Source organism: Sciurus vulgaris (assembly GCF_902686455.1).
Source record: "Sciurus vulgaris genome assembly, chromosome: 18".
Classification (NCBI taxonomy): domain Eukaryota; kingdom Metazoa; phylum Chordata; class Mammalia; order Rodentia; family Sciuridae; genus Sciurus; species Sciurus vulgaris.
In genome coordinates this window covers 34,300,033-34,417,260 of record NC_136479.1, presented here as the reverse complement: position 1 = coordinate 34,417,260, position 117,228 = coordinate 34,300,033, and the positions used below count along the sequence as shown (strand labels likewise).

At 53.3% G+C, this 117,228-nt stretch overlaps 5 protein-coding genes across 19 annotated transcripts; 4 read left to right on the top strand and 1 right to left on the bottom strand.

Annotated features, from left to right (window-relative positions):
- Positions 1-18,385: 18,385 nt before the first annotated feature.
- On the bottom strand, positions 18,386-29,608 carry SSC4D (scavenger receptor cysteine rich family member with 4 domains). Of its 10 annotated transcripts, none has more exons than XM_079120697.1 (11): positions 29,343-29,608; positions 28,731-28,832; positions 26,604-26,802; positions 25,013-25,576; positions 24,276-24,353; positions 23,187-23,501; positions 22,501-22,590; positions 21,990-22,067; positions 20,723-21,223; positions 19,896-19,973; positions 18,386-19,015 (listed from the first exon to the last, which is right to left on the bottom strand). In XM_079120697.1, the coding sequence occupies exons 3-11, from the start codon at positions 26,767-26,769 to the stop codon at positions 18,699-18,701; spliced, it is 2,187 nt and encodes a 728-aa protein (XP_078976823.1). In that variant the 5' UTR covers positions 26,770-26,802; positions 28,731-28,832; positions 29,343-29,608; the 3' UTR covers positions 18,386-18,698. The 10 variants fall into 10 exon arrangements, 9 of the variants coding, with proteins under 9 accessions (XP_078976823.1, XP_078976827.1, XP_078976824.1 ...); XM_079120701.1 differs by lacking the exon at positions 28,731-28,832 and having other exon boundaries at positions 20,723-21,034; positions 21,149-21,223; positions 26,604-26,776; positions 29,466-29,543; XM_079120698.1 differs by lacking the exon at positions 28,731-28,832 and having other exon boundaries at positions 25,013-25,462; positions 25,541-25,576; positions 26,604-26,776; positions 29,466-29,543.
- A 5,399-nt stretch (positions 29,609-35,007) lies between these two features.
- Positions 35,008-43,385, top strand: ZP3 (zona pellucida glycoprotein 3; the record flags this gene model as incomplete). Its single annotated transcript, XM_079120078.1, has 7 exons — positions 35,008-35,319; positions 37,738-37,860; positions 38,344-38,443; positions 38,520-38,697; positions 38,793-38,910; positions 42,950-43,041; positions 43,155-43,385. The coding sequence occupies 7 exons, from the start codon at positions 35,008-35,010 to the stop codon at positions 43,297-43,299; spliced, it is 1,068 nt and encodes a 355-aa protein (XP_078976204.1). The 3' UTR covers positions 43,300-43,385.
- A 13,797-nt stretch (positions 43,386-57,182) lies between these two features.
- Positions 57,183-90,400, top strand: DTX2 (deltex E3 ubiquitin ligase 2). Of its 3 annotated transcripts, XM_079120705.1 has the most exons (11): positions 61,448-61,640; positions 65,397-65,488; positions 68,140-68,496; positions 70,543-71,179; positions 77,420-77,520; positions 82,345-82,485; positions 85,023-85,096; positions 86,380-86,538; positions 87,438-87,599; positions 88,897-88,986; positions 89,768-90,400. In XM_079120705.1, the coding sequence occupies exons 3-11, from the start codon at positions 68,229-68,231 to the stop codon at positions 89,993-89,995; spliced, it is 1,860 nt and encodes a 619-aa protein (XP_078976831.1). In that variant the 5' UTR covers positions 61,448-61,640; positions 65,397-65,488; positions 68,140-68,228; the 3' UTR covers positions 89,996-90,400. The 3 variants fall into 3 exon arrangements, with proteins under 3 accessions (XP_078976833.1, XP_078976831.1, XP_078976832.1); XM_079120707.1 differs by lacking the exons at positions 61,448-61,640; positions 65,397-65,488 and adding an exon at positions 57,183-57,341; XM_079120706.1 differs by lacking the exon at positions 82,345-82,485 and having other exon boundaries at positions 61,449-61,640.
- Positions 90,401-93,396: 2,996 nt separating this feature from the next.
- Positions 93,397-98,472, top strand: UPK3B (uroplakin 3B). Of its 4 annotated transcripts, XM_079121325.1 has the most exons (6): positions 93,727-94,110; positions 94,288-94,437; positions 94,726-94,951; positions 95,791-95,870; positions 96,572-96,701; positions 97,152-97,431. In XM_079121325.1, the coding sequence occupies exons 1-6, from the start codon at positions 94,029-94,031 to the stop codon at positions 97,309-97,311; spliced, it is 828 nt and encodes a 275-aa protein (XP_078977451.1). In that variant the 5' UTR covers positions 93,727-94,028; the 3' UTR covers positions 97,312-97,431. The 4 variants fall into 4 exon arrangements, with proteins under 4 accessions (XP_078977450.1, XP_078977449.1, XP_078977448.1 ...); XM_079121323.1 differs by having other exon boundaries at positions 93,516-94,437; XM_079121322.1 differs by lacking the exon at positions 95,791-95,870 and having other exon boundaries at positions 93,519-94,110; positions 97,152-98,472.
- A 7,432-nt stretch (positions 98,473-105,904) lies between these two features.
- Positions 105,905-116,741, top strand: LOC306650169 (uroplakin-3b-like protein 1; the record flags this gene model as incomplete). Its single annotated transcript, XM_079121997.1, has 8 exons — positions 105,905-105,934; positions 107,801-108,077; positions 112,369-112,653; positions 114,064-114,216; positions 114,375-114,594; positions 115,161-115,237; positions 115,477-115,597; positions 116,474-116,741. 8 exons carry the CDS (start codon positions 105,905-105,907, stop codon positions 116,580-116,582), a joined length of 1,272 nt encoding a protein of 423 aa, XP_078978123.1. The 3' UTR covers positions 116,583-116,741.
- Between the last annotated feature and the right edge of the window lie 487 nt (positions 116,742-117,228).

The window sequence follows — 117,228 nt, the reverse complement described above, 5'->3', positions numbered from 1 at the left end:
GCTGCAGTAGGGACAGAGAACACCATGGAAATCTGAGTGGACTGCCTCTCCTGCTGTGAATCCCGGGCCAGTGGAGGAATCCTGTACTGGAAGGCAGGGTACAAAGGTTGAGGCCCTAATTTTTGCCATTGAGCTTGCCACGTGACCTTGGGAAAGTCACTTTACCTCTCTGGTTCCCAAATTAAGTATCTATAAAATAAAGGAATTGAATGCATGCTTCTTAAATCTTTCCAGGCAAGGTGCAGTGGTACATGCCTATAATCCCAGCTACTACTTGGGGGGCTAATCCAGGAGGATCTCAAGTTCAAGCCCAGCCTCAGCACCTTGGCAAAACCCTATCTCAAAATAAAATAAAAGGAGGGGTAGAGACAGGTGCAGTGGTACACATTTGTAATCCCAGCAATTTGGGAGGCTGAGACAGGAGGATCACAAATTCAAGGCCAGCCTTAGCAATTCTGGGAGGCCCTGAGCAACTTCATGAGCCCCTGTTTCACAAATATAAATCACAACAAAAATGATTGGGATGCAGCTCAGTCCTAAAGGGCCTCTGGGTTTGATCCCCAGTACAAATATGTATTTTTTTTTTTTTTTGAGAGAGACCACATTCACATAACTTCTATTTCAGAATATTGTTGCAGTTGTTCTATTTTATTATTGTTGCTGTTAATCTTTTATTACTGTGCCTCATTTGTCAATTAAACCTTATCATAAGAATGTTTGTATAGGAAAAAATAGAATACAGTCTAAATAGTCTATCCCTGCCTTCAGCAGGGGTCTTCAGATGTATCCCCTATGAATGTGGTGGGGGACTATACATCTCTAAATATTAAGTTCTGCATTTCAAGGAGCCACCTTCAAACTTTATCCTACCAAAGGAACGTGTGTCACAACAAAAAAAATGTGACACTGTCTCAGACAGTGACAAATCACCCATTCTCGAGAGGCAAAGGAGCCTGGGAAAGAGTCTTCTCCCCAAACCCCGAGGCCTGAACTTGGACCAAGTACGGGTTTTACTAGCTGGACCTGGGGTTCCCCACCAGTTGGTAAGGAGAAGTCCGCACCCTGCCTCTGAACTGAACTGGGATTAGGATGGCAGGATTCCTTGACTTGGTAGAAGGATCTAAAGAGTGAATGTTTTGATACTTGAAATTCCAAGCACAGTTCAGTTGAGGGTGGAGGACTCAGGGGACAGTCACAGTGCTGGGGATGGTGGCAGCCTGTGGATCCCATGGAGCAAGCCCAGTGTTTTATGTATTTAGAGGACTCCAAGCTGCAGAGAGCCCACCAATTTCAACCTGATTCCTGGAGGCCAAGTGTTTCCATCAGTTGGTGCTGTCCAGGGATGGAACACAAATCCAAAGACAGGGACCCATGAATAAGCAGGGCCAGAAGACCAGCTATTCATGGGTGATGCTGAGCAGAGACCTTCAACCCGGGTGGGCATCACTGCCCGATCAATATTTGTGGGGAGTGGGGCTGGGGAGATAGCTCAGTCGGTAGAGTGCTTGCCTTGCGCATGAGGCCCTGGGTTCGATCCCCAGTATCGCAAAAAAAAAAAAAAAAAAATTGTGGGGAGACTGTCCAGAATAAAGTCCCAGACCCCATCTACATATACCAGGTCAAAATCTCCAATCATGCTGGAGTGGTGGTGCAAGCCTGTATTCCCAGCTATTGAGGAGGCCAAGGCTGGAGGATCGCAAGTTCAAGGCTAGCCTCAAAAATTTACAGAGTCTCAGCAAGTTAGCAAGACTCTGTCCCAAAAATGAAAATAAAAAGGACTGGGGATGTAGTTCATTGGTAAAGTGCCCCGGGTTAAATCCTCAGTACCAAACAAAATCTCCAATTCTGGGATCTAAGTATTGGTATGTCTTCAAAGCTCTCAGGGGGATTTTTTCTCTACCCTCAATGGTCTGCCTGAGTCTGCCTCCAAAGGCAACTGTGAAGGAGGTCAGGCTGGGTTGCCTGAAAAGGAAGTGAAAGGGCCGTGGGGCCTGCGGGAAGCTGCTGGGAGGGTGTGAGAGCTGCCAAGTCAGCCCGGCACTAATGCTTCGAGAGTACAAATCCCACTTGGTCATGTAATATGAACGCTGGTGCTGACACAGCAGGCAGACAGGAACCCAGGCTGCACCAGGGTCAGGAGGGATGCACAGACACCTAGTGCCAACTCCCTGCTCTGAGCCCGAGGACAGGCAGGGACAAAAGCAATCTTCCCACCCCAAGACTTCAGAGAGTCGACATGACTCAGGGGTGTGGAGCCTGCCTGGTCTTCTAGGTTTCTGAGCGAGCCGATTTCTTCCCTGAGTTTCAGGATGGTAGACTAGAAGGGAGAGCAGAGAGACTCTTGTCCATCCAGGATGGGAATCCCTGATGCAGCATCCCATCCCACCAAGGTCACCCCTGGCTGCCATGGCCCCAGCTACAGGCAGTTGACAATTTCCTGAAGGTCCCTTTTTACTGTCAGAGAGCCCTCATATTTCCAGACCCTTCTGCTCATAACTCTTCATTCTGTCTTCTAGTGTTGTAAGAAAAGAATTTGTTGCACACCTGTAATCCCAGCTACTTAGGAGGCTGAGGCAGGAGGATCTCAAGTTTGGTCAGCTTGGGCAATTTAGCAAGACCCTGTCTTGAAATAAAAACGGCCAGGTGTGGTGGCACACGCCTGTAATTCCAGTGGCTCAGCAAGCTGAGGCAGGAGGATCTCGAGTTCAAAGCCAGCCTCAGCAACTAGTGAAGCCCTAAGCAACTCAGTGAGACCCTGGCACTAAATTAAATACAAAAAGTGCTGGATGTGGCTCAGTGGTTCAGCACTCCTGCGTTCAATCCAAAAAATAAATAAATAAATAAAGGGTGGAACCCAAGGCCTTCTGCATGCTAGACATGTGCTCTATCACTGAGCCACAGGCCAGCCCTGTGCGGCGCTCTTTCTTTTCCACAGTGGACAGTTCCTGGGAGCAAAGAGTGGGTTTTTACCATGTGCTTTTTCCCTCCATCATGACTTCATGATGGGAATGGATAGATATTTTAAAAAGGATGGGCCAGGGCTGGGGATATAGCTCAGTTGGTAGAGTGCTTACCTGGTAAGCACAAGGCCCTGGGTTCAATCCCCAGCACCGCAAAAAAAAAAAGGATGGGCCAATATAGTGGCGCACACTTATGATCCCCAGCCACTCAGGAGGTGAAGGCAGGGTGACTGCAAACTGAGGCCAGCACAGCAAGTTAATGAGACCCTGTCTCAAAATAAATAAATAAGCCGGGTACCATGGCACACACCTGAATCCCAGTGGCTCAGGAGGCTGAGGCAGGAGGATCCCAAGTTCAAAGCCAGCCTCAGCGACTTAGCAAAGCCCTAAGTAACTCAGTGAGACCCTGTCTCTAAATAAAATAGAGAAAAAGGGCTGGGGATGTGGCTTAATGGTTAAGCACCCCTGGGTTCAATCCCTGGTAACAAAAATAAATAAGTAAATACGTAGGCAAAAGGACTGGGGATGTAGCACAATGGTAAAGCAACTCTGGATTCTACCTCTAGTGCCAAAAGAGAGGCAGAGACAGAGAGACAGACATACATACACACACACACACACACAGAGGACATGAGCTACTGAGCTCTTGAGCGTGTCCCCACCCTTGTGTCCAGAGCATCCTGCAAGACCTAGGAGCCCTTTAAGTCAAGTGACAGTTTGGCCTCTGGCCCCAGGGCACCCACTCCCAGCCTAGGCTGGGTTGGGTGTTCACATGAAGGCTAACTTGAGGCTTGTAATCAATGCTCTGTCCTTGCCCCTCTAAATCTTCAGTCTAGGTCCCACCACACAGAAGTGAGGAAAGGCCAGTGAGTGAGAAGACACAGGAGTGCAGATATATTTGCTTCTTGGCCCCAGTACTCAGTAGGAAAATATCTTAGTCTGTTTACTGTTGCTTTAACTAAATACCAGAGACCAAGTCATTTATAAAAAATAGCAGTCCATTTGGTGGATGTTCTGAAAGCTGAGAAGTCCAAGAATATGACACATGACACCAGCATCTGCTTGGCATCTGGTGAGGGCCTTCTTGCTGCATCACAACATGGCCGAGGGCATCACATAGCGGAACAGTGCACGTGTGTATCATCTCAGTTCTCTCCTCCTCTAATTACAGAGCCCCTAAGGCCATCCTGGGGTCCTCAACCTCATGACCTCATCGAATCCTAATTACTTCCTAAGGTCTCCCATCCCATCAAATACCATCAATATAGGAATTTGGTGAATGTGAGTTTCTAAGACATGAACGTTGGGGGGCACATTCAAACACAGGAAAGCACTCTACAGATGAGGAGTCCAAAGCACAGTGAGGTTAAGTAATCTATTGGGGTCCCACAGCTGGAGATTTGGGTCATAAACCAGATTCTCATATCTCCTGCTCCTCTTCCTACCATCCAGAAGTCTAAGTGGACACTTTCCTCCTGGTTCACCTCTTTCAGAAGCAACGGAGGCACGCCTGGCTCCCTGCACACAGCTGGAGTTGGTTTCAGCCTCTCCCTAGGAGAGGATGCAGAGCAAGGTAGGGCTGGGAGGAGTCGGAGGGAGAAGTCGAGTGACCTCATTCATAGCAGGATGGTGAGTCACAGCCAAGGGCCTACTAAGGAGGTTGGAAGGAAAGTGGTTTCCAGGTGTACTGCCCAAGGCCACAGCCTCCATATTGGATTTAGGATCCTGGACAGCAGATGGAACACTGGAGAATCAGCTGCACTGACGACTTACTGAATCATCTTAACCAAATGACTTCTCCTCTGGATCCTAAAGGAGTCAATGATCCAGAAGCTCAAAACAAGCCACTTGGGTTAATACTAAAATCTCTGTATGTTCTTACCCTGGCCTAAATCCTCTGAACTTGAGATCAGAAGTGCTCAGTGGGGCCCAGGGGATTTCCTAGCTACCAGTGACATCATGGGGATCTCCTGGGTTCTGGGGTGGGGCAGAGTAGGATAAAGAAAGAGGTCCTCAGAGAGCAACGTTGGGAGCCTGAGGATGGACGAGACGCTGATGGGCCTTCAGACTCTTCAGCTGATAGCTCCTCCTTGGGGGCTGGTTGGGGGTGGGTTCAGGAAGGCACAGCAGCTGGGAGCAGGGAGGTGCCCAGGATGACGCCTCTGGAAACAAGCATACGGGGAGGGTCCTGCCTGCTTGGACAGGACAGGCTGGAGGGAAAGACAAGTGGACACTGCTGTGTGTAAGCAGGTATCGGAATGGGACGCCTAGGCTGGGGCTGGGAAAGGAACTGGAGTTCTCAGTGGCAGGTGAAGCTTTGGGAGAAAGGGTGAGTAATGGGGACAGGCCAGTGGTGGCGGCCTCATAAGGAGACCTGGAGGATGCACTGGGAGAACCAGGGGTCCATGTGTCCCAGGGACCACATAAATGGCCCCAGAAAAGTCTGTAAGGACACAAGGGCTTTTCACAAGGGCATCTCTGTTGACCTTGGCAAGTGCCATTTTTTGGGGGGAGGGTCCAGGGCACTTTATCACTAAACTACATTCCCAGCCTTTTTTTTTTTTTAAGTTGCTGAGGCTGGCCTTGAACTTTTGATCCTCCTGCCTCAGCCTCCCAAGTTGCTGGGATTACAGGTGTGTGCCACCATACCCAGCTGACAGGTACCATTTTGATGGGGCCCAATTGTAGCAGATCAGGATGGCAGGGATAGAGAGGTGAAGAATTAAGATTGGAGATGATTGCTTCCCAGGGTGCTTCAAGGGTCAAATGAAGAAGGGAGATGTTTTCAAAAAATTGACAAAACAAAAAGTTGGTTCTTTGAAAAAGTAAACAGAATAGATAAACCCTTAGCCACACTAACAGAGGAGAGAGAAAACTCGAACTACTACAATTCGTGATGAACAAGGAAATATCACGACACCACTGAAATACATAACATAATTAGAAGCTACTTTGAAAATCTATACTCCAACAAAATAGAAAATCTTGAAGATATCAACAAATTTCTTGAGACATATGATCCTCCTAAACTGAACCAGGAGGACATACACAATTTAAACAGGTCAATTTCAAGAAAGGAGATGTTACTGCTGGTGGTTTCATTACCTCAGAAGAAGCCTGGATGGTTTAAATGCAGGAGCCTAGAGATACGGAGGCTGGAGGGCTGGGGGCTGGGGGTGGAGGGCATGGGAGGATCTTTTGCGGGGGGCAGAAGCATGGTAGGATGGCCCCCTGAGATGGAAGGTGAGTGGGAGGGTCTTCGGAGTGCATAGGGAGGTTCCTGGGAACCTGTTTCTCAGAAGTAGAAGCTGAAGTCATCTGCTGAGTCACAGCAAGAGGAGCGGGGAGGCTGGAGAACAGGCTGCCGGTTTGCAGGAGCCTCCAGAGAGGGTGGGGGAGCAAGCTGTGGAAAGACTGGCCATCAGGAGACCAGCTGGGCTTGCAGGCCAGGAGCTAAGCGGCCCCCCTGGCCCAGCCCTGTTTTTCTCCAGTAGCCCCAGGCAGTATGGGCTGGGAGCTGAGAGGGCTGAGTCAGACCACCTGCAGCAGGTAGAGGTCAGCTGGGACAGGGGACAAGGAGCCCAACAGATCAAAGGTGTGACTGTAGGTATCTACCAAGCACCAGTCCAGGTTGGGAAGGAAAGGAGGAGGCAGTTGGGGAATGGCGGCCTTGGGGTTCGCTGAAGGACAATGGAGTAGGGGGTGCCAGAGTCAGGAGAGTAGAGGGTTGGTTCTGGGAGGTCCTCCAAGATGAACAGAAACCTTTGGGAATTTGGGGGCTCGTGACACAGGGGCTGAGGCCCAAGTTTAAGGAGGTTCACCCTGAGAAGCTCTGGAGGAAGGTGCTGTGCTCTGTGGTTTAGAGGTGGAGTCCCCCAGGAGAGGAGGAAATCTGCAATCGGGGGCCACCTAGGATTGGGCTCTTTGGGCAAAGGGACAGATCACAGAGCTGCAGACCTGAGCCCAAGGAAGCGGGTTCGCAAGGAGCAGCGTGGCAGGTAGGAAGCATGTGGCCTGGACCTTTCCACCTCTCAGTTCTGCCTCTGATAGAGGCCCTGCCACCCCTGTCTGTCCTGCCCTGTAATTCTGACCTCTGGGCAACACCTTCCACCTCTGTAAGATGGGGACAATCTGGGCCTCAGGAGGGGTTGCCTCGGGAGGGAAGAAGCAGCCCAGCGCTTGACCAGATTGGAGTTTGACTATGGTCTTTCCTTCCTTTGTAATCTGTCCACTGGCTCATGCTGGCAGTTGGGAAGAGGCACCAGCTGGGCGCGCGGTGGCACATGCCTGTAATTGCAGCAGCTGGGGAGGCTGAGGCAGGAGTATCGCAGGTTCAAAGCCAGCATCACCAACTCAGCGAGGCCTTAAGCAACTCGGCGAGACCCTGTCTCGAAATAAAACAAAAAAGAGCTGGGGATGTGGCTCTGTGGTTAAGCCCCACTGGGTTCAATCCCTAGTACCAAAAGTTTAAAAAAAAAAAAAGAAGAAGAGGTACCAGTCAGAGCAGGGGCAACTGGGATTCCTGAAGGACTGGAGGCCAAAAGGTTACTCTTGGGACAGAAGAAAGATTAGAGAGGAGAAACTGACACACAGCAGTGGAGACAGAGACAGAGAGAGAGAGAGAGAGATCTGACAGAGGGACAGACAGGAAGACAGATTGCTTGAGACAGACAGGGAGAGAAGGTGCTGAGCAGGCTGGCCGGATGCCCAAGAGTCGTTCCGGAAGCTGCTGGGCTGGACCCAACCAGGCAGAATGGATGGCTGCTTTGGGAAGGCAGAGGCCACCAGGCCAGCAATGGGGTTGTCTCTTCCCTCTCAACCACCTGGTATGGAAAATGCAGCCCAGTGACCCTGTTTCCCCAGACAGGCTAAGGTTGCCCTTGAGGGCTTCCTCAAGGACAGTATGAGGCCATGGAAGGGGCTGCTACAGGGGCAGGGACCCCAGTTCTGCATCTCGTTCAGGTGAGGTTTGACATTCACTGACCTGTTTTTTCTTTCTCTCTTTTTTTTTTTTTTTTTTTTTTTTGGTACGGGGGATTGAACCCAAAAGAGCTTACCACAAAACTACATCCTCAGCCTTTTTTATTTTTATTTTGAGAAAGAGTCTCACTAAGTTGCTTAGACCCTTGCTAAATTGCTGAAGCTAGCCTCCAACTTGGAATCCTCCCACATCAGCCTCCCTAGCTGCTGGGATTACAGGTGTGTGCTACCACACCCGATTTTCACTGAGCTCCTTGTAGGTCTTGGCTCTCATCCACAAAATAGAAACCACCATAGCTATCCTCAGGAATCCTGCCCTGGCTTCACCTGCCCACAGAGACACGGACCTGAATGAGACCAAAGCACAGAGGTATCCTTCAAGCCTAAAAACAACTTGAAGGTACCAAATGCCTCCTGTACCCAGCACCCTTTGGGAATATTTCAAATCTAGTCAAGGGCCCAGGGATGCAGCTCAGTGGCCGAGTGCCTTGCTTGGCATGACTGAAGCCCTGGATTTAATCAGCAGCACCGCAAAAAAAAAAAAAAAAAAAAAAAATCTAGCCAAGCAGTTTGGGCAGAGGATTGTGATTCCACCTCAAGGACTACAAAATTTCTAAAGATCCCACCAACTGGCTAGGCACGGTGGTAATACCAACAACACAGGAGGCTGAGACAGAAGGACTGCAAGTTTGAGATCAGCCTCAAATTAGCAATTTGGTGAGGTCTGAAACAACTTAGTGACACCCTGTTTCAAAGTAAAAAAAATTTGAAAAGGGCTGGGGATATAGCTCAGTGGTAAACTGCCCCTGGGTTCAAGCTTTAAAACTTTAGTACCAAAAAAAAAAAAAAAAAAGATCTCACCTATTAAGGACTCCTATGCAGAACGCTAACCCACTACAACGAGGGAAAAATATGTCTCATGGCTACATCCTAATCATACAAGGCATCTATCCAGATTGTGGCCCTCCATAACTGAGCCGGAAGAGACATCTTCATCACCAAGTCACTCATAACCTGCCCCATCCTGCCTCTGAGACACTCATTTGTCCACTTATTTATTCAAATATTGAGTATTGGGTTGGTGATGTAGTTTAGTGGAAGAGCACTTGCCTAGCATGTGTGAGACCCTGAACTCGGTTCCTAGCACTGAATAAAAAATGCTGAAATGTCTACTAGCTGCCTAAAGTCTAATAGGTGGGATATGATAAAAGGGCAAGCCCAGAATGCTGGGAAAGGAAAATGGTGGGGGTACCGGGCATCTATCCATCCCCACCTGCTCAAACCCATGGCCTTCAACCTCAATTTAAAGTAAGTTCCCTCCTCCAGAAGCCTCCCCAGAACTTCTCAAAAGGGCCTCTACTTCTGCCTCTGAGGTCCACAACATTTCTCCACACTACAGTCTTATATAAAGGACTGAGAATATATATGCATTATATTCCTAAGAACCTAAAACCTATTTATCTTTGCATCTCACAGAACCCAGCACAGTAGTGGATCCAGTAGATACATGTTAGCTGTGTGTCTTTGAATCTCACTGTAACTCAATGAATGTGTTATAGTTTTGAGGCTTTCTCACCTGGAAATGGGGGGATAATAATTTTCACTTCCCACCGTGGCCAGCTGAATCAAATGAGATATTACATACAAAGTCCCCTGGCAAGCTACAGACTGCAAAGCTCTGCACAGCTGTGGGTGTGACAGCAATCTTGAGAGGAGCTGGACTCAAGATTGTCAGGCAGTAAGGACCCCTGTCTGCAGCACCCCTTCCTTCCTGGTAGCGATGGAGATATCTGTGCCTGAAGAAATAAAATATGGGAAGCCAGATCATGATGGGAAGAGATGCTAGTGAGTATCTGCATGCCTAGTTTCCCGGTCTGCCTCTAGCTCAGGTGGGTGACCTTGGGCAGGTTCCTTCTCTGAGCATCAGTTTCTCCTTCTGCCAAGTAATCTGTCTTGACTAGCAGGCCCCCTCCTCAATGTGATCTCACATCTTAGGCCTTTGCTGGGTTTTTACTGTAGCTGGTTATGTTATAACTGGCTAGTGCGCATGCCTGTGAGGGAGGAAATCCCCTTTTTAATGCAGATTGTATTGCGAATTAGCTTTAGAATTTCTTTTTTATTTATTTTTAAGTTGTCGGTGGGCCTATTATTTATTTACAGGCGGTGCTGAGACTCGAACCCAGGGCCTCACACATGCTAGGCAAGTGCTCTACCACTGAGCCACAACCCCAGCCCCTAGCTTAGAATATTAACAGGCTTCTCTGCCTTAATCCTGCTCTCTGAAAACCAGAGTAAATACCCCAACCCAGTCCTTGGGGGAGGGGCAGAGGTGTTGTGTCAAACCTTTTTTGTAAGCTGCAAATGGCTGCACACACTAGAAAAAGCTGCACACGCTCCAGGCTCTCGGGAATCCTTCTCGACTCTTCCTTACCTCCAGGAGGTCGCACCAAGAACAGACCCAGGGTCCGGCCAGCCCCGCCCTTCCGATTGCCAAGCCCAAGTCGCTCCCAAAAGCCGGGAGGGGCGCGGCGGGGTGGGCGGATTCCAAGGGAGTTAAGGGCGGTACCTTTCCCCTTTGCCCCACCCCACCCGCGATCTGCAGTTTACTGTGATTGGCTGTGCTGGTTCTCAGGCCCTCCAATCAGGAGGCTGCAGCGGAGCTGGGGGTGGGGCTTCAGTTCCCACGCGGGGCGGGGCCCCACCCGGCGCCGCATTCTGGTCGTGACTCAGCAGGAAGGTGCGACCCGATGAGGCGGAAGGCCAACGCCGGGCGCGCCGTGCTTGCCCCACCCGGGGCCTAGCGGCCGGGGAGATGGGGAGTGGGGAACTAAGGCAGGAGTTCCGACATCTGGACCCTGATCGTTTTGTGTGACCAGGAAAACCCTTGACCCTTTTCTGGCTCTTAGTTTTCCTTCCGTACAGAAGAGATGGGAATGTGCACTTCGCGGGTGGTCCTGGGACAAGATAGGGCCAGTTAGGAAGAGCCTGGAACTTTGAGGTTTGACTTTTCAGGGTGTGGCCAGTACCGCAGTCCTCATCTGCTGTAGGATCAGAGAGCAAGTTGAGCTTGATCATGTTGTTGGGCAGGTGAAATGAGATGCTGTATACAAGTGGAGATGGGAGGCAGTTCTGCAAGACAGTTTGGTTGCAGAATCCCAATTAGAGAAACAGCTCTGGCTGGCAAAATAGAAATGACAGTTTTGAAAGACTTGTCCTGGATCCTAGGTCATAGGCAAGATAGCTATATAGTTCTACATAAGGAAAAAAAGAGAGAAAGAAAAGGGCAAATATCTTATCGAAACCAGGCAAAGGAATTAAATAGACATTTCTCCGAAGAAACACATGGCCAATAGGCACATGAAAAGACTCTGAACATAACGTATTTCATCCCATGTTCCTAGATGTGGAACAATTATCAAAACATATTAAGGAATATAATTATAAATAACATTTTTATATTCTAATAGTAATATGAACTTATGATTATGATTTCCAAGCTATTTTAATGCACCTGTGTCAGTTTTGTTGAAATAGTCTCAGAATTGAAAACTTGGGACTCAATAGGTTTTAGTCATTAGAGATAAGCAAACTAAACCCAGGATATACCACTTCATACCCACTAGGATGGTAGAATTAAAAAATAATAGGTGTTGGTGAGGTTGCAGAGAAATTGGAACCTCAGTGCATTGCTGGTAGGAATGTAAAATGGTCAAACTGGTATGGAGAACTGGTGGCTCCCTCAGGTGTTAAACAGAATTGTTACCTGAGCCAGCAGCTCCTCTCTTTGATCTGTACCTGAGAGAACTGAAAACAGTTCTCAGACAGAGTGCAGTATGTGAATGTTTATAGCAGCATTATTCATAAGCAATAGATGGGGACTGGGGATGTAGCTTAGGGGCAGAGCTCTTGTCTTGCATGCCTGAGACTCTGGGTCTGGCAGTGCGAGGTGGTGCAAGCCTGTTACTCCAGCAGCTCCAGAGGCTGAGGCAGGAGGATCACAAGTTCAGAGCCAGGCTCAGCAATTGAGCAAGGCCCTAAACAACTTGGTGAGACCCTGTCTCAAAATAAATAAAAATGAGCTAGAAGTGTGACTCAGAAGTTAAGTACTCCTGGGTTCAGTCCTGATACGAAAAAAAAAAAAAGAAGAAGAAAAGAAAAAATAAGTCAGATGCAGTTTTGCATGTCTGTAATCCCAGTAGCTCTAGAGACTGAGGAGAATCACAAGATCAAGGCCAGCCCCAGCAACTTAGTGAGACCTTATCTCAAAATAAATCAAAAAGACCTGGGAATGTGGTTCAGTGGTTAAACACCCCTGGGTTCAATCCCTGATACAAAAACAAAACAAAAAACCAAACATCTTCAACAGAACATGGTTCACAAGGGCTCTTTAAAGGTGGGGTGTCTATTTATTTGGTACTGGGTGTTGAACCCAGGGGCACTTAATCCCTAAGCAATATCCCCAACCCTTTTTTATTTTGAGACAGGCTCTCACTAAGTTGCTTACATTGACTTTGAACTGGAGATCTTCCTGCCTCATCCTCCTGGGCTGTGAGTGCAGGCATGCACCACTGCACCTGGAGAAAGCAGGTATTTAATTTTCAGTTTTCAGGTGTGGGTTGAGCCCGCTCTAAATCACCTGCCAAGTATGCTATATGCACTGTCTGCAGTTGGTTGTACTTTGGGAATAAAACTTTTAATGGCTCAAAAGTTCACGGGCAGGTCTCTCAATTGCTTAGTCGGTTAAGCAAAACGGCGTTTTGGAGGAGGCAAAAGCAGGAATCGGAATCAGCAGAAATCAGGGGTGATGAGCAGAATCCAGGCTCCCTAAGAATTCCTGAGACTTGTGTGGTTGGGATGCTGGGAATCCTGCTTTAGTGATGATAGATACCTAGCTGGATTCCTTATTTATTTATTATTTGGAATTGCTGGAGATTGACTCCAGGGCTTTGTACACACTAGGCAGTGCCATGCTACAGAGCCACACACTCACACTCCGATCTTTTCTTTTGGTTCTAGGGATTGAACCCAGGGTGCTCAACCACTGAGCCATACACATCTCCAGCCCTTTTTATTTTTATTTATTTTATTATTATTATTTTTTTTTTGGTGGTGCTGGGGATTGAACCCAGGGCCTTGTGCTTGCGAGGCAAGTACTCTACCAACTGAGCTATATCCCCAGCCCCCTTTTTATTTTTTGAGACAGGGTCTCACTAAGTTACCTAAGGCCTCTCTTAAGTTGCTGAGGCCGGTTTTGAACTTGCCTCCCAAGTTGCTGGGATTATGGGTGTGCACCACACCCTGGTTCTTTTAAATTAAACCTTTGGGGGCAAGGTATTCTTGACAAGTTGAAAGATGGGCAGTGTTCAATTGGCACGGGGGGCCTGTATCATTTTTCCGTGGATTCCCAGCATCCTTAGAATGAGCTCCTCTGTGGCCCAAAGCCCTGAGTGCTCCAGCCTTTACCAGGGTCCCTGACTCATGTGTTCCTTTTTGCTCCAATCATGACATCCTTCACCCTGGTCCTTCTGCAAGCTAGGCTAAGACCCCACTGAGGGACCTGGAATTGTCCCCCTCAAACTTTTAGTGGCTCAAAAGTTCACCGGCAGGTCTCTCAATCGCTTGGGCTCAGTTCGCACTTCACTTCCTTACAGGCCCCTCCATCCCAAGCACCACACACTGCTTTCTTTTCTTTGTAGCACAAATCACTAGCTCAGATGATTTTGCCTATTTGTTTGATGACTTGACATATACCTCCTTTCTTTCTCTCTCTTTTTTTTTTTTTTTTTTTTTTTTTTTGTACAAGGAGCACTAAACACTTTACCCTGAGCCACATCCCCAGCCTTTTTTACTTTTTGTTTTTGAGACAGGGTCTTGTGGGGCTGGGGAGATAGCTCAGTTGGTAGAGTGCCTGCCTGTCAAGCATGAGGCCCTGGGTTCGATCCTCTGCACCACAAAAAAAAAAAAAAAAAAAAAAAAAAAAAAAAAAAGAGACAGGGTCTTGCTAAATTGCTTAGCACCTCACTAAGTTGTTGAGACTGCCTCAGCCTCCCGAGTCGCTGGGATTATAGGTGTCCACCATAGCACCCAGCTATATATCTCCTTCTGAAAGTTGGCCTGGGTGCCTCTTGCTCTGTAGCCCCAGAACCCAGCACAATGCCTGGTCTAGCAGATGGTGTTCCAGAACTATTTGTGCATGTCCTCCATTCATTCAAAAAATATTATTTGAGCATCTACTGTATGTTAGGTCCTGTGCATGACACTGGGCACAGCAGAGCAACCCCAGTCCTCAACCCCGGGCGAGTGAAGGACAGGCTAAGCAGCAGTGTGTGATACGCAAGGTGAGTGTGGTCAGTGGGGAAATACAGAATGTAGTAGGGGTTCCTGGTCCACACCAGGTGGACCTGTCTGTGAAGGCCTTCTGGGGACTATGAAATCTGAGGCCGAGGCTAAATAAGAATTGGTTAAGGGGAAGGAGGAGGAGAGGGTGATGTGTATTCCAGGCAGAGAGAACAGGATGTGCAGAGGCCCCCTCTGTGGGAAGAGCGCCCAGACATTAGAGGAATTGAAAGTAGTTCAGCCTGGCTCGGTACTGGCAGCAAATGGCAAGGGATGATGCTGAAAGCACAAACAGAGCTAGACTGTGCAGGACCTTTGAAAATCAGCTAAGGAGTTGAGGAAGAGCACTGGGGAGCCATGGCAGGGGTTTGAGCAGGGGAGTGGCACCAGTGAACTTGTACACATGAGGAAGCTCACTGTCCCTGTGGTGAGGGGAATGGGTTAGAGACAGGGAAAGAATGAAGAGGTAAGACGTGGGGACAGAAAGAAATGGGCAGCTTCTGAGAAAGTTTGAGAAAATCAGTATGACTGTCATGTTTAATTTGTTGTTGGGGGTAGGAATTGAAAAGGATCATATCCCAGATTCTGGCTGAAGCCAGTGATCTGGTAGTGCTACTACCAAACAGGGAAACTTGGGTTTAGATGGAGATGACAAAGTTATGAGTGGGATAGATTGTTTTTATTTGTTTTTTATTTATTTATTTTGGATAGGTTGTTTTAAGAGAGAACAGGTCATTTGAAGTCAGTGGGGGAATTATTCTATGAATTTCTCAAGAGCAAAAGCCCTATTCATGTGCACTCAACCTCAGTAGGCCCTGGCACAGAGGACACCAAATCATTCAGAATAAAACAGTGAACAGAAACCTGGTGTGGTGGCACACACCTGTAATCCCAGTGACTCAGGAGGCTAAGGCAGAAGGATCAGAAGTTGGAGGCTAGACTCAGCAACTTAACAAGACCTTGTCTCAAAACAATTAAAAGGGCTGGATCTGTGGCTCAGTCATAGAGCACTTGCCTGGCATATTAGATACCCTGGGTTCCACCCCAGCACCAGCAAAAAACAAAAAAACAAAAGACAGTGAACAGACTCAGCCTTTCCATCTGGCTGGAAGACCCACAGGACAGAGAAGAACTTAGGAGCCTGGTGTCTGAGTCAGGAAAGCCAGGTTATGCCACTCTAACGAACAACCTGGATCTCAGTAGCTTAAGCAAGGAATTTTTTCTCACTCCCACTTCATGTGTCTGAGCCAATGAAGGTTTCACTCGCCTTGCTCAGACACACATACTGGATGTCACTTGGTCATCTTGAAGGAAGGGAATCGTGCCCCATTTCATTGGTGGAAGCATGTTATAGGGCCACACCTCACTGCGAGAGGTTGTGGTGGTAACTGGGTGGGGTGGTGCACACCTATAATCTCAGCGACTTGGGAGGTTGAGGCAGGAGAATCACAAGTTTGAGGCTAGCCTTGACAACTTAGTGAGACCCTATCTCAAAATTTAAAAAAGGGCCAGGGCTGGGGATATAGCTCAGCAGTAGAGCACTTACCTAGCAAGTGCAGGGTCTTGTTCTCAGCACTACAGAAAAAGGGGGTGGGGGCGTGGAAATGCAAATCCAGCTCCCACATGGAGCTTGCAAGGTGACAAACTGGTAATGCTGGTGACCACTGTTAACAAGACCCAGGAAGCCCAGTTCCAGTTCTAGCTCCCTCTGCAAACCCAGACATTTTTTTTCCTCCTCCCTGAGCCTCGGTTTGTAAAATGGGACGGATACCACTTCCTTCCCAGGGCTGCAGTGAGGATCCGTTCAAGGTTGGTGAGAGTATTTTATTGAGATAAGGAGAGTCCAGGGGTGGGGCTGTGAGGTTACAAGGAATGTGTGACTGGAGTGGCCACGACCCCAGGTAAAGCAGAATCCCTGAGTGTGCTGGGGACAGCCAGGCCGCTAGAACATCCCTGTCCCAGGAGTCCTGGTCCTTTACCATGGAGCTACATCCCCAGGGCTTTTGCCTTTTTGATTTTCATTTTGAGACAGTCTTGTTAAATTGATGAGGCCGGCCTCAAACTTGGGACTCCCGCCCCAGCCTCCTGAGTAGCTGGAATGACAGGCACGCACCAACGCACCCAGTCTGACACCGCCATTTTCCTATCCTTCATTCCTTTATCCCTCTTCCCTCCAGTGACACAGGGGGTCTCCGAGAGCTCCTTAACAAATGAGACAAAGCCACTCCTGTCAGGAGTTGATGGAATTTAGAGCCAAAGGGTTCACCTCACTCTTTAGATGTGAGCCAGCATTCAGGTTTAGAGCATGTGGGAGACAGAATCATGTCCCCCAAAGACATCCACATGCCTAATGCCTGGAACCTGTGACTATGTTACTTTACCTGGCTAAAGGGATTTTGTAGGTCTGATTAAATTAAGGATCTTGAGATAGGGAGATGATCCTGGATTATCCAGGCAGACCTAACACAGTCACAGGAGACCTTAAAGGATGGAAGAGGAAGACAGAGTCAAAGATGAGCTGTCAGAAGAAGAGGCCAGGTCCAGTGGGGTGGCACATGCCTGCAATCCCAGGGACTTGGGAGGCTGAGGCAGGAAGATTGCAAATTCCAGGCCAGCCTCCACAATTTTGCACGGTCCTGTCTCTGATTTTTTTTTTTTTTTTTTTTTTTTTAGTCAAAAAGGGCTAGGGAATTAACTGGAGGTCAAGCGCCCTGAGTTCAATTCCCAGCACCAAAAAACAAACAGGAAGCAGCAGGAGAGGTGGGACGATGCTATTCCTGGCTACGAGGGCGAGAGCAAGCAGGGAGTCAAGGCAGCTTCGGAAGCTAGCAGAGGTAAGGAAGCAGAAGCAGATTCTCCCCTAGAGCCTCTGGAAAGACCATCACCCTGCCGACATCTTGAATTTTGTCCAGGAGACCCATTCCAGACTTGTGACCTCAAGAATGGTTAAGATAGTAAATCTGTATTGTTTTAAGCAGGACATTGGTGGGCATTTGTTACAGCAGTAAGAAGCAGCTAATGCAAAGCCTTGCAGGCTAGCCAGGACCCATCTCTGGCACATGCCTGCAATCCCAGCGACTTGGGAGGCTGAGGAAGGAAGATTGCAAGTTCAAGGCCGAGCCCTAAGCAACTTAGCAATACCCTGTCTCAAAGTGAAAGATAAAAAGGACTGGGGATGCGACTTGGAGGTAAAGCACCTCTGGGTTCAAACCCCAGTACCAAAAAAATAAATAAGAGCCTGCAGGCTAGACCCTAAGGGTGGGGGCTTGACACTGGACACTTGACACCTGCGACCAAGAGAGAGGCTCTGGCAGGATCTTGAGGAAGCCCCAACACTGGTTTGTTCCCTATCTCTCTTCCCACTCTCTTTAAGCATTTTTTTCTTCTCGAGTGACTCCTTCACCTTGCTCTGTGACCTTGAGCAAACCCCTTCCTTTAGCTGCATCTTGATTTCTGTATATGTAAAAGGAAAGAGGAGACAGGCCAAGGGCCAGGGTATTCTCTAGGGACCTTGGAGGCCCGCCGCAGTGAATCAGCATTTCCAGTATGTGATGGGACTGCAGCTCAGAGTCGATGCTCTTGGGCCTCCGCCCTCCATCCTCAGGCCAGATTCCTCCAGAGAGTCAGACCTGCCTGGAATCTTTCCTGCTGCCACAAATAATGCACTGCTGCTCCAACAATGACCTCAGTTCAAAGTCTAAAAGTCGGGGACAATGCTTTATTGAGTTGGCACCTATGAACGGGTGGCTACAGGCCCCCAGGCTTCTTTGCTATTGCAAAGTGGAGGCTGTGGCGGGGGCAGCATAAATCAGAGCTGCGGGTTCCAGCTGCAGGGAGGAGCCACTGTCCCTGCTTTGGCCCCTCCAGCCCCCTTGTCCAGCCGAGCACCATCTAAGTCCAGGCCTTCATGGAGAAGGTCAGAACAATGACCCAGGGTTTTTTGCAGCCCCTGGGAGTCTAAGGAAAGAGCTGCATGTGTCTCCTGGCTCCCCTTGCTTAGGGATCCCCAGATAGGTCAGGGGAAGGGAAGGCATCCTATTTACAGAGAAACCTTGCGCCTTCCGGATCCAGGTAGAAGAAGGCAGGGTCACGAGTACCCACAGGAGTTCCCACAAATAGAAGAATCCAGAGTCACCAACTCAACTCCACCCCAGTCATTTTCTGTTTTGGCTAAACAAAATATGCGTGTGTTCATTGCACTGGACCACAATAGCTGATGACAGACGAGGTCACCCAAGAAGTTGATGGGTTAGATCCAGGTTCCCCCAGGCAGGACTTCCCCTCTGGTTAGACTTTCTCCCAAGCAAGGGGAGAGAGGGGCTGGGTGAACTGCAGAAGTCACAGGAGGAGGGCTTCCTGGAGGAAGAGGGGCAGGTCACAGTAGGCTCCCGGAAGAAGAGGTGGTCTGCAGAGCCAGCTGGGTCACAAGGGCCGGCACAGAACACTGGCGTCCTCGCTGTGGTCACAGTTGTGGGCATCCCAGCGGATGTGAGAGCAGAGCAGTAGGGTGCTCTCATCTCCACGGCACTTGACGTTGTCCAGAAGGATGGGGCCTCCGCCTTGGCCAAAGTGGGCCTCACCAGGGGCTGCCAGAGCCTGGCCACAGCCCAGCTGACGGCACAGGACACCAGCTGCCCGCAGGTCCCAGGCATCATCACAAACCGTGCCCCAACGTTGCCCTAGGAAGAGCTCTACACGCCCCTCACATCGGTGGGCTCCGCTGACCAGACGTAGGTGCCCTGTGGGGGAACAAGGCCTGGGGCTAAGGGGGCTGACCCATGCCAGGCCACCTCCATGCTAGGCCAGGTAGGGGGAGAAGAGGCCAACGACAGTGGCTGGAGAAGCCCAGGAAGCCCCCATGAAGACAGACAAGTGAGATTGAATTAGGGTTAGCAGCGTGCCAGACCCTGAGATCCAGGTCTGGAAGAAAGTGATCCAGCATGTGCTGAGTGCTCAGTCGGCTGTCTTTGAAGGCCTCTGCTCATAATCCCAGTACCTTAACCCCAGGCCAGCCATCTGGGGACTGTGATCATGTCCTACTGTGTTCCTTGAAGGTCACTGCAGTCTCCATCCCACTCCCTGAACTAAATTTGGAATTCCTTCATTACTCCCATCAGGACAGGATCCCCATTCTTTCATTTTAATCCTAAATCTAGAAACTTCCAGATTGCTGTAGTTGGAAGTTCACCTCCTCCTTTTTGGACACTATACCCCTATTAATGACGATTGAGACCAGTACAAAGAACAAGGGTTCCATAACCTGGTGCAAATCTATTGAGCAGCTGTAACTCAGGCTGTGACCTCCTCCAATCCAAGTCCATCCTATCCTGATGCTTCCATCTCTCTTTCTTTCTTTTTTTTTTTTTTTTTTTTTATTTTTAGTTGTCAATGGACATTTATTTATTTATATGTGCTGAGAATCGAACCCAGTGCCTCACACATACTAGGCACACGCTCTACCACTGAGCCCCAGCCCCCACTTCACCTTTTTTTTTTTTTTTTTTTTTTGCGGTGCTGGGGATCGAACCCAGGGCCTTGTGCTTGCAAGGCAAGCCCTCTACCGACTGAGCTATCTCCCCAGCCCTCCCACTTCACTTTCAAGTGGCTGTGGACACCTACCATCCCTGGGTCGAGGTGTGGGCACCCGAGTGGTCTCAGAGCCATCCTGCTGAACTTGCAGTCCCATCTCCTCTGGGCCTGGCTCAGCAAGAACAGAGGACAAGAGATGGCTGTCACATTGGGGAACATGCTTCTTAGGGCCAGGTCACTTCCTCCTCTCCCCTCTTTCCCAGGGAAGCATGGTCTAGAGACAGAAAGGACTTAACAGGATCCTGAAAAACTGCTCCCTGTCCCTTGTACTAATATGACCTCGGGCCCAAGGCAAAACTCTGCAGCCAAGACTTTGAGGAGGGAGAGGATGCCCTACCAGGCCTGGGCACTACACGGGAGTGAAGATATGGATTTCCACAGCAATCAATGAACAGAAGCATCTTACTACGTCCCGCCCGACTCCTTCCACTGGCGACTTCTGGGAAGGCTGATCAACTCCCTCTTGCATCCCACCTCTATTACTAGAGTTTGCGAGACTGACTCAGACCCCAGAGGGGAGCAGCCTTAGGTCTGCCCGCAGGCCGGCCCCTCCTGCCGCATGGAGCAGCCCTCCCCAGGCCCCGCCCTGCTCTCGCATTGCAGAGGCCGCTCCCTTCCGGCCCCGCCCCTGCCGCGCAGCCGCAGAGCGCGCCGACAGTCTGGCCGCTATTCCCTGCGGAGTGCTCCCGCCGCAGTGCCGCAGAGAGCCCTCACGCGGGCCCCGCCCATCCCTCAGGCCCCGCCCCATGCGCGCCGCAGTGCGTTTCGCAGGGCTCCGCCCACCCCGTAACGCGCGCGTACGTAGGCCCCGCTCGCGCCCCCGAGTGCTCCTCCGCGCGGTCCAGCCGCCGCCTCACCTGCGCAGAGCGCGCCCGCGTCTTCGTGGTGGCCGCAGTTGTGTTGGCCCCAGCCCAGGTGGAAGCAGTCGCTCAGGTGGGCTTCAGTACCCACGCAGCCCACGTTGTCCAGCAGCACCGGGCCGCGGCCGTAACCGAAGTGACCGAGACCCGTGGCGCCCAGCGCAGGCCCGCAGCCCGCCTCGCGGCAAGCCACGCGCGCGTCCGCGAAGTCCCAGTCATCGTCGCATACGGTGCCCCAACCCCCGGCGTACAGCACCTCCACGCGGCCGCGGCACGGGCCCGGGCCGCCCACCAGCCGCAGCCGCCCGCCTGCGGGGCGCACAGGCCCGCGGCCAGAGGGGCTGGGCTGGGGCGGCCGGCTCCCTGGCAGAGCCCCGGCCCCACCCGCTCCCACCCCCCCAAAAGACCTGCTCGGCCACTTACTTTTCTTCCCCGCCGCCCAGGTGGCTGTGGTTAACAGAGCCGACTCCGCAGAAGGCTGGGCACCAACTCCAGTACCTGTGGAGACAGGGCGGGCATCTCGAACGTTTAAAGAGCACTAGGAGGCCTGTCCCGCAGCAGGCAGGGGGACCCCTTCTGGGATGCCCCCAACTGTGCCACACCGCACCCCACCCTCAGCCCCTGAGTCACCATGTCTGGCTTCTGATGTGGAATCTCCAGGAAACCTGAGTGGAATGACCGAATCTTAATTCTGGGCATTAACCTAATCGTAATCCCAGTGACAGCTCCAGCCCCAGTTCCAACCTCTTTTTTTGGTACCAGGGATTAAACCCAGGGGCGCTTAACCGCTGAGCCACATCCCCAGTCCTTTTTTTTTTTGTATTTTATTTAGAGACAGGGTCTCACTGTACTACTGAGCGCCTCGCTATATTCCTGAGGCTGGCCTTGAACTCCTGATCCTCCTGCCTCAGCCTCCCAAACCCTGGGATTACAGGGCACACCCCCACGCCCGGCTCCATCCAACCTTTAACCTTGATTCATCCTCCCTCACATGTCTCTCAATTCCCAAACAGCAGCAGCCCCACATTTTACTTAAGTGCTTTGAAGAACTCTTACCACCGCCTCCCACCCCGCCGAACTTTTCAGGGCTCCAGGTTTTATCCTTGTTCCATCTGCTCTTGGTTCTCTCACCCACCCTTACCATCTGGCCAGAAGCCCTGGTCCTGTTAGTCATGGACCCTTCCTGTGGCTCTAGAACAGCATTCCCAGTTCCCAGCCCCACCCACCTTGCTCCTACCATTTCAGTCTGGAGGTGGCTTTTTACCTGACGGCTCCGTGTGCCAGGCCCAGTCTGCTCTTGTGGCCGAGGATGGTGGTGCCGTGAGAGTTGTGGGACCCAGGACTAGAGCAGGAGAGAAGAGCAGGATCAGAGGCTGAGGTTCAGGTCAGCCACGGGCTCTCGGGAGGAGAGGAGCGTCTCTTAGGGAAGACGATAGATTTTACTTCCCAGGAGAGGAGCTCATCCCTAGCTGGGATCCAGGAGGCCCCACTTTTGACTGGTAATTGACTTGGGCTACCCTTGACGATTTGTACAGGGTTTGCAGGAATATGCTTTCATTTCTTTCCAGTGTCCAATGTTCTCAAAAGCCCAAGTGTCCAAGACTGGAGAGGGCCTTGCCCCCCGGGGAGGGCCATGTACAATCCTGAGGGGCTTGCAGAACAAGACTCATCTTGCAGATAAGATAGGTCTAGAAAAGGGGGGTCATGCTCAAGGCTACGCAGCAAGGTCAGCCATGGCTCTGTCAGACTTCTTGTATAAGGGGATAAGGCTCTACCTCTCAGGGCCTTGACTTTCCCATCTATAAGTGGGAATGATAGCCTTTGGTGTGCTTCCAGTACTTTCCATCTTGTACAAGGGAGTCCATCTGTGAAATGATGTTACTGGCATTATTATTCCTAAAGGCTGAGAACACTTCTCAAATTGGAAAGCGTCCAGGTGGGAAAAAAATACTATTGGGGTTTAGGATTGCAGAGGGCTGTTAAGTGATTCTGAAATATCTCTGGGATAATTCTAGCATATTGTTATTTTATTTTTTTATTTTTTTGGTACCAGGGATTGAACCCAGGGGCGCCTAACCACTGAGCCGCATCCCCAGCCTTTTTTATATTTTATTTTGAGACAGGGTCTCCCTGAGTTGCTGAGGGCCTCACTAAATTGCTGAGGCGGGCTTTGCAATCCACCTGTTTCAGCCTCAGTATTCCACTAAGTACTTGGAAATTGCTAGAAAATTCTGGAGGCATTCTTATTAGTATCGCAGTAGCTGCATAGCTGTGGAGCGTGCCATAAATAGTACTGGGATATTCGGAGGTGCCTTCTGGAGCAGGACTGAGAGAAGTAACTCCCCAGCCTTCCAGGAGAGCTCTTGGAACCGCGGAGGTAGCCAAAGCTCCCTCCTCCCCCGCCCGGGCCTGGTCCACCTCCTGCGTGCCCCTCCCCTCGGGGCCCGCCCAGAGCCTGCACCTGCGCAGAGCGCGCCCGCGTCTTCGTGGTGGCCACAGTTGTGCACGCCCCAGCCCAGGCTCAGGCAAGCCGCCAGGCGGGGCTCGCCGCCTTCGCAGTGCACGTTGTCCAGCAGGATGTGCCCCGTGCCGTAGCCGAAGAAGGCGTTGGTGGTGGCGGCCAAGGCCGCCCCGCAGCCTAGCTGGCGGCAGACCACAGCGGCGTCCGGCAGCCCCCAGTCATCGTCACACACCGTGCCCCACAGGCCGCCGTGCAGGATCTCCACTCGGCCCTGACAGGGGCCCGCGCCCCCCACCAGGCGCACGCTGCCCTCACCTGGTGAGGGAGCGGGGTGGGGGCAGGGAACATCTCCCGCGGCTCTGCCTCCCGGTTCACGCCGTGCACCACCTCTGTAGACCCGGTGCCCTGTGCCCCAGGACCCACAACCCTGGCGGAGCTGCCCACCCAGCTCCAGGGCACTGCCTCCTCACAGTCCAGATGGGGCGCTTTGTGGGATCACAGGCAGCCAGCTTTGGTTGTGTGATTCCTGCCTAAACTGGTCCCTCTCTGCCCTCCTGGAGGACCAGGACGTGCAGCTTCTCCTTTACTACTGCCCGAAGAAAACCTGCTCTCCTTTCAAGGTGCAGCCCCACAACTCTTCCTCCGCGAAGCCCTCCAGATCTGATGGAGGGACCCCTCTTCCTCCTCTCGGCTTCCTTAACTGTCCCTCGTTAGGGGCCCTTTTCCTTTATTTTTTGCAGTACTGGGGAGGGCACGTGCTCGGCAAGCACTTTACCCCTGAGCCACATCCCCACTCTTTTTAAAATCCGAGATAGGGTGTTGCTAGATCGCCCAGGCTGGCCTTGAATTTTCGACCCTCCTGCCTCAGCCTCCCCATCCTGGGATATCACAGGGGCCTGCCCTTTTCCTTTTCTTGTTCCTCATTCTGTGCCCCGCCCCCCACTCTCCTGTTAGTCTGATCTCCACCCTTGCGCTCTCTTCGCTCACCTTCTCCAGACTTCAGTTTGCTATCCCTCTCTTCTCCCTGCCTAGGGTAGAGTGTGGGAGACTCCTAAGACCTAGAGGGTCCCCCACATCACCCTTACTTACCTTTTCCATTCTGAGGAGTTGTAGGGGACGCTCTACTGGTTAGCACCTTCCTTGTCGAGGGCTGTGTGGGCAAGAATTCTGGGGAGGAAGCAGGGTGGATGGGAGGAGGCAGGAATTTTTCTGTGCTACATCTTCCCATCCACAGAATGAGTGAAAGGCAAGGACATGGATTCCTAAGGTGTGGCCTCCCGGCCTCTGGCTACACAAAAGGTGGAGGAGAAGAACCCTGGGATATGAGAAGAGGCTTCCAGAATTCTAAACCCCTCTATGGCATAGTTCTTCATTTTTTTCTTTTTTTTATTTTTTGCTGTGCTGAGGATTGAACCCAGGGCTGCTCTACCACTGAGCTACACGCCCCCCGCCCTTTTTATTTGAGATAGGGTCTTAGTGAGATAGGATCTAGGATCTCACTAAGTTGTTCAGTCTGAACTCAAACTGGCAATCCTCCTGCCTCAGCTTCCTGAGTCATTAGGATCACAGGCATGTGGTGGCCTACACCTGGGAAAGCATAGTTCTTTTGTGTGTGTGGCTGGGAATTGAACCCAGGGCCTTGTGTATGCAAGACACGCACTCTACCAACTGAGCTATATCCCCAGCCTAAGCACAGCTCTTAAAGCAGTTCACATTCCTGGGGAACTTATTTAAAATGCAAATGTTGCGGTTGCACCCCAGAGCTGCATACAGCCCCTCTGCCTGCCCTGGTCTGCCCACCCTCCCTATTACAGGCCTTAGCTCACCATCGCACAGAACAGCCACGTCCTCGTAGTGAAAGCAATTGTGGACGCCCCAGCCTCGGCTGCCACACTCGCTCAGCGCGGTTTCCTGTCCACGGCACTCCACGTTGTCCAGCAGGATGGGCCCTCGACCCTGGCCAAAAGCAAGGGGCCGCGGCACAGGCAGTGCCAGGCCGCAGCCCAGCTGCCGACACACCACGTTGGCATCCACCACATCCCAGTCATCATCACAGACGCTGCCCCAGGAGCCACTGTGCAGGACCTCCAGGCGCCCCCGGCAGCGGCTCGGGCCCCCCACCAGCCTCAGCTCTGTGAAGAGGGTTGAGCTGGCACCCGGGGGCTCACTGGGCCTGACCTGCAGGATGCCGGCTTTGCGGTAAGCCATGGGAGTCTTGGGATCCGTCCCTTCTGTGAAATGGGAAGTCTGAGGCAGTGCCTTGGACGCGGGGGCATCTAGAGTCGCGGAGGGCTGGTTAGTCTTCGCTCCCTGAGGTCCTCTGAGGGCAGGCGAGGGAGAGGCAGGGCACCTACCTGCAGAAGCCAGTGGAGTGGGCTGGAGGGCACTGGCTGAAACAGAGCAAGGGAGAGCGTGGGACCTCCGGCCGCTGGAGGAACACAGCTTGCCCTCCCCAGGTCCTCAGCACCACCCAGCTCCTCCTGGGCTCCTGCTTTCCAAAGCCCTGTCACCTCTCTCTCTGGGACTGTGCAGATCAGCCTCCCTGCTTTACCTTTTCCCAGGGGTCCATGGGCCACCCCAGAAAGATCTGCAGAAGCTGACTGTCTCACTCTACTAATCCCTCCAGGAGTCCCAACCCTGAGTCTGCAGGGACTTCTAGGGCCTTCTGACCAACCTCAGCCTTTTTTTTTTTTACCCTTTGTATTGGTGGTGCTTGGAATTGAACCCAGGGGCACTCTACCACCAAGCTACAAACCCAGCGCTTTTTATTTTCTATTTTGAAACAGGGTCTCACTAAGTTGCTGAGGCTGACCTCAAATGTGTAATCCTCCTGCCTCAGCCTCCTGAGTAGCTGAGATTCAGGTGTGGGTCTCCAGGCCCAGCTCCCACCTTACTTCTTAATCTTCCATCAATCTCGACCCAGGGTCTTGAACCCATTCTGGCTAACCCTGCTCATTACAGCCCTGGAGGTCCTTCAGGACCCAGCCTGGAGCCATTCCCCTGGAGCCCTGGGCTAGAAGTGTCACTTCCCCTGAATCCCCGGCTACTGTGTGCATGCCTGGTAATGTCCCCAGAGCTCCCTGCTCCGGATGAATGAGCAGCAGATGCTCAGCACCCCTTCCTTAATTGTGTAAATTGCAGTGGAGATTCCTTATGATTTTTCACTAAAGTTTTACCTGTGACTCCTGTTTCAGCTGCCACACATGTGCTTACTGTCTCACGGGACTAACTTGCTCTCTCATTAGTACAGTGTAGGGCTCATGTAGGGTTTTATAGACCGGTTGACTTCAGTGGGGTTAGGCGACTTGTTCAAGACCCCTCAGCAAACAGGGCTGAGATGGCTACCAGACAGCCATGCAGGACCACTGAGAAAACAGAGCCAGGAAGAAGCATCAGGGACTGGGCAGGATCACTCACCCAGTGGCAGGAGGAGGAGGAAGGACAGGGCTGGGGGGAGGGGGGGAGGGGCCACGCCCCCATCTCCAGGCCTCCACCCCCTGCTCTTCCCAACGGGCTGGGAACCAGCTGGCATCTCTGCTTCCTTGTGCATCCAGCCGGTGGATGGCCTTTCAGATGGTCCCATCAAGGGGCTGGAGAGAAGTCACAACTGGAACATCTGGAATTCAAGATGTCCAGCGTTTGCTTCCGGCTGGAGGGGGCAGCTTCAGAAGGACACGGCCTTCCACTTGGGTCTGACATTCCTAGTGCAGGCAGGGGCAGCAGCTGGGAGATGACAGTTGGGAATGGGGACAGAAACTAACGAGGAGTTAGGTTTGGCTGGAGCCCAGGATGTACCCGGAAGGCAGGGGCGGGAGTCGAGGGCGGAAGGGTTGGCTGGGCCGCCACAGCAGGCCAATGGCTCAGAGCTTCTCCTCCAGGGCTGGGCATCCCCAAGGGTGGTGCCTCACCTGGCACATCATCAACCGCCCTGCCTTAGGGGAATATAGATGATGCTTATTGTTTGATTTTTATTGGTTGCTCTTTTTTTTTTTTTTTTTTTTTTTTTTAATTACAGTGCCTTCTATTTATGGCAGAGGACTCTATTTTTCCACTTACTGGAACAATATACAGTTTCCCTTTAGAATGGATTTAAATCAGAAGAAATGAGTCAACTCAAAGAACAAAAATTAGGGCTGGGGAGATAGCTCAGTCGGTAGAGTGCTTGCCTTGTAAGCACAAGGCCCTGGGTTCGATCCCCAGCACCAAAAAAAAAAAAAACAAAGAACAAAAATTAAGGAAATCAGTTCCCATGGCACATGCAAAAAGAGTGAAGGAGCCAGGCACGGTGGCACCAGCTTGTAACCCCAGTGACTTGGGAGGCTGAGGGCAGAGGATGGCAAGTTCAAGGCCAGCCTGAACAACTTAGCAAGACCCTTTCTCAAAATAAAATTTGAAAAGGGTTGGGGATGTGGCTCAGTGAAGTGCCTCTGGGTTCAGAGCCAGGTACAAAAAAAAAAAAAAAAAAATTTTTTTGAAGGAAGGTTCCAGGAAGTCATTGCCATCTGAAATGACCAGCCTTTTGTCAGGGGAGCCCTTGAAGATTGTTTTTTCAGTGCTAAGGTGCTAAGACTGGAACCCCAGGAGGTTCTACCACTGAGCTACACTTGGAACCCCAAGACCTTTTTAAATTTTGGATTGAAGTATCAAAACAAAACAAACGAGCATAAATCCTGAGTGTGGGATTCATTGAGCAGCCACCATGTGGCCAGTGTCCTCAAAGCCCCTCTCCTGCACGTCCCCTTTTCTTGCAGACTTTAGCTGGGGTGGGACACCAGGTGTGCCAGGGTTGGTTGGGGACAGGTGGAGCCTCACTCAGAGCTGATGAAGGTTCTCAGGGCTCCAGATAATGAGGGGCGGAGAGAAAGCGAGATGCAGGAGAGCGGGGAGACCGAGATGGCTGAGATGGCAGGGCCGGGCTCCACGGGTTGGCTGGGTTGGGGCCAGGAACACCCAACTGCCTCCCAGCCACCCTGAGGGGCACTGCAGGAGGAAGTGGCCTGGCGGAGGGTTCTCTTTGGGATCTGTTGAGAAGGAGGTACTTGGGACTCGGCACCCCTCCGAGAAGGAGCTCCCCCTTGCCCACAACCCTTGTCTCCGCCTGGCTTTGCCTTCAGCCTGGCGTGCGGACAGTCTCGCTGGGGAGAGCCGGGGAGAGGGTGAAAGGCTATCTGGATGCAGACACGGGGTTTTCAACACCCTATTCATGGGGCCCAGTGCAGCCCCCAGTGGAATAATCAGCTTTTGTCCTCCCTGTGCCTGGCCTGGGGACAGCTGGGAGATGGGTGCTGATACCTGGAGGAGGGGAGAACCACAGGCTGCTCTCTGCTGGGGGGCAGAGTTTTCTGGGCCTTCCCTGGCCTCCCAAGGCCAACCACCTCTCAGGCTGCTGGGACACTGCCCACCCCCAGGTCAGATCAGTCCCCAGCCTGGGAGCATGGGGACAGACAGCTTCCAGAGAACCTGCCAGGAATCCTCAGGTGCCCCCCTACTCCGTCCCCTGCTTCTCCCACCCAGAAGCAAAGGAGAAAGACCCCTGCTCCTGACCTCCATGGACTTCAGATCCCAGCTGACCCCAGCGCTGTCCAAGGGCTTGGTGAAGCCTGCCTCACCCCCCAGCTTCCAGTCACCTCCTCTGTCCCGCTCATCCTGCAAATGTCAGTCAGGATAAGGACTCACCCACCCTTTCCTCTCCACCTGAAAATAGGTACACCTGAAGCCTTGGTTGTCTCTTTACAGGGCAGGCAAGCAGCATAACGCAGTGTTTAGAAACTGCTAAGCCTCACTGTTCTCATCTGTAAAATGGGGTTAGTAATACACTTAACAGTTTTCGCTAGATTAAGGGCACTAACATTTGTAAAAGGTTTAGCCCACAGTAAGTGTCGTAGCTATTATTATTTTTATTGCAATCCCATCCGGACTGGGAATCCTCAGTGGCAGAAGCCAGATCTTATTTAACAGGATAGCAGCTGGTACAGGGTACTCAGGAAATGTTTGTTGAATGACTGAATGAAGTTGCGGGTGCAGAACCGTAGAATGAAACAGTCAGAAGGGGTCCAGGAGATTATCAGGGACAATTCCCTAACTGACCAGTGGGTAACTGTTGTCACACACAGAGACACACACAGACACACACCGGCAAAAGTGAAAGATTCATACCTGGGGGAATGTCCTGGGCTCTTTCTGTCCCTTCTTCTACAGTCAATCCAAGCTGGAATCACTGTCCGTGCCCCCGGAGGTTTAGGAGGGGGAAGGACCCCCCCAGGACAAATCAACACAGACCTTTCTTCTTTTCTTTCCAAAGATAGCAGATGAACAGAGGCGAAGTCCCTGTCCATGGAGCTGGCTGGTGGCCCCAGCCTGTCCCCACCTGACCTTAAGGGCAGACAAGGCAAAGGGAGAGTGGAGGTGGCTTGCACTAGCTGGAGCAGCCCTGGAGGAAGGGCACCCAGAGAGAGGAGGAGCTACTGGCCTTGGGTGGGGGCGCATGGACTCTGAGGGCCAGGCAACCCCTCCCCACCCTCCCCCCACCCGGGGCTCAGGTTTCAGAATGGCCTGGGCAGGTCTCCACCCGTTTGTAGAGCAGCCAAGCATCCCTGATTCTCTGAGAGCCCTGACCCAACCTGGGAGTCCCCTAGACCATGTCCTGACCAGCACCTCCCTGGGGGTCTGGAAACATGACCACAGGAGCCTCAGAGCTCAGGGTGGGCGTCTGGGAGACGCAGCCCTCGCTCTCTCAGCTGCTGCCAGTTTTACCTTCCTGTCCATACCTTGGGTTCTCGTACCTTGTGGGTGTTTGTAGGTACAGGAGACAGGAAGGGACATGTAGTTGCAATGCAGCGCTGGGCTGGGACCTGCCCAAACCCACTGCAACCACAGGCTCCTGGAGTTAGAGAGGCCCTGAGCAGTTTCCAAACCTAGCTGTATGCCATCATCTCTCTCAGATGGGCTCCAAGACACCCAGGGCTACATCTGCAGATGACCCAAGTCCCTTATATAAAATGGTACAGGATCTGCATATAACCTATGCACAGCCTCTCATGCATTTGCTTTTATTATTATCTTTACAGTGCTGGGATGAGATCCTAGCACCTCGTGCCAATAAGGCAAGTGCTCTACCACTGAGCCACACCCCAGCCCTGCCTGAGGATTTCTGATCCCCAGCTGAATTCCAGGACAGACCCCAAGGATACAGAGGGCGACTAAATGCAGACTCACACCCCCTACTGCTTATGCCTGGAGATTCTAATCCATCAGTTCAAGGGCAGGAACCCCCCAAAAGTACACACACACACAGTTTTGGGTTTGGGAAATGGAACCCAGGGCAGGGCCTTGCACGTGCTAGGCAAGCACTCTATCACTGAACTGCACCCCCAACCCCAAAAGTGTATCTCTGAAAAACTTCTAAGGATCAAACAAGTTTGGGAAACTGTGGTCCGGTCCAAGCTTCTTCTGGAGAGCAGGTGGCGGGGTTCATGGGCCAAGGGACTCTCAGGCAGGATGGAGCTTGCTCCCTGCTCTTGGCGAAGGTAAACTGCAACAGGAGTTGCCATCGCTCTCATTCCACCTGTCGCCACCCGGCCTCCCTCCCGCGCATCCCCAGGCCTGAGGAAGCCCTCCCCATCGGGGGCTTCCTTCTCTCCCTGCAGTGCCCCCTGTCATCTTCAGCGAATCTTTCCCAACTGGATTCTTCACATCCAGCTTCTGGCATGTTCTGGTATGTCTCAAAAAGCAAATAATGAGCTGGGGGTGAGGCTCAGGGATAGAGCGCTTGCCCAGCATGTGTGAGGCCCAGGGTTCCATCCCCAGCACTGACTAAATAAATAAATAAAGGCTATGGCAACCCCCAGGCCCTCTCAACCTGTGCTAATTGGGTGTCAGGGTAGAGATAGCTAGGCCTTTGCTGGACACGGTGGCGCACGCCTATAATCCCAGCAGTTGGAAGGCTGAGGCAGGAGGATCATGAGTTCAAAGCCAGCCTCAGCAACTTAGCAAGGCCCTAAGCAACTCAGCGAGACCCTGTCTCAAAATAAAAAATAAAATGGGCTGGGGGGGGGGGGGGCTCAGTGGTTAAGCACCCCTGGGCTCAATCCCTGGTACCAAACAACAACAGTGTATGTGCCATGATTCTGGAAAGCTGGGAAGTCCAAGGTCATCTTTTTTCCAGATGGGTAATAACTGTGCCCACTTCTTCTATTGAACAGTCTACCTGTTCTCTGACACACATCACACTTCCACATATGCAAGTGGTCGTTTCTGGGCTCTCTCATCTATCCCACTTCTTTTTATTTTCTTTCTGTCCTACTCGCACCCTGCTTTAATTACCATGACTCCATAATATGTCTTACATATGTTAAGTCATGTTTCTTTTTTTTTGGTACTGGGGATTGAACCCCAGGACATTTAACCGCTGTGCCACATCCCCCAGTCCTTTCCATTATTTATTTTTAAAAATTCAGACAGGGTCTTGCTAACTTACTGAGGCTGGCCTTCAATTTGTTATCCTCCTGCCTCGACCTCCCCAGGCCTGCACCACCGCCCCCCCGCCGAGCTCTAAGAAAACTGAAGGAAATGCTCTGGGCAGATAATCCCACGCAGTTGGTGCCTTTGGTCCACCAAGGGGCAGCATTCCTCAGAAGAGCAAAATGACCTAGACTGTGGGCTGGGCTGGGCTGGGGTGCTGAAGGGGCTGGACTGGCCATTTTCCTTGTTAGGGGTTTCACATCCTCCTTTCCAAAAAGGGGACACAGGCCCACCCACCACCCTACCACTGCCCTCCAAGGGAGGTTAGCTCCAGGGCAGGGAGGGATGGGGACGGGCCTGAGGCTTCCAGGGGCCCTGGTCCCCCAACCCCAACCCTCCCTAGTCCCTCACAATCAGGATTCCCTGCACTATCATAACGACCGTGAGTGGCTGCCACTGGCTCCCTCCTTCAGGGTCAGGGAGACAGGAAACCCAGAAGGGAATGGCTCTGGATGGGCCACCCACAGGAGCTTGGCGCCCCAGTTCCAAGCTCTGGCTGGGTTCTCTCTGCTGCTTGTCTCCCCTGCCCCGTGTTGACCCGGCCAAATGAAATTGCGGGAGTAACCTCGCCCCTCCATTTATGCACTTTCCCCAGAGTAAACCAGAGTATTGAAAGCAGGAATGCTGGAATGGGGGCGCTGCTCGTTGGCGGGGTCCTGCTGGGCACGCAGCCAGCCCTGCCTCTCATTCTCAGCACCAAAACCAGACCAAACCCAGGGCTGGCCAAGCCGTGTCAACATGTGGTCCCCGTGGTCCGTGTGGTCCGATGACGTTAGAAGCAAACGCTGGCAGGTGAACGTACCTTTCCGCCCTTGAGGATTAAGTGCCACACAAGGTGCAGTGGTGCAATGTCGCTGTTCTCCCATGCTCGGGAGGCTGAGGCAGGAGGGGCCTGAGTTCAAGGCCAGCCTTAGCCATTTAGCAAAACCCTGTCTCAAACTAAAATCAAAAAGGGCTGAGGCTGTAGCGCAGTGGTAGAGCACCTCTGGGTTCAATTCCCAGTGCTGCAAAAACAAAAGCAAGATTTAAAAAACAGCAGCAACGACAATAAGCCCACCTCCATCCCGAGAGCATGAGCAAGGCCACAGATTTGATCACCAGCATCAGAAAGACAGAAAAAAAAAAAAATTAAATGCCATTAATTTTTGTATTCTTCCTCTCTTCCTGAGAGTTTGACCCAGGCCCAGCAATAGGTCACCTTTAAATGCTGCACCTGTCAATCCTTCACCATCTCCTGCTCGGATTGTTGCAGTAGACTCTTATGTTGGTTACTAGGCAGCACAAGATCCCATTCAGGAGCCAGGTGTGGTGGCCCACGCCTGTAATCCCAGCAAATTGGGAGGCTGAGGTAAGAGGATTACAAGTTTGAGGCCAGCCTTAGCAACTTAGTGAGGTCCTCAGCAACTTAATAATGACTGTCTCAGAGGTGCATCCTTCGTCCTTTTTATTTTTGACACAGGGGTCTCGCTAAGTTGCCAAGGCTGGCCTCAAACTTGAGATCCTCCTGCCTCAGCCTCTAGAATTGCTGAGATTACAGGTGTATGCCACTGAACCTGACTAGGTAAATAGGTCCTATTCAAAGCCAGCCTTGAAGGAAGATGAAAGAAACTTCACTATTTCAAAAGTTCCATCTCCAGAAAGCTCTGGGAGGAGGGCAGCTTTATTTACTTATTGAGGTCCTGGGGATTGAACCCAGAGGTACTTTACCACTGAGTTACATCGCAGCCCTCTTTATTTATTTGCTGAGGCAGGTATCACAGCAGTAAAGTTTCTTTAGAACTCAGAACACAAAAAGAGAGAGCCCAGTGCAGTTGTCCACATCTGTAAGCCCAGCGGCTCGGGAGGCTGAGGCAGGAAGATCATGAGTTCAAAACCAGCCTCAGCAACTCATCGAGGCCCTGTCTCTAAATTAAAAAATAAAAAAGGGCTGGGGTTGTGGCTCGGTGGTTAAGCACCCCTGGGTTCAATCCCAGTACCGAGAACAAAACAAAACAAAACAATTCACAAAAGAAAGGATGTTAGAGCTGGAGGAATAGCTTGGAGAAAGGCTGAGAGGGAAGGCCGTTGCCGTTCTCCACCCGCGGCCTGGGCAAGCCATTCCCATGGGGGCTGGACACACATGCAGTCTGTTTCCTCTGCGGTCCTGTCTTCCCAGTAGGAGCCTCCAGATCATTTGCCTGCCTCAGTTCCCACCTGTGGCCTCCTCCCCCACAGGGCTGTCTACCCTCTCATCTTGGGCTTTCAGGGATCTGCCTGGCCCTCCCTGCAGGGACCGGAGGCATCAGCAACTCCGGACTCCCGGCCACTTCCCCAGGCCTATCCAGTGTCCTCCGTCTCTGCTCACACAGCCCCCGCCTAAGCAGCCCTCCCTGCCTCCCGCCCACAGTGGATCAGTGGAACCAGTGAGTTGTCTCTCAGATGTTTTCCATCGAAGAGCTTGCCCCTGGAACACACTGAAACCAAAGCTCAGCACAAGGCCCTGAGTCTGAGCCCCAGCACTACAAAAATAAATAATAAAATAAAAAGGTGAAAAATGGACTGGACACAGCAGCACACACCTGTCATCCCAGAAACCGAGGAGGCCAAGGCAGGAGGAGCGAAAGTTTGAGGCCAGCCTCAGCAATTTAGTGAGACCCTGTTTCAAGATTTAAAAAAATGAAAAGGACTGGGGATGTAGCTCAGTGGTAAAGCCACCCTGGGTTCTAAACCCAGTACCGTAAAATAAATTTAATTTGAATTTGTCTCTTGGAGGTTGGTAACAATGGAGGAACTTGCTCTGCAGGAACATGAGGTCAGTTGATCCTATAATGGTTCCACAGAGGCCCACAAGCCTCCTCTTGTCTCCTAATTGAATCCTGTTCACACCCTTGCCACCCTTGCCAGCCGCGAGCTCCCCGCTGTCTCTGATCTAACCCCCGCTTCAATCTGGGCACTGCTTCTGTCGTCCCACAGACCCTCAGCTCCTTCCTGAGATCAGAGACAGCAGAGGCCCAGCGCCGGGAGGGGCAGGGAAGGGGTGAGGATTAGGACTTTAACGTAAATAGGAACCACTTGGGGTCCCAGCTACAAACCAGATCCCGAGGGTCGGTCCCTCTAGGCCAGGGCTGAAGGCCCTGAGGCCCAGCAAGCCCCCAGCTGTTGCCGATGCTTCTGCTCTGGGGGTCACTTGCCCGCAGGGGCCTGCCTGGCAGGGGGGCGGGGGGGAGGCAGATGGGGCACAGGTGGAAGTGCCTCCATCCAGGGGTATAAGATGGCCAGGTGGCCGCTGCCCGCTATGCTGCAGGAGGGATCAGTCAGCACCATGGGGCTGAGCTACGGGCTCTTCATCTGCTTTCTGCTCTGCGGGGGCACCGGGGTGTGCTCCCCGCCACTGCTCTGGCCCCTGCTGGGCGGGACCCGCCCTTCGATGCTGCCCGCATCCCCCGTGGAAGTGGAGTGTCTGGAAGCGCAGCTGGTGGTCGCCGTCCACAGAGACCTTTTTGGCACCGGGAAGCTAATTCAACCTGCTGATCTCACCCTGGGCCCGGAGGGCTGCCCGCCGCTGTTCTCCAGGGGCACCGAGGATGTGGTCAGGTTTGAGGCTGGCCTGCATGAGTGTGGTAACAGTGTGCAGGTGAGGCTGGGCCCCCTGGCCCTGGGGGGGACACGGGAAGTGGCTGGTGGAGAGCCTGGTTGCAGTATGGCGTGACCTCTCCCTTGTGGGTGGCGAGGTGAAGCAGCTGAGCTGAGCCCAGGCATTGTGGGTGTGGAGCAGTGGGGGGCTCCTGGCTCTGGCGCCTGAAATTGGGGAGGTGGAGTAGAGTCCACATTGCAGTGACCTCTGGACCAGGCCAGGCACCCTGCTCTGAATCCTTCTGAGGATCTATGACCAGATCTACCCATGAAAGGGACGCAGGGGTGATGGACCCAACACAGAACAGGGAAAGGGGAGGATAACCCTGTGGGTAGTCCAGGCCAGAGGCGTTAAAAACGTATTGGGAAGAGAGACACTGACTTCAGAAAGCCTGGAAGTAGGGGGGTCTGGGGACACAGGCCTGTAACCCCAGCAACTGGGAAGGCTGAGGCAGGAGGATCTCAAGTTTAAGACCAAGCTCAGCAACTTAGCAAGGCCCTGTCTCAAAATAAAAAAACAAAGGGCTGGGGATGTGGCTCACTGGCTAAACAGCCCTGGGTCCGATCCCTGGTACTCCCCCACACACTCAAAAAAAATGAAGTAATCACTGGGATGCAGGGTTAAGAGGGGCAAATTTTGGCTGGCTTCACTCCTGTTTGATGGCTTGAAGCTTTGAATTAAGTGTCTTGGGACCAGGCGCAGCAGCACATGCCTATAATCACAGTGGTTTGAGAGGCTGAGGCAGGAGGATCAGGAGTTCAAAGCCAACCTCGCCAACTTAGTGAGGCCCTAAGCAGCTCAGAGAGACCCTGTCTCTAAATAAAATACGAAATAGGGCTAGGGATGTGGCTCCATGGTCGAGTGCCTGCGTCCAAACCCTGGTATCAAAAAAGTCACAACACAGGTACATCATAATTCTGTCTGAAGACTTCACAGGCTTTCACTGGTTCCTGTGGGCAAGTCCAAGCAGCAAGGCTTAACATGGGACGCAGGTATAGAAAGAGACCTCAGGTAGCCCAGGCCATCCCCCACCCCTATGGCAGGGGGGAAGTGAACACTCAGCAAGGCAGGTACACAACTCCCCAGCTAATCCTAACCCCCCTGGACCTACTGCTGTTAGTCCATGGGAGGCTGGTCCTCTCCGCCCCCTGTTCCTACTCACATGACCCTGGACTCAGCTTGGCTGGGGAGCTCCAGCTCCTGGACCCCTATAGGCTGAGCTCTAGTCTAAAGTGTGATCCTTAAGGAATCTCAAGGACTTGCTGTCCTTGTCTTCCTGGGGGTCAGAGCTGCAGCAGTTGGTGGCCTTATATACTAAGGAATGAGCTCGGGGGCACTTTACCACTGAGCTCCATCCTTTAGCCTTTTATAAAAATTGAGACAAAGCCTCAATTGCTTAGGGCCTCACTAAGTCAATGAGGCTGGCCTCAAACTTGTGATCCTCCTGCCTCACCCTCCCGAGTTGCTGGGATTACAGGTGTGTGCCAGCACTGCAGGAGTTTTTGGAAGAATTAGTCTGGCTTAGTCCCAAATTCTAGAATAACCTGGAGAGCTTCTAAAAACTCTATCCAGGTTGCACCCCAGACTAAATCAGAACCGGCATGGGAGGCAGCCATGAGCATCCAAGTCCCAGATGACTCCAGCAAAGCCTGGCAGCTACTTCCTTTGCCAGTGTTTCCCCTCCTGCCTGATCGGGTTCACCTGGCACTGGGGACTGGACTCGCAGGTGCACATCCTCTAAGTCCTGCAGGCTTTGGCTCAGTGTAATGCTCCACCCTGAGATGAACTCTTGAACGAGGGCCTTCATAAACCATGCTGCTGGCCCCTTCTGGGGCACTTGCAGATGGAGATTCAGAACTGCCCTCTGAAGACCTGGGGTGGGGGCAGCTGAAGAACCAGGGATCTCCTCTCTAGGCAGGCTCCTCCTCTGGCAGTGTAGTGGGAGGAGCAAAGGGCCCAGTAGGGCCTGCTTGGTCTCCTCCCAGCTCCGGAGACCACTGCACCTTCTTCCACTTCTGTCCAGTCCCCAGATAAGAGGGGCAGGTGATCGAAGTGCTGAAGATTGGCCCAGCACTGTGGCGCTTGCTTGCAATCCCAGCAATTCGGAGAGGCTGAGGCAGGAGGATCACGAGTGCAAACCAGTGCTATAATAGCCCTGGGTTCAACCCCCAGGACCGACTGCCAAAAAGCGGCACTCCCAGTCCTGAGGGGAGAAGCAGTGTGTGTACCCCAAGGTCGCTGGGCAGCTGATACAGACGCCTGCAGGGGTGTGGGGGAAAGCCTAGGAAGCAGGACCACAGCTGCGCAGTCCCTCCTGGTTGATTCCACCCCCGTGGGCTGCCCTCCCTGTCCCCTCATGAGGGCCAGACCTGCCTGGGCCAGGTGATGCTGGTTGATGAACACCCCACCTTGCTCCAGGTGACGGACGATGCCCTGGTGTACAGCACCTTCCTGCTCCATGACCCCCGTCCCGTGGGAAACCTGTCCATCGTGAGGACAAACCGCGTGGAGGTTCCCATTGAGTGCCGCTACCCCAGGTCAGTGTGGGACACACCGATTGGGCCCCCTGGGTTTGGAGTGCTGCTGGCAAATGGCTTGGCTTGTTGGCAGCAGATTGCAGGTGGCTTCAAGAGGGGAAAAGTACCTGCAGCTGTGGTTACTGTCCTCGACCTGGTGGGTGCAGGGTGCCTTAAGTTGAGTCGGAGCCCCTAACTGGCATTAGAGGCCTGACTGTTGCCTGGCTGCCAGTAGCATGAAGCATGTGCCTGTGAATTTTGCCACCAAAGCGGGAGGTGAGGGTGGCCAGGTCTGTACAGACAAGGCTGGGGCCTGATCTTGGGTGTAGATAGATGTTCAGGAGGATTTAGGGACAGGCTTAGGCTTTGGGAACCTTGGTCTAGCTGCTTGCATGAGCCACCACTGAGGATATTGCCATGGAGAAATCGGACATTCCCATTGCTGTGTGCCCCGAAGGGGGCGTGCCCTAGGACACATGTGGGCAGCTGAGATCGTTCTCCCAGGCAGGGCAATGTGAGCAGCCAGGCCATCTTGCCCACCTGGGTACCCTTCAGGACCACGGTGTCCTCAGAGAAGAAGCTGATTTTCTCTCTGCACCTGATGGAGGGTAAGCCGGGGTAGGGAGCTAGTGGAGCTGGGAGGGGAGCTCTGGGCAGCCTCTAGCTCCTGGCTATGTCCTCCAGAGAACTGGATCGCTGAGAAGTCATCCCCCACCTTCTACCTGGGAGACACGGCCTATCTCTGGGCCGAAGTCCACACCGGCAGCCACCCACCGCTGCAGCTGTTCGTGGACCACTGTGTGGCCACACCTACGCCGGACCAGAATGCCTCCCCTCGTCACAGCATCGTGGACTTCCACGGGTGAGGCCTGGGCTGCCTTCCCAGGGGGTCTTGGTCACAAGAAGGCCGGCAGCCAGCTTCCCCAGCCTGACGCCATTCCCTTGTTCCCTTCCAAGTTGTCTCGTGGACGGTCTCTCCGGTGGCTCTTCTGCATTCCAAGCCCCCAGGTCTGAGCCAGATGTTCTCCGGTTCACCGTGGATGTGTTCCACTTCGTCAACGACTCCAGAAACACGGTAATAGCATCTTAAAATTGACTAGAACAAGATCGAACTCTGGGTCATGCTTAATAGCCTCCTGGTGGCCAGGCATGGTGGTGCAGGCCTGTAATCCCAACAGCTGTGGAGGCTGAGGCAGGAGGATCCTCCGTTCAGGGCAGCCTCTGCAACTCAGCAAGGCCCTGTCTCTAAAATTCAAAAGGGCTGAGGATGTGGCTCAGTGGTGGAGCACCCCTGGGTTCAATCCCAGGTATCAAAATACAACCTCCTGATGTCCCTCATTGGCATCTCCTTAAGCAAATGACTTACAGCTGCCTCTGTACCAGTATCTAAACCTCGAGGGCCTCGCTAATGCCCACAGCCTCATCTACTTGGCCTGAGCAACACAAACCCATAAATAGAAAATCCATGCAAGATTGAAGAGTCGGGATCCTAGAAATAGAAAAAACTAGAACAGGGACCCAGGTGGTCTACCTGACAGCCCAAATAAAACCAATAACTGCTGAGCCTGGTAACCAGACTGTGGTGCCAGTACCCAGAGGGCGATCAGTTGAGTGAAGGTGTTGCTCCTTCGGGAGTAAAGCTTTGTGAGCTCTGCCGGGTAGCCCCTGGGACTTGGCGAATCAAGCCTGGAGCTTAATTTTTATTTCTAGTAATTTTTGCAGGAATGTCGACCCTGCTGGTCCAAGCGCCCTACCTTGCCAACTACCAAGTTAGAAAAGAGAACAAAGGGATGGAGAGGAAGGGGAGGTGAGACCTGACCCTGTAGCCATGACAGGGACAATGTGCAGGAAGCCCAGGTGAAGCTACAGGGCACTGTGGACTCCAACAATTAAATCAAGTTGCTTTGAAACCAGTTCCTAGATACGGGAGTGGGGGATGGGAAGCCTGGAATAGCTGGTCAGGGAAAAGTGGTTAAAGTAGGGTTTTCTAAAGGTGCCAGGGCTTGAACTGACCTTACTAGGGGTTAGTGCTCTACCACTGAGTTACATTCCCAGCCCCGGAAAGTAGTTTCTGGGTTTTTTTGTTTTTATGCTGCTTCTCCACTGATCTCTTGGAGATACCATAAAAATACCCATGCCTGGGCTGGGGCTATAGCTCCATGGTAAAGATGTTAACATGTACAAAGCCCTGGGTTCAATATCCACAAAAAGATATCCTGCATTTTCACATAACTAGGTGGGGTTTTTACCAACTTCTAATGAAAGCCTTAAAACACAGGAAGCTTTTCTACAAATGCATGCTTGCCATCTAGGTTTTTACCATTAGCATTTTTTGGTACCAGGGATTGAACCCAGAGGACTTAGACACTGAGTCACATCCCCAGCCCTATTTTCTACCTCATTTAGACAGGGTCTCACTGAGTTGTTCAGCACCTTGCTTTTGCTGAAGCTGGCTTTGAACTCATGATCCTTCTGAGCTGCTGGGATTATAGGCATGCACCAGGGCACCCAGCTCAAACAACACTTAATTTTTTTTTTTTTTTTTTAAAGCACCTTTATGGGGCTTGGGAGATAGCTCAGTTGGTAGAGTGCGTGCCTTGCAAGCACAAGGCCCTGAATTCGATCCCCAGCACCAAAAAATAAAAATAAAAATAAATCACCTTTATTGGTGCTGAGCATCTAACCCAGTGCCTCACGTGCTAGGCGAGCATTCTACCACTGAGCCACAACCCCAGCTTTTGGGTGATCCTAATAAGCAGCCAAGTTTACAAACCCCTGAGATGGGCCCCTCTGGTTGGACAGTGTCAAGGGACAAAATGCAAGTTGAACACATGGTTGCTAGCAACCTTGCTGTGAGAAGGGAAATTGTCTGGTACAGATGGGTAGATGACAGGTGAGGCTGGAATCTGAGGTGCCGAGATGGCCTGAAGCTCTGTGGCAGGTCCTGGGTTGAAATGGGACTGGAGAAAAAACAGGTGGCAAAAGGGTAATGGCTGAGATCAGTGACCTTGTGGGTCCCAGGGTAGAAGAGCCTGGTTGGAGTAGAGAGTTGAAGTGGACAGCAGACATGGCCCAGGGGATGGAGGGTGAAGATGAGCCTTGGTCCAGGTGCTAGGCAGCTGCAGGGGTGCAAACTGAGCCAGTAGGTGTTGCTTTGAGATCAGAAGACCACGTAGATCCGTAGAAGGAGCCTGAGACTTGGGCAGGCTCAACCTCAAAGGTGGAAGGCATGGCTCAGGCAGTGGCCCAAGGCACAAGGGAGAAGGAACAACTTTAAGAGCTGTAAGGGGCTGGGCACTGTGGTATGCATCTGTAATCCCAGCGGCTTAGGAGGCTGAGGCAGGAGGATCGAGTTCAAAGCCAGCCTCAGGAACTTAGGGAGGCCATGAACAACTCGGTGAGGCCCTGCCTCCTAAACAGAGGGCTGGCCATGTGGCTAAGTGACCTTGGGTTCAGTCCCTGGTACAAGAGCTGTAAAAGAGGCTAGCTAGACACAGCAGGGCATACCTGTATTCCCAGCCACTGGGGATGTGGAGGTGGGAGATCTAACCATTTAGCAAGAACCTGGCTCAGAAGAACTATAGGGGAACCAGCTGAGGATCTCGGGCTCTAGTTTTCACTAGAAGAAATTGTCAGGAGGACACTAAGGACAAAAGCAGTTCTTCTTCCTAGACAGATGGATAGGCTGGCAGCCAGAAATACATCCTGGTTCCTGAAAAGGTCTGACTTTGTTTGAGGTGGTTTCCCTGGAGGTGCACTTGGCCACTAGGTGGTGGCCGAGGCTTGTGGCTCTGCATATGCCTTAAGCTAGGAGATGGCACAATCCCCATGTTGCTCTAGAATTGCACAGGATGGTGTCGGAACCCTGCCTAGAATGTGCAGGGGGAACCCTAACCTGGGGTGACCCAGGGTTGCACTGAGCCCTGGCTTGGCCAAAACACCCCCGACCAGGCTGGACCACAAAGGCCCCCCAGCCCAGGTGCTAGGCAGGGGTATCAGCCTCTGAGCAGCTCACAGGGAGCTAGTTCTCTCAGCTCCCAGCAGCAGGAACTTATTTTACTAGAGGGATTAAGTGGCAGGTCAGCCTGGGGCTAGGCTAGATCTAGGCAGGGCACTAGCCTAGTCCTATCACCACAGAGATGCTTGGGGATACTGACATAGGACAGATAGACGTGCTAACTGGGCTGGGGATGTAGCTTGGTGGTAGAGCAGTTGCCTAGCACGTGTGAGGCCCTGGGTTCAGTCCCCAGTATTGTGCAGGGAAAAATATATGCCCAAGGATATAACTAGAAAACTTGTGTCTGTTCAGACTCTAGAGAAGCTAGTCCAAGAGACCTCTGTCCAAACACCTGGGGTCAGAGAAACCACTTTCCTCTGCTGAAAAGTTGGGCAGCTGAATGCAGTAGTGCATGCCTGTAATCCCAGCAGCTCAGGAGGCTGAGGCAGGAGGATCTCGAGTCCAAAGCCAGCCTCAGCAAAAGCAAGGCACTAAGCAACTGAGACCCTGTCTCTAAATAAAATATAAAAGACTGGGGATGTGGCTCAGTGACTGAGTGTCCCTGAGTGCAATCCCTGGTACCCCCTCCCCCAAAAGGGGCAACACTCAGTGACTACATTCATTCCTAAGAGTAGTTTGTCAACCAGTCAAGTGACAGGTGGCAGTCTTAAAAACCAGCTAAGCTGCCTGCTAGAAAGGTATCTACTGCCTGCCTTGGTCACCTGGAACTGGGTGGGGGGCTGCTTTTGTTAAATGTTTTTAGTTGTAGATGGACTTGATGCCTTAGTAGTGCTGAGGACTGAACCTAGTGCCTTGCACGTGCTAGGCATGCACTCTACCACTGAGCCACAACCCAGCCCTGGTTTGGGGGCTTTAGCAATGCTAGATCCCTTGTCTCATTCCTGAAGCTGACCTCGTGAGCCCAGGGCTTGGCATGCCGAGTGGTGGAAAGGATCCGTGGTAAATGATGGGTTCCCGCCTAGAACGAGATGTGCTACTCAGTCTGCAACTTTGGGGTAAACTGAAGGATGGAAGCCATCTCTCCCATCCCTAAAAGGGCTAAGGGTTTTATAAGAACCAGTTTGTCAAAGTCAAAGACACTGGTGCTGTCTTTCAGATATACATCACCTGCCATCTGAAGGTCACTCCTGCTCACCAAGCCCCAGACCAACTCAACAAAGCCTGTTCTTTCAACAAGTCCTCCAACAGGTGAGGAGACCAGACCATGCCACTGGGCAGGAACCTAAGCGGAGACCCCTGGTGTCTGTTACCCCGAGTATACTCTCGGCAAGGACTCTGAGCTGGTTGTCTTCTCCCCTCAGCTGGCTGCCAGTGGAAGGCCCCGCCCACATCTGCGACTGCTGCAGGACGGGGGACTGTGGGTTTCCAGGCTACAGGAGGCAGCCCCCTGTCATGAGCCAGGGGCCCAAGTCCGCTTCACGAAACCGTAGACATGGTATGTCATGAACCAGCCACTGGGGTTGGGTTGTCTACCCCACGTCCTAGGACACCTGTGACTTTGGGGTAATGTTCTTCCTTGTCCCCCATTAAGGCTGTTGATTCAGGGGATGTGGCTTCAGGCGTCATACAGAAGGCTGAAGGGGCTCGGAGTGCCTTCCAGAGCTCTGGAACAGCTCTGCTGTTGTCCCAGGAGAACCCCTAGGACATGTTGGTAGAATAACCAGCTGTTAGCGGCAAATATAGTTCAGCTTATGGAGGCAGCAAAATCCACAGCTTGATTCCTGGTTAGGGACCAAAGTGACCTCCAGGTGTCCCGTTCCTCTTGCAGTGACAGAAGAAGCGGACGTCACCGTGGGCCCACTGATCTTCCTGGGGAAGGCGGACCGTGGGGTCGAGGGCTGGAGTGTTCCTGCTCAGGCCTCCGTGGCGCTGGGCCTGGGCCTGGGCCTGGCCGTGGTGGCATTTCTGACCCTGGCTGCTGTTATCCTGGGCCTTGCCAGGAGGTGCCGCGCTGCTTCCCACCCTGTGTTCACTTCTTAATAAAAGAAAGCCAGCTCTGGATGTGGTGCCCTGACTACAGATGGGCATCAGGGTTGGCAGTGGCTGCCAGGGACAGGGCGGGCTGTCCCACAGCACAAGTCCTCAGGCAGGACCATCACATTGAGTGGATGCCTGTCTAGATGGCCAGGCAGCCAGGCTGCCTTGGGAAGACCTGTATCTTCCTGGATTGGGGTCATGTGGCCTTCCAGGGTACAGGTCCCACTCTTCCAGTGGCAACTATATATAATTGGACTCTAAGAATTCCAAAATAGAAGCTGTGGGGGACCAAGAATAGGGTCAACCCAGCTATCCTGTCTTCTAGGAAAGAATCTCGGATACACAGTGCCAGAACTGCAACTCCAAGGGTGAGGACATAGAGGGAAGGAGACTTTTTTTTAAAATATTTCTTAGATATATTGCTAGAACCTTTTGTGGTGCTGAGGATTGAACCCAGTGCCTCACATGCTAGGCAAGCGCTCTAACCACTGAACCACAGCCCCATCCTGGAAGGAGACTTATTCCCCTTAGCTAAAGGGTAGCAGGCAAAAAGCTGTGTCCAAATGTCAGATGCCAGAAGGCCAGGGACGACTAGGTCCCCAGGGTGGTCAGTGCTCAGCTTCCTGCCTGGCCCTGGGTGATGACCATTGTCCATATTGAGTGTTCAGGGTGCTCACTTGCCATGGCCAGGTGGGCATTCCCAAGCCTTTCACCTTCTCGGTGGGTAGAGGTCACTCCCTAGAGCATCCCAGCTTCGCTGGCTACTGCTGTGCACCGGGAGCCCTTATGGGCAAAAACAGGCCTGGTACCTGCTGGACAGGCCTGTTGGACACCATTGGGAGCCAGAGGACACTGAAAGGCCCTCCAGTCTCTTCATCTTTGGCCTGGGGCCTCGAAGGCAGGAGTTCAAATGTGACTTGGAACCAAGTACAGTGCCCCAGATAATCCTAGTTACTCAAGAGGCTGAGGCAGGAGAATAGGAAATTGGAGGCCAGCCTTAATTTAGGGTCTCCCAAAGTTTCTTAGGGTCTGGTTGTCTCCATAAGGGCTGGGGATGTGGCTCAGTGTTAAAACATCTCTGGGCTCAGCCTGCAGGAGGAAATAAAGGCTGGCATGTGCCAGGCCCTGGGTTCCATTTCCCCAGCACTACAAAGAATTTCCCCTCAAGTGCAGTGGCCAGGGATCTGCAACTGGGAAGTAGGCCGCAGCCTCTGGTCTGAACAGGGCTAGGAGGCTGCGGGGGTGCTTCCTAGAAGTGGTGTTCTTAGAGCAAATCCCCAAAGCACCACAGGGGAGGCAGGTGCGGGATAACCTGGAGGACCACCGCCTCCAGCAGAGTGCAGGGGAGGGGTCTGCAGAATGAGCGGGCTGCTGCAGGCCTGGAGCTGGCATGGCCAGCGGCGTGCATGGACCTTCCCGGCCAGGAAGAGACGTGGAGCAGAGCATGGCCTGGAGATGGGGGAAAAGGCTCCCAGGCCCCAGTCCTGGCTTCCTGTTAATTCTAGCAGGGCAGGCAACCTCCTGTAGAAAGGGCTGTGTGAGGGTGGACTGAGCAGAACAGGCGCCCAGGTTAGAGTCAGATTGTCCCTGAGGAGTTCCCAGAGTGGGGGAACCTCGGCTCTGGGCAAGTGGCATCCTTGGTGTGCCAAAAGGATTTCAGCATGTGCTAGTCAGACACAGGTCTACTCGGGAAGGTAGATAAACCTTCAAGAGAAGGGCAGGGGGCTGGGGCTGGGGCTCAGTGGTAGAGCGTTTGCCTGGCATGTGGGAGGCTCTTGGTTCGATCCTCAGCACCACATAAAAATAAATAAAATGAAGGTCCAACAACTACAAAAATTTAAAAAGAAATGCAGGCCATTGAGTGATGTCTTGGAGCAGGGCGGGGTGGTGCACGCCTGTAATCCCAGCAACTTGAGAGGCTGAGGCAGGAGGTTCTAAAACAACCTCAGCAATTTAGCAGTACCTTAGGGTCTCACTAAGTCCCTATCTAAAAATAAAACACTAGGCGGGGTGGGGAGATAGCTCAGTTGGGAGAGTGCTTGCCTCACATGTACAAGGCCCTGTGTTCAATCCCCAGCACCGCAAAATTAAAACACTAAAAGGGGCTGGGGATGTATGTGGTTTAGGGGTTAAGTGACCCTGGTTTCAATCCCTGGTACCAAAAATGTCTTTGGGGGGTAAAGAAATACACATTCAAGGGAGAATGAGGGTCAGCCTCCAATGGAAAGAAAGCAAACCCTTGGCTGGGGGGGTGGCGGTTAGAGGGACCTTAGCATTAGCGCTGGACTCCAGCAGGGTTGCACACAATTCCACACCAGCTTTTCCAGTGCTGGCTCAATGCCCTTGTGCTAATTCTTGTAGACAAGGAAAAAGATCAAGTGCATGAACCCAAGTGGGCCAGGCTGCTCAGAAGTGGCTTGTTTTATATCCCAGTGGTTTGTGGGCACTTCTCTTTTGAGACTCAACTTTATATCTCCAAATTCCTATCTCATGTCTGATTATACAATCCACTCCATCCTGCCCCTGCCAGCGTCCCCTTCTCTGCCTAGCATGGCCCTGTTTTGGTGTGTTGTGTACAGGTTCTTTCCTTCAGGGTTACAGTGGGGATTGGCTTTCATGTGTCCCTAGGAGTCCAGCATGTATTCCTTGAGAACTGGTCTGTAAGTGACTACTGTTCCCAGGACACACTAGGGACTTTTTTTTTTGGTACTGGGGATTGAACTCAGGGGTACTTTACCACTGAGCCACATCCCCAGCCCTATTCTGTATTTGACTTAGAGACAGGGTCTCGCTGAGTTGCTTAGGGTCTTGTTAAATTGCTGAGGCTGGCTTTGAACTTGTGATCCTCCTGCCTCAGCCTCCTGAGCCTTTAGGATTACAGGCATGTGCCAGGATGCCTGGAGAACCCTGGTTTCTTGACCTCAAGTTTCTAGTGTTGTAACTTCCTGAGAACTTGTCCTTCATTCCACTTCTCTCCTTGGCAGACAAATGAAGTGGCTCTGCTGGGGATGGGGAGGAAGTATAACTAGGATGTGACCCTGAATGTCAGGCCCCACCAGTTCCAGATGGATCTTGACTGGGCAAGGGAGCTGCCCCGGGAGCTGCCCCCATCTCCAGGGGAGATGGCCTCCAGCCCTGATGTCCAGGCCCCAGCCTTCCTGCCTCCTGGCAGAGCAGGTATAGGAAGGGAATTGAATGGCAGCTAGAGGTTGTCTTAACCTTGTTACTCAAACCTCTTTACCTAAGGTCTAGGGTAGCTTCCTTCACCTGATCTCAGCCAAAATTCAGAAGCACAGTGGGGCAGCTTCCTATTACATCATCCTACAGAAACTTGGGCCATCAGCAGTTCATATGTAGATTTAAAACTTTGCCTTTGTGCTTCCTAGTGGTGGTAGGGGGGGAGGAATGAGAAATGTTAAAGTACCAATGAAAAACCTTACAAATACATTATGAAAATATCAAAGGATTGAACCCAGGGCTTTGTGTTTGCAAGGCAAGCACTCTACCTACCGATTGAGCTATCTCCCCAGCCCTTTTTAACCCATTAAGATGTTAGAAGCTGCGGGGCAGGGCTGGGGAGATAGCTCAGTCCGTAGAGCGCTTGCCTTCAAAGCGCAAGACCCTGGGTTTGATCCCCAGCACTGCAAAAAAAAAAAAAAACTGCTGGACACTGTGGCACATACCTGTAATCCCAGCTCTGGAGGCTGAGGCAAGAGGATCTTGAGTTCAAAGCCAGTCTCAGCAACTCAGTGAGACCCTGTCTCAAAATAAAATACAATAAAGGACTGGGGATGTGGCTCAATGGTTAAGCACACTTGGGTTCAATCCCCAATACAAAAAAAAAAAAAGGGTACCCTGTATGCAGTTTCTCCAAATAACCAGTTCAAAATATGCTAGGGACATACATTTCAGTCCTGCAGGTGGGCCTGGTGGCTCATACCAGTAATCTCAGCTACGCGGGAGGCTGGGGCAGGAGAATCGCAAGGAAGTTTGAGGCCAGCCTCAGCAACTCAGGTCCCAAGTAATTTAGCAAGGCCTGTCTCAAAATAAAAGGGTTGGAAATGTTGAGAATAGGGATTTAGGATAAAAAGAAATACTGAATCTTAAAGGAAATGCTGACAAGCTACTGAGATACAGAAAGCAGTTGTAAATCTTGAGCAACAAGCCCTTGGCTCATGCCCTTGTAAAATGAGGGAAATACCCAAGCACAGGGAACACTGGTGTGAAATTGTGCAGCTCCACCCTACGTCTGTTCAGAGGCAGCCCTTGTATAAATGTCACACCCCCAGGCCAAAGCAGGGCCGCTGCTTACTCCAGAGGCTGTCCCTGTTCTCCCTTGAATGTATCTGCTTCCTAAATCAACCTCTGTCTGAGCCTTTGTCTGGCTTGTGCTGAAGATCATTTCTCTCAGGTGTGCCATCGAACCCTGCTGTTCCGGAGTTCCATTCCCCCTCTCTTTGGGGAATTCCTCAGAACCTTCTCCAGAGACCCATGACCATGTGCTTCAGTGGTTAAGCACCCCTGGGCTCAATCCCCAGTACTAAAAAAAAGGATTATTTTAGAGTGTCATATCTACTTCTATCAGTCCTATTTCAGGTGGATGTGTTTGGAGCCCCAAAGAGAATTATTTGCATTTCCACAACAGGGATTTGGAGGGTACTTTTGCTAAACTCACTGGCTGTTCACTTGCAGAAGTGAAACTGACTTTTAGTGGGAACTCAAGCAGGGTGAAGCCTGGCATTTCTGCTCCTAGGGTGCATCTATGTCCTTTATTACCTTAAACTTTGGGTCAGATTCCTGCTCAGCTCCTGCCTGTAGACATGTTAAAACCTTGAGGGTCTGTCTAAAAACTTGTAATACAAGGCTGGTTGGCCCCAAATGAGGTAAATCATTTTTGTCCCCCACCAAGGCTGAAGGCACCAGGGTCAGAGTAGCTAAAGCACTTTGAAGATTTGCAGGGACCTGAAAATAAACAGATTGTCAACTGCCAGCTTTTACAATGTCCTATTCCAGACTCCTGGAAGACACCTAAGAGTCCCTAGTCATTGCCCTAAACCTTCCAGGAATAGCAGCCTTGTAGGCACCTCACCCCGTGGCAAGAATGCCCCTAAGCATAAGCAAACACCACAAGACAGAAACTGAGGCTGTGCACCGTGGAAGCAAGCAATCATGGCTTCTAGAACCTCACAGGACCAGACCTGAGAATATGGTCATCCAGACCATATATTTTTTTTTTCTTTTCTTTTTGTTTTTCTTTTGGTACTGGGGATGGAACCCAGGGGTGCTTAACCACTGAGACTCATTTTTTATTTTGAGACAGGGTCTCATTAGGTTGCTGAGGGCCTCGCTAAATTGCTGAGGCTGGCTTTGAATATTTGATACTCTGCCTCAGTCACAGGAGTCATTGGGATTACAGATGTGGGCCACCACATCTGGTTCAACCAGACCACATTTTGACCAAGACTACTTAATGACACACACCTCTCACACTCTCCTCTAATCCTTCCCCTTTTTAAATCTGAAGCTCAGGGTGGCACATGCCTGTAATCCCAGAGACTTGGGAGGCTGAGACAGAAGGATCACAAAGTGGAGACCAGGCTTAGCAATTAGGAAGGTCCTAAGGACTTAGTGAGACCCTGTCTCAAAACATAAAAAAAAGGTCTGGGGATGTGGTTTGGTGGTTAAGTGACCTTGGTTCAATCCCTGGTCCAAAATAAACAACAGAGAAACCTGAAGTTCACATCAGCAGCCCTGAAGACAGGGCTGATACCACTTGATCCCTCCTGTCTTCCTGGTATACCTAATTGATTAAGTTCCTTTCCTGACTTTCTCCATTACTTTTTCTGTTTGGTTTCTGGGGTGAGTAGCTGGACCTGATTCACTGGGACCCCCAGGCTTCTGGTCTAGGAACCCTGGTAACATTGCTATCAATTTTCTGCCATTTACAGAGTTGTTAAATTCTTTAGTCAAAGACAGGCGAAGACTCTCATGGAGGGTTGCTTCAGTACACAGGAAGCATTTTGACTGTTGCAAAGCTTTTCACTGTCCCATCTCCATGTAGATATGCCAGGTATTTTTAGCACTATACCCTAAGCTGCTCCTGCAAGCTAGTGGAAGTTCTCAGCGGAAGGTTAGATACCACCAGACAGGTAATGCTGGGCTGGGGATGTAGTTCAGTGGTACAGTGAATGCACAAGGCCCTGGGTTCGATCCCCAGCACCCTCTCCCCTCCCCCACATGCACAGAGGCAACATTAACAACATATTTAGCTTAAAGATCAAATTGGCTCTTTTTTTTTTTTTTTGTAGTGCTGGGAGTTGAACCCAGGACCTTGCACGTGTTAGGCAAATGCTCTATTGCTGAGCCGTATCCCAGCCCTCTTTGTTTTATTTATTTATTTATTTTTTTTGAGATAGGGTCTAACTAAATTGCCCAGGTTGACTCTGAACTTGCAATCTCCTACCTCAGCCTCCTGAGTAGCGGGGAGTACATACCCAACTTCACACTGGCTTTTATTAGCAATTTGTGAATTAGGCTACATCATATTCTATTAGACTTGGCAGAAGAGTTGATTTTTATCAGATGGCTGGAGCAAAAATAAGACATCAGCAGATTAAGGGTTGGAGAAATAGCTGAATCATAGAGCATTTGCCTAGTATGCACACAGCCCTGGGTTCAATTCCTGGTAATACATACAAAGATCAGTTTAACATCAGGTTACTCAAATTCCTTTCCTTGTAAGGGTTAAAGCAGAGGGAACTTCCTTAACCTAGCTAAAACTGGCCTGTTTAAGGATTGGCTAGCGACGAACCATAACTGCTCCTAACACTTCTGATTTCTCAGAAGGTCAAAACCTTAGCCATGAATCAGGAACGGTGGCACACGCCTAAAATCCCAGAGGCTTGGGAGGCTGAGACAGGAGGATCTCGAGTTCAAAGTCAGCCTCAGCAAAAGCAAGGCACTAAGCAACTCAGTGACACTCTGTCTCTAAGTAAAATACTAAACAGGGCAGCCAGGGATGTGGCTCAGTGGTTGAGTGCCTGTGAGTTCAGTCCCCAGTAATCCACCCCCTGCTACCACAAACACATACACAAAAAACACAACACCTCAGCACGAGTGACTCCATTTTAGTTTTATCTGTTGAGGCCTACTACAGGAACTCAGTCCAAAACGATACCCTCCTCTAAATCTTTTGTCCTATTTTTTTTTTTTTTAAACTGGTACATTATAGTTGCATGCAATGGTGGGATTTGTTGTTACTCATACATGCACACAATACAGCAATATAATTTGGCCAATATCATTCCCCAGTATTTCCCCTTTCCCTTCCTCTCCCTGGCCCCTTTCCTCTACTCTACTGCTCTCCCCTGGATTTTCATGAGACCCCACATATGACAGAAAACATACGACCCTTGACTTTCTGATTTTGACTTTTTTCACTGAAGGTAACTTTCTCGAGTTCCATCAATTTTCCTGCAAACGACATCATTTCATTCTTTATGACTGAATGAAACTCCATTGTGTAAACATACCATATGCCACTTTTCTTTGTCTATTCATAAATCAGCGGTCCCATAAGCTATTGTGAATTGTGCTGCTATAAATCTGGGTCTGCATGTATCACTACAGAGAGGACTTTATGCTTTAGGATAAACAGGCATGACGTAGCTGGGTCATAGGGTGGTTCCATGCCTAGTCTTTTGAGGAAACTCCATGCCGATTTCCACAGTGGGCCTCCTGTGCATTTTATTTAAGTGCTGAGGCATATAGCTCAGTGGTCGAGTACCTGCTGTATCTAGCATTTCTAAGGGCCTCTTACCCTCGGCCTTCGGATAGGGAGGCTGGCTTGTCTACATACCACAACTGATCCCTTCTCTTGAACAACTCATATGTACCAAATTAGAGCACCAGATAATTGCTTTACAGTGAGAACAGCAGTAGGGGTGGGGACAAAGGAAGGTTGTGGTCACTGTTAAACTACTCAGAGGAATCAACTGTGAGCAAGTTGCCAGTCACTTCAGCCTCATGGAAATGGAGCCAGGAAAAGGGGTGAGCCCTTTCAAACCACTTCTCTTTCTTTCTTTCGGGTCCTGGAGATTGAACCCAGGGGCACTGAACCACTGAGCCACATCTCAGCCCTTTTTATTTTTTTTTTTTTCTAGTTTGAGACTGAGTCTTGCTATGTTGTTCAGGGCCTCGCTAAATTGCTGAGGTTGGCTTTGAACTTGCAATCCTGCCTCTGCCTCCTGAGCCACTGGGATTATAGGTGTGAGCCACTGCACTGGCTCAAACCACTTTTCAAGGGACAGCGACTTAGATAAGGTAGGGCCTTGATTAAGACTGGTTACTCGTTGGGGCTGTAAAGCCCCGATGCTTTTGCTGGCCGTGCAGGTCACACCTGTGTCCTGAGTGGCCCCCATCACCAAGAGACGCCAGGTACCGTCCATTCATCAGAAATAATGAGCACAGCAGCTGTGGCTTCTAATCAATCTCTCCAGAGTGTCAGATGGAGACCAATTAGTGGAGGCACTTAAGAAATTCTGCCTCTCCAAGCAAATCGTCAGAAACTGCTGAGCCCCTTAGCAGCAATGCTGGGCCCCCGTCTCCTGCCTTTTCTCAGGTTTGAGTTGATCTTTTCTTGCTCCTGGGTAAAGTGGGGCCTGATTCCAGGATTAGAACCTTCAGAGACATGAGATCAACGCTGGAGTGGAGTTAAAGGCTTTTTTTTTTTTCTTTTTTTTCCAGTATTGGATATCGAGCCCAGGGGTAAACTGCATCCCCAGTCCTATTTCTTCCTCCCTTCCTTCCAGGGATTGAACCCAGGGGCGCTTAACCACTGAGTCACATCCCCAACCCTTTTTTTTTTTTTTAATATTTTGAGACTAATATTTGCTCAGGGCCTCACTAAGTTCCTGAGGCTGGTTTTGAATTTCTGATCCTCCTCCCTCAATCTCGCCAACTGCTGGGATTATAGGAGTGGGTCACTGCACCAGGCTTATTTTTTATTTTGAGAGAGGGTCTCGCTATGTTGGCCAGGCTGGCCTTGAACTTGTGATCCTCCCACCTACCCTCCTGAGTCACTGGAATAACAGACATGTGCCACCATGCCCAGGTCTACTAGTTATTTTGAAATCAGCAATTAGTTGCTGTCAATCATAATTACCCTGCCGTCCTAGAACATTAGAAGTCGTTCCTATCTTTCTGCGCTCCTTTTAATCTAAGTTTCTGTGGGCAATGCCAGTCTCCATGTTGTGGCCAGTAGTCACTTTCTTTCTTGGGCTGAGTCATTCATTCTCAGTGGCTGGAGGGCACTTGCAGGCCCTTGCTCGGGCAGGTCTTAGGAACCTGTCTTTGAGAGGTTAAAAAAAAAAAAAAGAAAAGAAAAAGGAGCTGGGCAGGATGGCACATGCCTGCAGTCCCAGCTACTGAGGAGGCTGAAGCAGGAGGATGGTTTGAGGTGAGGCTGGGAAACACAGGGAGACCCCAGCTCAAAGTAAAAAAAATCGTCCCCTCTAGTTGGACAATTTAGGGCAGAGATGGCCCAGCAAGAACATTTCCCTGCCACTCTGGGATACAAGCCTTTGTGCAAGAGGCTGTCTATTCTGCTCTGCTGGGTGTGTTGGGGGTCGTGTCAGATGTAGAGCAGGGGTCGCTCATGAGGAAGTAATACATTTTTTTAAAAGCCTCACCTCATCCCCTACTTTCTAGGTCCTTCCGGGGTTTTCTCCCAGAAACTTCCTACGCCTGCAAACCTGTGGGTTATAGGCAGTTAAACACGTTTATTCACAAATAGGTGTATACCCTGCTCTACCCTTTGTCTTGAAAGTTCCTCTTTTACTTAACAATAGGTCTTGGCCACCTGTTGGATTCAGCAGCGCAGACTCTTCCCCGTTCTTTCTAAAGACTTCCTGGAGTCCCGGGGTTATTGACTCCGCCCCCTCCTGCTGGCGATTCAGACCTCTGGGCTCCTTTCCTATGCACATTAAAGTTCTGGCAGAAAGGGGCTGATCGGGGTTCCCTCTTTTCCAGGTTCCTGAGGGGCATCCTGCTGCTGCCTCGGGACAAGACACACCCAGCGATCACTTATCTAAGGGGGGAAAATGGCCTTTCCATGCTGCCTGGCTGCTGCCTTATTTCTTTTCACGATCAGAACTTTTTATTTTTCCCAAATAAAAAGCCTTTTCAGGTTCTAAAAATGAATCCCATCCAAATGATGTGAGAAAAGTAAAAAGAAAGTAAAAAATCACCTGGGATCCTCGGATGCTACTTTGTGGACGCCTGTCCGTCAGACACACCGGGCCATGGGCAACCCCTTAAAGTGGTATCACTCCGCTCCTGGGGGGTCTGCCCTCCCAATGAGGTATAGAATGTAAAGATTTTTCTTTTGAAACAGTGGAATACACTGGTATTCTAGTCTCCGTTTCTTTCTTTTTTTTTTTTTTTTGAATCTGGAATTGAACCCTGGAGTGCTTAACCACTGGGCCACATCCCCAGCCCTTTTTATTTTTTATTTTGAGACGGGGTCTCGCTAAGTTGCTGAGGGCCTTGCTCCTGATCCAGCCACTTCCTCTTCTAGCTTCTCTGTTTTTCAAAAAGGCAGTGCTAGGCTGGGGGAAGAGCTCAGCTGTAAAGCACTTGCCTTGCAAATTTGAGGCTCAAAGATAAAGCGACCGTGGGCCCAATCTTCAGAACTGAGAAAAAAAAAAAAAAAAAAAAAAGACTTCGGAGAGGTCCCTTATCCCTTTACCATGTGTGGACAGGGTAAAAAGTTGTCATTTATGAACCAGGAAGCCAGCCCTCACCAGACATTGATTCTGTGACCATCCTTTTTTTTTTTTTTTTTTTTTTTTCTCGGATTAGGCATTGAACCCAGGGGTGCTTATTCACTGAGCTACTCCCTAGTCCTTTTTTATTTATTTATTTATTTATTTATTTATTTATTTAATTTTAAGACAAGGTCTCACTAAGTTGCTTAGGGCCTACTATATTGCTGAGGCTGATTTGAACTTGCAATCCTCCTGCCTCAGCCTCCTGAGGGATTACAGGCATGTGTCAGTGCACCCTGTCAAATTTCTGTTGTTTATAAACCATTCAGTCTGTGGTATTTTGTTACAGCAATCCAAACAGACTAAGACACCCCAGGTGAGCTCCATATCATTGCCCCGTACTCCAAAGTCCCAGTCTCTAGCCCAGGTCTCTCCAGAGACCCCTCCCCCTCCCCTGGGCCTTTCCCTAATTCCTAAACTGGTTTCCAGTCTTGGCTTCCTCAGCCAGAAATGGATGGCCCCAGGAAGCCTCTAGAGCTCTACCTTCCTCAGATTTCTGCCCTAGGAGTTACCTCCCTCCCCAGGGCCTGGGTTCCAGTCAAACCCCACCCCTTAATTTATGATCCCCCTTAATGATCAGCCCCTAAGTTCCCTCCCATCTTGCTCAGCCTTCTCTCCTTTCCCGGCCTCTTCCCCTCCCTCAACCCTCAGGTGCCCTCTCCCAGACCATACAGTGCTTTTCACTGCTTGAGTGGCTTCCCAGGACTCTGTCTAGGGAACACCCTCTCTGGACTTCAAAACCCCACTCAAGCCTCCCTTGTTTTTGTTTTGAGGTACTGGGGATTGAACCCAGGGGGTCTCTACCATCTGAGCTATAGTCCCAGCCCGTTTGTTTTTATTTTGAGACAGAGTCTCACTCAGGATAGCCTCTTTTTAAAAAAAAAAATATATATATATATATATATATATATATATATTTTTTTTTTTTTTTGCGGTACTGGGGATCGAACTCAGGGCCTTGTACTTGCGAGGCAAGCACTCTACCAGCTGACCTATCTCCCCAGCCCTGATATATATTTTTAGATGTTGCTTATTTTATTCACTTATTTATATGTGGTGCTGAGAATCGAACCCAGTGCCTCACACATGCTAGGCAAGCGCTCTACCCCTGAGCCACAAAAACCCCAGCCCCATGAGGTTAACCTTTTAATTTGTGATCCTCCTACTTCAGCCTCCTGAGACTGGCCACCATCCCTGGCCACCACTACTGGCATGTCTTCCACGCATCTTTATCAAGCCATTTTCCCCTCACTCTCTTGCAATTGTTTAAGTGCCTATCTTCCAAACCAGATAAGAAACTCTCCCAAGAAAGAAACCAAATTTTTGATTCACCTTTGAATCCCTAGTATGTGAGAGTGTGAGAAATAGGAAGTCCAGTGGTCCATTTTCAGAATATAGCCTTAATTGGATCCAATTATAGTCACTTTAATTATAGACCTTCCCTTTGCCAGACCCAATTTTAAAATTAGTTAATCGGTTAGATTGACCCCAAGCTCCTCCAATCAGGGCGAAGAGCCAGGCTGTGTTAGCGATAAAGGCAGGTGGAAAGCTCACCCAGGCTCCCTAGCTAGTCAGGTTCTGGTAGCACACCCTCCCGGCAGGAGTGAACGCCCTGCCTATCCGCTTTCCAGCACAGTGTTTGAGCTCTTGAGGCACCTGGGTATTTCCAACAGAACAGGCCCTGGCAGCATGTATGTGCCAGAAAACACTATTTAAAATGAGTCAGAGCCCGGCATGATGGCCAGCGTCTGTAATCCCAGTGGCTCCGGAGGCTGAGGCAGGTGGACCACAAGTTCAAGGCCAGCCTCAGCAAAAAAACAAGGCCCTAAGTAACATAGCAAGACCCTGTTTCAAAATGAAAAGTAAAAAGGGTCAGGAATGGAGCTCAGCAGTAACTCTGAGTTTCATCTCTAGTACGAAATAAAATGAGTCAGATAGGGGTTTGCAGGACCACACCTGTAATTTTAGAGACTCCAGAAGCTGAGGTAGAGGAGCTAGCCTGCGCAATACTTAGCCAGCAAGACCCTGTCTCAAGACAAAACGTAAAGGAAAGATAGCAAAAAGAAAAAAAAGAATGGTCAAAGTTGACACGGTGGTGTGCACCGGTAGTAATAATTACTTAGGAGGCTGAGGCAGGAGGATCGCTGGAGCCCAGAAGTTCAAGGCCAGCCTAGGTGACATAGTAAGACCCCCATCTCAGAAAACTTTTTTTTTTTTTTAAGTTATTTTTTAAATAAGGATGTGTGGGGGCTGGGGAGATAGCTCAGTCGGTAGAGTGCTTGCCTTGTAAGCACAAGGCCCTGGGTTTGATCCCCAACACCAAAAAATAAAAAAAAATAAAATAAAATAAAAAGGATGTGTGTTAGAAATTGATGGAGGAAGTCAGTAGCAAACAGGCTAAGGACTTGATATACCTGAGCTTCAGCTCTGCCCCTCCTAGCGACCACGCCCTTACAGAAGCTCCGCCCCCCGGTGCCCCGCCCCGAAGTCGGAACTACACTTCCCAGAAGGCACAGCGCGGCGAGCATGCGCAGCGCGGCACTCGGAAGCTGCGACGCCGAGTTTCACTCCGTCTGTCTCCTGCTGCGAGACTGAGCCCCAGACTGAGCTCTACCCAGGCCGAGCCGGACTGCAGCCCGAGCGCGGCGGTTCCCTCAGGCAGCCCCCTCGGCCTCCTCAGCCTCGGTGAGAGGGGCGGGCAGGGGTCCCCAGGGCGGAAGGTGTGGGGGGGACTCGGGGTCCAGCTGGGACCGGAAGGGGGCGGCCGTGCGAGTGAGGGCGGCTGGGCCGGGCAGGAGGGGAGCCTGGGGTCCGGGGAGACTGGATGGACTGGACGCCTGGAGGCCGAGTCGGAGCGGGGAGTCGTCGGGAGCTGGGGACAGGGAGGGGGCTGCCCGGCTCTCGGGGAGGCGCGCCCCTGGGAGTTCGTGTCTCACGGGACCTGGAGGGGCTTGTGGGGATATTGCCACCGAGTCGTTTACCCGGGTGTGCGTTCCGCTGGGATCTGCGTCCAGGCACAGGACTCCCTGGACCCGGGGCTGCTCTTGGAAGGAGTTTTTTGCCTCCTAACTCTGCGTCTCTGCTCGCTTCTCAACTGGGGTCTCCCTTCCCGCAAGCTTCTATTTCCCAGGGCCCAGGGCCACTTTGAGGGATCTTGCATGTACACTGAGAAGGATTTAGAAGACTTTTTCTGGAGCTGTCTTTTAGGGCCAGCTGCTGTTCCCCGCGCTGGCTTCACTTCCCTAAGTGCTAGCAGCATTAAAATAGGATGTGTACAGAGGCGTGGACCCTTGAGGAACTAAAAATATTTCTGCATGCCATCCTACCTCCTCTAGAGTTGTAGAAAGTAGACTTTTTGTTAGCCAGAATCAGGGTCAGGTTAAGCTATTCGGGTAACCAGGCCCTTTGTTCATTTGCTGTGTGACCTTGGACAAATTTTTACCCTCTCTGGTGTGTTGATTCCAGGATGCCTATGCAGTAGACTGGCCTCTGAAGTCCTGTTGAGCCTTTCTGAGAAAGGGCTCAGGTTTTATTTTTAACCATCCCCTTGATTGTTGAGTGGGCTGAGAAAGACTTGTACCTTCTGCCCTGCCCAGGCTGTTGGAGAATAAATCTGGTGATTTCCAGTTCCCAACCACAGCACGCAGATTCAACATCTGTGCACTCGTTTTCCCTCCCTGCTGTTTCTCAATTCAAAACCCCATCATCTTCCCATTGGCAAAGGTGCTTCGAATTTGAGTGGCTGAGTCAGCAGGCCCCAGCTTTGCTGGGTGTTTGTTGTTTGCATTTCATATCAAGATGGGAACTCAAACAAGTTACTCCTCCTAAAGATCTGGTGTCTCCATCAAGAAGGGACAGTTTGTGCCAGCTCCCCAGAGAGACCAGGTGAGAGCCAGGGGACTTGACTTTACTGCCTACTCAATCTGGTTTTCAGTAGAGAAGCTGGGCACTGGGGAGGGTGGAATTCCACCAGGATGAGAGGGAACCCTGGGAATTGATTGTTGATTGCCAGCTGTCGCAAATAAATTCAAGTGGCTTCTTGCCCGCTCCTTCTCTCGTCCAACCAGTCTTAGAGGATGCTTTCGACTTTAAGACGTGCTCTGTGGGTTGGAGGACGGAGGACGCAAGTCACAATTTCTGTGTTTGAACTGGGAATTTTCATTTCTTTCGTTGCACAAACCTCTACTGGGTGCCAGACAGGATCTCTGTCTTCTGGAAACTTGTTGGGTAGAAAGACACCCCACTGTTTATGAGGAGGTGTTTCGGTGTGATAGTGTGGCGCTGGGGGAACACAGGGTAGAGCTTCCCTCTCAGAGGGAGTGGGAAGCGGGGTCAGGAAAGTTCTAGACAGTGATTCCTAGCTGGGTTGTGGAGGAGGAGTGGAATTTGAAAGCAGGGGAGCCCACTTTTGCAGAGTCCTGAAGGAATTGGGGTATCTCTGGCCAAGCCACAGGTGGGGTGTGGTGGAGGAGGCTGGAAAGGTAGGCAGGGGCAGAATGTGTGGAGGGTTTTGGGGTCCGTGCCAGGTGTCACGGTTTGTCCCCCAGGTTTGTCCCCCCAAGGTTGATGTGCTGGAAGCTTGGCCCCCAATGTGGTGGTGATGTAGTAGAACCTTAAGAGGGGCCCCCACTTTCATGAATGGATTAATGATTTGTGGAGTGGAGTGGGTCTCCCAGGAGGACCTTCGTTCTCCAGAGACCTGGCTGGTAGAAGGAGTGGCCACTCCCACCTACTTGGGCACTTCTGTGCATCAGTTTCCCTTCACCCTTCTCCACCATGTTCTTTGGACCCTCCAGCCCATAGAGTTAATGAGCCAGGATTTTTAAGTTACCCAGCATCAGCTATTCTGTTTTAGCAACACGCAGGAAACACCAAAGCTCTGGGGCATGGAAGAATCTTAGCACAAAAATTTCACTCGGGCCTTTTTCTTTTTGGTTTCTTTTCTTACCTAATTTCTGTACTAGGGTTTGAACCTACTGATATTCCACCACTGAGCCACATTATTGAAATTTTTTTTTTTTTTTTTTTCTTTTTTGGTACTGGGGTGCTCAACCACTGAGCCACATCCCCAGCCTGTTTGGGGGTTTTAGAGACATGGTCTCACTGAGTTGCTTAGGGCCTTGCCAAGATGATGAGACTGGCTTTGAACTCGAGATCCTCCTGCCTCAGCCTCCCGAGCCACCTGGCTATTTTTTAAATTTTTGAAACGGGGTCTTACTAGGTTTCCCAGGCTGAACTCAAAACTTGTGATCCTCCTGCTGCAGCCTCCCAAGTAGCTGAGGCAACTGCTTCTGGTTTTGCCTTTTTTATATAGCTTTATCATACCTGTGTATTTCTAAGAAGAGCAAAGCAATAAAAAGTTACATTGCTAAGATTTATGCAGACTGTTTGGTGTCCTTGAGTTCATGTGTTTATACTACTGAGTAAGAGCCCCTGGGGTGAAGCCTCGCCCTTCTCTCAGCTAGTCATCATTGGACAGTTCCTTGCTTCCTGCGTGAGCTTTGACAGCCTGCTCTGAGCATTTCCATACAAGTCTGGTGTTATGCCTGGGCAAGAACGCGATGTGGGGAGTGGTCTTTTGCTGGTTTTGGGGTAAGTCCACGTTTAGTGTTTCTGGGCAGTGGCCCAGCCCAGCAGCCACGCTGTTGCTCCACCTTCTCACCAACACCTGCCCTTGGCAGACTTTTCTGTTTTGGCCAATTGAACAGGTGTGAAATGGGATTTTTGGGATCTGGTTTATAGGTCCTGATCCCTGACGTTGAACATCTCTCATGTTAGTGACTTATCTGTTTCCCGTGAAATATTTATTTGTTCATGTGTTTTGCCAGTTTTTCGGTGGGGATCTTGGTGCTTTTATAGGAGCTCTTTTTATTGTTGGGTCCTTCGTGCATATTACATATATCTTTACCCAGCTTGTAACTCACATTTACTTTATTTATTGTCTTTTGTTGATCAACTATTCTTTTTTTGGTTTTATTTTTTCTTTTTGTACAGGGGTGCTTAACCACTGAGCCACATCCCCAGCTTCTTTTTTTTTTTTTTAATTTTTTCAAATACCTTTGTTTATTTTTTCAATTTATTTTCTCTATGTGGTGCTGAGGATCAAACCCAGTGCCCTACGCATACAAGGCAAGCACCCTTCCACCGAGCCATAGCCTCAGCCTTTTTTATATTTTATTTTGAGACAGGGTCTTGTTGAGTAGCTCAGGGCCTTACTAAGTTGCTGAGGCTGGCTTTGAACTCGCCATCCTCTTGCCTCTGCCTCAGCCTCAGCCTCTTGAACCACTGGGATTACAGGCATGCACCACTGCCCCTGACTGAATTTATTTTTTTAAAGTAGTGAATATTCCAAATGTTAAATACTGACTCAATTGAAAAAACCAAAGCTGTAGGTCAAATAAAACACGTGTGCGGGCCAGTGTGTCCCACATCAGCGTGTCCTGTCTTGGTGGGGAAGGAGAAGTATTCTGGAGACACTTGGGTTTGCTTGGTTCCTGTGTGTCTTGGGCAGATGCTGCTTTTCTCTGGCTTCCTTTTCCTCAGTTATCAAGTGCACGTAGTAGCTGCTCCTCTGGACTAAAAGGACCAAGCAGGGCCATTTAGAAGGTATTTGGTACGGAGCCTGGCAGATGGGAAGCTTTGCCACCAGGCTATTGCTGTTAGACCGGCCTCTGTGTCCTGCTCTGCCCTGTTTGGCCCGGTAGCCTGAGAACCACGGCTGTGTCCTCGGACTCGCTGCAGGTGCTCAGGTTGCTCTGGGCAGAGCAGGACTCACGGGTTCTTGGTCTGGAGGAGGCGGCTGCGCAGGAGGCAGTTGTGGATTGCTGGGGCCTGACCTCGGGATCCTGGGGTCCTCTGTGGCTTGGAACACTTGGAAGGTTCTCCTGAGATCTGTTGCAGGAGGGCTCCAGTACGGCCCCTGTCAGGAGAGGAGTTCTCACTTACATTCTGCCTACCTAGGGAGCAAGGAACAGGTGGTGTTTGGTTCCTCGTCTCGGAGAAATTCAGACCTGGCTTAACAGTCACTTTCCAAGGCCAAAGCCCCAGCCGGAAGTGGCTCAGCGGCAGAGTGCTTACCTAGCATGCCTAAGGCCCCGAGTTCCATCCCCAGCACCACACACCCCGCAAGACCCCATCTCACTGGATTCACAGGACGAGTGGAATCTTGGGGCACTGGGATGGTGTAACTTACACATGTTCTTGGAACTCAGGGATGTGTCTGTTGGCAAGAAGGTGCCATGGTGAATTGATAAGGCTTGTCATTACTGAAACTATCTGATAGTAGCAGCCATTTGGTGGTGGTTCAGTTCGGTGGTGGTTATGGTCTTTTAAAAGTGTTCAGGAAGCTAGGCCTGATGGTAGGCCTGATGGTGCGTGCCTGTGCTTCCCCGGATCAGGGGGCAGAGGCAGATGGAGCGCAAGTTTGAGGCCAGCCTCAACAACTTAGTGAGACCCTACCTCAAAATAAATTTTTTTTTATTTCTTTTTTTTTTATTGTAAACAAATGGGATACATGTTGTTTCTCTGTTTGTACATGGCGTAAAGGCGTACCATTTGTGTAATCATAAATTTACATCGGGTAATGTTGTTTGATTCATTCTGTTATTTTTTCCCTTCCCCCACCCCTCCCACCCCTCTTTTCCCTCTATACAGTCCTTCCTTCCTACATTCTTGCCCCCCTCCCCAACCCTAACTCTAACCCTAACACTAACCCCTCAAAATAAAAATTTTTAAAAAGGAGTCAGGAAGTAGCTCAGTGGTAGAGTACCTCCTAGTGTGCTGGAGGCCCTGAGTTAAACCCCGTAGTACTACACACAGATGCAAAAAATGTATTTGGTATTTTATTTATTTATATTTTGGTACTGGGGATTGAACCCAAGGGTGCTTGGTCACTGAGCTATACCCCCAGCCCTTTCTATTTTTTAATTTTGATACGGTCTCGAAAAGTTGCTGGGAACCTCGCTAAATTGCTGAGGCTGGTCTCATACTTATAATCCTCTTGCCTTAGCCTCTGGAGCTGCTGGGATTACACTGCTTGGCAGTGTTTGGCATTTTATTTAATTAATCTATTTTTATGCCCTTATTTAATTTATTTGTTTGCATGTGGTGCTGAGGATCGAACCTGGTGCCTCACACATGCCAGGCTCCTCCAGCGAGCCATCTCCCAGCTCGGTGCTTGGCGTTTCAGAGACTTGCTTCTGATATGTAGGAGCAGTGCTGTGGTGTATTTCATGCTGTGAAATTTCTGTAACCTCCTTAAGACAATTTTTTTTTTTTTTTTTTTTTTTGGTGGTGGTGCTGGGGATTGAACCCAGGGCTTTCTTGGTTGCTATTACTGACCTATTCCACAGCACCTCAGAAAGTTCTGTCCTCCCAGCATGTGAAGTCTTGGTCTGCTATTGCCAGCACTGAGGACTGGACTTGAGTAATTTTTGCAAGTTCATGTGCAAAAAAAAAGATCTCCCATTGTATTTAATTTTTTATTTTGCATTGCTGGGGGTCAAATTTCCTGTGTTGGCATACAAGGCAAGCACCTGACCGACTGCTGAACTACACCCCCAGCCCTGAGTTTTTAATTTGTTTGTTTGGTATCAGGGATTGAACCCAGGGGCACTGAGTCACATCTCCAGCACCCTCCTTTTTTTTTTTTAAAAGACAGGGTCTTACTACATTGCTTAGGACCTTGGTAAATTGCTGAGGCTGACTTTGAATTTGGGATCCTCCTCCTTCAGCCTCCTGAGCCTCTGAAGGTACAGGCTTTCTTGTTTGTTTTTGTGGTATTGGGGATAGAGCCCTGGCCCTCATATGCTAGAGGAGCCCTCTGCCACTGAGTATATCCCCAGCCTTAACTTGTATTATTTATTTTGAACCAGGGAGCTTTACCACTGAGCTACATACCAGCCCTTTTTATATTTTAGTTTGAGGCAGGGTCTTGCTAAGTTCCTGAAGGTCTTGCTAAATCTCTGAGGCCGGCCTTGAGTTTGCAATCCTCCTGTGTTAGCTTCCCAAATTGCTGGGATTACAGGAGTGCACCACCGTGCCCAGTTCTAATTATTTTTTAAATAAAATTTCTGGTAAAGTAGAATGTGTTAATAGTTTAATAGTTTGTGTTCAGATTTCAACTTTCCCAGGTCTCGGAGAGGCTTCTCGACAGGGCCCCCCCATCTGCACTCAGTCCGTGAAGGTCACGTTCTGCACACAGGTCATGCATGCAGTGTCAGACAGTGGGGTGTGGAGCTTCAGGCCCATGCTTCTTGGAAAGCACCTAAAGGACAGAGGTAGCTCATAAAACGGGGCTTGGCTGGGTGCTGTGGTGCAAGCCTGTAATCCCAGCTATGTGGGAGTCTGAGGCAGGAGGATTGCAGATTAGGGGCCAGCCTGGGTAATTCGGTGAGACCCTGTCTCAAAATAGAAAAAGGGCTAGGGATACAGCTCAGTGGTAAGGTGCTCTTGTGTTCAATCCCCAGTACCTCCTTCCTCCTGCCCAAAAAAAAAAAAAAAAGAAAAAAAAGAAAAAAAGAAAAACGAGAAAGAAGATAAAACAGTGCTTGAAGAGTAAGGTGGATTTGGTTTGGAAAGTTCAGCCTGAGCTGGTGAAATCAGCTGGGAGGAGGTTCTACAAGTCACCTAGTCGGACCAGTTTCCAATCCACAGTCCTTGGACTCTGCTTTCTTTTCTGCAGTTCTGGGGAAGGAGCCCAGGGTCTTGTGCGTGCGAGGTAAGCGCTGTGCCACAGCCAGAGCAGTCCACCAGCCTTCTTAAACTCTGTGTAGAATAGAAAGAACACCATGGACTTCATGGTTGGGTAGACCGGGGTGCTTGATCTTGGGTAAATACTTATTCTCTTTGGGCCTTAAGGTTCACTTGTCTGTAAAATAGGGATAATTCCTACCTTTTTTATTTATTTATTTATTTTTGGTACTGGGGAATGAACCCAAGGGTGCTTAACCGCTGAGTCACATTCCCCGCTCTTTTTTATATTTTATTGAGTCAGGATCTCACTAAGTTTCTTAAGGCCTCCCTAAATTGCTGAGGCTGGCCTTGAATTTATGATCCTCCTTCCTCAGCCTCCCAAGTTGCTAGTATTATAGGTTTGTACTGCAGCACTGGGCTTAATTCCTACCTTTGAATGTGGCTCAAAGAGCTGGTGGGGAAAACACCAGGCATACTGCACATCACATGGTAGGCACTTGGTACGTTGCATGCTTACCCACTGGAGAGCTTAGTGTGCTCTGAAGTGTGTTTCTTCCTTAAGCATTATCTTGGGTTCTTAGGACTGGCATAAGGTCTTCATAAACATTTTCAAGACTAATTCATATTTTCTCATGAAAACATTCCCTAATTGATTTAAGAATTCCTGTATTGGGACTGGAGTGTAACCTAGCACATGTGAAGCACTGGGTTGAATCCCAAGCACTGGGGGAAATTCCCATATGGTGGGTAAGTTGCCTCCAGATTGAGGCTCTTCTCCACAGCCAGTTATAATAATCATTTTCACAATTAAGAGCACCCTAAATAGCCTCCATCATTAAGCTCTGAAACAAATTAGGTTTTTGAACTCCAGCTTTGAGATTGCTGAGGCTATTACTAAGAATGGGTGCAGTGACCCACGGCTGCATTCTGCCAAGTTGCTGGGTTGAAGTGGAAAGCCAGTGGGTGCCTGTGTGCCCTGAGGAAGGGGCCTGCCCCTGGCCCTGAAGGTCATCCTCTCCTTTCTTCTGGGTTTCAGATCCTGTGCAGCGCTGGACCTTCGGAGAGCACAGCCCCAGCTGGGAGTTAGCCAGACCTCTGCCCTCAGGGGGTTCCCTGTTCCAGTGGGGAGACCGAATCCAGTAAGTGCAGTCGTGTTGACATCAGCGTGGCCTCCAGTGAGGTGGACAGGAGGGTGAGTCCACCCTCACCCAGAGGCTGTGCATAGCGGGCTCGGGGGGACAATGACTGAGTCTGGAGAGATGGGCTGCTTACTCCAGGCCTCCCTGGGGAGGGAGGGTGCAAGTCTGGGCTTAAGCGCCCGTGGGATCAATGGCTGGGCAGTGGGCAGTAGCTCAGTGTTCTGGGGCTTGCTAGAGTTGGATGTGGCTGAATATAAAGTACCGAAAGTGGAGGGCTTGGTATGAGTGGAGACAGGGCTGGTCACAGAGCAGACTGTGTGCCATGTCATCCCCAGTACCCTGGCAGGGCTTGGACCCAGGGGTTCTGGATCTGTGGGAGCTTCACACCCTACCAGAAAACCTGAGCCCAAGTTCTCGACTGTTTCTCAGGCTGTTTCACAGAGCTCTGCAGGTCGATTCATCTGGGGATGGCAAACATGCTGAGACACTCCCATGGCTGATGATGCGGAGGCCCTGGCTGCCTGAGAGGCTGAGCGACACCTCAGGAGTCCCTGGCCCTGAAACCAGCCTTCTGATTTGTACTGCAGTGTGATTAGAGACTTCTAATTGCAGACACTGAGCTAAGCCAGCCACCCCAGGGCACAGGCATAATCCTTGGTTGGAAGCTTTGACAGCTCAGTGGCAGGCCTGGCACCTGAAGGTGTGTTCAGAGTACTTTCAGGCCTGGTGCACAAATGTCTTGTGTGGTTGTCCCCAGTGTGGCCCTTTGCTGCTATCCTGCATCCATGCTTTGGGGGATGGATGGATTCAGCTGGAAGAGCAGGGAGGGGAGGGGAGGGAGGCCGGCACTTGTGGATGGCAGCTGTGGGCCTGGCGCTGTGGAGCTTTGTGCTGCTTGTCTGCCTTAATCCGCGTGAGCGGCGCATGGAGGTGCTGATGGTCTTGCGTATTCCCAAGGAAAGCAGGCGGGCTCTGCAAACCTAGGTGCCTTCGCTGCGATGACAGTGAGCGTGCCGCCTGTGGACCGTACAGCCCACGCCCCTTCCTGTCTTCAGGCTGCTGTAGGCCCGCTGGCTGCTAGACAGTGGCTTGGCTTTCTCACTGAAGCCTGGAGTGTAGGCCAGTCTGAAGTCAGCCGCAGAAGCCCAGGCCACCAGCCGCGGCTGCAGCCTGTGAGCAAGCGTTTGCAACCGCCTGGGTCTCTGTCTCTGCACCTGCAGAATGAGGATGGAATTTGTCATGTGTACTCAGGAGGGTAGCTGTGGGAATCAGCAGACTGGGGCTGCTGTGACTGCTTGAGATGCCACCCCTCCCTTCCCTTTCTCACCTGGAGCTCAAGGCTGAGTTCAGGCCGAGCTCCTGAACCTTCCTTTCTAAGGAAATGGGCTTCGATCTGGATTTGTTCTCTGCATAGCCACTTAGTAGTGCACGTGTGACCTTGAATAAGTCCCTTGGTCCCTTGAAGCCTTTGTCTCCTGTCCTAAAGTGGACAGATGCTCCCTTGTTACTAGGCGCACCAACGTATGCTCTGCAGGATGAGGCAGGAGGGTCACAAATTTGAGGCCAGCCTGGGCAACTTAGCAAAACCCTGTCTCAAAAAAAAAAAAGAAAAAAAAGGCTGATGTTGTGGCTCAGGGGTAAAGTGCTCCTAGTTTTAGTCCACAGTACCAAAAAAAAAAGAGTGTCACCTTGTCAGCTGGAGGCTTAAAAGACAAATGCTTTTGGTATCGACACCAAGTATTGGACCCTGTTTTTGTACTTCAAGAGCCAGTGCTTAGGGGCCACCATGACGTGGTGTGTTGGCAGACCTCTCTTGACAGCTGGAGGTGCATCCTGGTGTCCTTGCCCAGGGCCAATTTGCTGTGTTCGGAACTAGTGTGTGTTGAATGCTGAGCATGTGGCAAGGTCCCTGCTGGGCAGCAGCCATCTGATGGGGCAGGACGACATGGACCAGCTTCGTGTGTTTCTCTCTGGCCATTAGAGTTCTGGTCCATGACAGGGGACCAGGAGACGCTGTCCTGGGGGACCATTGGTCAGGAAGGCCCAGGCGTAGGCAGTGGGGTGTGGAAAGGCTGGAAGGGGCATTTGAGGTGTATCTGGTGCCTCCCTTGTGGTCAGTGGTGCTGCTGGGGCTCCTGGAGACTTGGAGAAACCAGAACTTGAGCTTCAGCCTCAGCTCCGCCCCTGCCCCTTGGGGGTCCTGGAGCCCCTGATCCTTCCTGAGACAGAGCTTCCTCGTCTGTAGCAATAGTGGGTGTTAGTTTGTACCTCAGAGAGGAACCTGCACAGGGATCTCTAGGTGCCTCGCATGGGTCTGGGGCATCAAGGGCTACCCACAAGGATTTGCGGGGACTCAGATATAGGCAGTGAAAGGATCAACTAAAGATTTGGGTCAGAGGGAACATCGGTAACAAGATAGCAGCTGGGCTGACGATTGGCAATCCAAATCACATCTTCCTGCACATTTGTGCAGGGAGGGAAGCTAGCAGACAGCTGGAATGCGTCCTGAGACCTGATCAGTTACTTGATTTGCGACACCCTTAGGGAGAAGTTCCATCCCTACCCTGCCGCACATACACACCCCCGCCCCTGGTCCCTGTCCAACAGGACTCCAGATGTGCATGAGTAACCGTGTGACTGTCCGTTTCCAGGTCTGCTGGAGGTGCTGGGCAATGAGCCTGAGACTGCGGCCCAGAGTGGTCTGAAGGCATCGGGGAGAGCAGAGGGAGTCCTGGGGAAGATGGCCATGGCCCCAAGCCCTTCCTTGGCACAGGTGTACACCAGCCCTGTGGCAGTGGCTGTGTGGGAGTGGCAGGATGGGCTGGGGACCTGGCACCCCTACAGCGCCACCGTCTGCAGCTACATTGAACAGCAGTTCATCCAGCAGAAGGGCCAGCGGTTTGGGCTGGGGAGCTTGGCCCACAGCATCCCTTTAGGCCAGGCTGACCCCGCGCTGGCCCCTTATATTATCGACCTCCCCAGCTGGACCCAGTTCCGCCAGGACACTGGTAAGACTTCTGTTTCGGGCATACGTCTGAGTCCCTGCTTCCGGGTGCTGTGCTGTTGGGCTTGCGGGTGTGACTCAGAGCTTCCTCCCTGCTCCTTAAGGGACACGCCAGGGTTGAGGTGCTGTGTGTGAGAACTATCCCGCCAGGCGACTTGTGGGAGAGTACCTGTGCACGTTGGCCAATAGAGTCGTCCTTCCCCAGGGCTCCCAGACAGAAATGCCTAACCGGGCCGGTGGGGATCTGAGCTCTCTGGCGCGCTGGCCGTGGTCTGTTGTGCTGTAGTGCTTGTGAGGGCCTGGTGTGAATTCTGGATCTGCCGCTTACTGTGACCTAGGCAGGTACTTCGCTCCTCTGGGTGATTGTGTTTGTTTGGTTGTTTTATTTTTTCATTTTTGTGCTGAGAATTGAATCCAGGGGCACTTTACCACTGAACCACATCTCTAGCCCTTTTTTGATTTTTTTTTTTTTTTTTTTTTTATTTTGAGACAAGGGCTTTCTCACGGCCTCACTAAGTTGCTGAGGATGGCTTTGAACTTGGGATCCTCCTGCCTCAGCCTCCTGAATCACTGGGATTATAGGCATGTGGCACCAAGCCTGTCTACTTCTGCATTTTTTAATCTCTGATGTGTTTTGATAGTGTCACCGAGAATGGGGCCACCAGTTTCCTCTTGGAGCTGTCCCTTTCCCTGTAATCTGGTGGTCTCAGTCCTCAGGGACATTTGACAGTGTTTGGAGACAGTTCTGATTTTCATGGTTGGGTGGGCAGGAGCTGCTGTCATCCAGTTGGTAGAAACCAGGGAGGCTGCTCACTGTCCTACGGAGCTCAGGGCAGGTGGGTGCAGATGACAGTCCTGGCTGAAATCATGGTGTGTGCAGTCATCTGAGAAAGGATTGATAACAGATTGTGGACCACAGTAGATAGCGGTGATTGCTCGCTCACCAGGGCATGAAGTGTTAAATACTAGCAGAGGTCACTTTGAAGTTTGAGCCAGGACAGACAGACAGACCTGCAGAGCAGGAGGAGCAGGTTGTATGGACTTGCCATTCCCTGGAAGGACTTTGACTTTTATTCTGAAGGGGGAGCCATGCTTAGCAGCAGAGTGACGTGATTTGGGAGCTAAGAATATCCCCACTCCCCCACAGCTGGGATAGAGGTAAAGGCTGAGTTCAGGAGAGTTATCAGAAGGGAATTCTGTGGTGCGTGTCTAATTCCAGGGACTCTGGAGGCTGAGGCAGGAGGATTGCCAGTTCAAAGGCAGCCTCAGCAAATTTGTGAGGCCCTAAGCAACTCAGTGAGACCCTGTCTCAAAAATTTAAAAACAGGCTGGGGATGTTACCCAGTGGTTAAGTGTCCCTGGATTTAATCCCCGTTACCAGAAAAAAGAAAAGAAAAGAAAAAGAATATTTTGAAAGTGGAGGGTGTAACTCAGTGGTGCACCACATGCTTGACATGCTTAAGGTGCCAGGTTCAGTCCCCAGCACCGAAAGAAGAGTTATTTCAAAATACCTCAGCAGATCTGAGCCATATTATTTGAACCAAATTTCCAGCATTACCTCTCTGTCAAGGACTGTGAATCTCCCTCCCTCTGTCACTTGATCCTTTGGGACCCCAGTTTATTTGCCTAAAGAGTTTTTACACTAACCCTAAATATGGAAAGAATTGCCTACGTAGCTGGGTTTGGTCACATGCCTGTAATCACAGTGGCTCTGGAGGCTGAAACAGGAGGATTGATTGAAAGTTTGAGACCAGCCTCAGCAACTCAGCAACCTATCTCAAAATAAAAAAGGTTGGGAATGTAGCGTTACCCTGTTGGGTTTAATCTCCAATCCTAGGGGGTTAAAAAAAAAGACCAGCCAATGCCAGTCCTTAGGTCAAATAGTTGCATGCCCATACAATTACTGCATTTTATTTTATTTGGTTGTTGGGGCTTAGCATGTGTTTGACCCTGGTTTTGGTCCCAGCTCAAAAAAAAAAAAAAAATGACGTTTCCTGGGTTTCGTGGGTGACGCTCAGATCTCAGTTCGTGTACTGTCCTCTTAAAACAGGCACCATGCGGGCCGTGCGCAGGCACCTCTTCCCGCAGCACTCAGCTGCCGGCCGGGGCATCACCTGGGAGTGGCTGAGTGACGATGGCTCCTGGACCGCCTACGAAGCCAACGTCTGTGACTATCTGGAGCAGCAGGTGGCCAGGGGCACCCAGCTCGTGGACTTGGCTCCCCTGGGCTACAACTACACTGTCAACTGCACCACCCACACGCAGACCAACAAGACTTCCAGCTTCTGCCGGAGCGTGCGGCGCCAGGCAGGGCCGCCTTACCCGGTGACCGCCATCATCGCCCTACCGGGCCACAGCGGAGTCGCTTGCTCTTGCCACCAGTGCCTCCACGGCAGCGGAACTGGCCCTGTGTCAGGCCGCTACCGCCACTCCATGACTAACCTCCCTGCGTACCCTGGGCCCCAGGCCTCCCACAGGACCGCCCTTGTCTTTGGGGCCCACCAGGCCTTCGCCCCGTACAACAAACCCTCTCTCTCCGGGGCCAGGTCTGCACCCCGGCTGAACACGACCAACCCCTGGGGTGGAGCACCTCCCACCCTGGGGAGCCAGCCCTTCTTCCGTTCCAGCCTCTCCCACCTGGGACCGCAGCTCCTGCCCCCGGGACCGTCCACGTCGGGTGGAGCCAGGTACCTCCTGTTAGTACGGGTAGTGCTGTCCTGCGTGCCCTGTCGGCAGGATGGGAAGACTTGCCCAGATAGCTGCAGTCTTGGTGCTGCCCCCGTGGTTGTCCCTGTGGTACCGTCTCATTTGCATGTGTCACGTAGGTGCTGAGGTGCCATGGTCCTCCACAGCTTGGCATCCCATGGAGCTACCTGACCCTTGACCCTTGACCCGTGGGCCTGAGTAGCTGCTGCAGGGGTTCAATCGGCAGTCCTCCGTTTCCTGGGGATGACAGGACTCTGAGGCTGAGCTCTAGACCCCTGGCCTGCGCACCTCCCAGTGTCACGTTTGGGTGACTAGGGATTAACTGATGCTCAGTGCCAGGCACTGAAGATGCAGAGACAGGAGCTGCTCCTCTGGCCCCGAAGCCCCCAGTGTAGTTCAGAGGAGAGCCAGGCGCTCAGGTGAGAGAGAAGTGGGAGTACGCGGCTCTGTGTCCACTGGTGACACTAGACACAGCTATCTGGGTGGTGCAGTCTAGCCCAGAGTATCTCTCCCCTCCCCCCCCTTTTTTTTCTGTATTAGGGATTGAACCCAGTACCCAGCTCCTTGTTTTTTATAGTTGTAGATGGACAGCATTTTGCTTTTATTTTTTTAGGTGGTGCCAAGGATTGAACCCAGTGCCTCATGTGCTAGGCAAGTGCTCTGCTACTGAGCTTTAGCCCCAGCACGCCCCCCAGCTCCTTAAATGTTTTATTTTATGGCAGTCTAGCAAAGTCCTTTAGGGCTTTGCAGGTGGCCAGGGGCACCCAGCTTGTGGATCCTCCTGCCTCAGCCTCCCGAGTCACTGGAATTAGAAGCCTGTACCACTGCATCTAGCAGCATTAATATTTTTAAATTGTATTTATTTTTGTGGTACTGGGAATTAAGCCAAGGTGCGTTCTATTACCAAGCTACAGCCCAAATTCTTTTTTATTTTGAGAAGGGTTCTTGCTGAGTTACCCAGGTTGGCCTCAAATTTGTGATCCTCCTATTTCAGCCTCCTGAGTAGCTGGGATTACAGGTGTGCCCCACTAAGCCGAGTACTTCCTGGGGCTTCTTAAATTCTTAAATTACTTTGAGGCAAATTTGTAAATAGCATTAGATCTGGGATCAGGATTGAGTCAGGTGATTCAGGGGGCTTGGATTCCTTCTCGGGTACAGAGCTCTCATTGGTCTCTCCCTAATTGTGGTTTTTCCTCCTTCTTTCTGAGGACCTCAGATACTCTTGGCCCTCCCAGTGCAGGCCCTACCAGTGCAGGCCAGGCAAGTGACAGGAAGGAGGCAGCTGGACCCGTGGTGCTTCCCTTTAGTGTTGGGCGGGCCTTACATGTCACTGCTTGCCCTTCATGGAAGCCAGGAGGAACCAGCCAGCTGGCTGCACTGGTGGAGAGGTCCTCTGAGCGGCCTGGCCCCAAGCTGGGCATGCATCTCTGTCCCCCAGCTGCTGGAGCTGGGAGGGTGTGGCTGCACTTGTGTGAGCCTCTCCTCGGGCTTTGGAAAATGAGCTTGACTTGGGCCGATTTGTAGCGTGGACTTCCTCAGCCTCAGTTTCAGGGACTCGATTAAAAATCTGGTCTCTTACCTAGCTGGCGTGGGAGAACTGAGAAACCTGGCCCCGTGCCCTCCCTGGGGCTGTGGTGAAGTTCTCAAAGCCAAGTGAATGTCAACAGCATTGGGTGAAAGTTCCCTGGCACACGAGGGAAGAGGTGGTCGGACTGGCAGTGCAGGTCCCGACAGCAGCAAGGGCCGTGGAGCCCGAGAACCAACTGGCTCCTTGTGGCCACTGGGCTGCGGTCTGCGCACATGGCAGTGCAGGCTTTGGCGGGACCCGTGTCTGTCTGTCTGGAATGGCTGTGCTGCTTTGTGTTCTTTTGCTCTGCTGGGGAGCATGCCCAGGGCCTTGAGCACGCCAGGCAGGCGCTCTGCCACAGCTGCGTCCCCGGCCCCGCGTGCGTGGTTCTCCATCGCTTCTTGCTCAGTCTGCGTGAAACTGGCTGCAGTTTTTCTCGTGCTCCAGGAACGTGCAGTAATACGTGACAGGCCGGGTCATTTGTAATTGCGCTGCTGGGTTTCAGTTCAGTTCCTGATAGCTGAAGTTTATCCCTTTAAGCACCAAAACTTCTGTTGTGGTGATGATGGTGAGACTGCACAGCATGTCGTGATGACAATAGAGGGTGTGACAGTGTGGTTGGCGCTTTGATGACTTGGGGTGGTGGTCATGATCTATGGCTTTCTTTTTTTTTTGGTACTGAGAATTGAACCCAGGAGTGCCTGACCATTGAGCCACATCCCCAGCCCCACTTTTTAGAAAATATTTTATTTGGAGACAGGGTCTCTTTAAGTTGCTTTAGGGCCTTGCTAAGCTGCTGAGGCTGGCTTTGAGCCTCCTGAACTTCTGGGGTTACAAGTGTGCGGTGCACACCCAGCCGTGAGCAGCAGTCTGGAACCTGGTGCTAGGTCAAGCCTAGGTGCTCTGACCCTTGCTGAACGGCCTGACCACGTGGCTCTCCTGGCTTGCTTGCCTCTGCTGTGGTCTTGCTGCTGCTCCTCTCCTGGCGTCCACGATGACTCCCTCCCAGCATCGGCGGGCATTCTGGCTGTGCCTGTCTTTGTTTGGCCTATGGGATCAGTGTCCAGGGTATAGTGAGGGCCTTGCTCCTCCCCTGCTTTGGGCCCTTGGATTAGTGCTGGTTCTTGTCCATGGTTCTCTTTTCCTCTCCAGGTTAACAAGTTGGATCCCTCGTTCTTCTGCCGCTTCCCTTTGTTCTGATCTTGTTGGCTTTCAGGTTTACCCAGGGCCTGCCTTTGTCCCTGCTGCTCCGTGGAGACCCAGGAATGAGGGTGTTGGTATATGGCTCAGGTTGCATGGGGCTCAGCTGCCCTGGGGCCTTCTGGAGGTAGCCCATAGAGAAAGGGAAGCTCAGGAGGGGACTGGACATGTCTGGGGCCACAGCTCATGTGGGCGGAGTGCTGGGAGTGGTGTCTGGGCCTCACGTTCTGGGCTTCTTGTGTGACAGGTCAGCCATCAGTGTTGCAGGTTGTCACTGGCTGCTGGCTGAAGGCAGGGGTGGAGGTGCAAGAGGCTTTGGCTGTCCTTCCCTTCCAGCCTCCTCACTCTGCCCTGACCCAGGACTGTCCAGTCCTGTCTGTATATAAGACCCAGAGTCTGCGTCTTGTGATCTCAGCTCCTTTCGTGGATGGTCCCAGGCAGGAAAGCCAGGTAGGGCCAGTGGGTAGACCCAGGAATGAGGGGAGTGGCAGGTGTCTGAGAAATGACTCAGGGCTCCCACAGAAGGACATTTGTGAGACGAAGGGTGCCCCACCATGGGAGCGTGAGCCTTGGAGGATGGTGGAGAGGTGAATTCGCTCCGTGTTCTGTCCTCTGAGAGTTCTGAACACAGCAGGAACTTTGGTGGGGGAGGGACGAGATGAGTCATTTGGAGAATTTTCTACAGAACTTGGCCAGGGTTCCTGGTCTCCAGGCTTAGGGTAATCTGCCCCCTGGAACCCTCACTGTAGGTCTCTGCTCTATGCCTTGGTGATGGAATCTAAAAAGCAGGCCTTCGCTGGGTGTGGTGGAGCAATCCTGTAATCCCAGCAGGTCGGGAGACTGAGGCAGGAGGATCCAGAGTTCAAAGCCAGCCTCAGTAAAAGCGCAGTGCTAAGCAACTCAGTGAGATCCTGTCTCTAAATAAAATACAAAATAAGGCTGGGGGCTGGGGAGATAGCTCAGTCGGTAGAGTGCTTGCCTTGTAAGCGCAAGGCCCTGGATTCCATCCCCAGCACCCAAAAAAAAAAAAAAAATAAGGCTGAGGATGTGGCGTAGTGGTCAAGTACCCCTGAGTTCAATCCCTGGTACCTCCCCTGACTTAAAAAAAAAAAAAAAAAAAAAAAAAAAAAACAGCAGGAGGCCTTCTCCCCAGCTGTGTGCCTTGTGCCTTTCCCCCGGAGGGAGGGCTCCACTTCCTGGGGTCTTTCCTTTGAGGAGAGCTACCATTTCTGTGTAGGACCCTGAGCTCAGCCCCTCATTTCAAGCTGCAGAGCCGAATTTTTCTGGCCTCTTCGCTGAGGCTCCAGCCCTGTGCTCCCTGGAGAGTTGGCCTGGGAAAGGAGCAGGATCCTTGAGCTCCTTCAGGTAGGAGCCTCAGAGTCCTTAGGTGGCCCACCTTCCCCTCCGAACGAAGATAGGAAGCATCTCAGGAAGGGCTCTGCTTGCTCAGAGTGACAGTTGGGTGGAGCTGAGACCTCGGCCCACGTGTCCAGCTCCCAGCCCTTCTTTGCACGATCAGGACACCCTAGTCCTCTTCCGTCCTCTCTTTGTGCTTAGAGTAGTCTGGGGCAGGAGGCTGGGCTTTTGGTAGCCCAGCCATGCAGAGCACCTTGTTCAGGAAGACCAGTCAAGAAATACAAACAAAACCTTCATCTTAGCTCAGGTGAACGCGGGAGCACCTGGCCTGCTCTAGACCTCGACCTCGCAGGAGGACCTGGCAGCACCAGCGCGTAGGTGGGGGTGAGGTTTCTTGCTTTGGGTGAAATCGGCCAGCTTCTCCTAGTTTCCACCCTTGGGACCTGTGACCCCTGTGACTGAGGGTTTGGCAGGACTGGGGCGGCCCCCAAGGTGGTGGCTGGTTTGCTGACATCTGTAAAGGTAGCAGAATGGAGCCAGTCCAGCCTACAGAACACCCGCTGTCCCGGGGTGCTCCGTGTGGGGAGCGTGTGGCAGAGTTTTGTAATCTTGATGTTTCGTCATCTAACGGGCAGGGTGGATAGGAGGCCCCAGGCTGGAGGGAGGAGGAGCTGGCAGGAGCTTGGGCCTCTCCAGTTCTTTGGGGAGTTTGTCCCAGACTCATGGTGTGCATTGTCACCATTTAACATTTGAGGAATTACAACCAAACAAATGAGTTTGAACGTAGTCACTGTGGGAAACAGAACCTTCATTTAAAAAAATTATTCTTTTTGCAGTGCTGGGAATGGAACCCAGGGCCTTGTACAGCCTTGGCATGGCTACTGAGTTACACCCCTCGTTTAAAAAAATCCAAAAAAACCTTTTTTGGTATTTTGGGTTGACAGAAAAGTTAGGAAAACAGTATAGTTTCCACAGCTCCCTTACCAGATGCCGTCTCCTGGGCACAGTGGCGCAAGTCCGTCATCCTAGCTACTCGGGAGGCTGAGGCACAAGGATGGCATGTTGGAGTCCAGCCTGGGCAAGTTAGCAAGATCCTGTCTCAAAATAAAAAATATACCTCAGTGGTAGGTACTTGCCTGGCACACATGAGGTCCTGGGCTCAACCTTTACTACCACAGCTGTCCTCTCTATATGTGGGGGGAGGCTGTGTCCCACCCTTGAACTGCTGGATCAGAATCCATAGGCAGAAGTGTTTTCTGTGGCACTGGTGTTGGGGTGGAACCCAGGGCCTCCCTGCACCACTGAGCTGCACCCCGCCCCCATGTCACTCTCTGAACGTCTCGCAGCCACAGTCTCAGCAGAGCCAGGAGTCACCTGGCACAATGCCGCTCACTGAAGGATGTGTTTTTTTTTTTTTTTTTTTTTTTTTTTTTTTTGTGGTGCTGGGGATTGAACCCAGGGCCTTGTGCATGCAAGGCAAGCACTCTACCAACTGAGCTATCTCCCCAGCCCTGGAGGATGTTTTTGACTCATTGTTTTTTTGCGCCTGCCCTCTCCCTGTCCCCTGCTTCACATGCCCTTGTCAGCCTCCTCTCTCCAGGCGGAACAGTTCCACTTGCCACCTTAACGAGGCGCTTGACCCAATGTCCCTTGATTTGCGTTTCTCTGATCTTTTCCCATGATTGAACAAAGATGGTACATTTTTTGGTAGGAATCCCACAATAATGAAGATAAGTCCCCCTGGGAGCATCAGATCGTGGCGTTCAGGATATTGACTCGTCCTGTTACTGGTGGTAATGTCCTTGATCACTTGCTAAAATGGTCTCTGCTGGGCTTCTCCTCCGCACGGGCTCCCTGAGAGCTTCACTTTAATGAAGCTAGTGAGACCAGAACGTTGCAAGCTCATCTTTTAAGATTATCTTCATAGTCTCTGAACTGTTCAAAACAGCCCAGGGGCCTCCTTCGCCCAGAGGCAGCTGGGAAAGCGGAAGTGGGAGGTGCCTTCTCAGGCCACGAGGTTCCAGCTCAGGCCAATCTCTCCCCTCCTCCCCGAGGCCGTGTCATGTACTCAGCTTTGCTCTCTTCTCTCCTCCCCAAGTGCCTCCCTCCCCAGCGGTCCCTCCAGCAGCCCTGGGAGCATCCCCGCCACTGTGCCCATGCAGATGCCAAAGCCCAGCAGGGTCCAGCAAGCGCTTGCAGGTAGGTGCCCTGAACAAGCTGTGCCCCGCAGGGCTTGGCAGGGAGGACGTGGTGGGGTAGGGCCCTTGTCACCTGGATCCCAAGGGGAACCCAAAGGCGCTCCCTTGGGGAGTGAGGCCTCTTTCTGACGATGGTGTACCCCAGGGCGTGAACTTGGGTGCCTGCCCCTTTGGCGCTCTGGTGTTGTGGGACTGGACACAGTACGCTGCTGTGGACCTTACACGTCCTTTTAAATTTTTGAATTGAATTAGATTTAGACCACCTTTCTGTTCTGCAGTGCTGAAGGCAGGGTCCCTCTGGGGGCTCATAGCCGCCTGGCTGTAGCTACATCTGGTCATTTGGTTCCGTTTGGATCATTTATTATCCATACATTTTGACGTTTATTTAAGGTCCTTTTACAATCGGGCGTGGTGGCACTTGCCTGTAATCACACTGCATGGGAGGCTGAGACAGGAGGATCACAAATTCAAGCTAGCTTCAGCAACTTGGCGAGGCCCGTCTCAAAATAAAAAGGGCTGGAGATGTGGCTTAGTGGTTAAGTGCCCCTGGGTTTGATCCCTGGTTCCAACAACCACCACCACAAAACACCAGTAATAAAAAAGAGGGAGGTAAAGGGGAAATACTGGGGAATGGGTGGCATACAATTGTGTAGCAACGAACCCCCCACCCTGTTATATATAACTGTAATGCACCAATGAAAAATATGGGGGAACAATAAAAGGTGGGAGTCTGGGGATGTAGCAGTAGAGCACTTACCGAGCATGTGCAAAGCCCTGGGTTCCATCCCTAGCACCCCAAGAATAACAGAAGCCCTCTTCCGGGTACCAAGGACTCTGTGAGGCCTTTTGTAACTTGGGGATTGTGAGGTATGCAAAAAGTGCAGGTGTGGCAGGGAACCCCATCATTTGCAGCTGGCAGGGGCCCAGGCAACAGTTTGGTTTTATTGAGTCCCGGAGCCTGCAGCGTGGGTAGTGCGGCCTGGTGCAGGGACCTGTGTGGGCCCTGCCATGAGGTCAGTGGCAGGGTGGTGAGGGGAGACCCTGCGTCAGGCACGGAGGCAGGAGCCTTCTGATCTGGTGGCTGGAGCAGGGTGAGTGGAGGGGGGACGGAGGGGGGACGGAGGGGGCCTGCAGGGCCAGGCGTGTGGTGGTGTCACTGGGACAGTGACTCAGGAGTGACTGGGAGCTCTGTGTGTGCCCATGTGTTTCATCCCTGGAGGAGGTGGTGACTTTCATTCCCACTTTATTTTGAGGAAGCTGAGGCTCAGAATTCAAAATCCCCTAATGCGGGCTTGGCACATGCTCTGGCTCAGAATCTGGGTTCTTCCTGTGATACCTGGGTGCTTGTGAGCCTGGTGGAAGCGTTGGACAGGGAGGTGACTGGTGTGGAAAGGCAGTGGGGGTGTGGATGTGCATGAGGGGAGTGGCCTGGGGGAAGAGGAGGCCCTTGGACCCTCCTGGGGGACAGAGGGAGGAGGCTCCTGGAAAGGGACAGCTAGAGAAGTGGTAGAAGATGGGCGTGAGGGCAAGGAACTGGAGGGCGGGAGGAGCCCGGCAGCCTGTCTGTCAGCCCTGCCCTGCTGCTCAGCCATCGGTCTCTTCTGGCCGAGAGGAAAGAGTGAGCAGTCGTGTTGACCAGAATGTCCTGCCCTCCTTGGGCCACTTGGCCCGGGTGCCGTAGGTGAGTGAGATACCAATGCAGAGTGCTGCTGTGGGCAGGGACGTTGGCGACAGAGACGGCTGCGGGTAAATGGCCTGACCTCCCAGCCCCGCCTGCTCTGAGCTGGGGGTCTTCAGTGTAGCACGTTCTGCAAGGGTGGCCACTGAGGCACTGAGGCTGCTGTGGATGTTAAGCACCTTTCTTGGTGGCTTCTAGGTGTGCCTCAGTAGCACTGGCTGACCCCTCTACTCTTTTTTTTTTTTTGAGGCAGGATCTTATTAAGTTGCTGAGGCTGGCCTCACCTAGTGATCCTCTTGCCTCACCTCCCAGGTTGTTGGGATCACAGGTGTGCACCACCGCACTCAGCTCGTTGTTATTTTTTTGCGGTGCTGGACACGGTACCCAGGACCTCACACATTCTAGGCTGGTAGGAAAAGAGACCTCCAAAGTTCAGGAAGTTGGTCCCAGGTGAGAAATAGGAGAGACTGGAGCCTGTTGCCAGATTGCCACCTCTCCTACATTCAAGGCTCAGTGGTACATACCAGGTGGTGGGACCATTTTCTGGGGCACCAGGGAATGAGAGGAGCCCAGCTAGACTCCAAGAAGCAAGGGCTGGATTCAGGAATATGCCACACCTGGCTGCAGAGATGTGAGCATTGGGGACGGGTTTTGCAAGGCAGTTTATAGCCAGGTGGTCTTGTTGTCAGGACTGAGTGCCCCTCTGTGGCTGAAGGAGCTGAGCCTCCAGGTCAGCTCTCCCTCCTTTATGGGGCGGGGCTGGAGCCCACGAGGAAAGCCAGTGGCATCTGCCCAGGGGCCTGCGTCTTACTGCTGCTCCAGAACTTGCCCAAGACTAGCCAGCCAGCAAGGGCGACCCTGGAACCCGATGGAGAGGCCAGAGTGGAAGGAGACAGGCTTGGATCTCAACCCTGGTCACTAGGTGGAGCTGACCTCTGGGTGTCAGGAAGGGGGTGTGTGCAGTTGGGGAAAGCTGCGAGAGGGGCCTCGTCTCCAGGCCTTGGGGGAACCTTCCCAGGGGAGCAGAGGGAAAAGCCCTCAGATGTGAGGGCAATCAACCCCTGGCGGCTCTCTCCGAGTCCCTGCTACTGAGGACAGTGCAGAGGCCCACTCCTGGGCACCCCAGCCCTAGCCACTGCTTGCTGCTGTGGCGATGATGAGTTTGGGGGCCTGGGGTCGTTTTCCGACCTCTCTCAGAGCAGGGGCTGCCTCTCCGGGCATTGGTGTCGAGCCTTCCTGTTTGTGACTTGAGTTCCTGAGACTAGGCCTCTGGTGGACAGAGAGAGAGGACTGCAGTGCCGGCGCCTTGGGGATGTCATCGTTCCTCACAGACACACGGTGTGCCTCCTGCAGACCGCCTACTCCCTGGGTGCTGGCACTTCGTGAGCACTCCATGGAGGGCGTGCTTGGGGACAGTGGAAACTGGAACACACGAGTAATTTCAGGTGGTGAAAATGGTGAGAGGAGGGGCTGGGGCTCAGCAGGAGAGCGCTTGCCGAGAACGCGTGAGGCCCCAGGCTCCATCCTCAGCACCACCTGGTAGGTAGGTAGGTAGGTAGGAAATGTATTGTGTCCATCTATAGCTAAAAAGTCAAGGAAAGAAAAGTGGTAAGAAGAGCAAAGTTGCTGGTCCTTCTGTGAAGGGGTCAGGGAGGGCCTGTGGCCCGCCTGCAGAGGTGGCCCTTCAGAGAGCTGAGTGAAGTGGGGACCTGTTCATTTAGAGGACGAGGACCACACAAAGCCAGTTCTCTAAGGGAAACCACCTGTCCCTGCTCCCTATGTCTTTCTGCCACCTGTGCCTGCTCGTCATTCTGTCTCCCTGACATTTCATTCCCAGGAGAACATTTGAGCCCAGGAACATTGCGGTGACAGAGGAGCAGGAACCTGGTCAGACTGTGGGCTCCCGCCGGGGCCTTCTGCAGTGCACTTTGGTGCCTCCTGCTGAACGGCCACCACAGTGACCCCTGTCTCACTTGGTTGTGCTGTCCAGGCAGATGGCTAGCCTTGGTTCTGTCTCTGACTGGGCATGTTTGCCAAGTTGGGACCTTTGATCCTGTCATGGAGGCCACGGTGGCTGGCCTGGCCTGGCTACCCCTCGTTCCTCTGAATCACCTGGGGGGGCGGGGGCAGCGCTTTTTGTCCCGACTGTCCTGGAGAGGAATGGGGTCCAGGAAGGAGCTTTCCCTGGAACCCTGACATGCCCACTGCCTGAACCAGGTTCCAAGGACTGGGGAATACAGGGTGGCTGAGAAGCCCAGAGCTCCTTTCCTCGAGGGAGGAGGTGCCTTTGAGCCACACTGATCAGTGACAGGGAGGACTGGGGATGTGGTACTGTGGACAGATGGGTATTGAGGGTGTGGCAGGAATGAGGACCTCTAGCAAAATGGTGTGTCCCATGAGGTTGAGTCATCAAAGAGTAGAAGGGGACAGCATGGGGGCAGGGTCCAGCTGGGCAGAGAGGTACACACATCTCAGCCCTGTTGCCAGCTGCCGCTCCTCATGGTGGCACCAGCAAAGGAACCCACAGCTGGAGGGCCATGGGGGTCTCCTCAGTGTGGAAACAGTCCAGAGAGGCCGTGTTCCCACCTCAGCGATGTCTCCAGAGCCACTAAGTAGGCCAGGCGGGGCAGGGAAAGCAGACAGCACCCGTAGAAGACAGGACAGCTGAAGCCAGGAGGGTGTGGCCAGGCCCAGAGGCACCATCTGTAGCCAGCTCTGCCTGAGGCCGTTTCCCTAGCCTGGCTGCACCCTGCCACATTGCCGCATCTGCTCCTGCGCCTGGCACCGGGAGACGCCACCAAGAACTCCGAGGAAGCTTCCTTGGTGGTGATCTCTCTGCTCTTCTAGGGCAGATGGCCTCCCCCTCCCTGCACGCTCTGGGTATAGGCTGTGAAGTTGCTTGGCAGGCACCTGGGGGACTCTGGGCCGGGGCTCTAGCGAGCCCGGCGTTCCACCAGCACTCTGGCTCCTGGCCTGGAACCCAGTCCTGCGGCACAGTGGCACCCTTGAGGGGTCAGGCTCCCCTGCCTGTCCTGATGGCCACTCATGGTGCTGCCAGCTCGGCTCAGCAGGGTTTGTGGACGTCACCTGCCGAATGCCTCCTAACGTGTCTCCCCTCTCTGCATGTCTGATCTCGCACCTGTGCAGGCATGACAAGTGTGCTGATGTCGGCCATTGGACTCCCTGTGTGTCTTAGCCGCGCGCCCCAGCCTGCCAGCCCTCCCGCCTCCTGTTTGGCCTCTAAGAGCCACAGCTCAGTTAAGAGACTGAGGAGACAGGCCGTGAAAGGTAGCTCCTGTTCACAAATGCTCTCTGGCCTCTGCTCAGCCGCCTCCGAGTCTTGCTGCCTCTGGCTCTGCGCACCGGTTTCTTCTTTAACCTCCATGGCCCTTCTCCCTTCCTGTGGCCCTTCTCCCTGCCCTCGCTTGGCAGCAGAGGCAGCTGCTGGGTTCCTGGCATTCCCAGCACAGTCAAAGTGAGAGGGACTTTTCCATGAGGACCCTGTGACTTTGCAGACATCAAGGTGTGGATGAGGTGTGGCTTGGGATTTTGGCATGACTGTCTCTCCAGTGGGCCAGTGTGTGTATCAAGAAAGACCCTCAGGATAGCAGCCCAGGCTCACTGCCCATGTGGGCTCCCCTGGTGACCACTGTCCTGTTGGTCATGTGGCCAGGGCAGAAGGGGTTTCAGCCACAGAAGGTGCTGGGAATTTTAACGCGGTGTGCGTGGAGGAGTCTATGGTAGTAAGCTGTGCACTGTTCTAAGGCTGGACGGTGGCATGACAGATGGCCTTCACGTATCTCGGGTCCCCTGTGGACAGGGGCCTAGGCTGCGGCCCTGTCAGCCTGAGTTTCAGTCTTGGCTCTAGCCTGCACTAGCTTCATGACCTCACGCAGGTTTCTCCATTCATGAAGCTGCACGTCCTGCTGGGTGGGTTGAGAACGAGGAAGAACTGTGAAGTGCTGGGCACGCACTAACAGTGGCAGCCAGGTGTGGAGGGGGCCTGGGGAGAGAGCTGGCTTCGGGGTCCCGAGCCTAGTTCTGGGCTCTGTGCATGCTGCTCTCACCCTGCCTTGGTGCAGGTGGAACAGGGCAGGTGACTGGTGGCCTCCAGGGCACCCAGGTCACTTGGGAAGAACACAGGCTCTCACAGATCCTCTGGCCTCTGAGTTCAGGTGTGCCTCTCGTGGGGTCGACGGGCTCCTGGTCGGCCCCTTGTGAGAACTCTGGCTAATGGAAGCGTCCTCTAGCTCTGAAAGGCTGCCCGGGCGAGGTGGGCCACATGCTAGTCCTTGCAGAGGGGTCCCTGGCTCCCCGAGACTGGCTGAGCCACTAGACTTTTCTAGAACAGAAGACTCTCCTCAGTCTGAGCGGGGAGTCCCAGCCTCCTGGATGGCCTCCCTGTGCCGGTGTTGGTCTGGCTTTCTCACCATAGTGATTGGTGTGGTTCTGAAAGTCTATGCATGCATGGGGGTGTCAAAGGGGATTGTGGGAGGGCGATGGGCTGCTAAGTTGTGCATACGGGGTATGTGGCTGAGTATGGGGCACTTGGGTATATGGGGCATGTGGGGGTCTTTGTGTATGGGGTGTGGATGGATGCCGATGGGTATGTGGGGGGTACCTGTGGATGCATGTGCTTACACATGGGCATGTGGGTATGTATGGGGTACGTGCATGTGTGTGGGCACATGGTTTTGCGTGGGTGCACGTGGAAGCCTGCGGGTGCGTATGGGTATGGGTGTGTATGGGTGTGGTGCGTCCAGGTATGTGGGGGATCCCTTTGCTGGTGGCTCTTGTTCTCAGGTGGCAGCCCTGCTGCTTCACACCAGTGCTAGGTGGGGCTTCCCCATTTCTGATTGGGGGAGCTGAGACTCTGAGGTGATAGGCTGTGGTCACAGCATGAGAGTCAGTCAAGCCTGAGACCCCAGATTCCAGCCTTGCTCCTCCAGGCCACCTTCCCAAATAGTCATGACCCCTCTCTTCCTAAGTCTTTGAGGCCACAGGCTGAGGACCATGAGCTTGGGTTCAGACCAGGAGTCCCTTCCTTTCTGGACTCGGGGACCATGAACCCTAGTGTGACCTTGAGGCAGAATGGGGAACCCTGCTAGGGGTTTTCTTTAGGACTGTGCTGCTTCCCCCTGTCCTCCTTTTGCTCCTGCTGGGCTTGGCCACCCTTCTGAGTGTCACCATTGCCTGGAGAAGCTGGCTGTGCTGATGCTGCCACTGCTGGGCACTTGTGTCCCCCAGGCAGGACTGGGCACCGAGGGAGGTGGGGCATGTGCTCCAGGCAGCCAACCTGCATCTCCCTGCATCCCTGCTGAGTTGCTGAGCTTGGAGTTGAGTAGGCATGTGACTGAGACCCCCCCCAGTTCTGAGACAAGTGGTGTATAGCAACAGCTTCAGTGTGGCTGTCTGCAGTGTGCAGACCTGTAGGATGGCACATGGGCTGGGCCCTAGTGCATTTTCACACAAGAGTGGCGGAAGTGGAATAAACACTGCCAGAAGGTTCTCAGGAAGCTGCCCTTTGGGCCTTCTCAGAAGGGCCTGACGTGACTCGGGGAGTTGTGAGCTGCTGCTCTGTTTCTGCTCCTCTGCCTCCTCCAGGCCACACCGCCTGGCCAGGTTGGGCCTCGAGGGCGGCCTGGCTGGGGCCGTGGGGTGCCCTGCGCCTGCGCCGAGGCTTCCTGGCTTGCGTGCTAACCTTCTGTCTTGGCCCTCTAACGGTTCTTCCTGGCAGCTTGGACTTGGGCCCACCTTCCCTCCTCCCTGGCATTGCGCTCCTGCTTGGTTGCCCGGGACAGCGCTTACCTTCTCATCTCTTGCAGAAGGGGCTCCAAAGCCAGAGCCAGAGCAGGTGATCAGAAGCTACACTGAGGAGCTGAAGACACCCCCAGATGAGGTACGTGTCCTGCAAGTCACGCCTCTGCCAGTGAGAACGCACTTAGCTAAAGGGTCCCCAGCCCAGCCCATAGGGTACCCCTGGTTTCTCTGGGGCATGCGCCAGGCTCCATCTCGTCTCAGCTCCTGCCTCCTGAGGGAGGTGGGCGTTGTCAGGACAAGGCGGCCAGGGCTCCAGGGGCCTGCATCTTCCCACCTCACAGGAGAGCTGTGGGCCTGAGCTCCGCCCTCGGCACAGACCTGTGTGACCTAGGGCCACCCAGGGACAGGGGCCCAGAGATGAGCCTGGACATGTCTGCCCTACTCCTCAGGTTGGCACTGGTGCAGGAGTGAGATGGCCTGTCCAGGTGACCCTGCCCCTCTGACTGTTGAGAGTGTGGTCAGGTTCCTGTACGTAGTAGGCCACCAAGCCTGTTACAGCCACAGTGGAACCCAAACCCCATTCTGCTGAGCTATGTCTTGGGGCCCTGGCATGACTTTCTTCTGATGCTAATAGAGAGTCTTAGAGGTACTGGAGAGGGGTTAAAGGTCAAGCTTGCCAGGCTGGGCACAGTGGTGCACATCTGAAATCCCAGGAACTTGAGAGGCTGAGGCAGGAGGATCACCAGTTCAAAGCCAGCCTCAGCAACTTAGTGAGGTTCTTTCTCTAAATAAAAAAATGTAAAAAAGGACATCTGGGGCTGTGACTCAGTGGTGGAGCGCTTCCCTAGTATGTGTGAGGTACTGGGTTCGATTCTCGGCACTACATAAAAAAAAATATTGTGTCCATTAACAGATAAAAAATATTTTTAAAAATATAGATATATATGTGGGCTGGGGATGTGGCTTAGGGTTCTATCCTTGGTACCAAGAAAACAAACAGCTCTTCAGCAGGCCCTGCCTCACAGGGTCCTCTGCTCCCGAGCGCAGAGGTCAAGACCTGGCCCTGGCCCTGGCCTGGTCTCACCTCCTGCCCGTGCTTGCCTGGTGCCCCTGAAGCTGCACGTGGTGTTCCATGTTTTAGGAAATTCCTGCTTGTCCATCTCACGGTTTCTGGTTCCTTGTGAAAGCCAGCTCCAGAGGCTTCCTCCTCTTCTGTCCTCCCCATCTGGCTATTCCCATTGTCCAAGCTCTGGTCAGCCCTTCATGGCCCAGGTTGCAGTGACTTCTGTGTTCCCAGCCTTTGGAACAGATGCCCCCCAGCCTGATTGTGAACACGGTTGTGGCGTCTGCACCTTTCCCTCTCAGCCTGGCTTCGGTGGCCTGGCCAGCTGTGGTGAGCTGGCCCTGTTTGCTCCCCTGCAGGACTGCATCATCTGCATGGAGAAACTGTCTGCATTGTCTGGGTACGGCGACGTGACCGACAGCCAGACCCTGGGGCCCACGGCCGCGGGCCGCCTCACCAAGTGCAGCCACGCCTTCCACCTGCTGTGCCTGCTGGCCATGTACTGCAACGGGAACAAGGTGTCCACAGTGGCCAGGGGCGGGTGGAGGTGACCCGCTCCCAGACCTCCATCCCTGCATGCTGCCACGGAGCAGGGTCTGGGCAGGGTAGGGTAGCAAGTGTGGAAAGACAGTCCAGGCCTGGAGCCGGCTTGCAGGCCATCTTGAAGGCCTGGCCAGCTGTCCTGGGCTTGCTATGTGCTTTAGGAAGGAAGCCATGGGGGCTGGGCGCCCAGCTCCTCTGGCGGGGTGCAGGGAGGGAGCCTGGCTCCTAGCAGCAGACCCGGCTCACCCCACCTACTTCCACGAACTCCACATTGTCCCTATGCCGTCTCTCTGCAGTCAAGTCTGTGCTTATGGTGAAAACAGGGAGGGGAACCTGCCCACGGTCACCTACTGGTGGTGCAGAGCCAGGCTCCTGGTTCAGGGTCCCTTGCCACTTTACAGGGGAAGGGTCCTGCTGAGGCCCTCAGTGGCGAACCTCTGGCTGCTGTTCCTGTGGAGGGTTTTAACCAGGGTGGGTAGAGGTTGGGAGGACAGTGACAGCCATTCGGGCCTGGCTGGGCCCTGTCTGCAGCGTCCCTGTCCAGCCTGCAGCATCCTGCATGCAGGTCATCAGATCAGTCGCAGGGTTTTCTGCTTGATTTCAAAGGAGATAGACTGGAGACTTGTTCCTGATTTTCCTGCCCAATGCCAGCCTCCCCAACTCCCCGCTTTAGTAAGAACTGCATGGTGAGTGTGGTGTAGAGCTTCCCTTTGACCATAAGCTGTTGGAATTCAGTTTCTGTGAGTGGAGGCTGCCTGGGGGCCCGGCGAGCCGTGCCACCCATCCCTGTGGCTTCTCCACCCACCTAGCAGTGGCCGACTGTCCAGGTGTGGCTGGTACCCGTGGCTCAGTCACTGCGTCTGCCTTGTCTCAGGACGGGAGCTTGCAGTGTCCTTCCTGCAAAACCATCTATGGGGAGAAGACTGGGACACAGCCACGGGGGAAGATGGAGGTGTTCAGGTTCCAGGTGTCGCTCCCTGGCCACGAGGACTGTGGGACAATACTCATAGTGTACAACATTCCTCACGGCATTCAGGTAAGGGGACCTACCACAGGAGAGCCTCTGGGGACTTTGCCCAAGTCGGTCACACCTAGGCACTGTTCTCCTGCCCCGCCCCAGGGATGGGGTGAGGGGATCCATGCTGCCAGCCCCAGGCTCCCCGCTGCCTGAGGCCAGAGCCAGGGAGGCAGGATGTGAAGGCAGCAGTGCTGAGGACTGGGGCTGTGGAAGAGAGGTGGCCCTCTGTCCTTCCCCAAGCCCAGGAGGCCTCCTAGAGACAAGTCATTCCACGTGGACTTGTGCTGGGCAGAGGATAAGGCAGACGAGCAGGAGGAACAGTGCAGGGGACCTGGGGAGCCCCCGGCAGGTTCCAAGGAGTGGGCCAGGCCCCTGTTCTTGAGAAGAACTCTGACCACTGAGCTGGGCTGGAAGTGGCAGGGTCGAGGCTGGATTTCAGGAATGCAAGCGCGAGGCCCCCGGGTCTCGGGAAAGCTGGAGAGGAGCCCTGACCTGCCCTGGGCCTGCCCTGGGCCGGGGCTGGTCTCAGTCTGGGGCAGGGGTGGTCGGAGCCAGATGGGGTCCTGCTTTGGTGGAGTCCTGCTCTTCTGGTCTCCTAACCTTGCACCCAAGCGGAGGGGATGGAGTTATAGGTGGTGCAGCCCTTGTGAGGGCAGAGAAGGGGGCCTGCCACTGCCCCCTCCTATGCCACTGCTCCAGCCAGTTCTTAGAGCCAGCTGCCACCCAGTGAGTAGGTAGAGGGTGTGGAGTAGTGCCTGCAGGGTCATAAAGAAGGGGCAGAGCAAGCCGGGGTCCAGAGGTCTCAGAGCAGAGGAGGGTCTGTCCTCGCTCTTGCAGGGCCCCAGTGTTGTCAAGGAGCGGTGGTGGTGTCAGGCAGATTGGCACGGCTCAAGGGAGGGCGAGCATGGGTGGGAGGCCACATTCGCTTTGGGCCTTTGAGGAGCCAGAGTCGTTTGGTCACTTCAGCACAAGAATGAACCTGCTGGGCGTGGTGGTGCACACCTGTAATCCCAGCAGCTTGGGAGGCTGAGGCAGGAGGATCACAAGTTTAAAGCCAGCCTCAGCAACTTAGCAAGGTACTTAGCAATTCAGCAGGCCCCTGTCTCTAAATAAAATATAAGCAGACTGGTGGTGTGGCTGAGTGGTTAAGCACCCCTGGGTTCAATCCTCAGTACAAACAAAATAAGAATGGACCTGGCCAGGAAGGTGGGGTGGGCCAGTGAGGCTGGGCTTGGCTTCCATGTCCTGTGAGCTTCTGCAGCTGGCCATGGGCCCTCCCACAGCACTCCCATTTTGTTGTCTGTTCCTCTTGCAGGGCCCTGAGCACCCCAACCCAGGAAAGCCATTTACCGCCAGAGGGTTTCCCCGCCAGTGCTACCTTCCGGACAATGTCCAGGGCCGCAAGGTAAAGACTCACCGCCCACCAGCGGCCACACAGAAGATGAGACCTGGGGTTGGACTGGCATGTTTGCCGCTCCTTTCCAAGGAATTGCTGAGGATCCAGGAAGAGACGGCCCGGCCTTCGCAGGGGTGCTCTGTAGGCAGGTGGCTGGGCCGTCCTGTCTGCACTGAGACCTGAGTAGGGACTTTGCAGGAAAAGCCTTCCAGGCAGATGGAACAGCTGGTATGGAGGATTCCAGATGGGCCCGAGGTGGGCAGGAGTCAGACCCTCAGGATGAGGCGGCTGAAGGCTGGGTCTGGCCGCCTCCAGGCCTGCCATGGGAGGGAGTTCTGAGGTCCAGTTTGAAAAGCTCTCCGGCTGCTGGGCAGGTGTGTACTGGACTCTCCGGTCCTTTATTTTTTCTGTGCTGGGAATCGAGGCTGGGACCTCATACGTGCTAGGCAAGTGCTCTATCACTGAGCTGCAGGCCAGCCTGGAGGCTGGGCTCTTCAGTGGCCAAGTGTGGAGGCCAAGGTCAGTGAGGAGGGAGGCAAGCAGCTCGCCTGGACAGACATTGGGAGGGCAGACTCGAGGTGGCTCCTGAGTTATGGCTGAGTGACCGTGTAGGAGGCAGTGCTGGCTGCCAGGGTGGGGAGGGCAGGGCCGGGCGCAGGCTGTCACATCAGTGGTCAGCGTTCTGGGGGTCCTGCTGATGGGATTCGGTGCTGGGCCTGGGTGAGTGCATCTCGGTTAGTGGAAGGGCAGGGCCCCGCGGGCCCCTCAGGCCTTCCCTTCTCCTCGGCAGGTCCTGGAGCTTTTGAAGGTGGCCTGGAGGAGGAGACTTATCTTCACAGTTGGGACGTCCAGCACTACGGGCGAGACGGACACAGTGGTGTGGAACGAGATCCACCACAAGACAGAGATGGACCGCAACGTGACAGGCCATGGCTACCCTGACCCCAACTACCTGCAGAATGTGCTGGCCGAGCTGGCCGCCCAGGGCGTGACCGAGGACTGCCTGGAGCAGCAGTGACCCCCAAGCCCCCGTGGCCATGTGGCAGCCGCCCAGCCCCATGGCTGCCTGGGCCGCCCCAGGGGGCGGGCAGGAATGTGCCTTTGCTGAGAGGGGCACACGGGTGCCAGGGGTGCAAGGAGCCAGGCTGGTGCCTGCCCTGCCCTCTCCTCCTAGCGGGGAGGGAGTTCTGTGGGAGTTGGGCCACCCTGGGGTGTTGTCCTTGTGGGGACCTGAGACGCAGCTACCTCAGTGCAGGGACGGGCCCTCCAGCCTTTGGAGGGCTACTCTGGGCCCCAGCACCCAGGCCTGGCGTGGGGTGAGTGCAGAGCACCCCTCCCCGGGCGAGGCAGGCGTGGGTTCTGAATCAGCTTCTCATACCTCAGATTTTGTTTGCAATAAAGGCCTTGTAGCCAAAGCCCACAGGCTTTGTGTTCCTAGTGGATGCGACTGTGTGGGGGAGATCTGGTTCCCACAAGTCCACTGCGCCACAGCAGGAGAGTGTCATGCCCGTTCAGCTCCCATCTGGTAAAGGACGGTCTGCGGGAGCTGGGGAGCCGGGGAACCCAGCACGCTGACCATTGAGCTTCCCTGCTGCCTTCCTCAGCTTGCAGCCCCGGCTCTGCAGAACCCCTCCTCCCACAGTGGCCCTGGTTTACAAAACTGCACAGGGCCAGGTGCAGATGAGGACACAGAGGGCCAAAGGTTCAGTGACTGGCTCAGGCAGAACACCAGCCAGGAAGCCTGAGGTCTTGACCCTTGTAGAGAAGGAACAGATAGCCCCAGTCAAGACCTCTGCTTCCCCAGTAGAAAGTCTGGGGCTGGGGATGCAGCTCAGTTTGTAGAGCGCTTGCCTTGCATGCGCAAGGCCCTGGGTTTGATTCCCCAGCCCTCTCCCACCCGCAAACCCCCCACCCCGCACCAAGCAGAGCCAGATATGACTGTGGTGGACTGGAGGCACTTCAGTCTTTGTGAGCCCTTTCTCTATTTAAAAACAATTAAGAGGGAGGGGGCTTGTGATCCCAGTTAACTCAGGAGCCTGAGGCAGTGAGGCAGCAGTTCAGGTTCAAGCCAGCCTGGGCAACTTTGGGAGACACTGTCTCAAAACAGCCGAGGCTCCCGTGTGCAGTGTGAGTTGAAATGCATTCTGCTGTCGGGTAATATTAATTGGAACAAATTTTAAAAATAAAGCCAGTCAAGGGTGTAGCTCAGTGGTAATGCACACATGGGTTCAGCCCCCCTTTCAGCAAAAATTCTACTTTACAAAACAGTACCAAGATGAATATGTTGATGCATTTAGAGGGTTTTCTTCTAAGGTTTACATTGGTTTTCCTTCTGATTTTGATTTTAAAAGAAAACATTTTTCTGGGCCCCTAAAAGTATCGTGAGCCCACAGTGCAATGATATGCGGGTATTTAGCTCTAGAGGAAGGGCAGTGTGGCCTGACAGACCCACAGCTGCGCTGGACACCACACCTCGTGGTTCCATGAGACTGTCTCAGCACAGGTGGGGTAGCACCCCAGATGTTCCTGCTCTCTCTGCCTTCCTAGTTTTTTTGTTTTGTTTTTGTGCTGGGAATTACGCCCCACAGCACTATACCACTGAGCTACATCCTGAGCCCTTTTTGTGCTGAGCCTGGCCTCAGGTAATCCTTCTGTCCCAGCCTCCCCAGTTGCTGGGATTAGGGGCACCGCAGACCCCTGACTCTGGTCCCTCAAGTCTTGGTACTTCACCAGTGAAGGACACAGAATTAGGATGGAGAACACGCGTGATTAGTGATAAGGGTCTCATCCAGGATATTTAAAGAACTCTCGGCACCTCAGATGGCAACAAAGTAACTCAATTTAAAAACGGACAGAATGCTTGCTTAGCAAGTATAAAGCCCTAGGTCCGATGGATTGCACTGCAAGCAAAGGAAAAAAAAAAAAAAAAAAAAGGCAGGCACAGTGGCACAGGCTTGCAATCCCAGCTGTTCAGGAGGTCGAGACAGGAGGATCACAAATTAAGAGGCCAGCCTTGGAACTTAATGAGGCTCTTATCTCAAAAAGGACTGGGGGACTAGTGTGTAGCGCAGTGGTAGAGCACTTGCCTAGCATGTGGGAGGCAACGGATTCGATTCTGAGCACTGCATGTAAATGAATAAAGGTCCATCGACAACTAAAACACTTTAACATGGGGGAAGGGCTGGGGATGAAACTCAGTGGTACAGTGCCCGGGTCCCATCCTCCAGAACAACAAAAGGAGAAGAAACCTGCAAAAGGTCAGCCGGCGTGTGAAAAGATGCCAGGGCCCTTGGTGGAGGAAGCGCTCGTCAATACCACCTCAAAACGAGCAGCTCGGACTGGGGAGATAGCTCAGTTGGTAGAGCACTTGTCTCACAAGCACAAGTCCCTGGGTTCAATCCCTAGCACTGCAAAAAAAAAAAAAAAAAAAAAAAAAGACCCAAAAAAATAAGAACTATTTTCATTGGCTGCACTCAGGACTCTAGTTTCTTTACACAGGGTCGCAGAGAGGGAAGGATGTTTTTTCTTCTCCCAAAAATGTGCTTGCCTGTCAAAACGAGCAGCTCGGGAGGCGCGGGGCACCCATCCAGTGCTGGTGGGAACGGAAAATGCAGCCGCTTGGGACGGGCAGTGCCGCCCCCAGGGACCTACCCAGGTTGAGATGACCAGAACACAGAAACAAGTCGCAAGTGTTCTTGGCCACGGTGTTTGTCGTAGCCCCAAAGTAGAAACACCCAAGTACCCTGCACCTGATGGACATTTATGTCTGCATGCGGTGGCCGACTAGCTTAAAAAGGACACCACGGATGCTGAGAGGAGCACATGGGGAGTGGCCCCATTGTCGTGGAATGCCCATGATAGGCAGGTTCATGGAGATGGAAAGATGAGTGGTGGTTAGAATGAGCCGGAAGGGAAGCGGCTGTTGAATGCAGAGCGCACACTTTTGGGGTTGTGGCACTTTGGGATCAGTGGCAATAGCTGCACAATGCCGTGCCTGTATTTAAAACCACTGAGCCGGGCACAGTGGCACAGGCCTGTAATCCCAGCAACTCTGGAGGCTGGGGCAGGAGCGTCACATGTTCAGGGTCAGCCTGGGCAATTTAGGGAGACCCTGTTTCAGAATAAAGAATAAAAAGGACGGGATTTAGGTCAGTGGAAAAGTGCCCCTGGGTTCAATCCTGAGTACCAAGAACAAAGCCACTGAGCTGTGAATTTTATAGTATATGAGTTATAGCTTAAAAGGCGTGGTGATGCTCACCTCTAATCCCACTGATTTGGGAGGCTGAGATGGGAGGATTGAAAGTCCCTGGCCAGTCTCAGCAACTCAGTAAGATCCTGTCTTAAAAAAGTGTGGGGGTGCTGGGAAGGTAGCTCAGTGGTAAGGCACCCCTGGGTTCATTCACCAGCAGCAAAGTGAAAAAAGAAAAAGCGAAATAAGTACCTGCAGGGAGTGAGAGAGATGGAGTGAACCAAACCACTACAGAGCTTGCCCGCAGTCGAGGGCTCTACAGTCCCTTCTGAGTCCAAGTTCCTCCTCTGGACAAGGGAAAGGGGGCCTCATGGCGGTCAGGGCCCAGAGAAGGCAGCAGGGCCAGGGAGGCTGCCTGGGGGCTGGAACGGGCAGGTTGGGGCTGCCCTGCCCTCTGCCCCCCACTACTTGCCTGGGTGGGGCTGGAGGACAGAGAAAAGGAAGCTCCTGGCACCCAGGGTGCAGGAATCTCAGGCATGTTGCCCTGAGTCCAGGTTTCCAGAGGCTGGGCCTTCCTCCCCAGCACTGGGAGGCTGGGTGGGACCCCCATTCCGACAGGGCTCTGGGGCGGCTGGGGGTCATCTGAGGCCCTGAGCCCAGCCAGCCCCCTCCCTCTGATGGGCTGGACTTCTGGAGGGAGGCTGGGGGAAACATTAACATTTACAGGTCTTTCCTGCCTTCGCTGGAAGCCTGACTAACCAGCTCCTCCGGGCCCAAGGTGCTGGGGGTGGGGTGCAGCAGGAGGCAGCCAGACCGGCCCCTGTGCTCGCTCCCGGGTGCTCCGGGTGCTGTGCTGGCTGTCATGGGGCTCCCCAAGAGGCAGCCTGGCCCTTGGCTGCTGCTGCTCCTGGTGCTGAGCTGGCTCCAATCCAGCCTGAGCCTGGGTGAGTCGGGGTCCTGGGGCGGATGCACCTGGCCAGACCCAGGGTGCTGGGGCACCTGCCGGGGAGATGAAACCCTGGGAGCCCAGCACCTTGGCTTGGGAGAGACAGTCTCCAGGTCGTGGACTCCAGGGTCCTCCTGCCAATCTGTGCTGCTCACTCTTGTCCCCATGGCTACAGAACTGATCCCCTACAAGCCGCAGGTAGCAGCCTGGGACCTGGAAGGGAAGGTCACAGCCACCACGTTCTCCCTGGAGCAGCCGCGCTGTGTTTTTGATGGGCATGCCAGCACCGTGGACACCATCTGGCTGGTGGTGGCCTTCAGCCACGGTGTGTGGTTCAGGCCCGGGGCCTGGGGAGAGGGGCGAGGGCCCAGGAGAGCTGCGGGGTCCTGGGAAGCCCTCCCCAGTACCCTCGGGTGGGTGGAGGGGGAGGTGAGGTGGGCCCTACCCCAGGAGCTCTCAGGATGGCAGAGTCTGCTTCGCATGAACCTCATAGGGAGGGGCTGCCTGGAGGGGCTGAGGGCTGGAGGCTGTGGCCGGGTGGCTGAGGGCAGTGGAGGCAGGAGGCAGGGAAAGGCCGTCTCTCCCTTCTTGCCTGTCACCTGCTATCCTTCAGCCTCCAGGGATTTCCAGAACCCGCAGACCCTAGCGGAGATCCCCGACTCCTCACGACTGCTGACCCATGGCCACTACATGACGTTGCCCCTGTCCCTGGACCAGCTGCCCTGTGAGGATTCGGTGGGTGTCCGTGGAAGTGTCCCCCTGCTGCGGGTGGGCAATGACTTCGGCTGCCGGCAGCAGCCCTACTGCAACGTCCCGCTCCCTGGTCCTGGCCCCTACAGGTGGGTGGTCCCGCTCGCCCTGCGGCCTGGGCTTGGGGAGGAGGAACTTCTGGGGAGCCGGGGTTGAGACCGGCCCCTCCCACCCCGCCCCACCCAGCTGCAGGGCAGTGGGTGCACAGGCCCCTCCCCTTGGCCTCAGTTTACCTCCCTGGAGGAGGGGGCAATAGTACCATCCCAGTTGGGCATCAGGCAGAAAGAAGCCTTTCCAGAGACCCCAGAGGGGGAGGTGGGCAGCAGGGCAGCCGGGATCTCAGTCAAGGTGAGTGTGTGTGGGGGGCAGTCCAGGCAGAAGAGATGGTTCCCATCCCCTTTTTCAGATGAAGAAGCTGAGGCACAGGCAGCCGAGTGGCCTGTTGCGGGTGGGGTGGAGCGTCTCCATCCCCCCTGCTTCCTCTGCCCTCTAGGCCACTCTCCAGGGCCCACCTTCCCCCCAGCATACCCGCTGGGCTTCCAGCCTTGCTCGGTGGGTCCCAAGAGCTCTAGGGTTCCCGCCACAGCCAAAACAGCAAGGCAGCTCCTCCAGTCTGCTCGGAACCCTCTGCAGCCTGGACTCTGAGCAGACCCTGCCCAGGACCCCCGCCTTTGCCCCTGGGTGCCTCTGTAAGAGGGGGCCGAAACCTTCCTGTCACTGCCCAGAGTCACTGCCCAGATGGATGGGGCTGCTGGTCAAGTCAGACGGCCAGAGAGGCCTCCGCAGGTCCCCCTGGCAGGGCCAGGCTGCCACTGGCACCCAGTGAGAAAAGGGCCCCGCCCAGCACAGGAGAGTTGCTGGGACTTGGCCAAAGGTGGTGGAGGCCTCTGGGTCTCACCCCTGCTCCCCCGCTGCTCCCTGTCCCTAGCGTGAAGTTCCTCCTGATGGACGCCAGTGGCTCACCCAAGGCTGAGACCGAGTGGTCCAATCCCATCACTCTCCACCAAGGTAGTCTTGGGGTGCCGTGGCTTCCGTCTACCCGGGGGAGCTCACCGGCCTCTGGGCCACCTGGTCATTTTCAGTTCACCGGCCTCCGGGCCACCTGGTCATTTTCTGCAGTCATTCCGGTCTCCCTCCCTGTTCCCGTGGGTGGGGCTGAAGTCAGGCCCAGCACCATCTGAGCCGTGTGCTGGGGTTGCCCATCAGCAGGGCACCGGCTCTGTCCACCTCTTGGATGCCCTGCTGGCTCGTCTTGGGCAGAAAGCGTCCTCTTATTATGGGAACCAGTCCTGGGCCTCCTTTCCTGGGCGTGAGGAGAAGGGGTTGGGCATGAAGGAGACCAGAGTCAGCATCAGGGCTGGCTGGGTGGGGGTGGAATGGAAGGTTCTAGGGGCTTCTCTGAGCAGGGCCCAGAGGGGTGAGCGTGGGCCACACAGCAAACTTAGCGTGTCCGGGAAGGGAGTTGTCTGGGTGATGGGCTACCAAGGCATTGGGGTGAGGGTCTTGTCATCTGAAGACCTTGAATGCTGGGTTCCAAGGAGCAGGGCAGTGACATGGTCAGTCCTGAGGTCTGCAGCAGTGTGGGGCCTGGGTAGGGCAGCCTAGCACTGAGATGGACAGATGGATGGGTGGGCTCAGGAGGCTGTCTGGGTTCAGAGGCATGAGGGTGGATGGGGAGGGAGGGAGGTGACAGAGTCCTGTGTGTGCAGGGAAGGCCCCAAGCTCCATCGACACGTGGCCTGGGCGGCGGAGTGGCTGTATGATCGTTATTGCCTCCATCCTCTCTACCCTAACGGGCCTCCTGCTCCTGGCCTTCCTAGCAGCCTCTACCATGCGCTTGTGAGTGGCAACACCCACGGGCCCCTCTCCCACCCAGAGCCCTTCTCTGTCCCTGTCCAGGCACCTGGGAGCCTCCCATTTACACTGTGCTTGGTCCTTGGCTCCTTCCGGGGAGGGTGCAAGAACAGCAGCCTGTGCCTGTCACCTGGGAGGCCGAGAGGATCCAGCAGGTCCCCTGAGGACAGGCCCTTCACTGTCCTCTGCCCAGGCCCCCCTCTCTCCTGGGCCTTATCTTCCCTCTGTGAGCTGCTGGGTGTCTTAGCAAACTGGTGCCAGCGCAGGTAGTCAGGGTGGTCACCTGGGAGAGGCAGGTCTTCAGCTGGTTCTGGAAGGGAGGGAGAGGGAGAGCAGGGGCTGCCACAGGCGAGCGTGCTGGGAGGGGAAGCAGGCCCCAAGCGGGCAGTCCCCTGCCCAAAAGGACATAGTGCCTCCTCCTCCTTTCCTGTCCAGCTCCAGCCTGTGGTGGCCCGAGGAGGTGCCCGAGCAGCTGCGGATCGGCTCCTTCATGGGGAAGCGTTACATGACCCACCACATCCCGCCCAGCGAGGCTGCCACGCTGCCTGTGGGCTGCGAGCCCGTCCTGGACCCCCTCCCCAGCCTCGGCCTGTAGCCTGGGGCTGGGGCCTGGGCTGTGGTGGGCAGGGGACAAATGCAGGGAGCTCATTCCACACCCCCATGTCTGCACACGCGCCCCTGTGGGGAATCCCAGGTCTAGCTACCCCAGGCATATGTAGGTGCTTGGGGGGGCCGTGGTCACAGCCTGACTGTGAGCGAGGCTGGAGGCAGGTGGACTGGCAAATTGATCCAGAGCTTGCAGATGCCAGGGGCCAACCTGCTGAGGGCCTTGCTCTGCCCTGGGTAGGGCATGGGCTGGGTCCATCCCAGGGCATATGAAGCCCCGGTCACCCTCTGTACGCCCATCAGCTGTGGCTGGGACGCAGCCTTCAGAGGCATCTCTGCTGTCTCTGAACACTGGCTGTTTCTGAGGGTGGGAGTCACCTGCCAGCAGGTCAGACAGCAAGGATGGACATTATGACTAGCCAGCTAGATTCCGGCCACCCCTCCAAACCCTTTTTCCCCCACAATGGCTCATGCACTCATCCACTCACCCCACATCCTTTATTGAGCATCTGTTGTATGTGACGCAGTGTTGACATGGGGACCCAGGCGAGCAGATCCTGATCTCAGGGATCTCCCTGCTCTGAACCTCAGACCACCGCGTGTCCAGAGGTGACCTGTTACTGTGGGGTGTCACGTCCTTCGTCCTTCACATGCTCTCGAGCTCACACACATCCTCAGTCAATCACCCTAGTGGATCCTCTGGGGTCCTGAAGACCCATCACGAGAAAGGTCGCACTGCAGACGCCCAAGTTTCCGCCCGCAGGGCTAGGGGTTCCCGCCATCGCCACACGGGGGCGCCGGCGCGCCGTGGCCAGGTAGCCACAGGGCCCGCGCGCATGCGTAGTTTTGTTCACACCCGCTTAAGCGATCTGTGGTCCTGTGGCTTCCTGGCCTCAACTGGCCAAGCCAGAGAACTTGCGGGCACAGTCCCGCGGGCCCCTGAGCGCCTACTCTGCAGGCCGAAGTCCACCCGGCCGCAGCGATTTCCTCAAGGGAGATGTTGAGGCTCGGTGACATTCTGTCCAGCGCTGCACACCGCCCTGTGTCCCCTGGGCTGCGCGCTCGGGCCCTGCCTGACCGAGGCTCCCAGCACAAAGGCCCTTGCCCGCCCCCTTTGGAGGTGAATAAATGTGGCCTGACTTCTCCATGACTGGAGTGACGCCTGTGCTGGCAATGGGACAGAAGCATGTGGCGCCAGCTCCCCGAGGACGTCCCTTGGGGTGTCCTATCTCTGAGGCCACAGAGAACCCCGCGAGCATTTCAGGGCCGGGCAGCAGCAGCGCATGCTGGGTTTGCGAATCCACTCAGCCATGTTCCCACCAGGCTCACCCTTCCGTGGAAAATCTTCGCTTGGAAGTGGGTGAATCCCTCATCTCCGAGGTCTGTCCCCCATGTTTCCTGCGCCCCACCAGCCACAGACCTCCGGGTTTAGACAGAAGCAGTGTTGTCTGCTGCCCTGGCGGCCTGGGAGGCATCTGGCCATGGAGCCAGCCCCTTTGGGAGACTACTTTGGAAACCCGGCTGCTGAGGAACCTCCTGGGAGAGGATTCTAGGCCTCCCTGTCCCCAGCCAGCTGTCTCACCTGCACTGGTCCTGGAAGGCAGGACAGGGAGGAAGACCAGCTGCTGGCATTTGCCAAGTGAAAAGATAAGCGAAGCCTCCCAGGGCTAAGGGTCAGCTGGGAGCAAGCATAGCCAGACTTTGTGCACCTGGGGCCTCCTGTGCCAGCCTCTGTGGATCCCAGGTGCGGCCCACGGCTTCCCCAGTGGGCTCACGGCCCTCCCTCCCTGCAGCCTCCCTGACCCTTCAAGGAGCTATTGTCAGCCACTCTGGCTTGACCACGGACACTACCCCATGCCAAACAGACATGGCAACAGCATGAGGTGAGGACTGAAGGACAGCCCAGGGAATCCAGGGGGATACTGGCCTCAGCTGAGGGTCAAGGGGGCTTCCTTGGGGTCACTTCCAAGCTGAGTTTTGAAGGGCAAATGGAAGTTAGTGGAGTAGAGAGGAGAAGCACGGAGAGGAGAGCGCCACTGGGAGAGGCCAGCTGTCCACCATGCAGTGGCGTGGGTGGTGTGGGGCAAGGGTGGCAAAGGACACTGAAGGACAGAAAGACACAGGCCTGAACCCGCAGGTGAAGGGGACCAGAAAGGAAGGGGTGGATCCCAGAAATACTCAGGTGGCTGTGAGGATCGAGGGGTGAGGGGGAGGAAGGAGGCCGTGCTGGGGTTCCGTTGAGGGGAAAGGCGTGAGCACAAAGCTGAACCCCATATGCTCCACGATGTGGTCACACCACCCCAGCAGACCGCAGGGACCCAGGGGACGCCATCCTGACAGCTGGAGGTCCCACAAGGACATTAGTAAATTGCTAATATTTTGCAAAGCCAGAAGCCTACCTTACCACAGCTGGAGGCCACCCTGGGAGGCCGCTTGACCCCACTGTTCGGACCCTGACTGTTCCCATCACCACACCAAAGCATCACAGAATCCCGGACCAGTGCCCACAGGCCCTGCCACCCTGGACCCCAGGGAGCTGGGCCAGAGCCTCCTGCCCCAGAGTCACGTACAAGAGGACCTGAGCCCAGCCCTCTCCAGCTTGGGACAGCCTTGGGCAAAACACAGAGAACGGGCCATGGCATTTTCAAGAGCCCTTTAGTAAGTGGTGTAAATATCCCCAGGACTGTATTTGAGGAAGCAGCCCTGTCCCTGTGAAGCCCCTTCGGAGAGTTAATGACTCAATGGTTAAAAACAGGAGCAGGTGAAAAGGAAGATCAGTGATGGGCGTGACTGTCAGATGACTCATCAGGCCCCAGATCCAGAGTCAGGACAGGCAGGCAGGGACAGGCCCCCTGGGACACCTCCCTCTCTCCCTCTGCTGTCGCCCCACTTCTACTGTCTCCACCATCTGTTTCCCTCATCCCCACTAGCCCAGGGCCAGCCGGCTGCCCTCGTGCTGCCATCCCCACTTCCACTCCTGACCCCCACACCCATTCCCCTCCCAGGATCCAGGGAAGCCATGTAACAAGCTGACCGTGTTGAGTCTTTGCTCGTGACTTTCAGGGACTTCCTGCTGCACGCACAGTCTAGGTTGGTCATCTCAGATTCAAGGGTCCCAGGTCTCATCCCTTGCTCCCTGTATACCAGACATACAGACCCTTGTTTAGCCTCTAGTGCCACAGGATCTTTGCACACATTTCCCTCTCTTTGTAAAACACTCCCACTTCATGCTGTATCCTCTGGTCCATTCCTCAGCTCCACTCCAGCACCTCTTCTTCAGGAAAGCCCTTCCTGACCCCTCGGCTTTCCTCGAGAGCTGTGCATTTTTCTCTCTCAGTAAGTTGTTTTAATTTTGTAAGTACACATTTAAAACAGAGCACTGTATCGCAGGGGGCGCAGGTGCTGGAAATTGCACCTGGGGCCTGGTACATGGTCAGTGCGCCCTCTCCCACTGACCCATGCCCCAGTCCTTAAACTGCAAGCCTCTGTATTTCCCCAACTTGACCATCGACTCCATCGGAGGGCAGAGAACAATGTTGCCTGGTTTGCCCACCGGGGCCCTCACAGAGATGCCCCCTAGTAGATGCATAACAAATATTCCTTGACTGTACAGCTTTTAGAAAAGGCCAAAGCAGCAGGAGGATGGCCATCTATCAACCAAGCCCAGGAGAAAGGCCACAGGAGAAACCAGACCTGCCCAGACCTTGACCTTGGGCTTCCAGCCTGCAGTACTGGGAGGACATACATTTCTGTGGGTTAAGCCACCCGGTCTGTGGTCTTTGACTGTGAGGCTGATACACCCCATTGTCGCGGTCCCCTCTGCCATGTCCCGTGTGGAGGAGGAAAGTGTTGGCTGCCGGAGGAGGGTGTTGGCAGTTTTTCTGTCTCTTACCCAGAAAACTTACCTACTCAGTAAACACACAAGAGCCAACGCTCTTTATGAGAGGGGGCCTGACGGTCCGGCCATACCAGCTCTGGCCTCTACAATATCCAAGTGGCCCAACTCTCCTTTATTTATAATATGCAGGTAAAGGGGCAAGGAATGGGAGGAGCTTCTCCTGTGATGGACAGGATAGGGTGGAGCTAGGGGAGCATCCCCTTAGAGGGAAAATTCCAGAAGGAGACAGGGAACCACTTCCACACAGCGCCACCTACTTCCCCGCAGTTCCTAGGAGCCAGGCCTCTGCGTCCCACGGTTCAACCTCATCTGGTTCTGCTAAAGGAGGATGGCTTCCCACACCCCATGTTATACTGTCCTGAGGCCTGGACATCAGTGGAGGTGGGGTGCACAGGGTGGTGTCAGTAATGGAGCCCTGGAGTGATGGACACCCAGAGTGATGGACACCCGGAGGGATGGAGACATGGAGTGATGGAGACATGGAGGGATGGAGACATGGAATGATGGACACCTGGAGGGATGGAGACATGGAGGGATGGACACCTGGAGGGATGGAGACATGGAGGGATGGACACCTGGAGGGATGGAGACATGGAGGGATGGACACCTGGAGGGATGGAGACATGGAATGATGGACACCCAGAGTGATGGACACCCAGAGTGATGGACGCCCGGAGGGATGGAGACATGGAGTGATGGAGACATGGAGGGATGGAGACATGGAGGGATGGAGACATGGAGTGATGGAGACCACAGAGTGATGGAGACCATCTTTGACTGACATCCAACAGGCAAAGAAGAAGGCAGCACCTTCCAGGTGGAGGGAACTGTATGTGCAAAGGTTTGGAGGCTGGATGGGGCCTGAGGTGACATGCTGCCCCAACCAAGGCCTTTACGATGGGCTTGGACGAGCACAGGCCAGAGCCTGCCTGCCTCAGGCCCTCCCCAACTATCTGCACCGCCTCCCCTGTAGTTAGAGAAGCTGGAAAGCACTTGCAGCCATGCCTGGCCCTCCCCCATACGTCCCCTTCCATCCCCCATGCTTGCCTCTGTCTGAGCGCCCTGACTTCTGGGAACGGAGCCCAGGCAGTGACAGGAGTAGAGGGTTCTGTCCTTAGGCCTTATTTGCTGTGTGAGCGTCGCCAGGTAGCCTGGTCATCTCCCCAGCCTCAGTTTCCCCTCTGTAAAATGAGTGTTCGCCTCAGATTTGAAACTCCTTTTGGGTTCATACTTTAGTTTCAGCCTCCCTGAAACCCCACTCCCTGTGGGTGACGCAGGCCAGAGTAACCCAAGGGAAAGAATGCGTTGCCCTTGGCAACCATTTTCTCCCTGGCTTCTCCCCCTGAGGGACCGAGAAGAATGTCCCATGAATCATCCTGGCCTCTCCCTTTTCTTCTCCAGCCCCCTCCTATTTTCCTCCAGCAGAGGCGGCTCAAGGTGGGGGAGGGGTGGAGCGTGGGGGGCTAAGGGATCCTCTGGGCTCAGGTGTTTTCCCAGCCCCTGTGCCTGGAGCCCTGTCTGCCACTCAGGCCCAAGCCCACGGGCCAGGGCAGAGAATGGGACTGGGGCTGAAAGGGAGTCACATCACGGGACATCTCTGGGTGCCTCTTTCTCTCTGGGTCTTCTGCAGGCAGACCTGAGGGCCCTGACCAAACCCAGCCCAGAAAGTCCAGTGTAGGGGACAGGAGGAATGGCGGGGGCAGCATGGGCAGTGCTGGGAGCCAGGGGGGCATCTGGCCCAGCCTGGGGATGGGACACACAGGGGCCTCAGTGGAGGCCGTGGCATCAGAGCTGGAGACTTGGCTGAGTTTGAGGGGAGGAAGGTAGGAATGGGAATCACTGTGGGTTCGCTGAGAGGCAGCCTGCCTGGGTGAGGAGCTCCGGATCTGGGGGTGGAGAGAGTAGGCAGGAGAGTAGGGAGGAGAGGTGGCCTGAGGCAAGGCAAGGAGGGCCCCCCACCATCCAGGTAAGGGACTTCCTAGTGATGTAGGACAGGCTGGATTAGGAAGGTGGAATGAGTGACCAGGAGAGGCCTGTCCAGGAGGTGGGCTGGAGCCAGGCCTGAGGACCTGTGTCTCCCCTGGATTCCCCACCCAGGTACCCCCAGGGGCGGAGATGCTGCTGAGGTGGGTAGTAAGTCTGTGTCCCACCCTCTTTCCCCCAACAGCTGCACAGTGGCTGGCATCCAGCCACTTAGGTTTCAATGCAGAGGGACTCAGAACTTCAGAGAAACCTCAGGCCTTGCAGGCCTCTTTCCAAGCTCAGACTTCTGCAAAAACTGGGATTAAAAATGAATTTAGAAAGTCTTTGCTGCCTGCATCCTGTCTCACTTGGACCCCTGCAGTAGCTTTCCCCCTGGGTACCCCTGAATTGGATTGAACAGTGTTCCCCCCAAATCCATGTCTAACTCAGAATCTGTGAACGTGACCTTACTTGGGAATAGGATCCTTTCAGATAAGATCAGCTCAGACTGGATTAGAGCAGGCCCCACCTCCAGTGTAAGAGGCGATTCTCCTCTAGAGCCTTCAGAGACAGCATGGCCACACTGACACCTTCATTTCAGGCTTCTGGCCTCCCATACATTTATGCTGTTTCCAGCCACCCAGCTTGTGGTCATTTGTTATAGCAATCCTAGGAGACTAGCATAACCCCTGCAATGATTCCCCCCACTGCAGTGAGAGAGATCCTGTGTGTGTGTGTGTGTGTGTGTGCATGCACACGTGTGTAGCACTGGGGCTGGAACCCAGGGCCTTGCACGTGCCAGGCAAGCGCTTAACCACTGGGCTACATCCCCTACCCCTGCTAATTCCTATGGGCCATGGCCTTTCTCTGCTCTGACCCTGCAATACCCACTTCTCATGGCCAAAGCCATAGTTCTGACAAAACACGAATGGCCCTATGCCATCTGTACCATCCCTTGGCTTTGCTGACCTCATCTCTAACCCCTTCTTATGCTCCCTGATTAACCCTAACTATGCTAACCCCGCAAACCCACCACCATCAAGATGCTCCCTCCTCAAGGGCCATGGTGGTTTATTCCAAGGATGGGCACCAGCAGATCCCCCCATATCCCTGTGCACATGGCACCTCCCATCAAGAGTGGCCTCCCTGGCCTTGCCCCTGGGTTAAAAGGTGGTTTGCTCTGGCCATGATGTGCTGCCTTAGGGACACCTGGCCCAAAAAGTCTTCTCAACTTCCATTTTTTCCCTCTTAAGTTCTTGTTGCTATGGAAAGAGGCTTAGGCTGAACCACTCAATGATGAGAAACCTCGTGAAGAGAAAGGGAAAAGAAAGTTAAAAAACGGAGAGGGGGCAGAGATCCTGCAACCCTGGGCTGTCCACTCATCCCAAACATGCCTCGTCAGTGAAGCCAAGCTCAGAGTGTGGTACAGCTGCATGAGCTGCCTGGACCCATGCCACATGGATCCTAAGAACCACCCAGCTGAGCCCAGTCCACCTACAGAACCGTGAGAGATGAGCAAATGCCGTTGGCAGGCTCAGAGTTTGGGAGGCACTTGTTACCCGGCAGCAGAGTAGGGAACCAGGGCTTGGCAGCTGCTGAGGCTGCCACCATCAAACACTTTCTCAGCTTGCTCTGTGGGTGTCCCTTTTCTGGTTCATATGCCACCTTGGCAAGGTCCCAAGAACTCCCTGCCTAAGATGGCTCCTGTCTTCCACCAGGCCCACCTCCTCGCCCTGGTTTGGGTTCCTTGGAGCCTGTTCTGCAGCTGACGCTCCATCTTGCCTGAATTTGTTCGTGCAGTGGTGGTCCCTCCCACTGGGCTGTCCCCTCCATGAGGGTGGGACTTGGGTTCTGTTCCCTGAGGCATCACTATGCGATGCGGAGCAGGGGATCTGTGGCTGTCTTGGAAGTCGTGAATGGATAAGGTCCTTTCCTAGCCCCCAGTTCCCCTGCAGAGCTCTCTGCTCTCAGCCTCGGCCCACAAAGGTCCTGGCACACGGTAGACCCAAGTAAGTCATGGAGCCCTACCGAGGAAGCCTTCCCGTCCCAGAGGAAAGGGCTTCCTAGTTTATGATTCCAGGTGTAGATGCGCTGACCAGACCTTGGAGCTGGTGAGCCCCCTGGACAGGAGCACCTGGACTCTCCATCAGGGTCTGGTGGAGCGGGGAGGGACTAGTCACCTGTTCTTCCCCTCCCTGGCCAGAGTCCAGGCCCCGCGTCCCTCTCTGCTAGAGCGTGGGAAGAGCCTTGTTCCCTTAAAGGGAGAGTGTTCCCTGGGCACCTCCTCACCAGGTTGTGGTGGTTGCCATGGAGCTGGGTCTTGTTTGGTGATCCTGGATGGGGTGGGCCTTTGGGAACCTTTAACTGTCTTCCCTGGGTGAGGTGGCAGGTAGCCACATCCTGCCTCATGAGTCAGCCCCAAGGTGCTCTGCAAGGCAGGTCCTAAAAAGTAGACTATTCCCCACGGCTGGGCACGGTCACCCACTTGGCTACTTTTGGACACTTAGAACCCACTCTCTTCACACTGGTACTCACTGGACCTGGGGACATCCAGACCAGAAGGATGAGACCGAGCGGGAAAGATGTCATCTCTGCCAGAATCCACACCATCCTGGTCTCCTATCTGCTTGAGGCTGTAACACAAGATGACATCCACCTGGCCAGACACACAGAGCAGGGAGGAGACCATAGCTTCCGTCAGAAATAATCAGCAGGCACAACCATGTGTCAGATGCTAATCCCAGAGCGCAGGGTAGGGGTGGGCCTGGGGGGCAGAGCAGATCTGATCTCTGGCCTCAGTTTGATGGAGTTTGATGGAGAAGACAGGCATTCACCAAATAATGCCCTAGCCACTGAGTGACCTGCACCAGCTTCTTATTTTTTATGCTTTGGTATGAAGATTGAATCCAGGGATGCTTTACCACTGAGCCACATCTCCAGCCCTTTTTAATTTTTATTTTCAGACAGGGTCTCACTAAGTTGCTGAGGCTGGCCGCCTCAGCCTCCTGAGTTGCCTTTCATTTTATACAGTGATTGAATCACTACCTGTGAGGTAGGACAGGTGAAAACAAAACAAACCAAAAAAGGTAGAAAGGACGCAAAAGGGAGGAAAAGGAGATTACAACTTTATTCTGAAAGCCTTGTGCTGATATTCCTAACTTCATTGCCAAGTCCTCCCAGAATCACACTCCCAAATTTCTAGGAAATCTACAAATCTTTGGTCGCTATCTTAAAGTTAATGGAAATTCATCCCCTTATGAAAACTGCCCCGTGCACCGTTAGCCCACGAATACATGCATTTTTAGAACAGACTGAGCAAAGGACAATTCAAAATCTTTAATATAGGACACTCCCAGTGATACCCACTGATTAGACAATGGAGAAGACTCAACCCAAGGCACCTGGAAATTGCCAGACCACTATCAGCCATGCTCACCAGCACCTTCACACCTCCCTGTGCTCCTCAGCACCAAGTTTCCCTAAAAGAAGAGCCCAAGGCCCCAAAGCACTTCTCACTCTGGAGATGGCCCACATGCTCCCGTGAATGTGTGCTTCTTGCTTTCCTGAATAAAACTCTGTGCCTCAATATCCAAAGGGTCTAGGAATTCTTTTCCATCAGGTATATCAAGGACCCTGATACCCTGAAGTGAAGTCCTGCTCTCTGGGACCTGCGTGAAGACCCTCTCCAGGGACAACCGCACACCCTGCCACCAAGCCACACCCCAGTCCACCTTGAACTCTTTTTTTTTTTTAAGTTTATTTTTATTGTAAACAAATGGGATACATGTTGTTTCTGTTTGTACATGGATTAACAGTGTAACATTTGCATAATCATACGTTCACATAGGGTAATGAGGTTTGATTCATTCTGTTATTTTTCCTTCCCTCCCACCCCTCCCACCCCTCCCACCCCTCTTTTCCCTCTATACAGTCCCTCCTTCCTCCATTCTTGCCCCCCTCCCACCCCCCATTATGTGTCATCATCCTCTTATCAGTGAGATCATTCAGCTTTTGGATTTTTGAGATTAGCTTATCTCACTTAGCATGATATTCTCCAATTTCATCCACTTGCCTGCAAATGCATAATTTTATTATTCTTTATAGCTGAGTAATATTCCATTGTGTATATATACCACAGTTTCTTTATCCATTCATCAATTGAAGGACATCTAGGTTGGTTCCACAGTCTGGCTATTGTGAATTGAGCAGCTATGAACATTGATGTGGCTGTATCTCTGTAGTATGCTGATTTTAAGTCCTTTGGGTATAGGCTGAGGAGTGGGATAGCTGGGTCAAATGGTGGGTCCATTCCAAGTTTTCTAAGGAATCTCCACACTGCTTTCCAGAGTGGCTGCACTAATTTGCAACCCCACCAGCAATGTATGAGTGTACCTTTTTCCCCACATCCTCGCCAACACCTATTGTTGCTTGTATTCTTGATAATCACCATTCTAATTGGGGTGAGATGGAATCTTAGTGTAGTTTTGATTTGCATTTCTTATTATTGAACTCTTAAATTACCATCACCAAGGCTTCCAGAACCACAGGCTGCCTGTGCGCCAGCCTGGACTCCATCTGTGTGCCTCTATCCCTTGTTCACTTCCCTTTGTCTTCCCAGGGTCTTGGAAAAGGCCAGTTTGGGGCTACATGGGGCGGGGCCCTGCAGGAGGGGGTGGCAGGAAAACTCTCAGAGGGCATCCGGGCATCCGCTGGACAATGGTGGAGGCGGAGTGGGGAGCCCCCGGGCACGGCACTTGCTGGTTTCGGTGAAGACGTAGGGCCGCTAGCCAACTCCCCTGCAGGCTGGGGTCCCTGGTGGAACTGGGAAGACTGCGCAGCCGCAGTCGCTGCATCTCTGCGCTTCCTGGCCTCCCACGGAGCCTCCTTCCCAAAAGGTGCGTTCAGGACCCCCGTCTGCCGCCTGGGCAAAATTCATGTTTAATTTTATAAAGCGGCAATTTCCCTTCCAACCTGGTTCCTCCCCAGGTCCTGCTGGGAGAGCTTACCCATTCTGGGGGTGTGCACAGGACCCTCCGCCCCCAGACTAAGGCCTCTGCCATTTGAGTGGCTGCGGGATGCGGGGTGAATTTCCCCACCAGCAGTGTCTACTCATAAATAGAACTACATGACTTTTTGTTTGTTTGGGTATTGGTGATATAACCCAGGGGCAATTTACCACTGAGCTACATCGCTGGCCCTTTTTATTTTTATTTTCAGGCAGGACCTCACTTAATTGCTGAGGCTGGTCTGGAACTTGAGATCTTCCTGCCTCAGCCTCCTCAGTTGCTGGGATTACAGGCGAACACCCCAGAGCCTGGCGGGGTTTTCGTTTGTTTTTGTTTGGTTTTGGTTTTGGAGATGGGGTCTTGCTGTGTTGCCTAGGCTAGTGTGAACTCCAGGACCCCAGCCATCCTCCTGCCTCAGCCTCCCACTCCAAGCGAGTACCACCATGCCTGTCATCCCAGTGGCTCTGGAGGCTGAGGCAGGAGGATCATGAGTTTAAAGCCAGTCTCAGCAATTTAGCAAGGCTCTAAGCAACTCAACAAGACCCTGTATCTAAATAATAATAATTCCCCAGAGTGGGAAGAGAAAAAGAAAAAGAAAGAAAAAAAAAAAAAAAAAAGGTGAGCCTTGTGCAGAGCCGAGATGCAGGGCGTCACAAACTGCCAGGTAAAATTAATCACTGGCTCCTGCAGGTCCGAGTTAAACGGATGGGACAGGAGAAGAGGGCGTCCCTGCGGCTGTCCCCAGGCCTGGGTGGATCCTGGCGCTCCCACTGACTCTTCACAGGTGATGACAAGTTCCTCAGTCTGCTGGGCCCTGTTCTCTCATCTGTGTAACGAGGTTGATGACAAGGATGCCGGCCCCGCCCACTTCCGGGACCTGAGGACTGGATGAGCCGGCGGGTGGTTCCAAAGGTGAGCGCGCCCCGCCCCGACTCAGAAGCCCGTGTAGGGAGACCCCGTCCCCCCCAAAAATAGAAAGGGCAGGAGGTGTAGCTCAGGGGTAGAGTGCTCCCGGGTTGGTTCCCCAGTTCTAGAAAGAGGGAGGTGGAAGACGAAGAAAGCATATGACACATGTGTATACATGAATATATGAGTGTGTGTGTGTGTGTTTACATATATATGTATATACAGATATATAGGGTAACATTATATATGATATATACAAAATATCACTGTATGTGCATCCGTGCGTGCACACACACACACACACACATATATATACACAGAGAGAGAGGATCTCTAATTCCCAAAATCCAAAATGCTCCAAAATCAGACCCTGTTTGAGCACCAAGATGATGTCACAAGTGGAAAATCCCACACCGTAAAACTTGGTTTCATGCCCCGAGTTCCTTAAACTACGATGTGAAATCACCTTAGGCTATGTGTATAAGGCTTACACGAAACAAATGGCTTTTGTGCCTAGACTCCAGTCCTTTCCTCCAGATGTATCACTGTGCATGTGCAATATTCTAAATCCAACACTATCCGAAATCCCTAACTCTTCTGGTCCCAGCATTTGAGATAAGAAATACTGAGTCTGGCTGAGGGGGATGGTGCACACCTGTAGTCCCAGTGACTCAGAGACGGCTTCCTCCTGCCTCAGCTGGCAAGTTGGAGGCCAGCCTCAGCAACTCAGGGAGCCCCTAGGCAATTTAGCAAGACCCTGTTTCAAAAAATTAAAAGGTCTGGGGCTCAGTGGTAAAGGGCCCCTGGGGTCAATCCCCAGACACCAAACAACATCATCTAACCATGATTCACAGCATCTACCTTGTATCAGTTGTAAGTTGTCAAGAGATGCTTTAAAGTAGCCAGGAGGGTGTACCCAGGCTCCCTGCGAGCTGAGGCTACTGAGGACCACAGCGCCTGTTTGTGGAGAGCGCCAGAGAATAGAGGCCAGGTCCCACCTTCGTGGAACTTTCAGCCAGAGGAGGGAACCGATGTCAGATGTGCTCAGGGATGCACTGATGTCAGGACACATTCACTATTAAAGATAATGATCACAGGACAGAGGGGCACGGGGGTGCGGGAAGCATTTGCCGGGCTGGCACCGAGGCCAACAGGGCCTGATTTCCAGGGGTGCCGGCCCTGGGTAGGACTGAAGAACAGTAGCAGCTGGGTACTGAAGGGTAGGCAGGGCCCTTCTGGAAGCGAGACCAGCCTATGCACAGGCACAGAGGAGAAGCAGCATGAATGTTTTAGGAATCGACACTTCAAACAAAGAAATCTAAATGGCAAACAAACATATGAAAAAATACTCAATAGCTTTAGCCATGGGGAAATGCCAATCAGAACACAAGACACGTGGGCCTGCTGGTAGAAACAGCCATCAGGTCGGGTGCGGTGGCGCACACCTATGATCCGAGCGGCTCAGGAGGCTGAGGCAGGAGGACCATGAGTTCAAAGCCAGCCTCAGCAACTTAGAGAGACCCTGTCTCTAAATTAAAAAAATAAAAAAGGGCTAGGGATGCGGCTCAGGGGTCAAGCGTCCCTGGGTGCAATCCCTGGTACCAAGAAATAAAAAGTAAATAAATAAAATAATTTTTTATAAAAGAAACAGCTGGGGCTGGGGTTGTGGCTCAGTGGTAGAGCACTTGCCTAGCATGTGTGAGGCACTGGGTTCAATTCTCAGCACCACATATAAATAAATGAATAAAAATAAAGATCTATCAACATCTAAAAAAAATAAAAAAAAAAACAAACAAACAAAAAACATCCGTCCATGACTTTGACAGGCCCTGAGCAGTAGCCAGTCTAGACTTGGCCGTAGGTGCTGAGCGAGTACTGAGGACCCTCTTCACCTTGACCTTGGCTGAGAAGGCCCTGCAAAGCCATATCAGCTAGGGAAACAGGTCTCTCCTCTCTCCGGGCCCTTTGGTTGGCTGCAGGTGGATTGCTATGGTGACAGGTACTGGCGAACCAGAGGAGTCCTGTGATCCGCCGGTGTGTGAAAGGGGCACTTTTACCTCCTGTCCGTCTCACGCTGGTCCTCGTGAGTCATGTGACACTCGAAGCCAGGCTGTGTTTCCGGGCGGGCAACAGAAGCCACGCTGCCTCCCCCTCAAACTCAGCTTTAATGAGATGACGCTCCTGGGACCTTAGTGACACTTCTGTGATCATGGTCAGTGCTGTGGTCTGAATGTTTGCCTCCCCTCCCCCCAAAAATTCACAGGTCGAAACCTAGTTCCAAATGTGATAGTGTTAAGGGGGGGACTTGGTGGGGAGCGAAGCCCTCATGAATGGGACTGTGCCCTTCTAAAAGGGACCCCAGAGAGCTGCCCCGCCCCTTCCACAGGGCGAGGACTCCGCTAGAAGGCGCCATCTAAGAACCAGAAAGGGGGTCCTCACGGCACTCCAATCTGCCAGCACCGTGACCTTGGTCTTCCCAAACTCTAGAACTCAGAAATTAATTTGTGTTGCGTAGAAGCCACTCTGTCTACAGCATCTTGTCACGGCAGCCGGAATGGACTAAGACAGTTACCCTCCCACCTACCCTAGCGCAGGCTCTGCCCAGAGAGGGTGGAAAGTACCATGGGGATGTTGAGAGAGAATCGAGTCATTCTGTCTGATGGTCAGGGAAGCAGGCTGGGAAGTGTTTGGACAGGAGTCCGAGAGCAGCTGGAATCTGAACTGGGTTTTGTTCTGTTTTGTTTTGTTTTGGTACCAGGGATTGAACTCAGGGGCGCTCAACCACTGAGCCACATCCTCAGGCCTGTTTTGTATTTTATTTAGAGATAGGGTCTCCCTGAATTGCTCGGCACTAATTTGCTGAGGCTGGCTTTGAACTTGTGATCCTTCTGCCTCAACCTCCCGAGCCACTGGGATGATGGGCATGTGCTGAACGGGGTTTTAAAGTGGGGTAGGGTGGTTTCTCCTTGGGAAAGGGGTGTTTCCCTCAGGGGGACAGTACACACTAAGGCTCAAGGTCTGAGGGAACCCAGGGTACCCCAAGAAGGAAGCAGCAACAAGGGAGGGAACCTTTAAGTTCCTGGCAGCTGGCAATGGGCAACCTCTTTCCACCTCACTGAACTTGAGGGTGCCAGGCAGGTGGGCGTGGCAGGACCGCCTCTGGGGCAGCCTGGGGTGCCTCCTCCTCCTGAGGCCCCTCCCGGGCCAGGCCCTCCTGCAGTGGGGTGGGGGTGTCTGGGCTTGTCTTGCCACAGCAACTAATCCTTTCCTTCAGACCCCTCCCTGGTGGGGCCAAATCCACAGGGCCTGCAGATTCTGCCCCCAAACCTGTCGGACCAGTTCTATGGGATGAGGGGGCACCCAGGAGGGGCAGCAGAGTTGGGAGGAAGCAGCTTTCCCTGGCCCAGCACAGATCGCTGTAGACCCTGCGGACAGCAGAACTTTGGACGGACAGACGGCGGGATGCTGGGCCGGGCCATGAGGCCCAGGCAGGGACAGTCCTGGTTGCTGATCCCACTGTTGCTGCAGCTTATTGGTATCCAGGCGGGGACAGGTCTGGGTGAGTGAAGCTGGGGGCTGGGGCAGGGGTGCCCCCAGAGCCTCAGGCCTCCTCCCTGGCCGCCTCCCCAACCTGCTTGTGTGGGGCCTGGGGCCTGCGTTGGTCTAGGGAGAAGGACCACCTAAAGCAATCTCAAGACCGCCACCTGGCCCTCTCCCCGGGACTGGGGCGCAACAGTACTTGCTCTCTTCCTTTGGGGTTCTCAGGCCCAAATTCTCAAATGTTCCCTGCTCTCCTCCTTCCTTTGTGAGAACAGGCTTGTGGAAATCAAGGGGCACAGGTTGCCCCCCCCCAAATCCCAGGAAGCCCTCCGGATCCCTCCTCTAGCGCTTAAACTGGAAGGGCTTAGAGATACAGCCATCCCCATGTCCCCTGCTCCACTTCTTTCCCCTAGTTATGCATACATTAAGTGTCTACTGTATGCAAAGGATCCTGGGCCTTTGAGCAAATACTGAGAGCTTTGAGAAAGGAGAAATCAAGCACCCTCCCAGGCTGGAAGGTTCTGGAAGGTTCTAGCCCAAACCTTTGGAGTTGATTCATTGTAAAAGAGTTACAGGCAACTGGACTGGAAGCGGGTGAGTTGACTGAGACCTGCGTGAGCCCACGGCTTTCTGCTTGTGTCAGCATTTGGGGCTGGGGTGCAGAAGAACGGAGGGGGGTCTGAGTCCCCCAGCAGCAAGACTGGACACAGGCCACATCTCCAATCCTGAGCCCCTCTGGCATTTGAGGCTATAAGGAGCCCAGAGGGGGACGAGGTCCTGAAGGAGGTGTTTTGGGGTCCCAGTGGAAGTGGGTAGGAATTGGAAGAGAACTGGGTGGAGAAGAGAGGAATGTTCTAGACTGAGCCAGTTTCTGCCCCAGAGCCAGTGGTCCCTACAGGAGGGTTCATCTCTGGGCCTGGGGTCTCAGAAAGGGGACCTTTCTGTGCCACCTCCTCACCTCCCGCCATCCGTTTCTACCTGGACCATGCAGATGGAGCTGGAGGGACTCGGGGCTACTAGGAGTGTGACCGGCCCAGGGCTCAGTCCCCACAGATGCCAGTCTCACCCCAGCGAGGCCCAGAAGACCTGAGCCGCACCTGGGGGCGGGAGGCTCTCCGTCTGCTCCTCCCTGGGCACTGCCATCCCACAGAGACCCCAGTGACGCCCGTGGGAGGAGGGCATGGCCTCCCTCCCACCTCTCACAGTGCCCACCCTCAGGAGGCGCCCAAGAGAGATGACCCAGGCCATTTGCCCATGACCATGGGGCACAGAGTTGCCAGGGGGACTCCCGAGCACAGCCTGGCCGGACCTCCCAGGAAAAGCCCCTAGCGCCTTCAGACTGGGACTTCCGGGACAGGCCTGTCCCCCGCTCAGACTGGGCAGTTGCCCATTCATCCTCTTCCCTCTGCCTCCCCTGTGCCCTTCCCAGAGCACATCAGATACCTGCCCCGGCTCTCCAGCGCCACCCTGGCCGGGAAGCTCACCCAGTCCACCTTCACGCTGGACCAACCACTGGGCCAGTTCAACCACCTCAATATCTCTGACTCGGACCCCATCTGGCTGGTGGTGGCCCACAGCAATGGTGGGTACCACACCACCAGGCCCTGGTTTTCCCTCTGTGCAGGCGGGCCTGAGAGCAGCAGCAGGCGTCAGGGGGACGTCGGGGGGACAGCGCTGTGGGGGTGTCGGTCAGACCCGGTGGCCGAGGGCTGAAATCCTGACTCACTGTGCTGCCCTCAGCCATCCGGAACTTCACTGTCCCACGGCAGACAGAGGACATCCCTGCCCCCAGTGACTTCCCCCAGAGGGGCTACTACCTCACGCTGAGGGCCAACCGGAAGCTCTACTCCAGTGTCCAGGGCAGCAACCAGCTCCCTGTTCTCCGTGTGGGCAATGATACGCGCTGCTCGCCCACAAAAACGGGCTGTAATCGCCCCCTGCCGGGCTCAGGACCCTACAGGTGAGGGGAGCTGCCAGGTGCCCACTGAGGTGGGGGATGCGGCTCCTGGGCCAGTGCTCCTGGGTGGCTTACCAGGCCTAGCGGGGTGCCTGGGTTCCCCACGGTCGTCCTACCAGTAGGAGCATGAGGGGCTAGGGAGGCCTCAGCGAATCCTCCCACCTTTTCTGAGCAATGGGCCCCCAATGTAAGCCCCAGTTTCCCCTGGGTCTGGGGTGGAGCATCTTCTTCCACACGTTCTGCATGTCAAGGGTGCTGTGCTCCTCAGCCCCGTCTCCCTTCAGCAGCTACTAGATTCAGTCGCGTTCAGGGCTGAAAGGTCTAACTCACGCCACACACATTTCTCAAAGGGTACAGACCCAGGGAGGGTCATGGCTGCATCCAACCTCACACAACCAGATTTGAACCCCTTCCATCGGGCTCCGAGGCTATGCTTCTTAGCCTCAGCCCCTTCTCACCCCAGGGTGCTCTTCCTGTGCCTGGGACTTGAGGGGAGAAACTGCCAGGCACCAGGGTCTGAGGGTTTCAGGACACGGGGGCGCCAAGCCCAACGCTGGGTTTGCTGTCAGGGTGAAGTTCCTGGTAATGAGCAAGAAGGGACCTGTGGCTGAGACAGAATGGTCCAAGGAGACTCGCCTGCAGCAAGGTATGGGGCCAAATGAGCAGGTTAAATGGTAGGGGCTGGGGGCTCCAATAGAAAGGGGGGACCTGGGACACTAGACCAACCCCTGCCAATCAGAAACACGTTGCCATTCTGCTGTCTGCAGATGCTCCTTCTGGCTTGGGTGGAGGGTGGTTGGTCCAGAGGGTGGGTGTGCAAGGGCCCCCTTCTCAGGCCACATGAAGTCCCTCTTCCTGCCTATGTGGTCCCATCATGTCCCGCAGCCCAGGTATTGCAAGCTGTCCCAGGGCCCCAGAGTGCAGGCACAGTGGTCATCATTGCCATTCTGTCGGTCCTGCTGGCCATCCTCCTGGCTGCCCTGCTCATCCTGCTCATACACACCTGGTGAGTAGACAGGGCTGGGACCCCCTCCCAGCGCCCTGTGCTGGGGTGGTTTTCCTTAAAGGCCAGACAGGGCTAACAATACATTGAGCAAGGGGTCCCTGAGGTTCTAGAACCTCTGGGTTCTGAGCTAGTGACCCATCCTTCCTGCTGGAAAGGCAAGTGGGCGGGCTGGGGGTGGGCGTGCATTGTCCTCTTCCTGGCCAGCCCTCTTTGCCAGTCATCTGCCCACTTTCCGCGCGGGCATTGCTCTCCCCCTGGTGGCATATTTTGATATTGCGTGCAAGACGCGGAGACACCCAGGTGCAGGTAAATTGCTTTCAGCATGTGCTGAGCATCGCCTCAAGATTTCATACAAAGCTCAGGTGCTGGGACCTGGCAGAGAGGGGGCATCTGCAAGGCTTCCTGGAGGAAGGGTGACACCTTTCCTGGTGGTGGTATTTGGGGTGGCAGGGAGATGGGGAGACTCTGGGACCAGAGAGTGACAGACGGGCAAAATCAGGGGATTTGAGTGCCCAGCTGAGGCACTGGGCTGTGTCTCATAGACCCGGGAGCCAGTGGAGTTTTTTGTTTTTGTTTTTTGTTTTTGTTTTTGTTTTTTTTAATTGTTTTTAGTTGTCAATGGACCTTTAATTAATTAATTAATTAATTTATGTATTTGGATGTGGTGCTGAGAATCGAATCCAGTACCTCACACATGCTAGGCAAGTGTTCCACCACTGAGCCACAACCCCAGCCCGGCAGGGAGTTTTGATGAGGGGAAATTTGCGAACAAGCTTTTAGAGGGATCCTGTACTGTGGCTTGGGGCTCCAGGCAATGGCTCTGGGACCACAAGCAGGGGCCTCGGTGGACATCCTTTCCCTCTCTCTCCACCCAAGCTGCCAAAGCTGCAGGAATGTCCTCATTTCGAGCCCAGAGGAGCCGCTGAGCATGGGAAGATATAGCACCCACCACATGGGCAACCCTTCGGCTGTGGGGGGCTCCTGAGCCACTCCAGGGGCACCCAGGTACCCCTCGGCCTCCTCCCTGGACCGGGCTGCAGAACCCCGAAGCTTCTGGAGCCCTGAGAGAGATGGCTGTAAATGATGGTGGAGGCTGGTGTTCATGCCCAAAGGTTGGACCAGTCCCTGGCAGAAATAAAGACCCCCTCACCTTCCTGCTTGTCTGGGGCGCCCTACCCAGGCGGTCTTCCTGTGCCCCTGAACCTGCTCTGTTAGGAAGGCTCTGGGGGGGTGGGCAGGACCAGGGCTGAGGCTCATGGTCCAAGGCCAGCTGAGTCCCCTAGGCCAAGGCAAATCTCTCTTTGAGCCTCAGTGTCTGTGATGTGAGGATGGTAACAAAGACCTCCTCACCCAGCCAGACTCCTCCTACCAAAAGCTCCCAGCATGGCAGAGCGAGTGCTGACCATCACCCCGTGTCCTCCTGGTGGCCCCTCTCCCCAGCTGCCTGTCCTCCTGGATGGAGGACTGAGGGCCACCCTCATCCCCCTCCTCCAGTCCCCCAGTAGGTTCAACTTCTAAACTTCCCGCCCACCTTGGTCCATACTTCCGGGTGGGGCAGCGCGGGATGGGGGCGGGGGCAGGAAGTGTGTGTGAAGCTGTGGTTCCTGAGAGCAGCCTGACTCAGCCCAGAG

What these genes read in the sequence shown, in the direction of transcription:
- SSC4D (XM_079120695.1), bottom strand. Translation starts at nt 29,521, where the DNA reads ATGGACAGGGACTTCGCCTCTGTTCATCTGCTATCTTTGGAAAGAAAA. An exon ending in TTGGAAAGAAAAGAAGAAAG is followed by an intron (nt 26,777 to 29,465) that starts GTCTGTGTTGAT and finishes ACTTCTCTCCAG; the next exon opens with CCCCTTGATGGGACCATCTG. An exon ending in CACACCTCGACCCAGGGATG is followed by an intron (nt 19,016 to 19,895) that starts GTAGGTGTCCAC and finishes GTTCCCCCACAG; the next exon opens with GGCACCTACGTCTGGTCAGC.
- DTX2 (XM_079120707.1), top strand. Translation starts at nt 68,229, where the DNA reads ATGGCCATGGCCCCAAGCCCTTCCTTGGCACAGGTGTACACCAGCCCT. An exon ending in TGTACTGCAACGGGAACAAG is followed by an intron (nt 86,539 to 87,437) that starts GTGTCCACAGTG and finishes GCCTTGTCTCAG; the next exon opens with GACGGGAGCTTGCAGTGTCC. An exon ending in ACAATGTCCAGGGCCGCAAG is followed by an intron (nt 88,987 to 89,767) that starts GTAAAGACTCAC and finishes TCTCCTCGGCAG; the next exon opens with GTCCTGGAGCTTTTGAAGGT.
- UPK3B (XM_079121322.1), top strand. Translation starts at nt 94,029, where the DNA reads ATGGGGCTCCCCAAGAGGCAGCCTGGCCCTTGGCTGCTGCTGCTCCTG. An exon ending in CCAATCCAGCCTGAGCCTGG is followed by an intron (nt 94,111 to 94,287) that starts GTGAGTCGGGGT and finishes CCATGGCTACAG; the next exon opens with AACTGATCCCCTACAAGCCG. An exon ending in CCTGGTCCTGGCCCCTACAG is followed by an intron (nt 94,952 to 96,571) that starts GTGGGTGGTCCC and finishes CTGTGTGTGCAG; the next exon opens with GGAAGGCCCCAAGCTCCATC.